General features: G+C 43.5%; 2 protein-coding genes and 2 long non-coding RNA genes across 6 annotated transcripts; 2 read left to right on the forward strand and 2 right to left on the reverse strand.

The window, feature by feature from the left end:
- The first annotated feature begins 42,053 nt into the window (after positions 1-42,053).
- LOC138423116 (uncharacterized) lies at positions 42,054-44,884 on the forward strand. The gene is made up of 2 exons (XR_011250136.1): positions 42,054-43,546; positions 44,386-44,884. It is a non-coding gene; the product is annotated as an uncharacterized lncRNA (long non-coding RNA).
- Positions 44,885-59,789: 14,905 nt separating this feature from the next.
- MTHFS (methenyltetrahydrofolate synthetase) lies at positions 59,790-91,900 on the reverse strand. The gene is made up of 3 exons (XM_069558978.1): positions 91,446-91,900; positions 75,569-75,830; positions 59,790-67,455 (listed from the first exon to the last, which is right to left on the reverse strand). The coding sequence occupies exons 1-3, from the start codon at positions 91,563-91,565 to the stop codon at positions 67,232-67,234; spliced, it is 606 nt and encodes a 201-aa protein (XP_069415079.1). The 5' UTR covers positions 91,566-91,900; the 3' UTR covers positions 59,790-67,231.
- Positions 91,901-98,443: 6,543 nt separating this feature from the next.
- LOC138423268 (uncharacterized) lies at positions 98,444-121,453 on the forward strand. Of its 3 annotated transcripts, XR_011250204.1 has the most exons (5): positions 98,448-98,534; positions 117,398-118,068; positions 118,201-118,793; positions 119,599-119,857; positions 121,098-121,453. It is a non-coding gene; the product is annotated as an uncharacterized lncRNA (long non-coding RNA). The 3 variants fall into 3 exon arrangements; XR_011250203.1 differs by lacking the exon at positions 119,599-119,857; XR_011250205.1 differs by lacking the exons at positions 118,201-118,793; positions 119,599-119,857 and having other exon boundaries at positions 98,444-98,534; positions 117,398-118,163.
- Positions 103,647-111,668, reverse strand: BCL2A1 (BCL2 related protein A1). Its single transcript, XM_069558979.1, has 2 exons — positions 109,268-111,668; positions 103,647-103,929 (listed from the first exon to the last, which is right to left on the reverse strand). Exons 1-2 carry the CDS (start codon positions 109,778-109,780, stop codon positions 103,822-103,824), a joined length of 621 nt encoding a protein of 206 aa, XP_069415080.1. The 5' UTR covers positions 109,781-111,668; the 3' UTR covers positions 103,647-103,821.
- Positions 121,454-121,896: the final 443 nt, after the last annotated feature.

The raw sequence follows: 121,896 nt of genomic DNA on the forward strand, positions 1-121,896 counted from the left end.
AGTGAAGAGGAACTCAAAAGCCTCTTGATGAAAGTGAAAGAGGAGAGCGAAAAAGTTGGCCTAAAGCTCAACATTCAGAAAACGAAGATCATGGCATCTGGTCCCATCACTCCATGGGAAATAGATGGAGAAACAGTGTCAGACTTTATTTTTTTAAAATTACTGCAGATGGTGACTGCAGCCATGAAATTAAAAGACGCTTACTCCTTGGAAGAAAAGTTATGACCAACCTAGATAATATATTCAAAAGCAGAGACATTACTTTGCCGACTAAGGTCCGTCTAGTCAAGGCTATGGTTTTTCCTGTGGTCATGTATGGATGTGAGAGTTGGACTGTGAAGAAGGCTGAGCGCCAAAGAATTGATGCTTTTGAACTGTGGTGTTGGAGAAGACTCTTGAAAGTCCCTTGGACTGCAGGGAGATCCAACTAATCCATTCTGAAGGAGATCAACCCTGGGATTTCTTTGGAAGGAATGATGCTGAAGCTGAAACTCCAGTACTTTGGCCACCTCATGCGAAGAGTTGACTCATTGGAAAAGACTCTGATGCTGGGAGGGATTGGGGGCAGGAGGAGAAGGGGACGACAGAGAATGAGATGGCTGGATGGCATCACCAATTCGATGGACGCGAGTCTGAGTGAACTCCAGGAGTTGGTGAGGGACAGGGAGGCCTGGCGTGCTGCGATTCATGGGGTCGCAGAGTCGGACACGACTGAGTGGCTGAAGTGAACTGAGGGCTTCCCAGGTGGCGCTAGTGGTAAAGAACTGCCTGCCAGTGCAGGAGACATAAAGATACTGGTTTGACCCCTGGGTCAGGAAGATCCAGTGGAGGAGGGTATGGCACCCCACTCTGGTATTCTTGCCTAGATAATCCCATGGACAGAGGAGTCTGGTGGACTGTGGTCCACAGGGTCACAAATAGTGGGACCCGACTGAAGCGACTTAGCACACAGACACGCTCACCCTCAGGAAAGGTCCTGCAGTGAATACTGCAGAAATAAATTGCAACCACAGCCGACTTTCAAGAAGCCAATGGCACAAGGTCAGTTTTCCTCACACCTGTAAGGAAAAAAGTCCCAAACTGTCACAGGGTAATATTCTCATTGTACCTAATTATTACAGGAGAAATGCTAATCAAAATGACAACAAGAAATCAAATCCAACCCACCAGAACGGCCATCCTCACAAGTCTGCAACAATACACGTGTGGGAGAGCTGGGTAGTGATGGAACCTACTTGACACAGTCAGTGGGAACGGAGATTGCCAACAGCCCTAGAAAGTACAGCCACCACATGCTAGAAAAAGATCTTCAGAAAACTAAGCCTAGAATCCAACATACCTCTATATGGGCTTATATCCGAAAAACCACCGTTCAAAAAGACACATGCACCTCAACATTCACTGCAGCCCTACTTACAACAGCAAAACACAGACCCAGAAAATGTCCACTGATAGATTAAAGCTTAAAGAGGCAGTGCATGGATAAAATGGACCATGAAGAACACCACTGAAATTATGAAACTATGCCCGTGGTCACCACAGGGATGGACCTTGAAGAATCTTAACACTAACCACGTCAACCAGTCAAGGAAAGACAATAGTACACTATCTCCCTTCTATGCAAAATGAAAAAAGAGATGCAATGGAACTAATTTACAACATAAAAAGAGACTGAGAATTCAAACACAAAGTGTCCCCCCTCCCAAAAAAAAGTGAAGGGCTGAGGATGAATTAGAAAATCTGGACTAACATATAAATAGGAACATGAATCTGTAATAGATAATCCACAAGGAATATCTCCTACCTACCTTCCTTCATTCCTTCCACATACACAAAGAATCTGTATCTCTAACATATACACAGAAATCTGTAATAGAAAATCCACAAGGATTACCTCCTTCCTTCCTCATATACACATAAATCAGTATCTTCAGTAGATAATCCACAAGGAATATCTCCTTCCTTGCTCCTCCCACCCACATAAACACAAAATCTGCATCTCTAACATAAACAGAGAAATCTGTATCTGTAATAGACAATTTGCAAGGATTATCTCCTTCCTTCAATCCATCCACATTTGCACAGAAATTTGTATATCTAACAGATACTCAAAAAACACCTAATGTTCAGCACAGGGAACTTTGCTGGAAATTCTACAATAACCTCTAGGGCAAAACAATCCAAAAAAGAACAGATATGCTGTACATAAACATAAGTCATAACAGAATCAGGCGATTGTATACTGATGACAAGCAAAAAATGGCAAATCAACTATATTCCCTTATAGCATTAGCATTAAAGAAAAGGAAAGAAGATCAGTGTCTAGTTAATTTCCTCCCACCTTCCTGACTTGGGCTGCTATCCCATCCCTGGATTCTGAGCAGCCTTGGAACCCACGACTGCCCTGTAGTAGGGCCAAACAACTGGGCAGAGTGTCCTTAATTGAGTATTGTCTGGTTTGCTCTGGCTGGGACCAGAGTCCCTAGTTAAACCAAAGGATGGTCACCTGACCATCTGGCCTCAAACTCTGGAAAAGTAACCTAGACCAAGTCTAATTTGTGCTGGGGACCCCAATTCAAGCCTCCTTCTTGAGAGCACAGCCTCCTAGGCACCTCACCAGGTGCCCTGGCCCAGGTATGGATGGGTCTGGAGGGGAGGTGTGGAGCTTTAGGGGGAAGAAGTAGTGAGACACCAGCCGTTGGGTGTTGGCTCAGACACTGCTGCTGCTGCTGCTGTTGCTGCTAAGTCGCTTCAGTCGTGTCCGACTCTGTGTGACCCCATAGACAGCAGCCCACCAAGGCTCTGCAAGAATACTGGAGTAGGCCGCCATTTCCTTCTCCAATGCATGAAAGTGAAAAGTGAAAGTGAAGTCACTCAGTCATACCCGACTCTTAGAGACCCCATGGACTGCAGCCTACCAGGCTCCTCCATCCATGGGACTCTCCAGGCGAGAGTACTGGAGTGGGTTGCCATTGCGTTCTCCATTCCATTGTAATTCACACACATGATCTGATCCCTAAGGATCAGACTGCCCAAGGAAGCAGAATTGGGCATGAAAAGTGCTGCCGCCTTGTGGACATTTCCTATAACTACAACTTGAGCTCTGGTGCTTATGAGCACCTCCAGTTCACAAGGCCTGTGGGGCTGTTAATGACAGCCACCGTCTAGAAAGGTCCTGGGGCAGGTATTGCAGAAATAAATTCCAAACACAACTGACTTTCAAGAAGCCAACTGTAACAGGTAAATTTTCCTCACACCCTTTAATGAAAAGAAAAAAAAAAAAAAAATGGCCACAGGACAAGATGCTCTACATCCCTAAATAAGATGTCAGTCAAAACGACAAGAAATCGCATCCCACCTGCCAGAATGGGCACTCTCACACGATTACAAATATTACACGCAGGAGAGAGATGGGAGAAGAGGAACTCCCTTACATGGTCAGCCACTAGAACAGCCTCTGTAGGCCTGAAAATAAAATTCCAAGAGAGTTCAGCCCATGATCAGACATACCCATACCTGGGCCTGTATCCGAGAAAACTATCATTCAAAGTGTCACATGCACCCCCAGCGTTCACTACTGCACTAGTTACAACAGCCAAGACAGAACCAGCAAGATGTCTTTTGACAGATTGAAGGCTAAAGATGTGGTGTGTATATACAAGGGACTATTATCAGCCATGAAAAATGGCCACTGGAATTATTCAATTATGCAACCAACTGTCACAGGAATGGGCCCTGGAGGATTGTAGACTAAGTGAGGTCAGCCAGACAGAGAATAAAAAATAGCATATGATGTCCCTTGTAGGCGAAATTTTAAAAGAGATACAAAGGAACAAATTTACAACACAGTAAGTGACTCAGAATTCAAACACAATTCGAAGTCTCCAAGAAAAAGTGAAAGAGCAAGTAGGAATTAGAAGGTCAGGGCTAACATATACACAGAAATCTGTATCTGTAATAGCTAATCCAGAAGGATTATCTCTTTCCTTCTTTCCAAATGTACACAGAAACTTCTATTTCTAACATATACAGAGAATCTGTAATAGATAATCCAAAATCATTATCTCCTTCCTTTGACATATGCACAGTAATCTTTATCTCTAACATACCCACAGAAATCAGTATCTATATTAGGTAATCCACAAAAATTATCTCCTGCCTTCCTTCCTTCCATCCTTCCTTCCATGCACATAAACACAGAAATACTTATCTCTAACATATACATAGAAATCTACAGCTGTAATAGATAATCCACAAGTAGAATCACAAGGATAATCTCCTTCCTTCATTCCTTGCACATGAACAGAAAAAGGTTTAATAAATGTTCCGCAGGCACCTGGTGTTCAACACAGAGAAACTTACTCAACTTGTTCAATAATCCTTATGGCAAAAGAATTTTTTTTAAGTACAAATATGCTGTGTGTGTGTGTATATATATATATAATGGAATCAGTCCATTGCACGTTTAGGACAAGCACAACACTGCAAATCGAGTGTACTTCAGCATAGCATCATCTCATAGTATGAGATTAAAGGAAAGAACAGTGATGCCTAGTTTATTCCCTCTGACCACCATGACTTGGGCTGCTGTCCTATCACCGGAAGCTGAGTAGACCAGAGTCCTAGGGCCAGACTGGGGTGGGATCAAGACAACCCTCCAAGGTGCTCTTCATGGAGACTCCTCTTAAGCCTCTATTGTCTGCTTTACTCTAGCTGGGACAAGAATCCCTAGTGCACCCCAACGATGGTGGCCTGACCCTCTGGTCTTGAGGACCAGGGTAACCTCACCGGGTACCAGGTCTCCTGGTGCTGGGGTCCCCAGCTGAAGCTTCCTTCCTGAGAGGGCAGCCTCCTAGGCACCTCAGCAGGGAGCCATTCCCCAAGTACTGATGAGTCTGGAGGGGAGGGGTGAAGCTTTAGGGGCAAGAAGTAGTGAGACTCAGGCCCTTGGGTGTTTGCTCAGGCACATTCCACTCCAATTCACCATCCAGGAAGCCTACTTTCCCTAAGAATCTGGTTGCAGATGGAACCAGAGTTGGCGTGAAGAAGTACTGCCGCCTTGTGGACATTTCCTATGATTACAACTTGACCACAGGTGCTTACTGGCATCTCCAATTCACAAGTCCCGTGGGGAAAATCCCCTGGAAGGCATGGAAACACACTCCAGTATTCCTGTCTGGAGAATCCCATGGTCAGAGGAGCCTCACAGGCTACAGCCCACGGGCTTGCACAAAGTAGGACACGACTACAGCGAGTTAGCCTGCACACACACGTGTGGGGCTAGAATGGCAACTGCCTTCAGCAAAGGTCCTACAGTGGGTATTGCAGACATGAATTCCAAACACAACCAACCTTCAAGAAGCCAGTTGTAACAGGTAAATTTTCCTCACATCCTTTAAGGAAAAAAAAGAAAAAAACCAAACAGTCACAGGACAAGATGCGCAGCATCCCTATTTATTACAGAAAGAATACCAATCAAGATGACAAGTAATCAAATTCCACCCGAGAGAATGGTTATCCTGACTGCAAGCAAACAGGAAATGGAGAGAACTAGGAAATGATGGAATCCCCCTGTACATGTTCCATGGGAATGGACATTGGCAACAGCCCCTAGAAAGGACAGCCTCCACAGGCAACAATGAAAATTTCAAGACAGCTAAGCCTAGGATCTTAATACCCACACCTGAGCCTATAATACAAAAAAGCATCATTCAAATGGCACACGCACCCCAGCGTTCACTGCAGGGCTACTCCCAGCAGTGAAAAGAAACAGACCAAAGAAACACTCCATTGAAAGATTAAAACTGAAAGAAATGTGGTACATATACCTTAGGCTTTTGCTCAGACATGAAAAAGCACCATGAAATTATGCCATTAGTCCAGATAAAGATGGATGTTAATTAAAGGATCATATATTGAGTGTAGACAGCAACATAGAAAAAATATAGCTGATGATGTCCCTTCTTCACAAAAAAAAAAAAAAAAAAAAAGATATACAGGGGAAGAATTTACCACACAACAAGAGACACTAAGTTTAAAACACAAAGCTTTCCAAAAAAGGAAAAGACCAGGTATGAATTAGGAGGTCAGTACTAACATATACACAGAAATCAGTATTTATAATACATAATCCACAAGAATTATCTCCTTCCTTCCTTCCACATATGCACTGAAATCTCTAACATACCCACAGAAATCTTTACTAGGTAATTCACAGGGATTATCTCCTACCTTCCTCCTTTTCTTTCGTCTTTCCTTCCATGTACAAAGAAAGGTTTATCTCTAACATACACATAGAAATCTGTAGCTGTAATAGATAATCCAAAAGGACTATCTCCTTCATATCTTGCACATCTGTATCTCTAACAGATACTCCACAAGGATCTGATGTTTAGCACTGAGAAATTTACTCCACCTTGTTCAATAACCTCTATGGCAAAAAAAATTTTTTTAAGTGCAAATATGCTGTAAGTATATGTCATAACTGAATCAGTGCCTTTTACACTGAGGATGAGCACAAAACTGCAAATCAACTATACTTCAACATACCATTGGCTTGAGATTAAAGGAAAGAAAAGTTATGCCTAGTTTAGTCCCTCCAGCCTCCCTGACTTGGGATGCTATCTGATCCCTGGAATCTGAGTAGGCTTGAGTCCCAGAGCTGGACTTGGGTGGGGCCGATACAGCCTGGCAGGGTGCGCTGCATTGAGACTCCTCTTAAACCTGTACTGTCTGGTTTTCTCTGGGTGGGACCAGAATCCCTAGTGCACCCCAATGATGGTGGTCTGACCCTCTGGCCTTGAGGACCAGGATAAAGTCGCCAAGTATCCAGGGCCCTGGCACTGGGACCCCAGCTGAGGGCTCCTTCCTGAGGGTGCAGCCTCCTAGGCACCTCGGCAGGGAGCAGTGCCCCAGGTAGTCATGAGTCTGGAAAGGAGGGGTAAAGCTTTAGGGGGAAGAAGTAGTGATATTTAAACCCCTGGGTGTTTGCTCAGCCACATCCCTCTCTAATGCACAGCCCAGGAAGCCAACTATTCCTAAAACTCTGGTTGTTTCAGAGTTGGTATGAAGAAGTGCTGCCGCCTTGTGGTCATTTCCTGTAACTGCAACTTGCCAGTAACCGGTACTTCTTGGCATCTCCACTCCTGTTCACAAGGCCTAGGGCTCTGTGACTGACAACTGTCCTCAGAAAAGGTCCTGTTACTGGTATTGCATAAATAAATTCCAAACACAACCAACTTTCAAGCAGCCAACTGCAACAGGTAGATTTTCCTCACACAACAAGGGAAAACACACACACACACACGGCAATATGCTCAGCATTCCTAATTATTACAGGAGAAATGCCAACCAAAATGACGACAGGAAATCAAATCCCACCTGACAGAATGTCCATCCTGTCTGCAAACAGTAAATGGGGAAGAGAGCCAGGAGATCATGGAACGCTCCCTACACGCTCCACGGGAATGGACATTAGCAACAGCCACTAGAAAGGGCAGCCCCATCAGCCAAACAGAAAATTTCGAGAGAGCTAAGCCTAAGATTTTAATCCCTACACCTGGGCATATACTACGGAAAAAACGTCATTCAAAATGACACGTGTACTCCAACCTTCACTGCAGTGGTACCTCCCGTACTCAAGACACAGACCCAAGGAGAAGTCCATCAACAGGCTAAATCGTACAGAAATGCAGTGCACAGTGTACAGCAGGCCACTACTCAGACATGGACCCACCACTGCAATTATTCCAATGTTTCCCGCAAGGATGGGCTTTTGAGGCTCATACTCTAAATAAAGTCAGCAACAGTGAAGAAAAGACCAGATGATGTTCCTTCTAGGCGAAATGAAAGAGATACAGGCAAAGTAATTTACTACACAAAAGGGATTATGAGATACAAACGCAAATATATACATGATTTAGGTGACCCACAAGGATGACCTCCTGCCTTCCTTTCTTGCATGCTTTATACACAGAAATACTTTTCTCCAATACGCACAGAAACCTGTAACTGTAGTAGATATTCCACGACAATAGGGCCCAGCAGTCCCATGCCAGGGCAGGCTTCTGGAGCAATTCCAAAATTTGAAAGACACTGGTACCCTTGCAATCCTGGCCCCACAAGGTACAATAGCCAAGTCCGGGAAGCAAGCTAATGGTAGAAAATACAGATGAATGGATACAGATGATGGACACCATGCAGTATTTCTCAACCATAAAGAAGTAGGAAATAATGCCAAATTCAGCCATAGAAAAGAAAGTAGAGATGATCATTCCGAGTGAAGTAGAGGAGTCAGGGAGAGGCAAATATATGATATCACTTCCAGGTGTAATTTAAAGACGGATTCAAATGAACTTCTTTCCCAAAGAGACACAACCTCTCAGACTTTGGAAAGAAACTTCTAGTAACCAAGGAAGAATGATGTGGGTCAGGGAGAAATGAGTTGTTTCAGACCAACATGCACACTACTATCTAGAAAATAAGTCACCACGACCCACTGTGTAACACAAGGAAACTTACACAACTCTCTGTAATGACCTCTATGGAAAAATAACCCCCAAAACCCATAGATACATCTATGTAGAAGCGAATCAATTTGCATTAGACTGAAAACGAGGGAAAAAAAAAACCACAAGAATGTAATTCACCAATATACCTCAATTCAAATAATAGAATAAAAACATTTTTTAAATGCTGCCTCTACTCCCCTCAGGCCATAGTGCCATGAGCTGGTGTCACATTCCCGGAGCCTGTTGCTTGGACTACCTATGCTGGAGTGTCCGGGGACTGGAGTGGGCAGCAGGCAGAGTGCCTCTTGCCCCTGCAGAGACCCCGACCTCCAGATACAGTCCGGGTAAATTAAGAGTTTGGAATTGACATATATATGTTGATATCTATCAAACAGATGATCCATCAGTTCAGTTCAGGCGCTCAGTCATGTCCAACTCTTTGCGACCCCATGAATCACAGCACGCCAGGCCTCCCTGTCCATCACCAACTCCCGGAGTTCACTCAGACTCACATCCATCGAGTCAGTGATGCCATCCAGCGATCTCATCCTTGGTCGTCCCCTTCTCCTCCTGCCCACAATCCCTCCCAGCATCAGAGTCTTTTCCAATGAGTCAACTCTTCACATGAGGTGGCCAAAGTACTGGAGTTTCAGCTTTAGCATCATTCCTTCCAAAGAAATCCCAGGGTTGATCTCCTTCAGAATGGACTGGTTGGATCTCCTTGCAGTCCAAGGGACTCTCAAGAGTCTTCTCCAACACCACAGTTCAAAACCATCAATTCTTCGGCGCTCAGCCTTCTTCACAGTCCAACTCTCACATCCATACATGACCACAGGAAAAACCATAGCCTTGACTAGACTGACCTTAGTCGGCAAAGTAATGTCTCTGCTTTTGAATATATTATCTAGGTTGGTCATGACTTTTCTTCCAAGGAGTAAGCGTCTTTTAATTTCATGGCTGCAGTCACCATCTGCAGTGATTTTGGAGGCCAAAAAAATAAAGTCTGACACTGTTTCCACTGTTTCCCCATCTATTTCCCAGGAAGTGACAGGAGTGGATGCCATGATCTTCGTTTTCTGAATGTTGAGCTTTAAGCCAAGTTTTTCACTCTCCTCTTTCACTTTCATCAAGAGGCTTTTTAGCTCCTCTTCACTTTCTGCCATAAGGGTGGTGTCATCTGCATATCTGAGGTTATTGATATTTCTCCCGGCAATCTTATCATGAAAAAAGCAAGAGAGTTCCAGAAAAACATCTATTTCTGCTTTATTGACTATGCCAAAACCTTTGACTGTGTGGATCACAATAAACTGTGGAAAATTCTGAAAGAGATGGGAATACCAGACCACCTGACCTGCCTCTTGAGAAATCTGTATGCAGGTCAGGAAGCAACAGTTAGAACTAGACATGGAACAACAGACTGGTTCCAAATAGGAAAACGAGTACATCAAGGCTGTATATTGTCACCCTGCTTATTTAACTTCTATGCAGAGTACATCATGAGAAACACTGGGCTGGAAGAAGCACAAGCTGGAATCAAGATTGCCGGGAGAAATATCAATAACCTCAGATATGCAGATGACACCACCCTTATGGCAGAAAGTGAAGAGGAGCTAAAAAGCCTCTTGATGAAAGTGAAAGAGCATAGCGAAAAAGTTGGCTTAAAGCTCAACATTCAGAAAACGAAGATCATGGCATCCGGTCCCATCACTTCATGGGAAATAGATGGGGAAACAGTCGAAACAGTGTCAGACTTTATTTTTTTGGCATCCAAAATCACTGCAGATGGTGACTGCAGCCATGAAATTAAAAGACGCTTACTCCTTGGAAGAAAAGTTATGACCAACCTAGATAATATATTCAAAAGCAGAGACATTACTTTGCCAACTAAGGTCAGTCTAGTCAAGGCTATGGTTTTTCCTGTGGTCATGTATGGATGTGAGAGTTGGACTGTGAAGAAGGCTGAGCGCTGAAAAATTGATGGTTTTGAACTGTGGTGTTAGAGAAGACTCTTGAGAGTCCCTTGGACTGCAAGGAGATCCAACCAGTCCATTCTGAAGGAGATCAACCCTGGGATTTCTTTGGAAGGAATGATGCTAAAGCTGAAACTCCAGTACTTTGGCCACCTCATGCGAAGAGTTGACTCACTGGAAAAGACTCTGATGCTGGGAGGGATTGTGGGCAGGAGGAGAAGGGGATGACAGAGGATGAGATGGCTGGATGGCATCACGGACTCAATGGATGTGAGTCTGAGTGAACTCTGGGAGATGGTGATGGACAGGGAGGCCTGGTGTGCTGCGATTCATGTGGTCGCAGAAAGTCGGACACGACTGAGCGACTTAACTGAACTGAACTGAATCTTGATTCCAGCTTGTGTTTCTTCCAGTCCAGCATTTTTCATGATGTACTCTGAAGTTAAATAAGCAGGATGACAATATACAGCCTTGATGTACTCCTTTCCCTATTTGGAACCAATCTGTTGTTCCATGTTCGGTTCTAACTGTTGCTTCCTGACCTGCATACAGATTTCTCAAGAGGCAGGTCAGGTGGTCTGGTATTCCCATCTCTTTCAGAATTTTCCACAATTTATTGTGATCCACACAGTCAAAGGCTTTGGCATAGTCTATAAAGCAGAAATAGATGTTTTTCTGGAACTCTCTTGCTTTTTCCATGATCCAGCAGATGTTGGCAATTTGATCTCTGGTTCCTCTGCCTTTTCTAAAACCAGCTTGAACATCACGGAGTTCACAGTTCACGTATTGCTGAAGCCTGGCTTGGAAAAGTTTGAGCATTACTTCTCTAGCATGTGAGATGAGTGCAATTGTGCAGTAGTTTGAGCATTCTTTTGCATTGCCTTTCTTTGGAATTGGATCCACAGTAAATACTAAAAAACAGAGGGAAGTTTACTGAATACACTGCAATCACCTATACGAGAAAAAGAACCAGAAAGAGAACAGATACATGGCTATGCATAACTGAATCAAGATCCTGTACACCTGAAACAAACGCAGTATCAGATATAAAATCTATTCCAAAGGAAAATAACGAGAAGATTATAGGAAAAAACTGAAATGGTGTGAGCATGAAGAAGTGCTGTCGCCTTGTGGCCATTTTCTGTAACAACACCATGAAGAATTGTGCTGCTGGATATTTAATATTCACAAGGATCCAGGGGCTGGAAGCAAAAAAACATATGCCCTCAAGGAATGTCCTAGGAATTGTCATCAAAAAAGAATTTAAAACAAGGCAGGCATTCAAGTGCCCAACTTCAAGTGGTGGCTTAACTCACACCAGTTTTTAAAAAATTTAACATGAAAAGATGTCAGCATTGTTTAACATTCAGTTCAGTCGCTCAGTCGTGTCTGACTCTTCGTGACCCCATGAACCACACCAGGCCTCCCTGTCCATCACCAACTCCTGGAATTTACACAAACTCATGTGCATCGAGTCGGTGATGCCATCCAGCCATCTCATCCTCTGTTGTCCCCTTCTCCTCCTGCCCCCAATCCCTCCCAGCATCAGGGTCTTTTCCAGTGAGTCAACTCTTCACATGAGGTGCCCAAAATACTGGAGCTTCAGCTTTAGCATCATTCCTTCCAAAGAACACCCAGGGCTGATCTCCTTTAGAATGGACTGGTTGGATCTCCCTGCGGTCCAAGGGACTCTCAAGAGTCTTCTCCAACACCACAGTTCAAAAGCATCAATTCTTCAGTGCTCAGCTTTCTTCAGAGTCCAACTCTCACATCCATACATGACCACAGGAAAAACCATAGCCTTGACTAGATGGACCTTTGTTAGCAAAGTAATGTCTCTGCTTTTCAATATGCTATCTAGGTTGCTCATAACTTTCCTTCCAAGGAGTAAGCGTCTTTTAATTTCATGGCTGCAGTCACCATCTGTCGTGATTTTGGATGCCAAAAAAATAAAGTCTGACACTGTTTCTACTGTTTCCCCATCTATTCCCCATGAAGTGATGGGACCAGATGCCATGATCTTCGTTTTCTGAATGTTGAGCTTTAAGCCAACTTTTTCACTCTCCTTTTTCACTTTCATCAAGAGCCTTTTTAGCTCCTCTTCACTTTCTGCCATAAGGGTGGTGTCATCTGCATATCTGAGGTTATTGGTATTTCTCCCGGCACTCTGATTCCAGCTTGTGCTTCTTCCAGCCCAGCGTTTCTCATGATGTACTCTGCATAGAAGTTAAATAAGCAGGGTGACAATATACAGCCTTGACGCACTCCGATGGTCAGCATCAGAAAATCAATACCAATAAATGCTGGAGAGGATATGAAGGAAAAAGAACCCTCCTCCTTGTTGGTGGGAATGAAAGTCAGTTAATCCACATAGGAGAACAGGACAAAGGTTCATTAAAAACTAAACAGAGAAGTACCATAGGACCAGCAATCCCATTCCTGGGCATAGATTCAGAGAAAACCATTGAGAGACAGGTGCACGAAATGTTCAAGGAAGCACTATGTACAACAGCCAAGACATGGACGCAACCTAAGTGGATAAGGACAGATGAATGGGTAAACAAGATGGGGTACCCGCATGCAGAGCATTATTACTCAGCCATAAAGGGGTGACATCATGCCATGTCCAGCAATAAGGAAGTGGAGACGATCATACTAAGTGACGGGAGACAAAGAAAGACAAGTATCATGTGATATCACTTAGTGCTGAATTATAACGATGGATACAAATGAACTTCTTTACCCAAACAGAAACCCTCACAACATGCAGAGCACCTTATAGTTACCAAAAGGGAAATGTGATGGGCATCGAGAAATGAGCAGGTGGAGACGAACATACACACACTACTCTTTACCAAAAAATCAGTGAGGGCCTCTACTCAACACTGCATAATAAACTATACGGGAAGAGAACCCAAAAAGGATATGTACACATCTATGCATAAGTGAATCATGTTTCTGTCCACCAAAAAACAAACAGACCCTACAACACTGTAAGTCACCAACACCAATATAAAATACAAATTATAAAGAGAATTCTGACTCTATTCCCCTCAGGCCCTGGTGGCCTGCGCTGCTGTCACATCCCTGAAGCCTGGGCAGGCTGGCTTCCCAAGGATGGACTGTCACGGGGCTGACAGAACCGGGGAGGATGTGCCAGCCAATGAGCCCTGCCCCGTGGACCTGGTGAGCCTGCTCCCCTCCACATGGTCCCACAACCTCCAGTTCCAGGAGGGCCCTCCTGCAGGGAAACTACTCCTACTGCACCCAAAGGACGTGGAGCCTCTGGGCTGAAGAGCTTTGAAAAGCCCCGTGGGTCCATGTCTCCCGGTGATTGGGTTCCCACCTCCAGCCTCCTTCCTTTGGGTCGTCCCACCTATGGATGAAAGCACCCTCCCCAGACTGGTGTTGCAGGAACTGGGATGTGTCCAGGGTACGGGGTAGGGGAGGAAGAAGAATGGGACACAAGCCTTGGGTGTTTCTTCTGGCACTTTCCACTCTAACAGACCGTCTAGGGAACAGGACTTTCCCCAAGGCTCTGGTTCCCCCAGTGACCAGAGTTGGGCATAAAGACATGCTGCCGCCTTGTGGCCATTTCCCATAACAACAACTTTGAAACCTTTGCTCATGGGCACTTAATACTCAAAATGTCTGGGGGAAATGAAAGTGAAGTCGCTCAGTCTTGTCCGATTCTTTGCAACCCCATAGACTGTAGCCTACCAGACTCCTCCATCCATGGGATTTTCCAGGCAAGAATACTGAAGTGGGTCTCCATTTCCTTCTCCAGGAGATCTTCCTGACCCAGGGGTTGAACCCTGGTCTCCTGCATTGTAGGCGGACGCTTTACAGTCTGAGCCACCTGACTGTAAGTAAAAAGCACCATCCTCAGGAAATGTCCTAAATGAGGTCGTCAGAAAAATATTCAGAATGGGTCAGGCATTCAAGAAGCCAATTTGAATAAGTAAGTTTAACTCACAGTGTTTTAAATGCATGAAAAGATGTCAACATTGCTAAGTATGAGAGAAATGCAAATAAAAACTTCAGTGAGGTATCACCTCACACAGGTAAGGATGGCCTTAGGCAGAAACTCTGCAAACAATAAATGCTGGAGAGGGTGTCCAGCCAAGGGAACCCTCCTACAGATTCTGGGAATGGAAACTGCAAGCAGCCACCAAGAAGGACACCAGGCAGCTTCCTTAGCATGAGAATGAGAGTGAAATTAGACCATTCCCTAACACCATACACAAAAGTAAACTGCAGATAGGTTAAAGGGCTAAATAAAAGGACAGATACTATGAAACTCTTAAGGAAAAAAGCAAAAAAAAACACACTTTGACATAAAATGCAGCAAATTCTTTTTTGATCCACGTTTTAGAATCAGGACAAATAAAACAAAAATAAACAAATGGGATACAATACATGTTTTTAAAAAGCATTTGCACAGCAAATAACACCATCAGTGGAAGAAAGAGACAACCCTCCGAATGGAAAAAATTCTTACAAACTAAGATACCCACAGGGAATTTATCTCCAACACGTACAAACAACTCGATGATGCAATAACAAACAATCCAATAAAAACATCAGCCAAAGATTAAAATTCACATTTCTCCAAAGAAGGCAGAGAGATGGCCGTAAAATACAAGAAAGGATACTCAGCCTCACTAGTTCTTAGAGAAAAGCAAATCAATTGTCCAGTGAGATATCACGTCACATCAACCAGAATGACCATCTCAAAAATCTACAATAAAATCCGTAGAAAGTGTGGAGAGAAGAAAACACTGCCACTGTGGGTGGGAATGTAAATGGGCACGTCCACTAGGGAGAATATTATGGAGGTTCTTTAAAAAACTCCATAGAAGCACCAAGTGACCCAGCAATCCTATACCTAAACGTAGATCTGCAAAAAAACACAAAACTTTTAAAAGATAACTGCTGCCCAACAATCATGGCAGCACTAGGCACATTAACCAAGCCAGGGAAGCAACTTAAGTGCAGAAGGGCAGATGAGTGGACACAGAAGATGAGGTACCCATGCACAGTGCAATGTTACTCTGAATTAGCAAGGATGGAAAATGCCATTTCCAGTTACAGGGAAGAAGCTCGAGACGATCATACTAAGTGCGACAGAAAGACAGTTATCATAGGACGTCATTTCTGGTGATATCAAAAATGGATACAAATGAATTTCATTACAAAAGAGAAATATCCTCACAGACTTGGAAAAGAATCTCATGGTTACCGAAAAAAGTTGACAGGGAGCGGGGAGCAATTGGCTGGTTCAGATTAACAGACACACTGTGAAACAGGTGGTGGAGGTCTCTTAATAGTCCAAAGTCCAACAGGGCTTTAAAGGACATCAGACACAAGAAATGTCCTGTGGTAAATCATTGGAGAATTCCAAACAGGGCTAACTTTCAAAAAGCCAGTTTCAAGAGGTAAGCCGTACTCACAAAGCATAAAACAATACAAGCATATGGAAAGATACATCAAAAGTTATCAAATCATTGCCAATCGAAACTACAATGAGGTATCACCACACACCGGTCACAACAGGCATCACTGAAAAGATACAAAAAATAAATACTGCAGAGGATGTACAGAAAAGGGAATTCTCCTACAGTCTCGGTGGGAATGTAAATAGTGAAGCCACGATGGAAAACAACATGGAGGTTCCCGGAAACACTAAACAGATGTATCATATGGTCCTGCAATCCCACTCCCAGGCTTAGATCTGGAGAAATTCATCATTCAAAATGACATGTGCTCTTTACTTTCAGGGTAGCACTATTTGCAATAACCAAGACATAGAATCCACCAATATGTCCACTGAAGAAAAATGAAGACTACGTGATACAGCTATGCAGTTGACTACTACTCAGCCATGAAACAGAAAAAGTGACATTTGCAGCAACATGGATGGCCTGAGAAACTTTCATACAAAGTGAGGTAAGTCAGAGACAAAAAGACAAGTGTCGTAAGGTATCATCTACAAGTGGGATCTATAAATTCATACCCATGAACTAATGTCCAAAACAGAAACAGACTCACAGACTGAGAAAACCAAGTTACGATCATCAAAAGAAAGTTTAAAGGGAGGGATAAATTAATTTGGGTTAATATATACACATTGCTGCTGCTGAGTCGCTTCAGTCGTGTCTGACTCTGTGCGACCCCATAGACGGCAGCCCATCAGGCTCCCCCGTCACTGGGATTCTCCAAGCAAGAACACTGGAGTGGGTTGCCATTTCCTTCTCCAATGCATGAAAGTGAAAAGTGAAAGTGAAGTCACTCAGTTGTGTCCAATTCTTAGTGACCCCATGGACTGCAGGCTACCAGGCTCCTTGGCCCATGGGACTTTCCAGGCAAGAGTACTGGAGTGTGTTGCCACACTAATATCTATCAAATTGATAGTCAAATAGGACCTACTCAATAGAATCAGGAACTCTACTGAAAAACCTGTAACAGCCTATATGAGGAAAAAATGGAGAATGAATCGACACACCGGTGTTGTCCTGCTGATCCTGCTCACCGTGCCAACTGCATCGCTGCATCTCACTGTGCACGCTATTCATTGAACTCATGACAGGCACGGAGCGAGCAGGGAAGCTGGAAGAAAACGCAAGGAGCTGTAGGAACTGCAGACACAGTTATCCTCTCCTGGCTGACGCAGCAGCCATAGCAGCAGTCATAACATAACCTAATATAACCTCAAGGGCTTTCCAGGTGGAGCTTATATGTACTTACTATACAAAAGTAGCCCATGGCCAAGCGAGTACCTTGCTATGCACATGCACAGTGCTATTAATTTACCTCAGCTGTTACACAATCATTATTTACAAAACACGTGGCAAAAGCAAGATGCCATGGGGCAAGAGAACCTGAGATCACCATCTTGGCTAATTTGTTCTTTCCCTACATCTGTGTAAAATCAAATTAAGTTCCTGCACATCTGAAACCAACAAGACAACTCTACTCCAATATAAAATAAAAATTAAATTACAAAACAAATTACCTGAGCTTGGTGTAGGGGGAACCAAACAGTGGTGACCCCTATGAATTAGATATGGGATATGCTATGATATTAATATGACACCTCCAAAGTTTACATTCAGCAGAGAGCAACAGCCCACTCAAAGGTACCTGACGTCATATGAATGTGACAAGATGAAGAGAAGAAAAAGGCCATGGGTTAATCAGGCAACACCCTCAGTTCAGACACTGGGAATCTCCAAGGGAACAAGACACCCTGCAGGTAAAGAGCAAATATGTGGTCTCCAGGAACAGGATCCTGACCCACGTGGATGGGGTGAGACCCACACAATCCCCAGACTCTGCACCTGGGGACACACTTCCACAGTCTCCAAGGTGACACCACCTCCCCAGACCCTTGGTTAGGACACCAGGTCTCTGCTGCTTGGGCCCCTAAGGTAGGAACAAGTGGGTTCCTATAATCTCCTGGGATGGTGGGAACAAGTGTAGGGTCGGTCTCCTGCCCCCACGCTGTCCCATAGAAGTCCTCGTCTTTTCCCTTTGGTTCTGTGTGATAGTAACTTTTCACAGCTGTCGTGACAATGCTGAACGCATTACCTTGTTTCTGGCAGGCTTGGTCCTTTCTTGTTTCACTGAGGTGTTGAGAAAACAAACACGAGGTGCAGGGCTACAAGACGAGGGGCAGGTCTGGTCTCTGCTGAGTAGGGATGGTCGACTGGAAGGAGGTCTCAGCCGCAACCTCACCTGCTGCCCATTGGCCTTTCGTCTGATCCATGTGCCCTGCATCAGTTCACCAGGTGAACCTGCCTCCCTTCCCGCAATGCTTGTGCTGGTGAATTGGAATAATTACCAGGTAGCCACCTGAGGAGTCTCCAGGAGCCCCAGGGAGGGTGAACCTCGCAGGGGTGAACAAGCAAACAGGCACAGGCCTATATAAAGTGAACACCGTAAAGCACTAATTCCTAAACTCAAGTGAAGCTCTCATGTATTCCTCACTTTCTCTTAGATTTGAGTCTGTGGTCTCTCTGTACACATGCAGACGGGGTGAGTCTCACACAGTGCCCAGGCCCCCAAACTGGGGTCACACATCCCCTCAGTCAGGACACCATGGCTGTGGTTGGCGGGCCCCCAGTGTGAACAAGCCAGGACCCTGGGGCCTCCTGGGACCCTAGAAAGAAGTGTAGGGACCATCTCCTCTCCCTTCAGTTGTCCCTGAGAAGTCAGGCCCTCCTGTTTCACCTTGGTACCATATGATTTTCCCCTTGTTTGAAAGCTCGTGCTAGAGGTGAACCCTCTACCTCGGTTCTGGCAGGCTCTTTCTCGTCCCACTGAGGTGCTGAGAAAACACAGGAGAGCTGGGCTGAGAGACGAGGGGCAGCTCTGTTCTCCTTGGAGGAGAGTCGACGGGAAGGAGAGCACACCCGCAACCTCACCTGCTGCCCATTGACTTTATGCCTGATCCCTGTGCCCTGGAACCAACTCACCAGGTGAACCTGCCTCCCTACTCAACCTGAATGTGCTGGAACATTGGAATGATTACCAGGTGGCCCACCTGAGGGGTCTCCAGGAGCCCCAGGAAGGTGAACCCGGCAGGGGAGAGACTAGGAGCCCGACCGCAGCACTGACCCCTGGGAGGGCCAGGGAAGCCCACTCAGAGGAGAGCACGGTCACCCAGAGAAGCCTACCCAGCCCCAGAGCCCAGACATCTGAGCACTGACCCTCAGACGCAGGCACGGAGTTTCCCAGACAGAGGCCAGGCCAGGCCTGCACCCGGGTCTCCATGTCCCAGTGCAGAGAGTACAAGGTCAGGCCTAAATTTCCTCACTGCAGAAAGCACATGGTCTCATTAAATATCATCAGTTCATAAAAAAATAAATAAAAAATAAAATAAAATTTAAAAAAAAATAAATATCATCAGTTCAGACAGCACTTGGAGAGATCTAAACCTACCATGTAGACAGAACTTGGTCAGGTTCAGATGAGTTTAGGGCTGGTCTCCCAGGAGGCACAGGTCACACACATGCAGGGTCTCTCATCGTTGGACGGGGGGCTCACCCTCGTGTGGGAACTAGGATGTACATTTCTTGAAGAAGAAATCATCACTGGGCTCCACACTTCACCCACACCAGGAAACTAAAAGGATCTGCCTCATTAAACATTTCCACAGGCAAAACAACAATGTTATCAATTTCTCTGGCCACATGATCATCAGGACCTAGGGGAGACCCAAGAATTTCTTAGAGTACAGCCCAGTGTCCTTTAAAGACAGACAGGAAGTGGCCAAATTCCAGCATCCCAGGTTTCCAGCAGAAGGTGGCCACACTGGAAGCCTTCTGGAAAAGTATATTCTTGGTCAGAATAAAAATATATTGTTGAAATTGCAAGCATATTAGTTATTATTTGCAAATCTAAAATATTCTTAAAAGCTTGGCACCCTGATATTTGCAGCTCCCATTGTTTCCTTTGGTTCAGATTTTCTAGGTAGAAGCAAGCCATCATTTCAAACTACTTTCTTCTAATTCTGTTATTTGTTATGATATGAATAAAAGTCACACTTGAAAAGAAAGAAAAGAAAATTCCTGCAAACAATTAGTGACTCAGAGCATGTGAGCTGCAGGTGGTTTTTCTAACAGTTTCATTTCTCTCCATGAAAAAAACAGAGAGAGGTGGGAGGGGGGTTCAGGATTGGGAATTCATGTACACCCGTGGCGGATTCATGTCAATGTATGGCAAAACCAATACAGTATTGTAAAGTAAAATAAAAAATAAAAAAAATAAAGGAAAAAAAAAGAAAACAGAAAACATAGGCCCCTGACTTTTTGCTTCTCTGTTGAAACTGAGCTAGAATGCAATTGATACTCATATGAACAAGTAACAGTTTTTGAGGTTTGAAATGTCATACCAGGGAAACAGGACCTGGAGAAAAGGGAGGGCTCCTATGCTGCTGGAGGGGAATCACATCCTAAAACTAAGGCTAAACACATTGGATTTAACTATGATACGATGGGGTTACATGGAGTATGAACCAAGAGTCTATAGCACACAATATATGAAAACAAATCTGGTGTCTCAGACGTGAGAGTAGAGGTTACTTGTCAGATCTGCAACTGATACTCATGCACAGATTCTTTTAGAATACTGCACATATCTTTTTGAATTATAGCTTTGTCTGGATGTTTGGCTACAAGTGGCATTGCTGGATCATATGGTAACTCTAGTTTTAGTTTTTTTGAGGAATTGCCATACTTTTCTCTACAGTGACTGCACCAATTTACATTCCCACCAACAGTGTTAGAGGGTTTCCTTCTCTCCACACCCTCTGCAACACTCATTATTTGCAGACTTTTTAATGATGGCCCTTCTGACCAGTTTGAATCAGTACCTCAGTGTAGATTTGATTTGCATTTCTCAAATAATAAACAAGAGGAGCATTATAGGATGATTCTTTACTTTTCAGACATGTAAAATAAAGTTTAACATGTCAACTTGACAATTTTTTCACAGATAGGAACTTTTTACGTTTTTAGCATTTCCTTTCTTCTTAGTCTAACTATAAGAATATGCATTTTCATGTTACTCAAGGTAATGAGTTTGGTTACACATCTTTAAGCAGTTTTATTTATTTTTATTTATTTATTTTTTTAACTTTATTTTACAATACTGTATTGGTTTTGCCATACATTGACATGAATCCACCACGGGTGTATATGCGTTCCCAAACATGAACCCCCTCCCACCTCCCTCCCCATAACATCTCTCTGGGTCATCACCGTGCACCAGCCCCAAGCATGCTGTATCCTGCGTCGGACATAGACTGGCGATTTGATTCTTACATGATAGTATACATGTTACAATGCCATTCTCCCAAATCATCCCACCCTCTCCCTCTCCCTCTGAGTCCAAAAGTCCATTATACACATCTGTGTCTTTTTTCCTGTCTTGCATACAGGGTCGTCATTGCCATCTTTCTAAATTCCATATATATGTGTTAGTATACTGTATTGGTGTTTTTCTTTCTGGCTTACTTCACTCTGTATAATCGGCTCCAGTTTCATCCATCTCATCAGAACTGATTCAAATGTATTCTTTTTAACGGCTGAGTAATACTCCATTGTGTATATGTACCACAGCTTTCTTATCCATTCATCTGCTGATGGACATCTAGGTTGTTTCCATGTCCTGGCTATTATAAACAGTGCTGCGATGAACATTGGGGTACATGTGTCTCTTTCAATTCTGGTTTCCTTGGTGTGTATGCCCAGCAGTGGGATTGTTGGGTCATAAGGTAGTTCTATTTGCAATTTTCTAAGGAATCTCCACACTGTTCTCCAAAGTGGCGGTACTAGTTTGCATTCCCACCAACAGTGTAGGAGGGTTCCCTCTTCTCCACACCCTCTCCAGCATTTATTGCTTGCAGATTTTTGGATCGCAGACATTCTGACTGGTGTGAAGTGGTACCTCATTGTGGTTTTGATTTGCATTTCTCTAATAATGAGTGATGTTGAGCATCTTTTCATGTGTTTGTTAGCCATCCGTATGTCTTCTTTGGAGAAATGTCTGTTTAGTTCTTTGGCCCATTTTTTGATTGGGTCGTTTATTTTTCTGGAATTGAGCTGCATAAGTTGCTTGTATATTTTTGAGATTAGTTGTTTGTCAGTTGTTTCATTTGCTATTATTTTCTCCCATTCTGAAGGCTGTCTTTTCACCTTGCTTATATTTTCCTTTGTTGTGCAGAAGCTTTTAATTTTAATTAGATCCCATTTGTTTAGTTTTGCTTTTATTTCCAGAATTCTGGGAGGTGGATCATAGAGGATCCTGCTGTGATTTATGTCGGAGAGTGTTTTGCCTATGTTCTCCTCTAGGAGTTTTATAGTTTCTGGTCTTACATTTAGATCTTTAATCCATTTTGAGTTTATTTTTGTGTGTGGTGTTAGAAAGTGATCTAGTTTCATTCTTTTGCAGGTGGTTGACCAGTTTTCCCAGCACCACTTGTTATAAGCAGTTTTAAAGACATGCATTTTGTGTGATGGTATTTTAAATTGATTTAAACTTCAAATATTTGTATCAATGATAAGTGGACTCTTTTTTTATATTGAAAACAGGTATGTTTTCAATTGAAGAATAGTTGTTTCATGTTTCTGTGCTAGTTACAGGAGTATGCCAAATGGATTCAGTTTGATATATTACATATATATAGTATATAATATACTTTATGTTTATTATATATAAACATATAATACATAATATATAAAAACACACCTGCATACATACTTTCAGGTTATTAGGTGATTTCAAATATTGAATATAGTTCCCTGTACTATATAGGAAGGCCTTGTTTATCTATTTATATATAGCACTGTATATTGGTTAATACCAACTTCCTAATTAATCCCTCATCCCTTTCCCCTTTGAAAACCCTAAAAGTTTGTTTTCTCTGTCTGAGACTGTTTGTGAAGAAACTCATGTGCATCATAGTTCAGAGTCTACTCATAAGTGACATATAATATTTGTCTTTCTCTGTCTTCTCTTAATGTGCTAATCTCTACCCATGTTGCTGAAATGGCACTATTTCATTTTTATGACTGAGTAATATTCCATTATATATTCTATGATAGGTGGACTCTTGATTCAGGCCCTACAGATGTTTCACACAGACCTGTTAGCATGAACATCCTCTCATGGTGAGGGCTAAACCACGATTCCCCAGAAGAAGCTGACCTGTGGTCTGGGCCTCCTGGAAGAAATCGTCTGGCATGGAGCCCTCCTTGATCACCTTAACAGAACATCACACTGCCCCTCCCACCTGCCCAGACGGACTGCTCCAAACGGGCCACTTCCTAGCTCCATCAACACAGTAGTCTCTTCACTTTGCAGTTCCCAAATTCCTAATAATGCAAGACAGGAGCACTTTAGGTTGAGAATAGAAGACTTTGGAGCTAAAAGCCTCACAGGTGACTTCCTCTCCAATGAGAATTTAACACTGACAAGATGAAGTACAGCACAGCTTTTTTTAATTGCTCAGTCAAAACCCTTGGTGATGTGGTCTTCAGACCTGTTAGACCACATGAGGTTGCCACCAGAACAATATTGTTCCTGGCATAGCTACAGTTAGTGACAAGAAGGGATAAAGTTAAAAAAAAAAAAACTTTGCCAACCAGAGGCATCTTGGAAAAACTTGGTGACAAAATGGGCTTAGTGTCCTTAGCTTGATAAGGTTTCGTGTTAGATAGATTGATTGGCTTGACTGGACTAAGAAGTTCTTGAAAAGCAAAAATTACAAGAAGGCAATGGCACCCCATTCCAGTACTCTTGCCTGGAAAATCCCATGGACAGAGTAGCCTGAAAGGCTGCAGTCCATGGGGTCGCTGAGGGTCGGACACGACTGAGCGACTTCACTCTCACTTTTCACTTTCCTGCATTGGAGAAGGAAATGGCAACCCACTCCAGTGTTCTTGCCTGGAGAATCCCAGGGACGGGGGAGCCTGGTGGGCTGCCGTCTATGGGGTCGCGCAGAGTCGGACACGACTGAAGCGACTTAGCAGCAGCAGTAAAGCTACTTTACATGACTTTTTAAATTCTCATCAGAATTAGTCTCTTGATGGAATCTTCTCTTTTTAAAGTTTCCCCATTTTTATTTTGCTTATTTTTTCTTTTTGATTACTTTATTGTTTTTATAGATAGTCACAACAATTTTTTAAGTTGAAGTGCAGTTTATTTACAATACTATATAAGTTTGGGGTATACAACATTCACTATATACTATATGAATTTAGGGCATACAACATTCAGTATATTTATGGATTATACTCCATTGAAAGGCATTACAAATAAAGACTATATTTCCTTGTGCTGTATAATATATCCTTATAGCTTACTGATTTTATACATACTAGTTTCTATCTCCTAATCCCCTACACCTATCTTGCCCCTCCCGCCGCCCTATCCCCACTGGTAACCACTAGTTCTCCGTATCTTTGAGCCTGTTTCATAGATAAGGTCATTGGTGTCATACTTTAGATTTCACATGTAAGTGATATTATACGGTATTTCTCTTTGTCTTTCTGACTTACATCACTTATTATGAAATCTTTGGGATTATACTGCCAAAAATGCCATTATTTTAATCTTTTTTATAGCTGAGTAGTATTCAATATATTCAAATATGAAACCTAGGTATATGTTTCATATATGAATATATACATATGCATTTGCAGATAAATATATATATATATTTTTTCCTTTGCTACTGTTCTTTAACCAAAAGAATGAAAGTTTTACTATAACTTATAATGATACTAATTCCTACAACTTGGACTTGGTAAAATGTGCGTTTTGCCAGCACTTCCAGGGCATTAGTCCTCAAACTTCAGTTTGTGCCAGATTTACCTGGACAGCTTATTAACTAAAATTGTCAGACAGCAACTCCAGAGCTTCTGATTTAATAGGTTTTTAAATACCAGTCCATTGACCATAATGAAAATCACTGTGCCTTTTGAGTAAAGTTTTAGAGACTTAAGATAACACTTCTAAATCAAGTACATTGTCTTACGTCTTAATACATACAAAGGTCTTCATTTGAAACTAGAAGATTGCTAAATGACTTCAATTTATAGGACATTGTGAACTGAAATTAATATGTAAGCATCAAAAATAATGAAAATAAAATGTTTTGTCAGAGAAATATTGACAGAAGCAACTTAAGTTTAAAAAAAAAAAATTTATCCTGTAGTTAGATTAATTGGCTGACTTGACTGAAAAGTTGTTTGTAAAGCAAAAATTCCTGGAGGATGGCATGGCACTCCAGTATTGTTGCCTGGAGAATCCCATGGACAGAGGAGCCCAGCAGACTACAGTCCATGGGGTCACAGAGTCAAACAGAACTGAAGTGACTGAGCACACACAAAGAAAAAGAGGAGTAAAACTATTTCATGTGATTTTTAAAAACCTCATCAAAACCTGTTTCTTGATGACATCATCTATTTTCAAATTTTTCCTGTTTTTATTCTGCTATTTTTCTGAGTAGTATTCCATATGCATTTCATGTATGAAAATAGAGTTATATATTTCATATATGGCAATATAGGTATGTATGTCTTATGTGAAAATATTTGTATACATCTCTTATATGACAATATAGGTACATACCTCATACATAAAAAGAGGTATATAAGTCATATATAAAACATACGATATATATTTTTATATCATAAAATTTTAAACTTTCAAAGAATTGAATCCTTTGCTTGTGTGGATCACAACAAACTGTGGAGAATTCTTAAAGAGACTGGAATACCAAATCACCCAACCTGCTTCTTGAGAAACCTGTTTGCAGGTCAAGAAGCAACAGCTGGAACCAGACATGGAACAATGGACTGGTTCAAAATTAGGAAAGCATACATCAAGGCTTTATATGGCCACCTTGCTTATTTAACTTCTATGCAGAGTACATCAAGCGAAATGACACGCTGCATAAAGCACAAGCTGGAATCGAGACTGTCGGGAGACATAGTAACAATGTCAGATATGCAGATGATACCAGCAGCAAGTGAAGAGGAACTAAAGAACCTCTTGATGAAGGTGAGAAAGGAGAGTGAAAAAACTGGAATAAAACTCAATATTCAAAAACCTAAGATCATGGCATCTATTCCAAACTCTTTATGGTAAGTTGATAGGGAAGAAGTGGAAACAGTGGCAGACTTTATTTTCTTGGGCTCCAAAACACTGTGGATGATGACTGCATCCATGACTTGAAACACCTTATTCAGAAAACCAGAAGATGAACCACAGACTGGAAGAAACTATTTCCAACACACATATCAGAGAAAGGATCCATACTCTAATTATACCAAACAGCTCCTTAAAATTTGGTAAAGACTGAAAAACACACCTGGACAAAGAATATAAAGAGATATGTACATAGATATTTATATCAATATACAGAGAACTCTTTATATCTCTCTGAAATGATCTCTGTTCGTCTCCAAGGCAAACCATTCAATATCACAGTTATCCAAGTCTATGCCCCAACCAGTAACGCTGAAGAAACTGAAGTTGAACGGTTTTATGAAGACCTACAAGACCTTTTAGAACTAACACCCAAAAAAGATGTCCTTTTCATTATAGGGGACTGGAATGCAAAAGTAGGAAGTCAAGAAATACCTGGAGTAACAGGCAAATTTGGCCTTGGAATGTGGAATGAAGCAGGGCAAAGACTAATAGAGTTTCGCCAAGAAAATGCACTGGTCATAGCAAACACCCTCTTCCAACAACACAAGAGAAGACTCTACACATGGACATCACCAGATGGTCAACACCGAAATCAGATTGAGTATATTCTTTGCAGCCAAAGATGGAGAAGCTCTATATAGTCAACAAAAACCAGACCAGGAGCTGACTGTGGCTCAGATCATGAACTCCTTATTACCAAATTCAGACTTAAATTGAAGAAAGTAGGGAAAACTGCTAGACCATTCAGGTATGACCTAAATCAAATCCCTTATGATTATACAGTGGAAGAGAGAAATAGATTTAAGGGCCTAGATCTGATAGACAGAGTGCCTGATGAACTATGGAATGAAGTTCCTGACATTGTGCAGGAGACAGGGATCAAGACCATCCCCATGGAAAAGAAATGCAAAAAAGCAAAATGGCTGTCTGGGGAGGCCTTACAAATAGCTGTGAAGAGAAGTGAGGTGAAAAGCAAAGGAGAAAAGGAAAGATATAAGCATCTAAATGCAGAGTTCCAAAGAATAGCAAGAAGAGATAAGAAAGCCTTCTTCAGTGATCAATGCAAAGAAATAGAGGAAAACAACAGATTGGGAAAGACTAGAGATCTCTTCAAGAAAATTAGAGATACCAAGGGAACATTTCATGCAAAGATGGGCTCGATAAAGGACAGAAATGGTATGGACCTAACAGAAGCAGAAGATATTAAGAAGAGGTGGCAAGAATACACGGAAGAACTGTACAAAAAAGATCTTCACAACTCAGATAGTCATGATGATGTGATCTCTAATCTAGAATCATACATCTTGGAATGTGAAGTCAAGTGGGCCTTAGAAAGCATCACTACGAACAAAGCTAGTGGAGGTGATGGAATTCCAATTGAGCTGTTTCAAAACCTGAACGACGATGCTGTGGAAGTGCTGCACTCAATATGCCAGCAAATTTGGAAAACTCAGCAGTGGCCACAGGACTGGAAAAGGTCAGTTTTCATTCCAATTCCAAAGAAAGGCAATGCCAAAGAATGCTCAAACTACCACACAATTGCACTCATCTCACATGCTACTAAAGTAATGCTCAAAATTCTCCAAGCCAGGCTTCAGCAATACGTGAACTGTGAACTCCCTGACGTTCAAGCTGGTGTTAGAAAAGGCAGAGGAACCAGAGATCAAATTGCCAACATCCGCTGGATCATGGAAAAAGCAAGAGAGTTCCAGAAAAACATCTATTTCTGCTTTCTTGACTATGCCAAAGCCTTTGACTGTGTGGATCACAATAAACTGTGGAAAATTCTGAAAGAGATGGGCATACCAGACCACCTGAACTGCCTCTTGAGAAATCTGTATGTAGGTCAGGAAGCAACAGTTAGAACTAGACATGGAACAACAGACTGGTTCCAAATAGGAAAAGGAGTACATCAAGGCTGTATATTGTCACCCTGCTTATTTAACTTATATGCAGAGTACATCATGAGAAACGCTGGACTGGAAGAAACACAAGCTGGAATCAAGATTGCCAGGAGAAATATCAATAACCTCAGATATGCAGATAACATCACCCTTATGGCAGAAAGTGAAGAGGAGCTAAAAAGCTTCTTGATGAAAGTGAAAGAGGAGAGCGAAAAAGTTGGCCTTCATAGGAAATAGATGGGGAAACAGTGGAAATAGTGTCAGACTTTATTTTTTTGGCCTCCAAAATTACTGCAGATGGTGACTGCAGCCATGAAATTAAAAGACGCTTAACTCCTTGGAAGGAAAGTTACGACCAACCTAGATAGCATATTCAAAAGCAGAGACATTACTTTGCTGACTAAGGTCCGTCTAGTCAAGGCTGTGGTTTTTCCAGTGGTCATGTATGGATGTGAGAGTTGGACTGTGAAGAAAGCTGAGCGCTGAAGAATTGATGCTTTTAAACTGTGGTGTTGGAGAAGACTCTTGAGAGTCCCTTGGACTGCAAGGAGATTCAACCAGTCCATTCTGAAGGAGATCAACCCTGGGATTTCTTTGGAAGGAATGATGCTAAGGCTGAAACTCCAGTACTTTGGCCACCTCATGCGAAGAGTTGACTCATTGGAAAAGACTCTGATGCTGGGAGGGATTGGGGGCAGGAGGAGAAGGGGACGACAGAGGATGAGATGGCTGGATGGCATCACTAACTAGATGGACATGAGTCTGAGTGAACTCCGGGAGATGGTGATGGACAGGGAGGCCTGGCGTGCTGCGATTCATGGGGTCGCAGAGTCGGACACGACTGAGAGACTGAAATGAATTGAACTGAACTGAACTGTAGATAGATGTTTACATGTCTAGGTAGATAGCTATTTATATCTCTCAGTAGATAAATATTTATATCACTACACAGATATTCCATATGTTAATAACTTCCATAAAATTGAAAATGTCCATACAATTAATAATTTTCATAAATTGAATAACACATAAAATTATTTACTTTCCTAAAGTAAATAACTTTCATACATTAATAATATTCATAGAATTACTCACTTTAATACAATTTAAAACTTCTTCAGGAAATTAAAACCTTCCCCCCAAAATTAAAAAGTTCCTCAGAAAATTAAAAACTTCCTCAGAAAAATAAAAATTATAAAATTATTTATAAAGCTTCTACTCTATGAAACACCTTATTCAGAAAAATCCAAAAATGAACCACAAACTGGAAAAGACTATTTTCAAATCACATATCAGATAAGAGTCGGACAGGACTAAGTGAATTTCACTTTCATTTTCTCTGGATATAGGCCCACATGTGGGAACATCAGATCCTAGGCTTAGCTCTCTAGGAAAAACAATTTTTTTTTCTGGCAGGGGAGGCTGTCCTTTCTAGTGTCTATTTTTAATGTCCATTCCCGCGTACTGTGTAGCTGGGTTCTCTTTCCTCAAATTATACCAAACAACCCAACTAAAATTTGGTAAGGATTGAAGCACACACCTGGCCAAAAAAGAAAAAGAGAGAGTCACTAGGAAGGGAGGAAGAACTGGGTGGGGTAGAGGCAGCCCCTTGAGGCAGTTAATCCTATGATCTGACCTTCCCACACCTGGGTCAATGTCCTGAGAAAACCAACATTCCAAAAGGCGTGTGCACCCCAACCTTCACTGCAGCACTCCTTACCAGAGAACCAGCAGGAAGTCCAGCAACAGGCTAAAACTTAAAAAACACGTGGTACATGTAGATAATGAACTGCCACTCACCCAAGAAAAACTGCCACTGAAATTGCAATTACGCCACTGCTAGGCACAGGGATGACCCTTGGAAGATCATACACTAAGTGAAGTCAGCCAGACAGAAAGACAATAGCATATGAGTCCATTTGAGGCAAAATAAAAAAGCAGATACAGGGAACTAATTTACAAGACAAAAAGAGACTTTGAGACTTCAAACCCAAACAAAGAGAGCCAAAAAAAAAGAGACTATATCTCCTTCCTTCCTTCCACATGTGCAGAAAATCTGTATCCCTAACAGATACTCCACAAGAACTTGATGATCATCACCCCAAACTTTACTTGAGGTTTGTGCAAGTTCCTCTATGGAAAAAGAATTGAAAAAAAACAAAAGGTATGCTGTCTGTATACGTCACAACTGACTCAGGTGGCTGCACACTGCCAACAAGCACAAAACTGAAAATCAAAATGACAGTGACAAATCAAATCCCACGACTCAGAATGGCCATTCTCACCTGTCACAGCAATAATGCAGCAGCAAGCCAGGAGGGCAGAGAGCCCACCTACACAGCACATGGGAATGGACATTAGCAATAGCCACTGGAAAGGACAGCCAGAAAAAAATTTTTCTTCTAGAGAGCTAAGCCTAGGATCTGACATTCCCACACGTGGGCCTACATCTAGAGAAAATGAATGTGAAAGTCACTTAGTCGTGTCCGACTCTTTGAGACCCCATGGACTATACAGTCCGTGGAATTCTCCAGGCCAGAATACTAGAGCGGGCAGCTGTTCCATTCTCCAGGGGATCTTCCCAATGCAGGAATGATGTTCCCACATGTAGGCCTATATCCCAAGAAAACCATCATTCAAAAACCCACATGCACCCCAGTGTTCACTGCAGCACTACTTACAGTAGCCAAAACACAGATCCTGGAGAATGTCTACATTTAAATAATAGACACACTAAAGCTTAAAAATGTGGTACATATATGCAATCGACCATTTCTCAACCATGAAAAACCACTACTGAAATTAAGAAATTATTCCACTGGTCACTACAAGGAGGGACCTTGGAAAATCATACACTAAATTAAGTCAGGCAGACAGAGGGAGAAAACAGCATATGATGTGAATACTAGGCAAAATTTGAAAAGAAATAGACAAATTAATTTACAACACATAAAGAGACTCTGAGAATTCAAACACAGAGGGTTCAAAAGAAACTGAAAGAGCAAGGATGAGCTAGAATGTAGTGGCTAACATACACACAGAAATCCGCATCTGAAATAGATAATCCAGACGGACTCCCTCCTTTCTCCTTTCCTTGTCCCTCCCCCACAAATGGGTTCCCTGGTGACTCAGACAGTAAAGAATCCGCCTGCAATGCAGGGGACCTGGGTTTGATCCCTGGGTCAGGACGATCCCATGGAGAAGGAAATGGCTACTCACTCCAGTGCTCTCGCCTGGAAAATTCCATGGACAGAGGAACCTGGTAGGCTACAGACCATGGTGTGGCAAAAAGTCAGACATGACAGAGTGACTGACACTTTCACTTTTTTTTTTTTAACTTTCCTTCCACAAATACAGGAATCTCAGAATCTCTGAGAATACACAGAAATCTGTATCACTAACACATACACAGAAATCCATATCTGTAATAGATAATCACCTTCCTTGCTTTCTTCCTCCAGATATAAACAAAAATCTGTATGTCTAACATATATACCAAAATTTGTATCTTTAACATATACACAGAAATCTGCATCTCTAATAGACACTCCACGAAGACCTGATGCTCAGCACAGGGAAATTTGCAAGATCTTCGGCAATTCCTCTATGGTAAAAGAATCCAAACTAAGAAATACGCTGTATGTGTAGGTCATAACCAAACCAGGCAGCAGTATAACGATGACAATATAATAATTTCACGGGTTCCAAAATCACTGCGGATGGTGGCTGCAGCCATGGAATTAAGACTTTTGCTCCTTGGAAGAAAAGCTATGACAAACCTAGACAGTGTATTAAAAAGCAGAGACATCACTTTGCCGACAAAGGTTTATCTAGTCAAAACTATGCTTTTTCCAGTAGTCATGTATAGATGTGAAAGTTGGATCATAAAGAAGGCTGAGCACCAAAGAATGGATGCTTACCAATTGTGATACAGGAAAAAACTCTTGAGAGTCACTTGGACTGCAAGGAGATCAAACCAGTAAATCCTAAAGGAAATCAATCCTGAATATTCATTGGAAAGACTGATGCTGACACTGAAGCTGAAGCTCCAAGACTTTGGCAACCTGATGCGAAGAGCTGACTCACTGGAAAAGACCCTGATGATGGGAAAGACTGAAGGCAGGAGAGGGGGATGACAGACGATGAGATGGTTGACGGCATCACTGACTCAATGGACATGAGTTTGAGCAAGCTCTGGGAGATGGTAAAGGACAAGGAACCTGGTGTGCTGCAGTCCACAGGGCTGAAAAGAGTTGGACACGACTGAGTGATTGAAAACAACAAAATCAAAACTACCATGAAAAATCACCTCACACAGGTCAGAATGGCCATCTAAAACATCTACAGAGAACCCATGCTACGGAGGATGGAGGCCAAAGGGAATCCTCCTACAGTCTTAGTGTGGATGTAACTGGGTGCAGGAACCATAAAAGCCAGCAACGAGGTTCCTTATAAACTAAACACGCAGAAACCACATGGTCCCACCATCCCACGTCTGGGCTTAGACCCAGAGAAAATCAGAATTCACAATAATCTATGAACCCTTGTTTTTTAGGGCAGTGCAGTTGACAATGGCCAAGAACTAGAACTGCTGCAGGACAAAATATTGGCTTTCTCTGCCCGGTGAAGCCAAATAAAAAATACGGAGACAGGGGTTGGAGGAAATAGAAAGTGGCTTTAATTCTCAGTTGGCAAAGAGGGGAACACATCAGGTTCGAGCCTCAAGAATTGTGCCCCCCTCCATGAGGAGTTTGGGGGCTCATGTAAGATGAGGGCTCACAGTCAGGAGTCGGTAATGAGGAACAAAGGTGATAGGATTTTGATTTCTTCCTCTTGCATAGTTTCAAGGACAGTCATAAACTGGTGTCAGTATCCAGTAATTGAGTCTGGCCGTTCGGTGGTTCTGCAGCCTTCTTTCTGACGTGCAACTACAAGGGGGAGGGTGTTGTAAAAGTAGACACCAGACAGGAGATGTATTTAGCCTAGAGTCAAAGGAAAATAGGTCCAAAGCATAGCTCCTGCAGAGTTAGGGGGCAGAAAATCACACTTAGTTACAGACATGCAGAGTTAGGAGCAAAGTTTAAAAAACTAGGAACTTTCAGCACTGCTCACTGTTCTCTTCATCGTCTTTGTTCTCAGGAAAGCGAAAGAAAAAACTGATTCCTCTTTTTTTTCCTTTTCACTGCAAAAAATTCAACCAAGAAATCCACTGACAGAAAAATGAGGACCGAGCGGTGCACCTCTGCACTGGAACACTACTCAGCCATGAATCAGAACAGAATAACACCATTGACAGCAGCGTGGATGGACAGAGTGATTACCTTACTCAGCAAAGTAAGTCAGAGAGACAAACATCACAGGGTATCACTGAAAGGTATATTCTTGAAACGAATGCAAATTTCAGATATTACACAATAGAAACAGACACAAACTTGGAAAAAATCTTATTATTATGAAAAAAAACCTTAGGATTGAGGGATAAATTAAGACTTTGCTAATAACGTATGCTCATATATTTATCAGATAGTTGATCAAAATAAATCCATTGAATAGTATAGGGTAGCCTACGGAACACATTTTAATTATCTATATGGAGAAGAGAACCCCCAAAAGAACTGATAAATGTAATATCAGAAATCAAGTCTACTCCAAAATAAAATAACAATGGAGGTCCGGAAAAAGGAAAAAAGTAGGACATGAAGAAATGCTTCTTCCTTGCAGGCGTTTTTTGTAACAGCAACTATAAAAGCGGCACTGATGGGCACTTTATATTCCCAAGGTCCGTGGGGCTGGAAGTAAACAACTGCCCTCCAGAAGTCCCCCAGGCTTCTGGTCACCAAAAAAGAATTCAAAACTGGGCAGACGTTCAGGGAGCCGATTTCAGCAGGTGCCTTTAACTCACATCCTTTAAGAAAAAAGTCACACAATGTCAACATCGCTGAGTATTAGGGAAGTCCAGGCAACCCTGCAATGAGGTATCACTCACTCCGGTCAGAGCGACCATTGTTAAACACTCCACAAACGTTAAATGCTGCAGACGCTGTGGAAGAATGGGAACCCTTCTCCTCTGCTGCTTGAAACACAAATTGCTGACAGCCACTCTGGAGGACAGTGTGCTGGTCATTTCCAACTCATGCAGTGGTAAGTGGCAGCGAGCAATAGCTGGAAGCACGGTCTTAGTTTCCCAGACCAAGTCCTAACCACTGGTACACAGAGCCAGCAGTCAGGGCTAAGGTCCCTAGTCTTTGCCTGCCTTGTCAAGAATGAATTCAGGAGAGGAGGCAGAAGGTGAAGAGTAAAGTAAAAAGTTTATTTAAAAGAAAAGTACATGGGGGAAAGTGCACGGGGGAGCTCAGAGACAGAGTCATGCCTTTGAAAGTATATATCCTATGTCCTTTATATCCTATATCCTTATATCCTTTATAAGGGGCAGTTTTCCAGGTATTTGTCTTCCCTCAGGCCAATCATCTTTGTCTCCCACATCTCAGTAATTTGCTTCAGGACCCATAAGGTATGCACACACACCTTAGCCAAGATGGATCTCGAAGTGAAGGCTTCTGGGAGGAGCAAGGCTCTTTATGGCCTGGAATTATCCTCTGACTTTTGACCCAAAGAGCCTTTCTGTGCCTGTGTAGTGTTCTCCCTAATCCTTCACTCAGACAGGGTTTTGCCTCTCCTTGTCCTTGCCAAGATTATTCCCTGGAGGTGTTTACAAGAGACAAAGACTGGCTACTTACTCTGTTTCTGTTGTTACTTCAATTTCTGAGAGCAAACAGGGGGCTGGTTATAAGTTCCTCAACTGGAACCCACCTATCTGTTGCCCCAGGAAATGCAGAATAGAGGCTGGCTGTGAGTTTCGGACCTGGAGCCCATCTGTCTCCTATCCCACTGTTTCCTTGAACAGTGACTTCCCTGATGGCTCAGATGGTAAAGAGATTAAGAGATACAAACCACTATGTATAAAATAAATAAGCTACAAGGATGTAGTAAACAGCAGAGGGTATATATAGCCATTATTTTGTAATACCACTTGTCATTGTTCAGTTGCTCAGTCGTGTCCAGCTCTTTGTGACCCCATGGACTGCAGCATGCCAGGCTTCCCTGTTCTTCACTATCTCCCAGAGTTGGCTTAAGCTCATGTCCACTGAGCCGATGATGCCATCCCACCATCTCATTCTCTGTCACCCTCTTCTCCTCCTACCGTCAATCTTTCCTAGCATCAGGGTCTTTTCCAATGAGTGAGCTCTTTGCATCAGGTGGCCAAAGTATTGGAGGTTCAGCTTCAGCTGAACCAGTGAGTATTAAGGGTTGATTTCCTGAATCAAAGGAAATTGAAATTAAAAAAAAAAAAAAAAAAGGAACTAAGTAAGTTACAACAGAAAAAGAGAATCGGAGAATACAAACACAAAGGGCTCCCCTGACCCCTCCCCGCCTGGCGAAAAAAGAAAGTGAAGAGCTGGGGATGAATTAGGAGGTCAAGACTAACATATTCACAGAAATCTGTGTCACCAGCATAACCACAGAAATCTGTATCTCCCACAGAAACTCCAAAAGGACCTGATGTTTAGTACAAGGAAGTTGGCTCAACCTCTATAATAACCTCTATGGCAGAAGAATCCAAAAAAGCATAGATATGCTTTACATACATGTTATAAATGAATAAGCCGTCTATGCACTGACAATAAGAAAAACCCTGCACATCGATTATACTCCAATACATCACAGGCATGAAATTAAAGAAATGGAAAAAAAAGCCACGGCTTGTTTTTTCCCTCCGATCTCCCAGACATTGGCTGCGTTTGATCCTTGGAGCTTGAGCAGGCTTGGGTCAGATGGCTGGACTGCGTGGGATTGAGAGAGCCTGGCAGGGTGCCCTTCACTGAGCCCTTTTTAAACCTCTACTGTCTGTTGTCCTCCACCTAGGACCAGAGTCCCAAGGGGGAACAAGGCCCCAAGGACCTTGAGGCCAACAGTCACCAGAAACACACACCCCAAGAAACACTGCAGCACTAATTCCAATAGCCAGGGCAGATGACAAGCAAAATCTAAACTGAGAGGTTGAAAGCTTGAAAAGACATGTGGTGGGTATGTATGATGGACTATGACCCAGCCATAAAAAACCGTCATTGAAATTAGGAAGTTATGACACTGGTCTAGCCACAGAGATGGACCTTGAAGAATCATAAACTAAGGGAGGTCAGTAAGGCCAAGGAAGACAATAGTAAATGATGCGAGACCCTGAGTACTGAAAGGGTTCAAAGAGAAAAGAAATGAAAGGTCGGGAATGAATTAGGAGGTCCGGACTAACATAGATACAGAAATCTGTACCTGTACTCGATAATGCACACGGATTATCCTCTTCCTTTCTTCTGTCCTTACACACGTACACAGAAATCCGTTATCTCTAACCTATACAACAGAAATGTGTCTCTAGGAGATAATCCAAAAATTATATCCTTCCTTCCTTCGTTGTATACACAAAACACTGTACTGAGATACATTATCCACAAGGACCTGATGCTTAACAATTGGCTTGACTTTTATGGCAAAATGTCCAAGAAAGAATCCAGATACTCCATAGATATGTCATGCCTGAAATCAAGCGGCTGTACACTGGCAACAATCACAACATTGCAAATTGACTATGATGCAACATAGCAAGGGCACGATGTTAGACAGAAGGAAAGAAAGGCAGTGCCTTCTTTATTCCCCCCAACCTCCCTGACTTGGTCTGGTGTCCCATCCCTGGACCCTGAGTGGGCTTGGGTCCCACAGCTGGACTGGGATGGAGTCGAGACAGTCTGGCATGGTGCCCTTCACTGAACTCTTTTAAGATCTACTGTCTGCTATGTTCTGGCTTGCATCAGAGTCCCAACGGGGATCAATGTCTTGAGGAACTTGAGGGCGATAATTACCAAGCCTCCTAATCTCCTGGTGCTGGGGATTCCAGCTCAAGCCTCCTTCTTTCAGTGCAACCTGATTAGGGTGCTGAGGACCCCGGAGGAATTAGTCTAGTGGGTATGTGTGTGTGATGCTTTAAAACAGGAAAGTCCTAAGAAACAAGCTCTTGGATGTTTGCTCAGGCATTCCCCTCTAAATTGACAGCCCAGGAAGCCAAATTTCCCTAAGGCTCTGGTTGTCCTGATAGCCAGAGGTGGGCATGGGAAAGTGCTGCCACCTTGCGGATATTTACTATAACTACAATTTGATCACAGGTGCCAACTGGCACCTCTAATTCACAAGGCCTGGGGTTCTGTGACTGACACCTGGCCTCGTGAAATGTCATGGGGTGGTTATTGCAGAAATAAATTCCAAACACAACTAACTATCAGGAAGGCAACTTCCACCGGGAAATTTTCCTCACACCATCCACTGATAAAGAACCCAAACCTTCACCACAGGACTAGATGCTCAGCATCCCTAATTGCTGGAGGAACGCCATTAGAACAACAATCGGAAACCAAATCTCATCAGTGACAATGGTCATCCTCATATGTCTACAAACAATAAATGGAAGAGAGAACCTGGAGGAAGAAGAAGACCCCTGTGCAGTTGGTGGGAAGAAAATTGGCAACAGCTCTCAAAGGAGTGGAAGAGCCAAATAGATTCAAGTGATTAGATCTGATAGAGTGTCTGAAACACTGTGGACAGAGGTTCATAACATGGTATAGGATGCACTGATCAAAACCGTCCCCAAGAAAAAGAAATGCAAAAAGGCAAAACGGTTGTCTGAGGAGACCTTGCAAGTAGCCAAGAAGAGAAGTGAAAGACAAAGGAGAAAAGGAAATGTATACCCATCTGAATGCAGAGCTCCAAAGAATAGCCAGGAGAGGTAAGAAAGCCTCCTTAAGTGAACAAGGCAAAGAAGTAGAGAAAAACAATACAACGAGAAAGACTTGGGATTTCTTAAAAATTAGAAATACCAAGGGAACACGTCATGCAAAGATGGGCACAATAAAGGACGGAAACAGTATGGACCTAAGAGAAGCAGAAGGTACTAAGAAGCGGTGGCAGGAATACACAGAAGAACTGCACCAAAAAAAAAGTATTTTCCATGACATGCCCCCAATGCATGCTCCATAAGACACAAACTGCTAGACACGAGAACACTTGCAGAGCCAAGTGAATCATCCCAATTTGCAAGAGTTCTCCTTTGCTAATGGGAAAACTGCAACAACCCATTTCAGGCAGAACTGTTAATGATGTAGGCAGTGATCAGCAAAATGTAGCCCAAAGGCCAAATCTGTCTCTCCACGTATTTTTGTAAATAAAGTTTTACTGTAACACAGCCACACCCATTTGTTTATATGTTGTCTGTAACTGTTTTGCAATGACATATTTTATTTTCTTGGGCTCCAAAAACATTGAAAATGGTGACTGCAGCCATGAAAGTAAGACACTTGCTCCTTGGAAGAAAAGCTGTGACAAATCTAGACAGTGTATTAAAAATCAGAGACATCACTTTGCCAACAAAGGTCCATCTAGTCAGAGCTATGGCTTTTCCAGTAGTCATGTACAAACATGTGAATCGGACCATAAAGAAGGCTGAGCACCAAAGAATGGATACTTTCGAATTGTGGCGCTGGAGAAGATTCTTGAGAGTCCCTCAGACAGCAAGAGCAAACGAGTTACTAAAGGAAATCACCCTGAATATTCACTGGATGGATTGTTACTAAAGCTGAAGCTCCAATACTTTGACAACCTGATGCAAAGAGCCAACTCATTGGAAAAGACCCTGATGCTGGGAATGATTGAGGGCAGGAGGAGAAGAGGGTGACAGAGGATGAGATGGTTGGATGGCATCACCAACTCAATGGACATGATTTTAAGCAAACTCTGAGAGGTAGCAAAGGACAGGGAAGCCTGGTGTGCTGCAGTCCATGGGATGGCAGAGTCGGATACTACTTAGCAACTGAACAAGGACAAAAGCCTGTTTTCCATTGTAACCACAAAGTTGAGCAGTGGAGACAGAGACTCTATGACCCTCAGAGCCCAAATGTTTACTATCTGACCCTTCACCAAAAAAGCTTGCAAATTCCTAGCCTAAACCCACCACCCAGGTACCTACTGTAGGCAAAGGAAGTACTGAATGAGCAAGGAAATACAGTGCTTATAAATGCCAGCTATGACAGGTAACCAGCTGTAGAAAAGGAGACTGTCATGCTCATGACTATTTCTCATTTTGATATAAATACTGGTACAAGTAAACCAAGTACTGTTCTATCACCCCCTCAGTATCTGCATAAGGTGCATTAGCAACATTTAGCTTTATCGGTCAGTACTTAATATCTCAAAGGGAGAGTGGTAAGAGAAGAGGGAACAGTACTGCAAGACACACAAAAAAACAGGACTCTGTATCCTCTTCTGAGAAAACGGTGAGTACCTCTGACTGAATGTAGGTTCGTTGTAGCATCTTACACACAAGCATGACATTGTCATTGTTTTCATTTGGAGACAGTATAGATTAAAGTGATACATGTGGGGGCCATCTGACAGAAGCTTGGGCCATAGGTTTCCTAGAAAAAGATGTGTTGTTTCAACCAGACCTTGCAGGAGAGCGGTTTGCCTTTTTTTTCCTTGTGTGTAGAATGAGTTAATGCATTTCAGTGGGATCGAGTGGGAAAAGGTCATTCTGCAAATATTCAAAAGCAATTTCATGAAACACTGGGTTCTCATCCATCTGCTGTAGCAAACTGGCTGAGCCCTGTGCAGCTTTAAGCACTGAACATTCCGTGAAATTATGACTCCCGCCGGGGGTAGATCATATTTTTTTTTCAAGACTGAAATGAAAAATCTACAGTACACTGGACACACAGAACTGTGGTTAGACGGGGGGAAGTCTTAGAGTCATTTTGCTGTTCGTGGAAGATGGGTGATAAATCACCCTGTGTAATCTGCAACCGACTGTTTCATTTGTTCTTTAATGTTCCTCAGATCTTTTGGAAATAAAGGAATTTCACATAAAACGAGTAACTTGATGAACTTTAACCTTCCTCATAATTGGATAATAAAATTGGGTTCGTGCAGTAATTTAAAAGATTGTAATGGGAGAGTTAATCTGCAGTTTCATGCTGAGCCTTTTCCATAAACTGAGGAGTTCAGTTCAGTTGTTGTCAGAGGAAATGTACTTAAAAGATAAGATAAACCATGTCAGTGATGGCCAACATTACCACCGCAGGCGCCTAGAGATCAGGGGCATCAGTTTTAAAGGTTAGGCTTTGACTTGTTAGAGAGCAGGAAATGAACTGCTCGATTCTCACTTAGGTGAGTTCACTTGTCCAGATTATCTGCAGATCAGTTCATCTACTACCCATGCCCCACTGCTGCTGGTTTTGCATAAATGCAGACTTGCGACTTACACACAGGTCGGCCTGTGTCAAAGTGATGCCTGCAGGCTCGCTCCCAGACTCAGAAGTCTTCAGCCTCTCCTCTGCCCAGCTGGATCCTCCTGGTCTGGCTCCTGCTCTTTTTGGGGGGTGCCTTCAAGTGCTGTATCTGGCCACCAGGACCCTGTGTTGGGCCTCCAGTGAGACCATCCCTGCTAGGTCAGCCCCTGCTCCTCTCTCCCTCACCACTTTCTGGTTTTTCCAACATTTCTCTTTGGCCTTCTCCAGTCCTGGCTGTGGCTTGCTACCAATCTCTCCATCCTCAACTAGTAACTGACCACAGACCCAGCAGTGCAGACCAGTCTCCCCCCAGGTCCTGCCCAGCCTCTACTCGGCTACCACACCACGCCACTCTGTGCTGTGCTTAGTCACTCATTCGTGTCCGACTCTTCGCCAACCCAATGGACTGTAGCCCCCAGGCTCCTCTGTCCAGGGGGATTCTCCAGGCAAGAATACTGGAGTGGGTTACCATACCCTCTTCCAGGGGATCTCCCCAACCCAGGAATTGAACCCAGGTCTCCCACATTGCAGGTGGATTCTTAACCGTCCCTCCCTGGTCAGGGAACTAGATTCCATATGCCACAGCTGAGAGTTCTGGTGCTGCAACTAAAACCCGGCACAGCCAAATAAATTTAAAACCACAAACAAAAAAAGGCCTGTAGTCAGGAAAGTCCCAAACATATATGGATGCTATTACAGGGAGCAAAAACCACTTCTATGTTACAGATGAGGAAACAGCCCCTCAAAGAGCCAAGGTGACCTGCTAGTAATAAACCCCTTTATGCTTTTGCATCGCTGTGGACGTCTTATTCTCTCGTCAGGCTCTCTTAGAGCAAAGGAGGCAAATTCACACCTAGAATGGAAGCCACTCTTCCCACACAATAGTGATAAGTATTCCTACTTTATTCCTGTCTTTTTGAATAACTCATGTCTCTGTGATTTTTGTGTATCATAAAACAAAGTGATATAGCCATATTAACATTTTAGTATCTGTTTATAAAATGCAATTGTTGTGATATATTGCTTTGTAAGCTGTTTTTCTTCTCAAAGCTTAAAACTTGGACATTTCTCTTCTTTAAACCTTCATCAGCAATATTTTTAATGGCTCTGCAGTGTATCATTGGTATAATAATGCCAGTCCCCTGTCGTTATGTGGCTGTATTTCACCAGATAACACCAATTATCACTATGAAAACAGCCCCATGCCGAACATCCCTGTATATAACTCTGGGCAAATAGCTTACGTTATTTCACTAGGATGATGGTGTTGCTGTTCAATTGCTAAGTCATATCTGACTCTTTGCAAAATTCCTGCTGTTAGAACCAAACTGAAGCCAGGACAGGCTCTAAGGGGCAGGCTAAGCCTGAGGAAAGCTGAGGCTCTGGGAACTCCCGCAGGCAGTGTAGCTAGACCAATCAAAAAAATCCCTGTAGCCCCCCCGCCCGCGCCAGACCCGAGCCAATCCAGATAGGGATGCGAGGTTTAAAAGTCCTGCGCGCGTACGGTTTAACCAATCAGCTATGCTGTTACAGAAATAAAGAACCGTCTGTATAAAAGTATATGTGATTCAGAACTTGGGGCCCTTGTCGAATTCCAAGGATGAGACCTGGGCCCTGACTCGATCTAGTAATAAACCCCTTTATGCTTTTGCATTGCTGTGGACGTCTTATTCTCTCAGTTTTGGGGACTCGGACTCTGGGCATAATATTTGGGGGCTCGTCCGGGATCCCTTTAACTGGAAAGAATAACACTCTCCCGGTAGAAGGGGTTTCCTCACTTGGAAGAAAGCTATCTGAACACCGGTGTTAAGTTTGGTTAGCCAGTGTAAGACCGAGGCCCAGCTAACACGCTGGAAGGCAGCTGGCTCTGGTGAGAAGAGAGCTCTTGCCAGGCTTAATCAGGGGCGAATTAGTCGTCTTAGCCGGTGTAAGGCCGAGGCCCGGCAACGTCCTGGGAAGGCGGCTGGCTCTGTGAACGCCTTGTTGGTAAGATAACCTAGGGGGATAGAAGGGTTCAGGGGGCCCAGGAAGACCTAGTACTGTGTTCTCGGCCGAGGTTTGTCTCTTCTGTTCGCATCTTTGTGTGTGCCGGCATTGTCACTGCTCTCTGTGTGTTCGTCTTGTCTCCTGTGTTCTATCCTGTAATCATGGGGCAAGAGACTTCCACTCCGTTGTCCCTTAGGACTGACCATTTTTCTGATTTTAAGTCTAGAGCACAGAATCTATCGGTGCTGGTGAAGAAGAACAAATTAATAACTTTTTGCAGCGCAGGATGGCCGACCTTCCATGTAGGCTGGCCCTCAGAAGGCACCTTTGACTTGGGACCTGTACACCAAGTCCGAGATATCATCTTCCGACTGCGGATCGGACACCCTGACTGAGCCCCGACCCCCCTCCTTGGGTAAAACCTTTTTTTTTGCCTCAACAGGGATTTTCTACCCCTCAGGTGTTGGCAACACATGTAAGAAAGAACCCAAAGAATCTCAAGGAGCCTGAACCAACGGCGCCGCTATATACCCCATCTTGCGGGGGGAATTGTTAGGGGAAGCACACTGATTGAAACCGCCCCACCCTGGCCAGGTACCATAGTAACCATTTGCATGAGTTGTTTTATCACAGGAGATCCTGATAAAGAATATGGAACTAATAAGCCTCCGCCAACTGGAAGAGTTCGGGAAAGGTTTAAAGGAGACACCGCATGTACATTGTGAGCCACGCGGCAGAGCAGTTCTCCTGGGTTTCCTTACCCTGCTGCTCTCCACCCGGGTGCCCTTTCCCAATAAAATCTCTTGCTTTGTCAGCACATATGTCTCCTCAGACAATTCATTTCTGAGTGTTAGGCAAGAGCCCAGTTTCGGGCCCTGGAAGGGGTCCCTCCTCCTGCAACAAATGATGACTCTGGTGGGATTCTTCTTCGCCGAGACTGACATCCTGACCACTTGGGGTACTCAGGGGCCAGCTTGCCTGCCAATGGACCAGACCCAGCGGCCGCAACTGGGACCCTTTTGTCCCTGGTCTCCTCCTGACACGGACAACTGGCCAGAGTGCCCCGACCAGTAAGAAACTAAAAACTTCATTGATCTCTCTCCCCTTCCCTCTCTGTCTCCTCTCCTTAACCTTTCCTATCCTTCCCTGTTTTTCTAGTCCCCTGGTCCTAGATGCAGAAATCTGGTCGAAGGGCCCTCAGCCTGAGCTAAGGATTGGAGACTGATCACCTCCTCTTGGCAGAAAACTCAAATTCTGGTTCTGATTTCTGGTCGGGCCAAGTTCCAGTCCTCCCTTCTCTGGAAGCCCAGGGAAAAGTCCCGTAAGGCCTGGGTATCTATAGGTGGCAGGAGACGTCTGTAAGGCCACCCCTTTTGCCCCCTCTCCCGCCTCCTCCCCCTTCTTATTTCAACCTGGCTTCCTTTCCTCCCTTAAAATCTTTGATGTTACGGAAAGGCTTGGTGGGCTACAGTCCACAGGTCGCAAACAGTCTGATACGACTGAGCGACTTCACCTTCACTCTGATGAGGACTGCCGGGTTTATATGTGTGTGTTTTAACTCTGTGATCTGTGTAGTGATTTTTGATGGCCATTTTGCTTTGTCTGGCCACCATGTGGTTTAGACCTGCCGCCATTTGTCAGAATTTGATTTTCTTTCCCTGTGCCTTGAGACCAGGGCTGTTAAGAACACTTATCTAGACTATCTCTAACTCCTGACACTGAGAAGGAAAAAAAAAAAAAAAAGACTTGAAGCTAGATCTCGCACTGTGTCTGTCTAAATATGTCTTGGTATGTCTCTGTCTCTGGGTAATATTTTTGAAGTTAATTTATATATGAGATCTATTTATTTGGCTTAAAAAAGATAAGCGCTTACAAATCAAGTAATTCTAAATTAAACAATAAATTCCAGGTTTATGTGAACTGGGAAATATTCAGTGTTAAATACCTGATATTACAGTTCTGATGAGATGGATGAAACTGGAGCCGATTATACAGAGTGAAGTAAGCCAGAAAGAAAAACACCAATACAGTATACTAACACATATATATGGAATTTAGAAAGATAGCAATGACGACCCTGTATGCAAGACAGCAAAAAAGACACAGATGTGTATAACGGACTTTTGGACTCAGAGGGAGAGGGTGGGATGATTTGGGAGAATGTCATTGTAACATGTATACTATCATGTAAGAATCGAATCGCCAGTCTATGTCCGATGCAGGATACAGCATGCTTGGGGCTGGTGCATGGTGATGACCCAGAGAGATGTTATGGGGAGGGAGGTGGGAGGGGGGTTCATGTTTGGGAACGCATGTACACCCGTGGTGGATTCATGTCAATGTATGACAAAACCAATACAGTAATGTAAAGTAAAATAAAGTAAAAATTAAAATTAAAAAAAAAACCTGATATTAATGTTTGTTTGTTGACCTATTTAATATAGACATGTCTTAGAGTACTTAATGTTAAAAAAATATTTTCATTGTACTTAGGTTTAATATGTTAAATATTATATCTGTTACAAGTTTGTCAACAAAAAAATTACCTCAACTAAAAAACTTCAAAGAAAAATGTAAATGAGATATGAGCTTTTAGATAGACTTTATTAAGAATAATTATGCTTTAGGAATGTCTGTCTGAAATTGTCTAAATTGGGGTAACTTGAATTGGGATTGTGCTAAACTAAGTGATGGAAGTTAACTGACTAGCTAGCTCATTTCCAAATAGAGTAAAATTTTAAAACATTTATTACTGAACATTAGTTTCCTCTTACAAAAATGCTAAAGAAATTTGGGACTGTTAACAACTAAAAATAAGCTGGCGCAAAAACTTGAATTTGGCTTTTCTCTCTGTTAAAAAGACACACTTTCTTCAGATGTTGAACTGCATTTGACAATAGATTTAAGTTCATTTGCTTCTTAAATGGTCTGTTCTGTATTTGCCTCTGAAATCCCATATTGTTACTTTGGCTGAGTGAATAGCTATTGTTTCACAGTGACCTATAGTCCCATCTGACTGAGTGCTCAAAACCTTTCTGATATTTGTTGACAAAACTTCCTAAATTATTCTATGAAGCACTTTTGGCTTCTAGCTAACTTTGGGGTGCTTTGGAGGGCCCCTGAAGCATCCCAAAGAGAGATATTAAACTGTGTTTATTTGGTTGGTTAAATTACATAAAAAAAGATTATCAAATGAGTAATACATCTGCTCATATTATAATGTAGGGTAAAATTACTAATACAGATATCCTAAAAATTATATGGAGTTTTAAACATTCTGATATGTCCTGGTATTTTAATGAAAAACCTGATGACTTCACAAAAGTCAGCAAAAGGACTGAATAAACCAGTGAATGTGCTTATAACTTTTATGGTTTCTATCTAAAAAAATTATGAGGTTAAACCTTATGTTTTCAGGGAGTAGGGAAAATCTTCCTCTCAAACTAATTATGACAATACTTTGGTAAAATTAAACGTTATAAACAAAACAATTATATTTTCTATCTGACTTCTCCAAAAATTGGAAGTTCTTAGGTTTCCAGTAAGTCTATCAAATGAGTTAGGAAGGTTATCTCACGAATACAAAAATCTCAAGAAATTTTTAAAACCTTAAAAAGGGAAAAATTCACCTAGATATGTTAGGCAAAATCTGTGATAAGCCTTTTGTGTGAGATTCCCAGCCCTGTTTTATTTTAAAAGTTCAGTCTGAGACTCTATAAATGTTTCAGCAAAATAAAAAAAGCCTATAATCAATTATGGTTATAAAAATCATTAGACCAAAATCAGTAAAAACAGACCTATTTTGCAAACAAACTAGCCTTAATTTGGTTATATTTAATAAAAATAAGGGTAACTTTAAAGAAAAAAAAAGATATTTCGAAATGTTAAATACCAGTTTTTTAATGGAGGTCTGCATCTAGTAAGACTCATCTCTTGGATAGTTCTTTGCTGTTATGTAATGTTAATGTAAAATTTAATTAAATTCTTGAACACCCTAAGTTTGTTTCTGAAGCTTATCTCAGTAATTATCTTTGGATGAAGATCAGATGCCTCATGACCTACAACCACGACTGAAAAAAGACATAATTTAAGGGACTGTCTCCAACATGAATGGAAGGACTTTTTTATCAGGAGAAACTACACTACACCAGGATGAGAAGACGATGACATTAGAGGTAACAGCCTCCCCGAGATGCTGGACCTGATTCGTATGATCATTTATGTTTTCTTGACTTCTTAGACTTTTGCATATAAGTCAGATGCTTTTCTATCATAGGCCTGATCCTATGCTAGTTTTAAAAATCAATCCAATTGTTGGGTTTGTGGCCAATAACCTGTGTCTAGTTCTGGGTCACCTTGGTAAATTTCTCTATTACCAGACTCTAACTGGTTGGCCCTGAGAAAATTTACTTAAAAAATTAAATCATACTAAAGATAATCAGTCTAGTGACACTAAAAAAAACTGGGCTATGTTCCTTATAGATGGTGCCAATATATAATTTCCCTGGAAGATAAAGATTCTACAGGCAGACTAAGTCAGATAACCTGAAGATATACTGGGCTACATCTAATGGAAGTTCTTAACATAAGTCTTACTTGTGACTTTACTAATACTGCTGGCTATGTTATTTGTATTTCACCTGTTTTACAAAATTGCTGTTTCTTACACTGAGGCCTCTAATACAATAATATATAGTCCCATATGAGATCGATGATGGTAACAGTGTAACTCTAGATATGGCAAAAAGCAACAAGAGGGAATATTTTCCTGGACCAAAAAACTAGTAAGACAGGTGGTCCAGAGAATTTTAGATACTGTTTCATGGCCTAGTCCAGTAACAGCACATTGAGTGGCCTGTTTACCTGAAAATGGACACTCTCAGCACCCTGGGATAAAATGGTCATGATGTGCCCGCCTCATAATCATGGTCAAGTTTATGAGCAAAAAGGGGCTCTGCCAACTGAAGACTGACACTCGCCATCTGCATCTACAAGGATTAAATCATGGCCGCTGCAACTGCTGACTTTAAACGCCCCTGAAAGGAGTTCAGGGTAAAAATCAGAAATGAGGCACTCTGTGCTCTGGGAAAAACTAGCAAAACAGGCCATCAGATAGATCTTTTCAGGAAAAGATTTTATGAGTCCCAATTCTTGCATCTTCTCATATCTAGAAAAACACTGTCATTAACGGTAAAATCTGCTTTGGCTATTAAAAAATAGTTTACAATTAAAAGTCAAAATAGAGTAGCTATGGTTCAGATATCCTGGGAAATAACTAGGTGATGCTATGGGTGTACTTTCTGATTAGACCTTGTATTGCTAAACACTTGAGTTTTCTGAGTCGTGTCAGGCTTGGATGCTGCCATTTTCAAAACAATGTCTGCTGGAAGCTACTAACCTTACTTTTTATAAAACTAGGCAACTGGCTACATGGCTACAAGTCTCCCTGAAGTGCCAGGTCCAGACTGGGTTTCAGACCTATTCTTCTAAAAAGAAATGAGATTAGGATTTTAATCATACAAGACTCAGATCTAAAACCTGAAACTCAGAAATACTTCCGATTCAGTGTCTATACTCCAAGCTGGGGCAGTCCTATGCCCCATTTTGACAGAAAGTTATCATAGTCATTTTTGCCTAGTTCCCTAAAATTAAAACTGAGCAGGACTCTGGGGCTCTGGAGTACAGATCTGCTCTGTGTTCTCCATTTCTTATCTGTAAGATACAGACTTTGTTCAGCCTCCTTGGCCTTCCCTGAATTCCGAAGCATGGCTTCAAACAATTGCTACTCAGGGAAGGGAGGGGATACAAAACCAGAAACTATCACAGGTTGGTGCAGCCTCCAGACAGAGTCCTGGTTCCTACTCAAATATGCATAACAATGTCTTTGAGCCCCCACCCAGCTAAAAGACTTCAGACTGAACGCAAGATTCTTGGAGCACTGCTCTGTTGCCTCACCACCAACCAATCAGAAGCGGTCACAAACCCTGTAACCCTCACCCCAAATGTTGCCTTCTGTTTCCAGGGACCAGAGATGACCATCCTGTTAGGTCTCTTGTTTGGCCCTTGTCTATTTCATCTCTGAGAGAGACCAACTAAATTGCTGCCACTACAAGGGTAAAAGCTGGTTTCAGATGTGAAAAACCCCAACTTAGATCAGGTAGAGAGACTTCTGCTCTGCTAGGCAGGCCTACGCCCATGCACAGCAGAAAGAAATTACAAAAGAAAGAGACCTCCGCCCCAATTCCCAAAAAGTATCTTGAGTATGAAGTCTCTCAGGGGGCCTATGTGCTGTGTTAAAGAAAAAACATTGTTTTTATGTAAATCACTCAGGGGTAATCAGGGAGTCCCTGGCCAAGATAAAAAAAGGGCTAAAAAAAAAAAAAAAGTCTCAAAATTAATTTGAGTCCTGGTTCCAACAGTCCCTGTGGTTAACAATGCTAATTTCTACCCTGGTGGGCCCTCTAATAGTGCTACTATTAATACTTACTTTTGGTCCATGCATAATAACTAAGCTCGTTGCCTTTGTAAAAGACCGCGTCAATACTGTCCAACTGATGGTACTGAGGCAACAGTATCAGGCCCTGCCCCAAAATAAAGAGAAAGATTCCTCTATGTAGCTAAAGACAGGGGGGAATGTTAGAACCAAACTGAAGCCAGGACAGGCTCTAAGGGGCAGGCTAGGCCTGAGAAAAGCTGAGGCTCTGGAAACTCTCGCAGGCAGTGTAGCTAGACCAATCAAAAAAATCCCCGTAGCCCCCTGCCCACGCCAGACCCGAGCCAATCCAGATAGGGATGCGAGGTTTAAAAGTCCCGCGCGCGCAAACGGTTTAACCAATCGGCTATGCTGTTACAGAAACAAAGAACCGTCTGTATAAAAGTATATGTGGTTCAAAACTCGGGGCCCTTGTCGGATTACACTGTGCTGGATGAAACCCGGGCCCTGGCTCGAGCTAGTAATAAACACCTTTATGCTTTTGCATTGCTGTGAACGTCCTATTCTCTCAGTTTTGGGGACTCGAACTCTGGACATAACACCTGCAAGTAAAAACACAGGGTTGGGACATCCCTGGGGTCCAGCGGTAAAGAAACCACCTTCCAATGCAGGGGACTCAGGTTCAATCCCTGGTCAGGGAACTAAGATCCTATATGCGGTGGAGCAACTAAGTCTGCACACTCTGGAGTCCACACACAGTAACTGAGCCCACATAGCCGAATTTAAAGAAACAAAAAAATCCAACCAAAAACAACAACAAAATGCACAGCGTCAAAAGTCATATAAAATTACAAGATTTCTGTTATATTTTGCCAAAGTGCTTTCCAGAAAGACTGAAAATTTTATAACCTCACAGCAGTATATGCATATGTGCATGCTCAGTTGCTCAGTCATGTCCGACTCTGCGACCCTGTGGACTGTAGTCTGCCAAGTTTCTCTGTCCATGGAATTCCCCAGGCAAGAAAACTGGGGTGGGTTGCCAAACTCAGAGCCCAACTCACTATGATTATTCTAAGTTTTTTTATCACTCCCATGGTTGGACTTGCAGCTCTGTGATGATACATGAAGCTAACTTTTTCTCGTACGTTTATGGCTATTTGTGCCTTTTCCTTTATGAATTACCTATTCACATCCTTTTTTCCTTTTCCTTGGGCATATGTCATCGCTTTCTTATTGGTTGTTGTTCAGTCACTAAGTCGTCTCCAACTCTTTACGACCCCATGGGCTGCAGACTGCTAGACTCCTCTGTCCATGGGGTTTTCCAGGCAAGAATACTGGAGTGGGTTGCCATTTCCTTCTCCAGGGCATCTTCCTGACCCAGGGATCAAGCCCGAGTCTCCTGCACTGGCAGGCGCATTCTTTACCACTAAGCCACCAAGCTGGCAAAGGGAACTTGCACTAACAGAGGGAGGAACAGAGGTGATGAGGGACTCCTAGGCCACCCAGGTACTCTGGGCTCATCACCCCGACCCCAGATTTTAGGTCCCTTTCTACAGCACCACTCTGTCTTCTGCGCTAAAGCCACTGCAGATTAATGGACCTTTAAGAGGAAAATAACTTCCTTTTAGACTGAAAGCCTGGCTGAAGACCGATCATTTTTCATCTCTGATTAAAATGTCTGAAGAGGAAATTGGAAATAATTCAGCAAAAGGAAGCTCCCACTCTTGAAGCTGTGAATGCAAAGGAAATTTCGAGGAGGTAGTGAAAAAGCAGCTCTCTGCCCTGCCTGTGTCTCAGAGCAACCAGGCTCTTTCTCATCCATATACATATAGGGCTTGCTGGTAGGTAGAGAGGGGTCACTAGGGTAACTGGAATAGCTTGGACAAGCAGAACACAAGTGGAATGTGCTTTGGACTCTTAGTCAGGGCTTCCCTGATGGCTCAAGAAGTAAAGAATCTGCCTGCCAATGTGGGAGACACAGGAGGCATGAATTCAAACCCTGGGTGGGGAAGATCCCCTGGAGGAGGAAACAGCAATCCACTCCAGTATTCTTGCCTGGGAAATCCCATAGACAGAGGAGCCTGCTGGGCTACAGTCCATGGGGTCACAAAGAGTTGGACACGACTAAACACACATGCACACACGCACTTGGACCCTAGTCACGCTCAGTGTTTCCCTATCGTGCCTGTGTTACACGTACTTGTTGGAACTACAAATCACCAGTCTTTTTCCCTGGAGCCTGTGATTCAGTATGCCTAAGGTAGGACCAGAAATAAGATGTTTAAACAAGGGCCTCAGGTGCTTCTTATGATCTGTCAAGGAGTTGGTTCTGTCCAGCACTTCTCACACTAAAATCCTCAGAGAAGATCTGACCAAGGAGCTCCATTTCTGTGGCAGACTAATGTATACAGTCAGTCCTGAATATTAATTGGAAGGACTGATGTTGAAGCTGAAACTCCAATACTTTGGCCACCTGATGCGAAGAACTTACTTATTTGAAAAGATCCTGATGCTGGAAAAGATGGAAGGCAGGAGGAGAAGGGGACGACAGAGGATGAGATGGTTGGATGGCATTACTGACTCAGTGGATGTGAGTTTGAGTAAACTCTGGGAGTTGGTGATGAAACAGGGAGGCCTGGCATGCTGCAGTCCATGGGGTTTCAAAGAGTCGGACATGACTGAGCAACTGAACTGAACTGAACTGAATGTACACAGATCAACATTTTTACCACAAACAAATAAAAACTATGAACAAAACTACATTTTAAAAAAATTCTGTTTATAAACAACAGGTTCCGTGGTTATAATTCCATGCTCCCAATGCAGAAGGCACAGGTTCCATCCCTGAGCAGGGAAGATTCTTGCCACATGTCGTGGCCAAAAAATAAAACAAAACAGAGTCATCAAAGGTGGTAAGATCTTAAGGCACTCAGATCTCACAGAAGGAAATCACAAGAGGTGAACCTGATACTTGGCACAGCTTTTTGCCTTGAGGCATTTGCTGATTCTTAAGCAAAACCTAAAAGCAGAGAGTGCTTTGTTGAAACTGATCACTGAGAAAGCCAAGAGAAGGAGAAACAAAGTAGAAACCAGCAGCCAAGCAGATTGAAGCTAAGCAGGGTTTTTGTCATCTCAGCAAACTGGAGGAGCAAAGATGGGGGTTCAGGGCAAGAAGTGGAATCCTGGTGTGCACCCCAAGATTTCAGATGGGATCTGAAGCCTAGGAATGTGGACTAACCAGAAAGAGTCATTTCCGTTTTCACGAAGACTAAAGTTCGGTTCAGTCGCTCAGTCGTGTCCGACTCTGGGACCCCACGGACTGCAGCACTTCAGGATTCCCTGTCCAATACCAACTCCTGGAGTTTACCCAAACTCATGCCATAGACTAAAGCCTAATTTCAAATCTGCTCAATCCTAGACTGGATCACAATGATCCGCCCCTCCTTTGACTTCCAAGAACAAGAGTAAATCCTCTCAGAGTCTCAGGTTATCTTGCAATTCTTCATAAACAATATCTGACACTTCATAAGCAAATTATAAACCAACCGGGGTGTGTGTGTGTTGCTTGGTCAGTCATATCCAACTCTGCAACTCCATGGTCAGTAGCCTGCCAGGCTCCTCTGTCTACGGGATTCTCCAGGCAGGAATACTGGAGTGGGTAGCCATTCCACTCCCGGAGGGATATTCTCGACCCAGGGATCAAACCCAGGTCCCTCGCAGTGTGGGAAAATACTTTCACCATCTGAGCCACCAGAAAAGCCCACAAAGCGTCCTAGGAGATGTGAAAGGCCAAAGACCAAGAGAAAGAAGAGACACAAAAACAGATCCAGGGAGATGTAATAGTGGAATTATCAGATAAGCTTTCAAGATAACTGCGAGCAATATGCCCAAGAAAATGAAGGACAAGATGGAGAATATTACTACTAATGAAAGATGAAAATGTGTTTTTAAAAATTCTAGAACTGAAAATATAATAACAAGAATTCCATCAGTTCAGTTCAGTTCAGTCGCTCAGTCATATCTGACTCTTTGTGATCCCATGAATCACAGCACGCCAGGCCTCCCTGTCCATCACCAACTACTGGACGGAGTTCACTCAAACTCAGGTCCATCGAGTCAGTGATGCCATCCAACCATCTCATCCTCTGTCGTCCCCTTCTCCTCCTGCCCCCAATCCCTCCCAGCATCAGAGTCTTTTCCAATGAGCCAACTCTTCACATGAGGTGGCCTAAGTACTGGAGTTTCAGCTTTAGCATCATTCCTTCCAAAGAAATCCCAGGGCTGATCTCCTTCAGAATGGACTGGTTGGATCTCCTTGCAGTCCAAGGGACTCTCAAGAGTCTTTTCTAACACCACAGTTCAAAAGCATCAATTCTTCAGCGCTCAGCTTTCTTCACAGTTCAACTCTCACATCCATACATGACCACAGGAAAAACCATAGCCTTGACTAGTCGGACCTTTGTTGGCAAAGTAATGTCTCTGCTTTTGAATATGCTATCTAGGTTGGTCATAACTTTCCTTCCAAGGAGTAAGTGTCTTTTAATTTCATGGCTGCAGTCACCATCTGCAGTGATTTTTGGAGCCCCCCCAAAATGAAGTCTGTCACTGTTTCCACTGTTTCCCCATCTATTTCCCATGAAATGATAGGACCAGATGCCATGATCATCGTTTTCTGAATGTTGAACTTTAAGCCAACTTTTTCGCTCTCCTTTTTCACTTTCATCAGGAGGGTTTTTAGTTCCTCTTCACTTTCTGCCATAAGGGTAGTGTCATCTGCATATCTGAGGTTATTGATATTTCTCCTGGCAATCTTGATTCCAGCTTGTGCTTCTTCCAGCCCAGCGTTTCTCATGATGTACTCTGCATAGAAGTTAAATAAGCAGGGTGACAATATACAGCCTTGACGTACTCCTTTTCCTATTTGGAACCAGTCTGTTGTTCCATGTCCAGTTCTAACTGTTGCTTCCTGACCTGCATATAGGTTTCTCAAGAGGCAGGTCAGGTGCTCTGGTATTCCCATCTCTTTCAGAATTTTCCACAGTTTCTTGTGATCCACACAGTCAAAGGCTTGATTTAATAGCAAATAAGGCCATGCTGCACGTAGGATCTAGTTTCCTGACCCGGAATCGAGGACCTCCTTTGCACTGGGAGTGCAAAGTCTTAGCCACTGAACCACCAGCGAAGTTCCCCCTTATTTTTTTTAACCTTTACCACAAACCTACAAGGTAGATATTATTATCATTTCCCATTTTTACAAAGAGACACAGAGACGTTAAGTACCTTATACAAGGTCACACAGTTTCCAAGTGGGGAAACCAGGAATTGAACTCCCAGAGCTTGATTTTAGAATCTATGCTTGTAACCTCTAAGTTCCACAGCCTCTACCTAACTCCCATGCCCCTTTCATCTATCAATTCTTGCACATTTAACCCTGAGGCCAAAAGATGGCTCCCCTAACATCTCCCTCTAGAGTGCTTTTGGTGGTAAGGTAGCCTCATAGAGCAAAGGGCGCACGTGACTAGGACTTGGAAAATCTGGGCTACTGCCCTAGCTCTGCCGCTCCATTCCGTGATTCTGTATTTATTTTCAATTAATTAATTAAAGTTTAAAAATTATTTATTTGTTTGTTTTTGGCTGCACTGGATCTTCACTGCCGAGCAAGTTTGTCTTTAGTTGCAGTGAGCAGGGTCTCTCTAGCTGCGGCGCGTGAGCTTCTCACCACGGTGGCTTCTCTAGCGGTGGCGCACAGGCTCTACGGCGCATGCGCCTCAGTGCTTGCAGCGCCCGGGCTCTAGATAAGAGCACAGGCTCGGTAGTTGTAGTGCAGGAGCTTCGTTGCTCCTCAGCACATGGGACCTGCCCGAATCAGGGATCGAACCTGTGTCCCCAGTACTAGCAGGCTGATTCTTAACCACTGGCCCTCCAGTGAAGCCCTGTGGTCCCTCCCTCCTGTGCTCATCAATTTTCTTCACCTAGCAAACAGGGGTAATGATACCTATCTCAGGATTCTGATGGAGATTAAATGCCTCTAAAGACCTATCACTACTCAAAAAGGGAGCTCCGGGGTGAGGCAAATCTGAACATCTCATTCTCTGAAATCTCCCTTCTGGTGCCAGATGTTGAGGGGATTTTTTTAAAACTTTATCTAAATTTTAATAATAATTTTTTTAAAAAAGGATGGATTTGACAGTAGAAATAAATCACATTTACAGGCAAAAATAACACTGGCAGGACTAGTTCTGGGCAAAACCATCAAGAGGATAAAATGAGGTGGGGGAACCCCTCCTCTCTCCTTCTGTCATGTTCTTGCTCACTCAGGGGTGGGAGGGGCAGATAACCACCTTCATTCCCACAGCAGCTGCCCCAAGCCCACCCAGCACCTTCCAGAGAGTTTCCATCATATTCAGGACTCCTTCATGAACCCTCAGCCCCCAGCAGAACATTCCCAGGCTACTGCTTTCTATTAGATAAAGGGAGAAGGGGTCTCGAACTGACTTTTGGACACAGAGGGAGAAGGGGAGGGACAAATTGAGAGAGCAGCATTGACATATATACACTCTCTGTGTGTGGTGTGTGTGTGTGTGTGTGTGTGTGTGTGTGTGTGTGTGTATGGGCTCAGTCATGCCCAACTCGTTGTGACCCCATGGACTGTAGCCTGCCAGGCTCCTCTGTCCATGAGATTCTCCAAGCAAGAATACTGGAGCAGGTTGCCATTTCCTTCTCTAGGGATCTTCCCAACCCAGAGATTGAACCCGAGTCTCTGGCATCTCGTGCACTGGCAGGCAGGTTCTTTACCAGTAGCAGCACCTAGAAAGCCCCGCACCACCATGTGTGAAATAGACGGCTAGCAGGAAGCTGCTGGATAGCACAGGGAGCTCCGCTTGGTGCTCTGTGATGACCTAGAAGGGGGTGGGAGGGAGGCTCCAGAAGGAGGGAATATATGTATACATATAGTTGATTCATGTTGCTGTACAGCAGAAATTAACACAGCAGTGTAAAGCAATGACACTCTGTTTAAAATTTTTTTAATTAAAAAAAAAACATAGGGAGGTGCTTCATACTCATGTGACTGAGACCCCTCCTTTGCAAATAGCCCTGACCCTGTAGGATTCAAAGTGAGCTGCTTGGGGATGAAGAGAGAGGAAGAGAGAAACAGAGATGGGAGACAGATTCGGAGGGAGACAAAGGAAGAAGGAGAGAAAGAATGAAAGAGAGGGGGCAAAGAGGTGCAGGAGTCGGGGGAAGAAGAAATAAGGAAAAGAAAGAGAAGGGGAAGGGATGCAGATGTGTAATGGTTGGACCATATGTGGAAATTGAAAAGCAAAAAACATCATCACTCGGTGGTGACAGAAAGGCTGATAAGGAAATCAAGAGAAAACCCAGATTTGAGGAAAGTAGCCTGTGGAAGGGGCTTCCGTGGTGGCGCTAGTGGTAAAGAATCTGCCTGTCAATGCCCGAGACACACGTTTGATCCCTGATCTGGGAAGATCCCACATGCTGCAGAGCAACTAAGCCCTGGGAGCTGCAACTACTGAGCCACGTGTCACAACTACTGGAGCCCATGAATCCTAGATCCTGTGCCCTGCAACAAGAGAAGCCACCACAATGAGAAGCCGGCACACTGCAACTGGAGTAGCCCCCGCTGTCTGCAACTAGAGAAAGCCAGAGCGCAGAATCTCTAGAACAGCCAAAAAAAAAAAAAGTTAATATAATTTTAAAAAAGGACCGGGTAAGGGGAGAAGTAGAACTGCAGTGCAGGCATGCACGGGCACACGGCCTCAGGCAGGCCCATGGCAGCTGCCCTGGGATGGTCCCTCACTAGTGGCCTGCCCTGAAGCAAACGGGCCAGACTTTCCCACCTCTTCAGTGACCAGATGCTAGTGTGGGCTGTCACCAAGAAGGGGCTCTAACCTTGGGAGAGATGCCTTTGTTTTTTGTTGTTGTTCAGTCACTAAGTCGTGCCTGACTCTTTGCGACCCCATGGACTGCAGCACACCAGGTTTCCCTGTCCTTCACCATCCCCCGAAGTTTGCTCAAACTCATGTCCATTGAGTCAGTGATGCCATTCAACCATCTCATCCTCTGTTGCCCCGTTCTCCTTCTGCCCTCAGTCTTTCCCAGCATCAGGCTCTTTGCATCAGGTGGCCAAAGTACTGGAGCTGCAGCATCAGGAGCAATTGTTTAACCAGGAGCAATTCCAGGGGAGGGGCTCAGCTCTGGGCCACCAGCACCTGGAGGAAAGCATAGCTGAGACCTCAAGGAGGGGTCGGGCAGCTCGTCACAGCAGCCGCTGCTCCTTCCATCATCTTCTCAGACTTAAGTTCAGTCTCTGCTTGAAGTAAAGGATCACAGCTGATTTATTCAGACACAGAGATCTCTCGGACAGTAGACTTAAATTTACCTCCTGCCTTTGGAGAGCTCTCTTCAACAACTAACTCCAGCTTTGTCTGTCCACTGTGCATGGCCCCAGTTAAAAATGAGCACAAGAACGTGAACTTCTATCAGCAGGAAAACTCTGCAGACTGCTAACCATCGTAGAGTTTTGCCTTGGCATAAGTCCCTGCCTGTCAACCCTCCAGGTCCAATTACCCTGTGAAAAGGGTTGTTACACGGGGTTTTTCCTTCTGTGTGGAATTTCTGGAATCTCCAAGGCGGGGACAATGGGAGACAGGTATCTACATTTTGTTATTGTTGTTCTTGCTGCACTGGGTCTTGTGTGTGTGTCTGACTCTCTGTGACCCCCACCCTGGGCTGTAGCCCTCCAGGCTCCTCTGCCATGGGGTGTCCCAGGCAAGAATACTGGAGTGGGATGCCATGTCCTTCTCCAAGGGATCTTCCTGACCCAGGGATCGAACCTGGGTCTCCTGCATTGCAGGCAGTCTCCCTACCGTCTGAGCCACCAGGGAAGTCCATATGCCGGGTATTAGTTGCCACATATGGGTTCTAGTTTCCTGACCAGGAATCGAACCCAGAACCCCTGCTTTGCAAGTGCAGATTGCACATGGGACCACAAAACACAACTGGGATTGGCTACACACCTGCAGAACACTGCTGCCTTGAGGGGCTCACACCTCTTCCACCCTACACGACTTTGGTGTCAGAGGTGAGCCCCACCAGGTGAAACCTACTATATCTATAGACAACTGCATATACTATTCATGGCTGGCAAAAAGGGCATTCCAGTTTAAGCTGAGCTGCTCCATTACCTATCCCCGCATTTGGAGAAGGAAATGGCATGGGATTTCTTGCCTGGGAAATGCCATGAGCAGAGGAGCCTGGTGGGCTACAATCCATGGGATTGAAAATGAGCCAGACACGACTGAGCAAGCAAACATTACATTTATCTCTAAACATCAGACTCTAGTTCTCCACAAAAGCTTTCCCATGGCTTTCCCATGGCTTGAACATGCATAAGAACCCATAGGGGTGCTTGCTTACGATGCACATTTCTAGGCCGCTACCCCTAGAGATTCTGATTCAGTAGATGGCCTGTAGAAAACCATTGAAAAACAGCGCTCTAGGAAACAGTTCTGTCTAAGAGAACTTTCTGCAGTGATGGCCATGTTTTCTCTCAACACTATTCAGTATAGTAGGCACCTAATAGGTGGCTAGTGTGATCAAGGGAGTGAATTTTAAGTTTTATTCAGTTCTGAAAAGTGAAAGTGTAATCTCTCAGTCGTGTTTGACTCTTCCCAACCCCATGGACACGAAGGAGCCCAGCAGGCTCCTCTGTCCATGAAATTCTCCAGGCAAGAACACTGGAGTGGGTAGCCATTCAGTTTTAATCTATTTCAATTTAAATAGCTACATGTGACAAGGGTCACCGTCTTGAACAGCACAGCTTAGGACCTTGATGCCCAGAGTGCCCAGCAAACCAATAGCAGCTCCTGGGGGTTTGTTAGAAATGCAGAATTTCAGGTCCCACTCTAGACCTACTGAATCAGGATCTGCAGTCTAACAAGATGCCCAGGCAGGAGCTCCCTGGAGATTCAGTGGCTAAGACTCCAAGCTTCCACTGCAGCAAGGAGTGGGTTTGATCCCTAGTCAGAGAACTATGATCTCACATGCCAAAAAATAATAATAATAAATAAAAAATTTAAAACGAACAAGATCCCCAGGCAAACCATAAGTCAACGGAGGTTGACACTCACTTTCAAGAACATTTTGGTGCCTGACTGAGATGCCCCATTTCTGAGCCACTTACCATCCGTTAACACCACTTTCTTGTTACAGACAAATTCTAATATCCAACTGTATTAACAGTCTAACCCAATCTTTACCCAGAATGCTGGATTCTGATGTAACCAGCATTATTGGTTTAGAAGAAATAAGAGGATGTGTGTGCGTGTTAATATAAAGAGGGAAAGAGAAAGATGAAGTGATGGTGTAGTCAAGTTAGAATGGGTCCTATATGCTAGCCAAGGGTTTCAGCAATAGAGAACCATCAAAGATGTTAAGCAGGCAGATAAAATAAGTAGGGTTGATTTCTGACAATAAGGCTCCTAACTGTGGAGGATGGGGTAGAGGAGATGGCTGGTCACACAGGAATCTCCATTGTCTTATATGAAGTATAAGGGTCTTATATGAAGTATACAGGGAGAAGCATTTGCTATCTAATCTTATTGCTAGATTTGAGGAACAGCAAATATTTAGGACTTACAAAACCTATCTATCCTCCAGCATCCATGTCCACAAGTATCTCAACCCAGGTCTTCAGAATAATGTAGTACTCTCTTTTCTTGAGAGAAAATAACAGACGATTTTTGTATTTTTATCCCTAAGAGATAATTTCTCAGCAATAAACCAGACGTCCACCATTTCTAGTAGTGAACTATTTGGGATCTGATTCACCCCTGCAACAACTGTTTGCTTCAAAAGTATACTTTTTTAAAATTTTATTTATTTTGAATTGAAGGATAATTGCTATACAATATTGGTTTCACTTCTGGCATACATCAACGTGAATTAGCCATAGGTATAAAGTACACTTTTTTACACTCCGTTGTACAGCAGAAACTAACACAACATTACAAACCAATTATACTCAAGCAAAAATAATGTAAATACACATTTAAAAATAAAGTGTACTTTCTACACATTTTAAGGCTAAAATACAAGGAGGATATTCACGGAACACACATACTCAAAACAACGGACTTTCCTTTAGGTATCTTTCCCATTAGTATTCATGTAGTCTGTTGTCACAAACATGAAAATGAAAAATAGCTGCAGCTGGGGGTGGACTGAGGGCTGACATGCAAGGAAGTGAAGGACTCAACAAGTGTTCCTCATCTTTTATCTGGGCTCAGAAGTCCTTTGATGCACCCAAAGGGTGGAGATTGGTCAGCCAGGGTCTCTGAGAGGGAAAGAACCAAGAGATAGGACTCTGCTGATTTCTAGGCAATAGGGTTCTTTAGGCCATGCTGTTTTTCAAAGAATAACTTGGAGAAATGATTTCTCCCAGTACTCGAACACGATGGGCAAGAGAATAGCCCAGCAGAGCACTCAGAAGACATGTATTGACCCGATACATGTGGTCAATAAGAGGCAAGGAGAGGGACTTTCCTGTTAGTCCAGTGGTTAAGAATCCACCTGCTGTGGAAGGGGACACAGGTTCAATGCCTGGACTGGGAAGATCCTACGTGCTGTAGAGCAACTAAGCCCGTTCACCACAACTACTGAGCCTGTGCTCCAGAGCCCGTGCTCCACAAGAGAAGCCACTGCAATGAGAAGCCTGTGCACTGCAACTCGAGAGCAGCCCCCACTCACTGCAACGAGAGAAAGCCTGCAAGCAGCAATGAAGACCCAGCACAGCCAAAAATAATAAATCAATAAAAAAATTTTTTTTAAAGAGGCAAGGAGAGAAGAGGTGGATGAAGTCAGTGCCCCAAAGCTCAGGCAAGTCTGTTAGTGGAAGGACCAGTGAACTGAAACTTCTATCAACCCCACTAGGAGGACAAGTCCTTGGAGCAGTGGTCTCCAAACAAGGTGACACGTCCCAGGGAGTGGGCAAGGTGAACCACTGGGGCTTCAGAAGAAGAAATTAGAATCTCTATTTGTAGTTAAACTTTTTAACTTCAAAAGACAATGAATTAAGTTTTGCTAAAACAAACCACAGATTGGCATCTGCCCTGAACTCCACTGGCACATCAGAGGGCCTCATGTCCAGTTAGGACGCAAGCCAGAAAATAGTTGTTGGAAGTGTGAACAGAGGTGTTAGGTTCCTTTCAGCATACTGTGATGTATTGTGTTTTTTCAATATTCCCATACATGTGGATTTATGTGTTATATTATGTAGTTTTTACTAAATCCATCCTCTTAAAATGGGTCTGTTTGTGTGCTCACTCAGTCATGTCGAACTCTTTGCGACCCCATGAACTGTATCTCACCAGAGCCCTCTACCCATGGGATTTTCCCAGGAAGAATACTGGAGTGGGCAGCCATTCCTCTCTCCAAGGGATCTTGACACTACAGTCATCGAAATAATACCACTTTCTGAACAAACTTATGGTTGCTGGGGGCACGGGATAGCTAGGTAGTTTGGGATGGACATGTCAGTTGAGTCACTCTGTCGTATCCGACTCTTTGTGACCCTATGGACTGCAGCAAGCCAGGCCTCCCTATCCATCACCAGCTCCTGGAGCTTACTCAAACTAATGTCCATTGAGATGGTGATGCCATCCAACCATCTCATCCTCTGTCGTCCTCTTCTCCTCCTACCTTCAATCTTCCCCAGCATCAGGGTCTTTTCAAATGAGTCAGTTCTTCACATCAGGTGGCCAAAGTATTGGAGTTTCAGCTTCAGCATCAGTCCTTACAATGAATATTCAGGGTTGATTTCCTTTAGAATTGACTGGTTTGACCTCTTTGCAGTCCAAGGGACTTCAAGAGTCTTCAACATTGATGTTGGAGCTGATGTTCAAAAGCATCAATTCATCAGCGCTCAGCTTTCTTTGTAGTCCAACTCTCACATCCATACATGACCACAGGAAAAACCATAGCCTTGACTAGATGGACCTTCTTGACAAAGCAATGTCGCTGTCTAGGTTGGTAATAACTTTTCTTCCAAGGAGCAAGCATCTTTTAATTTCATGGCTGCAATCACCATCTGCAGTGATTTTGGAGCCCCCCAAAATGAAGTCCGTCACTGTCTCCATTGTTTCCCCATCTATTTGCAATGAAGTGAATGGGACCGGATGCCATGATCTTAAGTTCTCTGAATGTTGAGTCTTAAGCCAACTTTTTCACTCTACGTATAAGTTAAATAAGCAGGGTGACAATATACAGCCTTAATGTTAACTCTTTTCCTGATTTGGAACCAGTCTGATTTTCTATGTCCGGTTCTAATTGTTGCTTCTTGACCAGCATACAAGTTTCCCAGGAGGCAGGTCAGGCCATCTGGTATTCCCAACTCTTTAAGAATTTTCCACAGTTGGTTGTGATCCACACAGTCAACGGCTTTGGCGTAGTCAATAAAGCAGAAATAGATGTTTTTCTGGAACTCTCTTGCTTTTTCTATGATCCAACGGATGTTGGCAATTTGATCTCTGGTTCCTCTGCCTTTTCTAAATCCAGCTTGAACATCAGGAAGTTCACGGCTCATGTACTGTTGAAGCCTGGCGTGGAGAATTTTGAGCATTACTTTGATAGCCTGTGAGATGAGTGCAATCGTGTGGTAGTTTGAACATTCTTTGGCATTGCTTTTCTTTGGGATTGGAATGAAAACTGACCTTTTCCAGTCCTGTGGCCACTGCTGAGTTTTCCAAATTTGCTGGCATATTGAGTGCAGCACTTTCACAGCATCGTCTTTCAGGATTTGAAATAGCTCAACTGGAATTCCATCACCTCCACTAGCTTTGTTCATAGTGATGCTTCCTAAGGCCCACTTCACTTCACATTCCAGGATGTCTGGCTCTAGATGAGTGATCACATCGTCATGATTATCTGGGTCATGAAGATCTTTTTCGTATGGTTCTTCTGTGTATTCTTGGCACCTCTTCTTAATATCTTCTGCTTTTTTTAGGTCCATACCACTTCTGTCCTTTATTGAGCCCATCTTTACATGAAATTTTCCCTTTGTTTCTCTAATTTTCTTGAAGAGGTCTCTAGTCTTTTCCATTCTATTGTTTTCCTCTATTTCTTTGCATTGATCACTGAGGAAGGCTTTCTTATCTCTCCTTGCTATTTTTTTGGAACTCTGCATTCAAATGGGTATATCTTTCCTTTTCTCCTTTGCCTTTAGCTTCTCTTCTTTTCTCAGCTATTTGTAAGGCCTCCCCAGACAGCCATTTTGCCTTTTTGCATTTCTTTTCCTTGGGTATGGTCTTGATCCCTGTCTCCTATACAATGTCATGAACCTCTATCCATACTTCTTCAGGCACTCTGTCTATCAGATCTAATCCCTTGAATGTATTTGTAGCTTCCACTGTATAATCATAAGGGATTTGATTTAGGTCATACCTCAATGGTCTAGTGGTCTTCCCTACTTTCTTCAATTTAAGTCTGAATTTGGTAATAAGGAGTTCATGATCTGAGCCACAGTCAGCTCCTGATCTTATTTTTGCTGACTGTATAGAGCTTCTCCATCTTTGGCTGCAAAGAATATAAGCAATCTGATTTCAGTATTGACCACCTGGTGATGTCCATGTGTAGAGTCTTCTCTTGTGTTGTTGGAAGAGAATGTTTGTTATGACCAGTGCATTCTCTTGGCAAAACTTTGTTAGCCTTTGCCCTGCTTCATTCTGTACTCCAAGGCCAAATTTGTCTGTTACTCCAGGTATCTCTTGACTTCCTACTTTTGCATTCCAGTCCCCTATAATGAAAAGGACATCTTTTTTGGGTGTTAGTTCTAGGAGGTCTTGTAGGTCTTCATAGAACCATTCAACTTCAGCTTCTTCAGCATTACTGGTCGGGGCATAGTTTTGGATTACTGTGATATTGAATGGTTTGCTTGGAAATGAACAGAGATCATTCTGTCATTTTTTGAGTTTGCACCCAAGTACTGCATTTCAGACTCTTTTGTTAACTACAAGGGCTACTCCATTTCTTCTAAGGGATTCCTGCCCGCAGTAGTAGATTTAATGGTCATCTGAGTTAAATTCACCCATTCCAGTCCATTTTAGTTTGCTGATTCCTAAAATGTTGATGTTCACACTTGCCATCTCCTGTTTGACCACTTCCAATTTACCTTGATTCATGGACCTAACATTCCAGGTTCCTATGCAATGTTGTTCTTTACCGCATCAGACTTTACTTCTATCACCAGTCACATCCACAACTGGGTGTTTTTGCTTGGGCTGTGTGTCTTCACTCTTTCTGGAGTTATTTCTCCACTGTTCTCCAGTAGCATATTGGGCACCTATCAACCTGAGAAGTTCATCTTTCAGTGTCCTGTCTTTCTGCCTGTTCATACTGTTCATGGGGTTCTCAGGGCAAGAATACTGAAGTGGTTTGCCATTCCCTTCTCCAGTGGACCGCATTTTGTCAGAACTCTCCACTATGACCCACCTGTCTTGGGTGGCCCTACACGGCACGGCTCATGGTTTCATTGAATTAGACAAGGCTGTGTGTGGTCCATGTGATCAGTCTGATTAGTTTTCTGTGATTGTGGTTTTCATTCTGTCCAACCCTTTGATGGATAAGGATAAGAGGCAAATGGAAGTTTCCTGATGGGAGAGACTGACTGAGGGGGAAACTGGGTCTTTTTCTGATGGGCGGGGCCATGCTCAGTAAACTTTAATCCAATTTTCTATTGATGGGTGGGGCTGTGTTTCCTATTGTTTGACCTGAGGCCAAACTATGGTGGAGGTAATGAAGATAATGGCAACTTCCTTCAAAAGGTCCCATGCAGACACTGCCACACTCAGTGCCCCCGACCCTGCACCAGTCCACGGCCGACCATGCCTCTGCCAGGCTCCTGGTCACTCACAGATAAGTCTTGGTCAGTCTCTTGTGGGGTCACTGCTCCTTTCTCCTGGGTCCTGGTGCACACAAGGTTTTGTTTGTGCCCTCCAGGAGTCTGTTTCCCCCCATCCTGTGTAAGTTCTGGCAGCTCTATGGTGGGGTTAATGGCAATGTACTGTGATATGAGAAGAACAATGCTGAGGGCCACTTATGCAAGTGAAGGGACAGGGGAAGACTTTACAGAAGAGCAGGCAATGGAGCTAAGTCTTGAAGGATAAACAGGAGTCTCCCAGATGAACAAAAAAGGAAGAAGCACTGCAGCCAGAGAAAAAGCAGCCCAAGAGGCAGGAAGGGTGGAAGAAACTGGTGGTGTTTGAGGAGCTGTGTGGTTGTCCACACAACTGGGACAGGGAAGAGTGCAGGGAGAGCTGAGCCTGGAAGGAGACGAGTAGGGGTACTTCATGGTCAGGTTCATGTCTGATAAGATCACCTTGACTGTGATCTGAGAAATAAAGCGAAAAGAAGTAGACTGACGGCAGGAGCCAAGGATGGGGCTCTTGCTCAGTTTAGCTTAGACACTCAGAGTCTGGACAAAAGGGACAATAGGATGAGGAGAGGAAGGAACAGGTTAAGAGAGACTTCCCAGGTAGCTCAGTGGTTAAGGAATCTGCCTGCAATCCAGGAGACACAGGAGACATGGGTTTGATCCTGAGTTAGGAAGATCGCCTGGAGAAAGGCATGGCAACCTACTCTAGTATTCTTGCCTGGAGAATCCCATAAACAGAGGAGCCTGGTGGGCTACAGTCCATAGTGTCTCAAAGAGATTGAAGAGACTGAGCTCGTATGCATGCTCAGAGGCAGAATCAATGGGACCTGGGGACAGGTACAGTGTGGGATGTGAGTGAAAGAACAGCACCCTGGAAGCCTCCTGGGTCTCTGGCTATAACCAGACTTCCCCCATGAGACTCCTGTTCCCTGGCTGTGATGCCATCTACCAACCATCAGCTCAAATCTCATCTCCTGAGCAGACACTACCAATCAACAGAAATAATGTCTAGCTTGCAGGACACCAGATCTTTTTTTTTAATCTACTTATTTAATTGGAGGCTAATTACTTTATAATATTGTGGTGGTTTCTGCCATACATTGACATGAATCACCCATGGGTGTACATATGTCCCCCATCCTGAATCCCCCTCCCACCTCCCTCCCATCCTATCCCTCAGTGCTGTCCCAGTGCACCGACTTCAAGTGCCCTGTTTCATGCATCGAACTTGGACTGGTCGTCTGTTTCACAGATTGTGATATACATGTTTCAATGCTATTCTCTCAAATCATTCCACCTCACCTTCTCTCAGAGTCCAGAAGTCTGTTCTTTATATCTGTGTCTGTTTTGCGGTCTCGCATATAGCGTCATCGTTACTATCTTTCTAAATTCCATCTATATGCGTTAATATACTCTATTGGTGTTTTTCTTTCTGACTTACTTCACTCTGTATAATAGGCTCTAGTTTCATCCATCTCATTAGAACTGATTCAAATGCATCCTTTTAAGACACCAGATCTTAAATTCATCAGTGACTGACACCCGGAACAGCAGAGATGGGAACACATTAGCCAGATTTAAATATTTAAATCATAAAAGGTTTTAGTCTGTTGTCCATCAAATGTTAGAAAGCATCAGACATAATTTCCAGTTGAGTAAGTGAAGCCATGATAAAAGTGGAGAATATTCTTGGGGAACTTTGAATGCAAAGCAAACTCCAAATCATTTAGTAATTGCTGGGTCTCTGTGTGCCTGCCAGACTGACTCAGACCCCTGACAGGACTTCATGACAGTGTCCATTCCCCATAAGTTTCCTTTCCCCTCACACTCTGAGTTAGAGCACAGCGCCTCATGAATGTTCAACTTACACTTCAAAGCAGAACCAGGGATTCCCTAATGGCTCAAATGGTAAAAAAAAAAATCTGCCTGCAACGTGAGAGACCTGGGTTCAATCCCTGGGTCGAGAGGAGGTAATGGCAATCCACCCCAGTATTCTTGCCTGGAGAATCCCATAGACAGGGGAGCCTGGCAGGCTATAGTCCATGGGGTCACCAAGAGTCAGGCTCGACTGAGCAACTAAACCACCACCACCACAAAGCAGAGAGACCAACCTGGGACATTAAGGCCAGAAAGTTAAATTTAAAATCACATGGTGGTAGTCTCCATTTTAATCAATGTCCTATTACACACACGGCTATTGATTTTAAAAACTGGTTTCATGTTAGGTGTATCTTACATTGAAAACAATACAGCCCATATTCACATTAGTGTGCAATTTCCACTAATTTCTGACAGAGAGAAAATACACATATTCGACTTTTTTCTGGCACAAAACCTTGATCATTCAGCTGCGGTCATCAGAGCCAAAGGTGCTCAGGAGTCTTCGTAAAGCACTTCGTCTACCCTCACATCGTTCTCATCCACCGGGACCTGGAGGCAGATCTGCTCTTTGAAAGCCAAGGCCAGGGTGTAGGGTTTCACGTCCTGGGACTGCAGACAGCGCTTCAGGTAGGTGTCATAGTAGCCCTTGCCCCGTCCCAAACGGTTGCTCTGTTTGTCGAACCCGAGACCTGGCACGAAGATGAGGTCAAGTCCCCCTGTGGAAAAGAGGAGCAAATTTATAAGGAAGGTTAATATGGACAGGGACTAGGGCCACACCAGGCCCACTGACTGGAGAGGGGGCAGCTACTGTATTTGTGATTGATGAGGCCACAGGCAATGTCCATGTCACCAAGAGCCTGGGCCAGGAGAGGGAGGCACAGTATGTGCTACTGGCCCAAGCCCTGGATCAGACCGCCAACTGACCCCTGAAGCCCCCATCAGAGTTCATTATCGAGATGCAAGACGTCAGTGACAACCCATCCACCTTTCTCCTTGGGCCCTACCATGGCACAATGTCCAATGTGGGCAAGAAAAAAACCGATCACTTCCCGATCTGGTTTTTGTTTTGCAACGACGCCCTTTTTTTTTTTTTTTTGGAGCACAGTTGCTTTGCAATGTTGTGTTAGTTTCTGCTGTAAGCAAAGTAACATATGTCTGCTCCCACGTGGATCTGCCGCCCTCAGCCGTCTAGGTCATCAGAGAGCACCGAGCTGAGCTCGCTGTGCTATGCAGCAGCTTCCCACCAGCCCTCTATTTTACACATGGTGGTGTATATGATGATTGATAAATGATGTCTATTTTTCCTATGATTTTTAATGAAATACACGATCCCTGTAGAAAATCTGAAAAAACTAAAAAGACAAAGAAAGAAATAAAAATTACTCAGCAACTAGTAAGCCCATCATCCATCCTCTGGCAGTTCTTTCAAGTATGCATGCTAAGTTGCTTCAGTCGTGTCTGACTCTACGACCTCACGGACTGTAGCCTGCCAGGCTCCTCTGTCCATGGGATTCTCCAGGCAAGAATACTGGCGTGGGTTGCCATGCCCTTCTCCATTTTTCATGTACACATGTACAAAAATGCCAGATTCCCAGGCCCTATCCACACCTAGTTAAAGAGAATCTCAAGACTTCCCTGGTGATCCAGTGGCTGAGAGGCTGCTAGCCCTATACAGGTGCCCTGGATTCTATCTCTGGTCAGGGAACTAGATCCTATGAACCACAATTGAGAGTTCACATGGCTCAACTAAAGATCCCACATGCCACAACTAAGACCTGGTACAGCCAAATAAATAAAATAAAAATAAATGTTAAAGAAGATAAACAGAATCTCCAGGGATAGGGCCTAAGTCCTTTTTCTCTTAGTTTTTTTTCTCTAAGCATACAGATGACCCTACACACACTCCTGCCAAGTTTGGGAGTCAGTGTCCCAGGGCGCTGACAACTGGCAGAGTTGGAGAGGGTCAGAGGGAAGTCAGGAAGGACAGAGGTCTTGTCAAAGTCGATTAGCAGCAGTAGGGTGAGCTGTTAGGAGGGCTAAGCTGACCCTTTTCATCTCCCCTCTTACAGAAGTGGGGAGGCCAAACTGTCCTCCTTTCCTGGATTCACATGAGTGCGACCTTTGACCTATTCAGGAACATTCCGAAGGTACCAGATGGGGTCCCAAAGTTGGTCCTCTGGCTGGAACTCTCCCAGGGACACAAGGACCAGAACTGGCCACGGCCTTGTCAGCACAGGGCTCAGAGAGGAAGGCAGGGTCTTCAAAGTTACGAAAAGCTGCCCACAGTTAGAGGTGTGCAGAAGGCCACAAAGGTCGTGAGGAGCTCCATGGACTCTGTGAGATTCAGGGAGTGACCCTCCAGCCCCTGGCAGGGAGCTGGACACACCAGCACTGCTCGCAAGCAGCAGCACACACCCAACCCAATCATCTACCAGGTGGCCATCCTGTAGTGAGCCTCAGCCTTCTGAGGGCTGTCCTGGGGGGGTCCAAGTGACCTCCAGCTTAGCAAGGACTGACCACACATGCAGTGTTGCTGGCAAAGATGTACCAGCAAGGGCTGGGAGCCATGAATTCTTTGGAATGGGCTGTTCAGGGTAGAGGTGTTCAGACTGCCAGCCAGGCTGGGCCCCCACTATCAGCAGCTGTTTTGACTTCCTGCAGAACTGCGAGATGAACTCAGCTTTTCCTGGGCGCCCAGCACACCTGTCAACCCCTGCCTGCAAAACCTGGCTGAGCACACCTCCAATGACAGGCATGACCTTCTTGGGGAAGGTCATCTGGAAGGTCACCTTCTTGATGACCTGCTCATCAACACCTGCTCATCTACTCTAATCCCAACTTGCTATAGGGCTCTGGCCACTGATCGTCACCTTCCCTCCCTGTCCCTGCTCTGCTCATCTCTCTCTCGGGAATCACAGTGACTTCTGGCTCAGACTCTGCCCCTTCCAAGTCTTCCTCCTGAGCTTAAAGTTCAGCTCTGTCATCACATCCAGAACATACCTGCATACATCTTTTCCTCCGTTCCTTTGCGGACCCACATCACAGAACATAAGGAAAGAGTTTCCCATAGAAGGAAGTGGAAACAATGTCAGTAGCTGGCAAAAAGGACAGTAACGTGCAGACAGGACAGTATCGTCAGAGTCAGCAACAAGGGAATTGGCAGGGTAAGGTTAACTTTGGGAAATGGGGCAGACGCTGAGCTGTAGAATTCATCGACACCCCCTGCCCCCTGGCAAAAAAATAAAAGCCCAGGAACTAGGCCCTGAAAGAAAATGAGGAAAGAGGATTCTCTAAAGACCTTGATTTATTCTTGAGACTGAAAGTACACACTAGGCACTGAGGATTCAGTTAACCTTCACAAAACATCCTTTTTACCTCTGGCCAAGGAGGCGGCAGTTGGGCCACAGACACCTCTTAGGATGCTCTGAATTCAGACTGCCCATCCTGGGTTTTGCAGGACAATATAATCAGCTTGGCCAGAGGACTCCCTTTAATACTAAAGAGAAAGCTGAAAACAGTAAGTGTGAGAGTCCGGCAGTTAAATGGAGCTTTCTAACACTCCTTTCAACATATCCTATGCATAACCTTCTCTCTCTTTCTCCTTGCTCTTCTTGCTAAGTTCAGTGTCCTGGCCACATCTCCCACAAAGTCCTCTGCAGGAACATGATAAACTTCTCCATGCCAGCTCTGCATACTGCCAGAAACCTCAGCTCAGCTTTTTGAAGATGGCATTTCTCCTGGAATTCCAACTGTCATCCCACCTCCAGGCCCTGCTGGTCCCAATCCATCCTTCACCATGACTCCCCATGCCCCAAAACTCTCCGTCAGTAACAATCTCCTAAAGGTAACATCCACATCCTTAACTGGGTGCACAGCCACGACACTCTCACCCCAATCACCTCACCCATAGCATCGCCCATTACACTTGGGCGATCCTAGATAAATGGATAGATTCCTTGTCCAACACACCTGCCCCACGATTTCCTGCTTTTGCTCTTGGGATGCTATTTTCCATGTCTGTAAATAATCTTTTTTTTTTTAACTTTTTATTTTGTTTTGGGGTATAGTCAATTAACAATGTTGTGATAGTTTCAGGTGAACAGAGAAGGACTCAGCCATACATATACATGTATCCATTCTCCCCCAAACTCCCATCCCATCCAGGCTGCCACATAACATTCAGCAGAGTTCCCTGTGCTGTACAGTAGATCCTTGTTGGTTATCCATTTTAAATATAGCAGGGTGCATATGTCTAATCTTTTCATCAATTTGTCTAATTATAACAGTCCTCACGGACCTCAGTGAAATGTCCATCCATCCATCCCTGCCCACGCAGTCTGGTGTGACCAGCTCGTATCCTACACTGTGAGGTGCCAGTGGTCCACTAAGCAGGTGGAATCCTTTCCCCTACCTCTGGGAACAGTTTTTGTGGTTCCCTGGAAAGACGCTGATCTCCGTTCTATTTACTATGAAGGGAAGAATGAGAGTGAAAGATAAAATAAGACATCCCTTGATCATATTTATCTAAGTTTCCTGACTATACTCAAGTAGCTACCTGTTCAGATCATCCTATGCAACATCTGACTCTTATCCAAAGTCCAGCTTCTAGAAGACGAAAAGAAGCACAGAAGCTAACATTTGTGAAGTGTCTACAATGTGGCAGGCACCAATCTATACCCCAGGGACAGAAGGATGAATCACATAAGCTGATCAGTTCATCTACCTGGTGACCAGGCAGGAGGGCAAGTATTACTACCATCCCCTGAAGAAAGAAACATACACAGTGCTCAGAGAGGTCTAACTGCTCCTTCAAGGCATTCAGCTCACAAGAAATGAAGCTGAGGGCTTGCAGTCCAGGTGGATTCCACAGCATACACTGCTCCTGCTGCTGAAAGGCACAGGTGACCTCAGTCTAATGGACAGAGGACAAGAGCAAGCACCTAAGAGGGGGGTGCAGGGTGCAAGATATGCTATTGTTGTTGTCTGGTCGCTCAGTCGCTCATGTTCAACTCTTTTGTGGCTCCATGGACGGTAGCCTGCCAGGCTCCTCTGTCCATGGGATTCTCCAGGCAAGAATACTGCAGTGGGTTGTCATTTCCTCCTCCAAAGGATATTCTTGACCAACCCAGGGATCCAATCCATGTCTCCTGTGGCTCCTGCATTGCAAGCAGATTCTTTACTGAGCCACCAGCGAAGCCCATCATGGATGGATATAATATCAAATATTATACTACGAACAAAGCTAGAGGAGGTGATGGAATTCCAGTGGAGCTATTTTAAATCCTGAAAGATGACGCTGTGAAAGTGCTGCACTCAATATGCCAGCAAATTTGGAAAACTCAGCAGCGGCCACAGGACTGGAAAAGGTCAGTTTTCATTCCAGTCCAAAAGAAAGGCAATGCCAAAGAATGTTCAAACTACCGCACAATTGCACTCATCTCGCACGCTAGTAAAGTAATGCTCAAAATTCTCCAAGGAATTTGAACCGTGAACTTCCTGATGTTCAGGAATACATGAACCGTGAACTTCCTGATGTTCAGGAATACATGAACCGTGAAACTGCTGATGTTCAAGCTGGCTTTAGAAAAGGCAGAGGAACCAGAGATCAAATTGCCAACATCCACTGGATCATGGAAAAAGCAAGAGAGTTCCAGAAAAACATCTATTTCTGCTTTCTTGACTATGCCAAAGCCTTTGACTGTGTGGATCACAATAAACTGTGGAAAATTCTGAAAGAGATGGGCATACCAGACCACCTGATCTGCCTCTTGAGAAATCTGTATGTAGGTCAGGAAGCAACAGTTAGAACTGGACATGGAACAACAGACTGGTTCCAAATAGGAAAAGGAGTACGTCAAGGCTGTATATTGTCACCCTGCTTATTTAACGTATACGCAGAGTACATCATGAGAAATGCTGGACTGGAAGAAACACAAGCTGGAATCAAGATTGCTGGGAGAAATATCAGTAACCTCAGATATGCAGATGACATCACCCTTATGGCAGAAAGTGAAGAGGAACTAAAGAGCCTCCTGATGAAAGTGAAAGAGAGTGAAAAAGTTGGCTTAAAGCTCAACATTCAGAAAACTAAAATCATGGCATCCGGTCCCATCACTTCATGGGAAATAGATGGGGAAACAGTGTCAGACTTTATTTTGGGGGGGCTCCAAAAATCACTGCAGATGGTGACTGCAGCCATAAAATTAAAAGATGCTTACTCCTTGGAAGAAAAGTTATGATCAACCTAGATAGCATATTCAAAAGCAGAGACATTACTTTGCCAACTAGTCTAGTCAAGACTATGGTTTTTCCAGTAGTCATGTATGGATGTGAGAATTGGACTGTGAAGAAGGCTGAACGCTGAAGAATTGATGCTTTTGAACTGTGGTGTTGGAGAAGACTCTTGAGAGTCCCTTGGACTGCAAGGAGATCCAACCAGTCCATTCTGAAGGAGATCAGCCCTGGGATTTCTTTGGAAGGAATGATGCTAAAGCTGAAACTCCAGTACCCTGGCCACCTCATGCAAAGAGTTGACTCATTGGAAAAGACTTTGACGTTAGGAGTGATTGGGGGCAGGAGGAGAAGGGGACGACAGAGGATGAGATGGCTGGATGGCATCACTGACTCGATGAACGGGAGTCTGAATGAACTCCAGGAGTTGGTGATGGACAGGGAGGCTTGGTGTGCTGCGATTCATGGGGTCGCAAAGAGTCGGATATGACTGAGCGACTAAACTGAACTGAATTGAACTGAACTGAACTGAACATATGTATGACTGAATCACTTTGCTACACACCTAAAACTAACACAATACTGTAAATTAACTATATTTCAAATTTTTTAAAAATAGGGTTGGGAAACTGAAAGAGATTTAGAGTGGCTGGAATTCAGATGATAAAGTAAGGGAGTAGAAAGATGTACAAAAGGAAAGAATAGCAAGGCTCAATCAGGAAGAGTCTTGGATTTTTTGTTTCATTTTTAATTTTTTGGTCACACCTTGCAGCATGTGGGACCTTAGTTCCCTCACCAGGGATCTAACCTGCACCCCTTACACTGGAAGGTGGCCTCTAAACCACTGGACCTTCAGGGAAGTCCAGGAAGAACCTTGTTAAGGAATGTTTACTTCAAAGTAAGGGCAGCAGAAAGTCACTGAAAGACTTTAAACTGGGGAGAGAAGAAGTTAACTTTGCATTTCAGAAATCTTGTTGCAATGACTATATAAATAATATGACTGAGAGGGAGGACAGAATACAAGGCGTGGAGAGGAAGAAGAGTTGGGAGGCTATTATAATACCCCAGACAAGGGGGTATGGTGGCTTGGACTGCAGTGGGATAAGACAGAAGTGGACAGATTGAATAAGTATTAATCCTCAGGGGTTTCCCTGGTGGCACAGTAGTAAAGAACCTATCTGCCAATGCAGGAGACCTGGGTTCAATCTCTGGATCAGGAAGATCCCCAGGAAAAGGAAATGGGAACCCACTCCAGTATTCTTGCCTGGGAAATCTCATGAACAGAGAAGAATGTCGGGCTGCAGTCCATGGGGTCACAAAGAGTTAGAGACAACTTAGTGACTGAACAACAAGAAAAATCACCAGGAGTTGGCAATGGGCCACACATGGAACATGCGAGAAAGAGAAGAGTCAAGGGTGATCTTGAGAATTCTGACACGGTCAAGTGGGTGCGTGATGGTACTAAACACTAAGAGAAACACAAGACAGGAGGCATGAGGGAGCACGATTCACTTTGGAACATGTTGTATGTGATATGACCCTGGGACGTCCTAGTAGCTGACAAGTCTGTGCTGGAGACACAAATGCTTATTGCATTAATCGTAATGTACTCATTACCAGACTTCCCTGGTGGCTCAGATGGTAAAACATCTGCCTACAATGTGGGAGACCTGGGTTCAATCCCTGGGTTGGGAAGATCTTCTGAAGAAGGAAATGGCAACACACTCTAGTATTCTTGCCTGGAAAATCCCATGGACGGAGGAGCCTGCAGTCCATGGGGTCTCAAAGAGTCAGACACAACTGAGCGACTTCACTCACTCACTCATTACCAGACAGACTGCAACTGAAACCACGGAAAATGCAGGTGTTTGGTTTTTTTTTAATTTGGCTGCGCTGGGTCTTTGCTGCAGCACGAGGGTTTTTCCTACAACCGGAGGGTTTAGTTGCCCTAAGCCATGTGGGATCTGTTTCCCAACCAGTGATTGAACCCGCATCCCCTGTATTGGAAGGCGGGTTCTTAAACACTGGACCTCCAGGAAGTCCTGGGAAACAGAGTATTATTTAGGAAAGATGTATTATCCAACCCAGAAGTTCAGGGCAAGAGTCTGTGGAAAGGAACAATACCCTCGTCCTGCTTAGTCACTCAGTCGTGTCTGACTCTTTGTGACCCCATGGACTGCAGTCCGCCAGGCTCCTCTGTCTATGGGACTCTCCAGGCAAGAAAGGTGGAGTAGGTTGCCATTTCTTTTCCCAGGGGATCTTCCTGACCCAGGGAGCGAACCCAGGTCTCCTTGCACTGTAGATGGATTCTTTGCCAACTGAGCTACCAGGGAAGCCCCGAACAATACCTTGATACTTTACTATTACAGTTGACATGTCACAGCTTACAGAGGGCATCTCACCATAAGTCAGGTTAGGTGGGTGACTTGGAACTTAAGTGAAATACATCCCTGTAGAATACTTGGAACTTAAGTGAAATTCATCCCTGTAGAAAAAGTGACCCTCCCGACTCAACCTCGACAAGCGGATCAGAGGTCTAACAAGCCTATGCAGCAGGACAGCATCCTAACATGGCAGTTCTAATACTGTAATGCTCACCTGTTGACAAGGCCTCCTCCAGAACCTCATCCTCACCGGGCTGCTGAATGTTCCAGGAAGTTCTGGGCAGTGAAGCTATTTCCTCTGGCGATTCTAACTTCACCATATCCATGTGACTGCTCTGCAGCTGGTACCGTGGGATAAAGCAGGTTTTGCCTTGTCGGAAAATGTCCTTGATGATCTCTTCTGTCTCAATTTCATCTGGCATGCTCAGAAAGATGGACACTCTTTTGGACTTTTGATATTCACTATGGGTAAACACCTAAGCGAGAAATGATACTTTTTAAAACAAGTGGCTCCCCTTAACAGTTTTAACACTTCCTCCCTTTTCTCTCAGCCTTCTCCAGACTTTTTAACCAAAAACAAACACACAAACAGTGGGGTGATACAATATGGCAAATAACATTGCATCCCGAAGCCTGACTTTTACTTCTGGACCCAACGCTTACTTCTCTGATCCCATAACACCTCTCTGGCACATCTACTCTTTGTTGTTGTTGTTGTTCAGTCTCTAAGTCGTGTCTGACTCTTTGGGACCCCATGGACTGCTGCACGCCAGACTCCCCTGCCCTCCACTATCTCCCAGAGTTTGCTCAGATTCATGTCAGCTGAGTCGGTGATGCTATATGACCATCTCATTCTCTGCTGGTCCATTCTCCTTTTGCCTTCAATCTTCCCAGATCTTTTCCTACTCTAGCAGATGCAAAATTTCATTAAAAGGTCACGGTGGGACCCTGCTGTCTAAAAATATGGAAAATTCCAAACTTGACCCCCACCACTGGGAGGGAGGTGGGTAGTGCCAATGGGTAGAATGGGTAGTGCCCATTCTAGCAGACTTGTGTGTCTTTCCCGAGAGTCTCTGCTTTAACTCTGAACCTTGGCTCTCACAAGCTTGTTTTCTTTTCCTCTGTGGCTGTTGTTGTCATTGTTTTAATATTTATTTATTTGACTGTACCAGACCTTAGTTGCAACATGTGGGATATTTAGTTGTAGCATGTGGGATCTATTTCCCTGACCAGGGATGGAACCCAGCCCCCTGCATTGGAAGCACATAGTCTTAGGCAATGGACCACCAGGGAAGCCACCCTCAAACTCCCAACCAGCACAAGTTTCTTTACTCCCTAGACTGTCAGGCTTCTCTCCTCTCAAATTCCACCATTTAAGCCCAATTCAAGTCCTAACTTTTCCTGACTTCTGCAGAACCCTTACTATGTGAGTCACTATACAACCTAACAGCTATGTGCTATCATAAGTCAATTATTCATTGTTTTCTGTGTCCTAAACATAGCATCCTAGCCAGCCTATAAACTCCCCGGGGTAGATGACATACCATATAATTCTGTTGGCACTACCCACCCCCTTCCCAATTGCTAGAGCTCTTCTATTCAAATGAATGTTAAAATGTTAACAAAGACAAGGACTTCTATGATGGTCCAGTGGTTAAGACTTCCACCACAGGGGCAAGGGTTGATCCCTGGTCAGGCAACTAAGATCCCACATGCCACAGTTGTTGCTGTTCAGTCGCTCAGTCGTATCCAACTCTTTGCAACCCCATGGACTGCAGCGCACGAGGCTTCCCTGTCCTTCATCATCTCCCAGAGTTTGATCAAACTTAGGTCCATTGAGTTAGTGATGCCATCCAACCATCTCATCCTCTGCTGTCCCCCTTCTCCTCCTGTCCTCAATATTTCCCAGCATCAGGGTCTTTTCCAGTGGGTCGGCTCTTCACATCAGGTGGCCAAAGTATTGGAGCATCAGCTTGGGCATTATTCCTTCCAATGAATATTTAGAGTTAGTAGGTGCACCAAAAATAATTTTTTTAAATAATATAAAAAATAAAAGTGTTCACAAAAATGGAAGGTGGGGGATCCTGGAGAAGCAAAGGCCCTCTAAAATGAGTGCCATGTTGTATTAATAAGAAGGAGGACCTGGGTGAAAGCATTCTTTTATACTCAGTTTAACAAGAAGCAGAAGCAATGGGCTGAGCTTTGCTCACTATAGAAATGTTAATAATCCCAGAACATCCCTAGTCTCTGAAGTTAGCCCTCAGCTTCCTTTTTCTTCCTTTTCTGTTCTTCCCTGTTCTCTGAGCTAAGAAGGAAAAGTGACTGCAAAGGTGGCTTATAAATATGAGTGCCAGAAAAACACAGGCACAGAATATCCAGTTATTCCTAATAAAAAGGGACACAGAGTTAAGTAGACAAAAGCACACCAACCCAGTGCCAAGGAAGGAAGCTAACTCCATCTTTCTGAGCAGTTACAAAGCTGTTATCAGGCCCGAAGTGGGCAAAGCAAGTGGAACTGTAAGACCTGGACACTGGGCAGACCTGAGGCTTTTGGCACCCAAGTACTTTCTGGGAAAGTTAAGCGTCTATCTTGGGCTCTTTAAAGCAGAACATAGAAAATCAAAACCTGAACAAGCAGTAACAAACATCAGTTAAAATTCACTGTGAGACTGTTTGGGGAAGCACACTGATTGAAACCGCCCACCCTGGCCAGGCACCATAGTAACCATTTGCATGAGTTGTTTTATGACAGGAGATCCTGATATGGAATATGGAACTAATAAGCCACCACCAACCGGAAGAGTTCGGGAAAGGTCTAAAGGAGACACAGCTTATCTGTCCAATTCCCAGAATCCCTCTCGCTAGCATCCATCTTGGCTGAGAGACGCGTGCGCCACCAGGAAAGACTCTGAATTAGAATGATTGGTCAAAGACCACCCAGAAACTAATCCCATCACCGTAAAACCCAAGACTGTGAGCCACATGGCAGAGCTGTTCTCCTGGGTTCCCTTACCCTCTGCTCTCCACCTGGGTGCCCTTTCCCAATAAAACATCTTGCTTTGTCAGCACATGTGTCTCCTCGGACAGTTCATTTCCGAGTGTTAGACAAGAGCCCGGTTTGGGGCCCTGGTAGGGGTCCCCTTCGGAGGAGGCAATGGCACCCCACTCCAGTACTCTAGCTGGGAAAATCCCATGGATGGAGGAGCCTGGTGGGCTGCAGTCCATGGGGTCGCTAAGAGTTGGACACGACTAAGCGACTTCCCTTTCACTTTTCACTTTCATGCATTGCAGAAGGAAATGGCAACCCACTCCAGGGTTCTTGCCTGGAGAATCCCAGGGATGGGGGAGCCTGGTGGGCTGCCGTCTATGGGGTCGCACAGAGTCGGACACGACTGAAGCGACTTAGCAGCAGCAGCAGTAGGGGTCCCCTTTGCTGCAACAAACGGCGACTCTGGTGGGGATTCTTCTTCACTGAGACTGACATCCTGACCACTCGGGGTACTCAGGGGCCAGCTTGCCTGCCCATGGACCAGACCCAGCGGCCACAACTGGGACCCTTTTGTCCCTGGTCTCTTCCTGACGTGGACAACTGGCCAGGGTGCCCCGACCGTTAAGGAACAAGAGACTTTATTGACCTCTCTCCCCTTCCTTCTCTCTTTCCTCTCCTTAACCCTTCCTATCCTTCCCTGTTTTTCTAGTCCCCCGGTCCTGGATGCAGGAATCTGGTCGAAGGGCCTCAGCTTGAACTGAGGATTGGAGACTGATCACCTCCTCTTGGCAGAGAACTAGAATTCTGGTTCTGGTCTGGTCTGATTTCTGGTAGGGCCGAGTTCCCATCCTCCCTTCTCTGGAGGCCCAGGGTAAAGTCCCATAATGCCTGGGTATCTGCAGGTGGCAGGAGACGTCTGTAAGGCCACCCCTTTTGCCTCCCCCCTCCCGCCTCCTCCCCCTTCTTTCAACCTGGCTTCCTTTCCTCCCTTTGAAATCTCTGAAGACCCGAGATATTTTCTTTACTCTGTTAGTACTTGGATCTGAAGTTCTGTGTCTCTATAGGAGGTTTTCTGAGAGACTGTATTCTTGTATTTAAGGGAATGTCTGATGAGGACTGCCAGGTTTATATGTGTGTGTTTTAACTCTGTGTTCTGTGTTGTGATTTTTGATGGCCATTTTGCTTTGTCTGGCCACCATTTGGTTTAGACCTGCTGCCATTTTGTTAGAACTTGATTTTCTTTCCCTGTGCCTTGAGACCAGGGCTCTCAGGAACACTTATCTAGACCATCTCTAACTCCTGAGACTGAGGGGAAAAGGGGAAAAAAGACTTTACAATTTTTATTTATTTCAACTGTTTTTTTAATAAACTAGTAAATTTTATATTGTAATATCTAATTCATGACTAAACTAAGAAAATGAAGCTAGATCTTGTGTTGTGTCTGTCTAAATATGTCTTGGTATGTCTTTGTCTCTGGATAATATTTTTGAGGTTAATTTGTAAATGAGCTCTATTTAATTGGCTTAAAGAAAAGTAAGTGCTTACAAATCAAATAATTCTAAATTAAACAATAAATTCCAGGTTCATGTGAACTGGGAAATATTCAGTATTAAATACCTGATATTAATGTTTGTTTGTTGACCTATCTAATATAAACATGTCTTAGAGTAATTAACATTAAGTAGAATATTTTCATTGTACCTGGGTTTAATATAAATTAATATTATCATATCTGTTACAAGTTTATCAACAAGGAAATTACCTCAAGTGAAGAAACTTCTAAAAAAATGTCAATGAGATATGAGCTTTTATATAAACTCTATTAAGAATAATTATTCTTTAGAAATATCTGTCTAAAATAGTCTCTCCAGATTGGCGTAACTTAAATTTCTAAGGGTTGTGCCAAGTGTGCTAAGTGGTGGAAGTCTATTGAATAGTTAGGTCATGTCCAAATAAAATAAGGTTTTGAAACATTTACTACTAAACACTAATTTCCTTTAAAGAAAACTAAAGAGATTTGGCACTATAAATGAATAATGTTTGTTGCCATCCTAAAATGTTCTAAGAAAGCAAGGGTTTTAGAAATTATCACTGGTATTTATGCTCACCAATCTATAAAATGCTAATATAAAAATTAGTTCTTGTTTGCTAAAGGGAAGTAGGAAATATGTTTTAAGTAAAAAAAAAAAAAAAGGTATAAAAAAATACTAAAGAGTTATGCATGATCAGGATTTTCTAAAACTGGATTACAATTAGTTAGATAAATGGATTTTGTTAGAAATGACACAGCCATCAAAAAACTGGTTACAGTCAACTAGGTCCAAGATGGAGGAGCTGACTTTCACTAGACCTTGAGCCTTGGTATTTACCCCTATTTTGACATATCAACAAGCTAAATGATACACCCACCAACATTGACTAAATCTGACCAAATGTTCTAAACCCTTTTAATTGATCTTTTTGATAAAACTTTCTAAATCGAATTCTTTTGAAGTTCTTTTGACCTCTAGCTAACTTTGGGGTGCTTCAGAGGGCCCCTGAAATATCCCAAGGAGAGATATTAAACTGTATTTATTTGGTTGGTTAAATTACATGGAAAAGATTATCAAATGAGTAATAAATCCACTCATGTTATAATGTATGGTAAAATTACTAATACAGATATCCTAGAAATTATATGGAGTTCTTAACATTCTGATATATCCTGGTATTCTAATGGAAAACCTGGTAACTACACAAAAGTTAGCAGAAGGTCTGAATGAACCAGCAAATATGCTTATAACTTTTATGGTCTCTATCTAAAAAATTACGGGTTTGAATCTTCTTATGTTTTCTGGGAATAGGGAAAACCTTTCGCTCAAACTAATTATGACAATACTTTGGTAAAATTATATGTTATAAACAAAACAATTATATTTTCTCTCTATCTGACTCCTCCAGAAATTGGAAACTCTTAGGTTTCCAGTAAGTTTATCAAATGAGTTAGGAAGGTTATCTCACTAACAGGTACAAAAATCTCAAGGAATTTTTGAGACCTTAAAAAGGGAAAAATTCACCTAGATTTGTTAGGCAAAATCTGTGATAAGCCTTTGGTGTAAGTTTCCCAGCCCTGTTTTATTTTAAAAATTCAGTCTTAGACTCTATAAATGTTTCAGCAAAATAAAAAGTCTATGATCAATTATGGTTATATAAATCATCAGACTAAAATTAGAAGGTCTGTAAGAACAGACCTATTTTGCAAACAAACTAGCCTTAATTTGGTTATATTTTACAAAAAATGAGGGTAATTTTAGGGGAAAAAAAAAGGACTTTTCAATAAATGTTAAATCCCAGTTTGTTAATGGAGGTCTGCATCTACTAAGACTCATTTCTTGGATAGTTTTTTGCTGTTATATTAATGTAAAATTTAATTGAATTCTTAAAGGACACCCTAAGTTTGTTTCTGAAGCTTATCTCAGTAATCTATCTTTGGATGAAGATCAGATGCCTCATGACCTACAACCAGTACTGGAAAAAGACATAATTTTAGGGCCTATCTCCAACCTGGATGGAAGGACTTTTTTTATCAGGTACTCTTAACTAGCTCATGCATGAAACTGAAGAGAAATTAACTTTTAGATTAATTCCCACTTCCAAAGGCCACTACACTGGATTGGTCTATAGAGAAGGCAGCTGACCTGATCTCTCCTTAAAATGATGCTCAAACAGAGGAGAAACTACACTACACCAGGATGAGAAGATGACGACATCAGAGGTAGATAGCTTGTCCAAGATGCTGGACCTGATTTGTATGATCATTTATAATGTTTTCTTGACTTCTTAGACATTTGCATACAAATCAAATGCTTTTCTATCATAGACCTGATCCGATGCTAGTTTTAGAAATCAATCCAATTGTTGGGTTTGTGGCCAATTATCTGTGTCTAGTTCTGGGTTACCTTGTTAAATTTCTCTACTATAAGACTCTAACTGGTTGGCCCTGAGAAAATTTACTTTAAAAAAAAAATATATATATATAGTCATATTCAGATCACTGTGATATTACTAGATGGGATCCCCTCACCAGGCCAATTAATAATGCCTGCTCTGACTCTGGCCATAAATTTGAGCTTTCTTCTATTATTCAAGCTCAAACAGATCAACAAGCAAAGTTTCAGCAAAGGAGGAAAAAACATCTCCCACAATTATAGGATGGATTTATATAGATAACACCAGGCTATGGTAATTTAGGTTTAAAGGCTCCTCTATGTTGGAAACAATTAAATCATACTAAAGATGATCAGTCTAGTAACACCAGAAAACTGGGCTATGTGCCTTATAGACAGTGCCAATATATAATTTCCCTGGAAGATGAAGATTCGTACAGAGTAAGCTAAGTACAATGACCTGTGATATACTGAGCTACATCTAATGGAAGCTCTTAAGTCTTACTTGTGACTTTACTAATACTGCTGGCTATGTTATTTGTATTTCACCTGTTTTACAAAATTGCTGTTTCTTACACTGCCAAATGCATGACTGAGGCCTGTGATACAATAATATATAGTTCCATATGAGATTGATGATGGTACCAGTGTAACTCTAGATATGGGAAGAAGCAACAAGAGGGAATGTTTTCCTGGACCAAGAGGCTAGTAAGACAGGTGGTCCAGAGAATTCTGGATACTATTCTATGGCCTAGTCCAGTAACAGCACATTGAGTGGCCTGTCAACAAAATCTTTGCCAAACCTGAAAATGGACATTCTCAGCACCATGGGATAAAATAGTCATGAAATGCCTCCCTCAAAATCATGGTCAAGTTTATAACCAAAAAGGGGCTCTGCCAACTGAAAACTGGTACTTGCCATCCACATCTACAAAGATTAAATCATGGCCACTGCAACTGCTGACTTTCAACTCCCCTGAAAGGAGTTCAGGGTGAAAATCAAGAATGAGGCACTCCGTGCTCTGGGAAAAACTGGCAAAACAGGCCATCAGGTAGTTAGATCTTTTCCAGAAAAGATTTTACGAGTTCCAATTCTTGCATCTTCTCATACGTAGAAAAACACTGACGTCATTAACGGTGAAATCTGCCTTGGCTATTAAGAAAAAGTTTACAATTAAAAGTCAAAATAGAGTAGCTATGGTTCAAACATTCTGGGAAATAACTAGGTGATGCTATGGGTGTACTTTCAGATTAGACCTTGTATTGCTAAACACGAGTTTTTTGAGTCACGTCAGGCTTGGATGTCACCATTCTCAAAACAATGTCTGCTGGAGGCTAGTAACTTCTACCTCGCTGCTGCTGCTGCTGCTTCTAAGTCGCGTCAGTTGTGTCTGACTCTGTGCGACCCCGTCCCTGGGATTCTCCAGGCAAGAACATTGGAGTGGGTTGCCATTTCCTTTTCCATTGCATGAAAGTGAAAAGTGAAAGGGAAGTCGCTCAGTCATGTCTGACTCAGCGACCCCATGGACTGCAGCCTACCAGGCTCCTCCGTCCATGGGATTTTCCAGGCAAGAGTAGTGGAGTAGGGTGCCATTGCCTTCTCTGAACTTCTACCTTACTTTTTATTTTTTATTTTTTTCTACCTTACTTTTTATAAAACTGGGCAACTGGCTACCTGGCTACAAGTCTCTCTGAAGTGCCAGGTCCAGACTGGGTTTCAGGCCTATTCTTCTAAAAAGAAGTGACATTTATTTTGTCTATTAAAATTCCAGTTATCCCTCCTACAGCTGCTTCTAATTGGGTCTGTTACAACAAAATGGCAGACCAAGAGTCAGTTCTGGGACTGGGAACTCAGGAATACTTCCAATTCAGTGTCTATTCTCCAAGCTGGGGCAGTCCTATGCCCCATTTTGACAGGAAGTTATCACAGTCATAGTTGCCCAGTTCCCTAAATACAAACTGAGCAGGACTCTGTGGGGCTCTGGAGTACAGATCTGTTGTGTGTTCTCCGTTTCTTATCTGTAAGATATAGGCTTCATTCAGCCTCCTTGACTTTCCCTGAGTTCCAAAGGGTGGATTCAAACAATTGCTAATCAGGGAGGGGAGGGGTTACAGAAACAGGAAAAACAATCAAATGGTGATACAGCCTTGAGATAGGGTCCTGGTTCCTACTCAAAGAAATATGCATAACAATGTCTTTGAGTTCTACAGAACTGTAACCCGTGTGTGCGTGTGTGTGCGCACACGCGCGCACATAAGTGCTCGGTCCTGCCTGATTCTTTCACAACCCCATAGACTGTAACCCAGCAGGCTCCTCTGTTCATGGGATTTCCCAGGTAAGAATACTGGAGTGGGTTGCCATTTCCTTCTCCAGGGGATCTTTCTGACCCAAGGATAGAACCTGCATCTTCTGCATTGTCAGGTGGGTTTACCACTGAGCCACCAGAAAAGCCCTGGATAGGACAATATTTACAGATAAGAGCAACAAATTACAACACTGGGAGAACAAGGATGTAGGTCAGACAAGAGTCCGTTCTTACCACAGAATTCCAAAGCGGCTACTAAAAGCAAAGGAAATCCCCACTTTAGTGATCACACCTTCATTCATAAATATGTACAGACAATAAAGGTTCATCAAACATTTTAGAAAGCCAAACACTAATTAGAAGGATTTTTTAAAAGGGGAGGTGAGGAGAGTGATCCAGCAGGAAACAGATAATTGTAATTCAGAGAACATGGATTTTTAAAAAAAAATTCTAATTAGTCTTCTCAGACAAGTTCAAGAAGATAGATGCATCTATAGGGCAAAAAAAAGCTGCTTTGGAAAGAAAGCAGATAATTTCTTTTTAATACTTGGAAATTAAAATTAAGATTACCGAAATTAAAACAATTCAGAAGTGGGACTTCCATGCTGGTCCAGTGGCTAAGACTCTGTGTTCCCAATGTCCTGGGTTCCATCCCTGGTCAGGGAACTAGATCCCACCTGCTGTAACTAAGCCCCTCCTGTGTGCTTAGTCACTCACTTGTGTCTGACTCTTTGCGACCCCATGGATTGTAGCCTACCAGGCTCCTCTGTCCATGGGGATTCTCCAGTCAAGAATACTGGAAGTGGGAGAGGGGTTCAGGATGGGGAACATGTACACCCGTGGCGGATTCATGTTGATGTATGGCAAAACCAATACAATATTGTTAAGCAATTAGCCTCCAATTAAAATGAATAAATTTATATTAAAACAAACAGACAAACAAAAAAGAATATTGCAGTGAGTTGCCATGCCCTCCTCCAGGGGATCTTCCCAACCCAGGGATCCAACCCAGGTCTCCCGCATTGCAGGCAGATTCTTTACCATCTGAGCCACCAGGGAAGCAGTCCCAGCACAGTTAAGTAAATAAATACTTTTTAAAAAAGAAAGAAATTGGCACATAGGATATAAGACAAAATAAGTACTGGGCACTAATTTCCTCATCTTATTTGCTGAGGAGTCAAATTACAGCACAAAGTTTGATTTCTTTACTATATGTCATTTTCTGGTAAAATCCTAAATTATTTTTTTTTAATTTCTCTGTCAACAAGAATATACCTACTTTAAAATTACTGGAGAAAGACATCACTTATTACTTTTATTGTATTGTACACACATTATGGCAAATCACTGTTCTAGTCCAAGTACGTTGATATTTTGGGCCTTGATCCATGGTTGGTCATGAAACAACAGTGAGTTACAATCAGCAAATGAAACAGAAAATATTAGAGTTCATCATATACAGTAAGAGTTATGAAATCTTTGGTTATGAGACAGATGTCTTACATGAGTACATCTGGGTATATGTGCTCAAGTATATTTATTACTGAGAGCTGTGGGTCTCTCCTCAGATGCCAGTGCTCAGCTGTCCAGTGTATTGTCTCTATATCTATACATATATACCAGTGGTCCTGTCTCTATATGGCTCCTATTCCCACCTGGAGTGTTTTGTTTCTAATGTACCATAAGACAAAGAAACCAAATTGAACTCATCTTTATTTTCCCCATGCCCCTCCAAAATCTACTCCAACACCTACATTCCTTGCACCTAGTAATGTTAAAAATCCTTTATCAGGACTTCCCTGGTGGTCCAGTATTTAAAAATCCACCTTGCAATCCAGGGAAAGCAGGTTCAATCCCTGGTTTGGGAGCTAAGATCCCACATGCTGGGGAGCAACTAAGCCCATGTACCTCAACTAAGACCCAACACAGCCAAATAAGTAAGTATTTAAAAATAAATAAACAAACATTTACCTCCAGCTCTAAATTCTGAAATCATAAGTGACTCCTCTTTCCCAGTACTTTCTAATGTCATCCAATTAACTGCCCAATCCTGGTGGGTCTCACTGCATAGTCTCCCATTCACCTGCCTTTTTCCCCTCAGCTTCACCATCCACACCCTTGTTTATAGCTATTATTATCTCTCATCCAAACTATCACAACAGCCCCCTACTGCCCTCTATATATTTTTTCTTCATTCTTCCATCCCTAACCTATTTTTCAAAAGTGCTGCCAATATTCTCTTCCTATAGAATTTATCAATACATCCCTTAGCCACTTCTTTAATCCTCACCATAGGTCTTGCAAGGATGGCACTATCCCTCTTACAGATAAGGAACCAGAGGCTCAGAATGATTAAGGGATTTGTTCAAGGCCCTAGGCAGCTGAAATGCAGTGTAGCCAGATTAAATCCAGATCTGCAGAGCTCCAAAATCCATGTTCAATTGTGCCTTTCCTTCTCTTGCCAAAATATTCCTGTACATGTTCACCCATCCCACGTTCCCTTCACCTGACAAAATTCATCTTGTACTACAAAAAACATCTCAAACATCTCCCTATAGAAGGAAAGCCTTCTGAGTCCCCCTCCCCTAAGTTATATTTCTACAATTGATGTTTACCAGATTATCTGAAAGCACTGGAATTCTTTATTCACATGTCTGTTTCTTCTTCCAGACTCTGCTCCTTTAGAGCAACAATCCTATCTTTTTCATCCTATAACTAAGTACATGGCAAAGTATGGGCCACAGTAGGGTTCAATATGGGCTTCCCTGGTGGCTCAGAGGTAAACCTGATGGCTCCTTCCATGCAGGAGACATGGGTTCAGTCCTTGGTCCAGGGAGATCCCTGGGAGAAGGAAACAGCAACCCACACCAGTATTCTTGCTGTAAAAATTCCATGGACAGAGGAGCCTGGCGTGCTACAGTCCATGGGGTCACGAGTCAGACATGCCTTAGCAACTAAACAACAACAAAGGGTTCTGCTGGAGCGTGAGGAGTCCCGCCCGTGGCAAAGGTCATGAGGTTAAGGGGCCCGACAGGCAAAGGCGAGTCAGGCCTTAAGGGAGCCTCGCTGGATCTGCTCGTGCATCTGTCTTTAGAAAAATGCTATGCTAACTAAGACTTTCAAAATACTCCAAACTCTCTGTGCTGTTTATGGCTGAGAGGTTGTAAACAATCATGTAGGTAGTAGCAAGAGTGTGGATAAGCCTGTCACACAAGCTAGCCTGCCAGCAGAGAGGTTTTTGGACTGAAACACCCTTGTCACACCCAGGAGATTTAATAACTGGAGTCCTAAGTTAACTCTTTTGGTGAAGGGTTTCATTGCTGAGTTAATGATTGCTGCCAAGCCTCCATATCCTTAGGCACCTGGGAGTATGTTAATCGATATAATTGGAATGTAGAAAAAGAAATATAGTAGTTTTGATGTTAGCAATACTAGACTTTTGAGTTAATGAATTTTCTCTTTTGTTATAGATCACTGTACTCCTCTTTGTTATAAATCATTGTGTCCTTGCTATGTAAAAATGTAACTTTATCACTATCTTAAGACTAAACAGATCTTAAGGGGAAACAAGTTTACTGATCGATTAACCTTTATAGAAAGAAAGGTGGGGCCATAAAATGTTAATCGGTCTCCAGACCAGAAGATTTTGTAAAACAAATGTTAAGACCCTTGTAAGAACAAAGATATGCTGAGAACACATTTATCTCTATGTATAACTAAAAGTATAAAAGTGGACCTGGAAAATAAAGAAACGGATCGGTTCTTGGAAAGACTGGTTCCCCCCGTGTGGTCTTTTCTCATTCTCTTCTTTTTTGGCTGAATTCCGATCTGGAGCATGGAGGCTCGCCATGTCTACTTACTTGCCCTGGTTTCTAAGACCCACGCGAGAGGGAGCCCAAGGCGGGGCATCCTCCGCTATTCAAGCGGGAGCCAGTGGCCTACATAGGTGGTGCAAACTCCTTGTCTTGGAGTTTTATTGGTTTTCTGCATAAACCAAGTTATTCAGCCTCTTTTCTCCACTTATTTCCCTACTACACTATTTCTTTCTAATCTCCCTCCATATCTTTAATTAAGCAGTTAATTCCTCAGATGCCGACGCCGTCCCCGCTTTGAATTCCCTGGATCCACCTGGGCTGGACCCCGACAGGGTTCAGTATATGTGAATTAATTAGCTAAATTTTAAGCACCTAGAGTAAGGATAAGATGATATGCGTCTCCACACTCACTAAAGCAACCAATGCCTTCCTCATAATCGCTAAAAATACTGAGTTTGAATAAACCAACATCTGCATAGACATCATCTGCATAGACCCCCCCACCTCATGCACACCTATATACACAAAGAGTGGAATGAAATGCTTGTATTTGCTTTACTGTTTTAACCCACAGGAATTTTGAGAAACTAATGGATGGTATATTAGTGAAGGGTAATTAAGAAATTCTTATGGCACATCTAATTTCAAGGCACATCAAGGAAAAGAAGTTAATTCCAAATATAACATTGGTATATAACATCCTGATAACATCCAAATATAACATCCAGATGTTGAGGAAGATGGATCACTAGTTTGACACAGAATCACTAATATTTAGTTATTCATAGGACACTCATTTTTCCCCTCTCTGGTGTCCAACAAAAACCAGTCTCACAGACACCTTTGGCACATGCCTCTGGGACAGGATCTATCGACTGTTTTACTGATAAGAGAAACTGGTATCATCACATGAACAAAGTATTATACACAGCAAGTTAATCTGTGAAAGTAACAAACTGGAGGCATCATAACCAAGAGACAGGAAACCAGACTCAGTTCTCTCATCTCTCCTGCGTCCTATCTTCTTGAGCAGGCTGAGTATGAGAATCAGTTCTTTCTGTCATTAATTCAAAAATGTACTTAACGTTCACCTACTGCGTGACATAAGGATAGGCCCGAGGCCACAGAGACAGGGCCCAGCCCTCCACAGGTTCCGAAGGGCTTCCATCCTTGACCATCTCTGCACCCTATTTTGCAGGTGCTCCTCTGAAGTAATCGTATCTTTCTCTGGTCATTTTACTGCTATGGACTCTTTTTCATAACTTTTTTTTTCCAGCCACATCACGAAGCATGAGGGATCTTAGTTCTCCAAGACCAGAGATCAAACCCATGGCCTGCTTTGGGAGGCCACAGTCCGAACTATCTGAAGTCCCTGTAATTCTTTAAGAGTGCATAAGCTGGAATCAAGATTGCTGGGAGAAATATCAATAATCTCAGATATGCAGATGACACCACCCTTATGGCAGAAAGTGAAGAAATAAAAAGCCTCTTGATGAAAGTGAAAGAGAAGAGTGAAAAAGTTGGCTTATAGCTTAACATTCAGAAAACTAAGATCATGGCATCTGGTCCCATCACTTCATGGCAAATAGATGGGGAAACAGAGGAAATAGTGTCAGACTTATTTTGGGGGGCTCCAAAATCACTGCAGATGGTGGAATCAGCCATGAATTTAAAAGATGATTACTCCTTGGAAGGAAAGTTATGACCAACCTAAATAGCAAATTCAAAAGCAGAGACATTACCAACAAAGGTCTGTCTAGTCAAGGCCATGGTTTTCCAGTGGTCATGGATGGATGTGAAAGTTGGACTGTGAAGAAAGCTGAGCGCTGAAGAATTGATGCTTTTGAACTGTGGTGTTAGAGAAGACTCTTGAGAGTCCCTTGGACTGCAAGGAGATCCAATCAGTCCATTCTAAAGGAGATCAGTCCTGGGTGTTCTTTGGAAGTGTCACGTGAGTGTATGTGCCTCGATTCTTTGTCTCGTCACAACAAAGATTTGGAGTGACGGACATTAAAGCCCCCTCAGCATGTCACAGCTCTCAGGTCTTGGATAGACCGTGTTATACCTCTCAGGTCTCAAATGGACCGTTATAGCTCTTAGAAAAATCAGTGTTACAGCTCAATGTTACAGCTCTATTTTATTCAGAAGCTAGCAGGAAAATCCATCTTTGAGGTGTGAGGGCATGTCGATCTAAAGACACGAGGAGAAGAGCGCCCTAGCCTGCGGGAGAGAGAGGGAGAAAGCTAGCTTTGGCTCCTCTATTTATATGTTTATCTCTCCCTGGGCCAGTCCTATGTAAATTGGGCCAGCCTGGAGTGTTGTCTTACCTGAGGTCCTCACTCTGGTCCTGGGACCATCTTTTGTTTCATTTTCACGGGCTCTTCCCTTCCTTATCTTGTAGCCACCGCCATTTTGGACTCCTTTTCCCTGTTCTACCTACCTATCAGAAGGACTGATGCTAAAGCTGAAACTCCAATACTCTGGCCACCTCATGCGAACATTTGACTCAATGGAAAAGACTCTGATGCTGGGAGGGATTGGGGGCAGGAGGAGAAGGGGATGACAGAGGATGAGATGGCTAGATGGCATCACCAACTCGATGGACAGGAGTTTGAGTGAACTCCGGGAGTTGGTGATGGATGGGGAGGCCTGGCATGCTGCAATTCATGGGGTCGCAAAGAGTCGGACACGACTGAGCGACTGAACTGAATTGAACTGAAGGTACCTTGGACCCAAGTGGTCCCGCCCTCCAGATCTTTCTGTTCTCACGCTGCTCTTGCCTCAGCACCCTGTCACCCACCTCCATCGTCTCCCTCACAAGACCCTTAACACTCCACGTTGAGCTGATTCCCTCCACACTGTGCCCAACAATACCCCACAACCATCGTGGGACTTGCGCGCGCTCACGGGGACCAGGCAGGAGCGCGCTCAGCGGACGTGCGCGCGGCGGGCGGACGTGCGCGCGCCCAGAGGGCCGCGCCTGCGCAGATCCGCAGGTCTGGCGTGGCTTGGCTGCAGCTCCGGCGCTGCGATGGCTGTCGTCGCGGTCTCTCACCTTCTGGGCCAAGAGGTGGGACTGGCGCAGCCGCTCCTCCGCGCTCAGCGCCCTCAGGCGCTGCTTCAGCTCGGCCCGCAGGCTCCGCTTGGCGCCGCTCACGGCCACCGCTGCCGCCATCTCCTGGTGCGGTCCGGCCCCTGTCCGCACTCCGCGAGGTCCGCCGGCCCAAGGGAGGGTCCTGGCGCGCCCCCACCCCCTCCGCTTCCGGCCCCAGGCGCGCCACGCCTCCCGCCCTTGCGACCTGGCATCTTGCAGCCTTCGCGGTCGATGCGCGCCCCACCCCCAGCAGATGAAAGGCAAGGGCTTCCCTGCTGCTCACTGGCTCTGCACCGGTGACAGGTCTACACGCCTGACCTCTCGGCCTGGGGTACTGCTGAAAGGAGCACTGTAGGGCCCCCCTGTACACACACAGACACACACACACACTCTCTCTCTCTCTCTCTCTCTCTCTCTCTCTCTGTCTCTCTCTCTCTCTCTCTCTCTCTCTCTCTCTCTCTCTCTCTCTCTCTCTCTCTCTCTCTCTCTCTCTCTCTCTCGATTCCCTGGGTGCCATGGCCCCTGCAAGTACTGGGGCCTGAAAAAGCAGAGGCAGGTAGAGTTGAGAAAGTCACATGACATGGCACTCCTACTAGCTAAAGGAAAAATGACCATTTTTGTTTGTAATAACTCTGAAACTGTGTAACTTAGATCAGGACCGGAAACCATGATCTGTTAACTGAGATCTTAAACCTAGCCTCTGGTCTTAAAGAAGTTCAGGTTCTTGATGTCTCATTGTGGAAAGAATTAAGAGAGAGATGAAGTGAAAGGTAAGAAGTGGATTTATTTGAAGACAGTCCACAGAGTGTGAGCCCGCTCAGAAAGCAAGAGCAGCCTCAGGGTTCAGGGGTTACCAGGTTGTCACTTTTTATAGGGGTGGGAAAGACTAATGAGTAGGAGGCCTATTCCAGCTATTGTGGGAAAGGGGTGGGGATTTCCAGAAAGTGGGCTGCTGCCCACTTTTTGACCTTTGTGGTCAGCCTTGGAACTGTCTTGATGTTGGTGGGTGTGTTATCTACTTTCTGATGTGTTGTAATGAGCCTATACTGAGGCTCAAGATCTCTTGAGATACGCCATCTTGAATCTATTTGGTTCTAATCTAATCAGTTTATGTTTTGTCCTTGAGCTGTGTCATTCTGTTCAAGGTTATGCCCTGCTTCCTTTCCCTACTGTTTCAGTGCCTTCCTCTTTTTCTTTTCCAGAAGCTGGAAGGATGAGGTAGTTGGATGGCATCATTGACTCAACAGATTCTGTTGAGTGTGCTCAGTGGCTAAGTCGTATCCGATTTTGCGACGCCATGGATTGCAGCACATCAGGCTTCCCTGTCCTTCATTTTTTCTCAGACTTTGCTCAAACTCATGTCCGTTGAGTCAGAGATGCTCCTAACTGTCTCATCTTCTGCCTCCCCCTTGTCCTTTTGTCTTCAGTCTTTCCCAACATCAGGGTTTTTTCCAGTGAGTCAGCTCTTTGCATCAAGTGGTCAAAGTTTTGGAGCTTTAGTTTCAGCATCAGTCCTTCCAATGAATATTCAGTATTGATTTCTTCTATGATTGACTGGTTTGATCTTGCTGTCCAAGAGACTCTGAAGATTCTTCTCCAGCACCACAATTCAAAAGCATCAGTTCTTTGGTGCTCTGCCTTCCTTATGGTCAAACTCTCACATCTGTGACTACTGAAAAAACCATAGTGTATATATTTATTTATATATATACACACATATCAAAAGATAATAGATACATTATTAAGTATATATAATAAAATATAAGGCCTGGCATTGCAAAGAGTCGGACACGACTGAGCAACTGAACTGAACTGAACTGAAAGCATATGTGTTTATATTCTATAGGATCAGCTTCTCTGAAGAAAGCTGATTAATATAGATTTCTATATGCTAGCAATGAGCAATCTGACATTTAAAAAACAATTTCATTTACTATAGCATCAAAAGGGGTTTCCATCGTAGCTCAGTTGGTAAAGAATCTGCCTGCAATGCAGGAGACTTATGTTTGATTCCTGGGTTGGGAAGATCCCCTGGAGAAGGAAATGGCAACCCACTCCAGTATTCTTGCCTGGAGAATCCCAGGGATAAAAGAGCCTGGCAGGCTACAGTCCATGGGGTCACAATAGTTGGACACGACTTAGCAACTAAACCACCACCACTACAACATTAAAAAAACAAGATACTTAGTAATAAATTTAACAAAGTGTTAAACTTCTGAAAGCCAAATGCATTGTTGAAAGACCTGTATAAGCAAAAGGACAGCCCATGTTTGTAGATTGGAAGACTTAGTATTTTTAAAATAGTAATACTCCACAAATTATAGAATTGATGCAATACCTATCAAACTTGGCCTTTTTGCAGAAACCAATAAGCCAGTCCTAAAATTCATATGTAAATGCAGGGAACCCAGAATAACCAAAGCAATCTTGAAGAACAAAGTTGAAAAACTCACTCTTTCCAACTTTAAAAGTTATTTCAAGGCTGCAATGATCAAGACACTACAGTGTTTGACTAAAGGGAGATAGGAAAATGTCACAGAATTGAGAATCCAGAAATAAGCCTTTACATTTATAGTCAATTTTTAACAAGAGTACCAAGATAATTCTTTAGGGAAAGTATAGTCTTTTCTAACAAATGATACTGGGACAACTGAATGTCTACATACAAAAGTAAATTCAAAATATATTTTAAAAAGCCTAAATGTAAGAGCTCAAATAAAAGTCTTAGAAGAAAACATAGGCACAAGTTTTCATCACCTTGGATTAGGCAATGGTTTCTTAGTTATAACACCAAAACCACAAGCAAGAAAAGTACATTGGACTTCATCAAAATTTAAAACATTTGTGCATCAAAGGACACCATCAATAAAATGAAAAAACAGCCTTCAGAATGGGAGAGACTATTCACAAGTCATATATCTAAAAGGGACCTGTGTCTAAAATATACAAAAACTCATAAAACTCAGCAATTTAAGAAAAAAAGATAATCCTATTTAAAAATGAGTAAAGGACTTGAATAGACATTTCTCCACATCAAATATCCAAATGACCAATAAGCACTTAAAAAGATCATAATTAGTCATTAGAGAAATTCAAATCAAAACCACAGAGAAATACCACTTCTCACTAGAGTGTCGACAGTCAAAAAAACAGGAGACAAATTTTGACAAGAGTTCGGAGAAATTGAAACTATTATAATGTTCTACATATATATACATGCAAGCCAAGTGTGGAGAGATGTCAAAATATTAGAATACACGCAGGGACAAACAAACTGAATTATAATGTAAATGATTAACATAACCACAATGAAGTGGGTAGAGAAGAAAAGAACTAAGTTAAGTAACTTTGGAAAAGAGTATTTTGACTGTATACCATAAGGCCAAAGACAAAAAATAACTATAAAAATATTGCACTCTAGTTTGTACATTTGTTTTTCACAGGGGTATTAACAGTTGTGAAATGACTTTATTCTAGAATTGAACAATAATGAAAGATATTCTGGATAATGAGAGCCAGGTTTCTTCCTGTTGGAAAAACAAGTCACAAATAGAGAATTGGGGAATGAACCCTCTAGTGCTGGGTTGTAATTGTTGTTGCTGTTGTTCAGTCACTCAGTCATGTTCGACTCTTTGTGACCTCATGGACTGCAGTATGCCAGGCTTCCCTGTCCTTTACCATCTCCAAGAGCTTGCTCAAATTCATGTCCATTGAGTTGGTGATGCCATCCAACCACCTCGTCCTCTATCATCCCCTTCTCCTCCTGCCTTCAATCTTTCCCAGCATCAGGGTCTTTTCTAATGAGTCAGCTCTTCGCATCAGGTGGACAAAGTATTGGAACTTCAGTATCATTCCTTCCAATTAATATTCAGGATTGATTTCCTTTAGGATTGACTGGTTTGATCTCCTTGCTGTCCGAGGGACTCTCAAGAGTCTTCTCCAATACCCCAATTCAAAAGCATCCATTCTTCGGTGCTCAGCCTTCTTTATGGTCCAACTCTCATATCCATATGTGACTACTGGAAAAACCATAGCTTTGACTATACGGACCTTTGTCAGCAAAGTGATGTCTGCTTTTTAATACACTGTCTAGGTTTGTCATAGCTTTTCTTCCAAGAAGCAAGAGTCTTTTAATTTCATGGCTTCAGTCACCCATCTGCAGAGATTTTGGAGCCCCAGAAAATAAAGGGTTGTAATTAGAAGTCTCAGTACCAGGACTTCCCTGGCAGTCTAGTGGTTAAGGCTCTGCGCTTCCACTGCAGGGAGCACAGGTTCAATACCTGGTGGGGGTATTAAGAGCCCACATGCTGGGTGATATGGCCAAAAGAAAAAGAAGTGTCAGTATTTAACACACAAAAATAGAAGTGTCAGTATGAACCCATGGTTTTAAATATAGTGGGAGCGGATGGTTATTTGGCTGCATCGTCACACAGGCTCATTGATCTTTGTTGAGACATGCAGGACCTTTAGTTGTGGCATTCAGGATCTAGTTCCCCAACCAGGGATCTAACCCAGGCCCCCTGCACTGGGAACTCGGAGTCTTATCCCTGGACCACCAGGGAAATCCCAATTTACAATAAAAGTTTGAGAAATAAACTAGTGAAAGCATGGAATGGGAAAGCTCCTACTGTGAAATTTTAGTTGACCAAGGTGTAAATCAACAAGTATTCACTAACCATCCATTCCAGCAGGCTCCTCACACATCTCCCAGCCAGTAAGCTCTCCTGCAGTCAGGGCACACCACCACCACCAAACCCAGCTTCCTTACAAAGAAAACATTCTGTCCGTATCACTGTCTCTTTCAAAAATTACTTTCAAAACCAGCCTCACATCATGGGACATAAGGCTCCTCTCAGCCTGGACCCAGGTGAACTGAACAGCTCCATAACTCGCCACTTGGCCCACAGCGTGCAGTGCTCCTATAGACCTCTGGGCGTGGCTGATGTCACGGCTGTCACAATGTGCTGATATAGAGAAAGCTTCATTCACTTGGGTTAGAGGGTGAAAACCAGAGTACTGAAAAGATGGTCCCTAAACTGCTGTGCATAAGATGACTTTATATTGCTCCACAAAGGAAGAGAAGGAGGGTGGTGACTCAAATTGGAAAAAAAAAAGAAGAAGAAGAAGAAGGGGAGAGATTGTGGAGCTCATGAAGCTAGTTTCCACTGTGTTTGAGGGAAGAGAAGCGTGGAGTCCTGCCCCAAGGCCACAGATGGGAGGCCTTGCGCCAAGGCCACAGACGGGGAGCCCAGAACCAAGGTCACCTCTACAACTGATGGAGCCCCTTTGTAACCATTGCCAAAAGCCTCCCAATCATCACCAACAGGCTTCCTGGCCCCAGATTAAGCAAAAACGCCCACCTCATAGCACCCTAACAAATCACCTAACACCAACATTCCAGCAGAAATTTTCTTTGACTTGAGGCTGTAAGAATTGGCTACTCGTTAAAAAAGAATGAAATGATGCGATTTGCAGCAACATGAATGGACCTAGAGAGTGTCATACTGAGTGAAGTAAGTCAGAGGAGAAATATTGTGTCACATCCCTTATATATGGAATCTAAAAATAAATGATACAAATGGAGTTATTTACAAAACAGAAAGATTCTCCCCGACTTAGAGAATGGACTTTTGGTTGCCGGGGGTGAGGGAAGGATGGGGGAAAGGATAGTTTGGAAGTTTGGAATGGACATGTCCACACTGCTATATTTAAAATGGATAACTAACAAGGTCCTACTGTATATAGCACATGGAACTCTGCTTAGTGTTATGTGGCAGCCTGGATGGGAGGGGAATTTGGAGGAGAATGGATGCATGTATATGTATGGATGAGTCCCTTCGCTATTCACCTGAAACTATCACGACATTGTTAATCAGCTATATGCCAATACAAAAGAAAAATTTTTTAAAAAACTTGGATATTAACCCATACTGAGTTAACTAGATATGGGGGGGGGGGGGGAAGAATTGTGGAAATTCTCAGTGAAGTAAAAAGCTGAGTCAACAGGAATCAAATTGTGTCAAAATAATCATGTTGCAAGTGTTTCTAAAAAATGCTCTCGTATAGATGTCCTCATGTCACAATCATCAACCTTTAATATGAACGTAGTTTCAGAGAATGTTGGTAATGGGTTTGACTCTCATGTGAATTGGTTGCATTTATGCTGTTCAGGCAATAAATCGTAGCCGTAGGTTCCTTAAGCTGTCTTAAAGTCCCACCTTTGGTCATCAGGCAGATGAATCGGAAAAACCCGCCAGCACTGTGGGGAAATGATTTAACCCCAATGCCCAATCCCTAACTGCATCTTCCAGCAGAAATGGCCGAACAGAGCAACGATTATAAGGAAACAATCTGTTTTATCTTTATGTTCTGTGAAATTATATTAATACAAAGCAACATTTCCCTGTCAGCAGTTTTGCAGCCTCTGAAAACAGTTTCAAGATGTAGGACTTTCCTGGAGACTCAGTGGTAAAGAATTGGCCTGCCAGTGCAGGAGACACAGGTTCCAGCCCTGGCCTAGGAAGATCTCACATGTGGGGGAACAACCAAGCCCACGCACCACAACTACTGAAGCCCTCTCTCCTGGAACGTATGCTCTGCAACAAGAGAAACCAGCGAGATGAGAAGCCTAAGCACCCCAACAGCAAGGAGCTCCAGCTCACCACAACTAGAGAAAGCACACACAACAATAAAGACCCAGTGCAGCCATTAATTAATTAATTTTTTTTTTTAAGTTTCCAGATCCAGAATCATAATGGCCAACTTGAATTGGGCTGATGCTCCAAGGAGGACCTGCATAGTGGAGTGAAGATGATGAGGGGAGAGGCCAAGGACACCCACGGGGTTGCTAAAGACGTGCAGTCAGCTGGGAGCCAGCTGGCCTTCACACACAACTCCAGCTTGTGGAAGGGCTAGAGAAGGAAGTGGAGGGTCTGGGCGGCACCAGGAGATGAGGAGGAAGTGCAGCAGAGAGAGGAAGCCCAGGGCAGTGAGCCCCAGTCTGGGGCACAGGGGCCGGTGTGACACACCCATGCAACTCCAGGACCTGGGGTGAGTTTCTCACTGCCTTTATGCCTGTTTCTCCAGTTAGTAAAATGGGAGTAGGCTGCTCTGGTGGCTCAGGTGGTAAAGAATCTGCCTTCAATGCAGGAGATCCCAGTTTGATCCTTGGGTTGGGAAGATCCCCCATAGAAGGAAATGGCTCACCATTCCAGTATTCTTGCCTGGAAAATTCCATGGACAAAGGAGTCTGGCAGGCTACAGTCCATGGGATCACAAAGAGTCGGACATGACTGAGTGACCAACACACACGCATACAAAATGGAGGGAATACCTTGTTCTCGGTATTGTTGTTGAGTCTCTGGTCCTGTCTGACTCTTTGCAATCCCATGGACTGCAGCATTCCAGGCTTCCCCTGTCCTTCACCATCTCCTGGAGTTTGTTCAAACTCAGGTCCATTGAATCAATGATGCCATCCACCAATCATCTCTTTCTCTTTCATCCCTTTCTCCTCCTGCCCTTCAATCTTTCCCAACATCAGGGTCTTTTCCAATGAGTTGGGTCTTTGCATCACGTGGCCAAAGTATTGGAGCTTCAGCTTGAGCATCTGTCCTGCCAATGAATATTCAGGATTGATTTCTTTTAGGATTGACTTGTTTGAGCTACTTCAGGGAACTGCCATGAAAATAGAAAGAGATTGAATTCTGAAGCTCCTGGCACTTGGAAGACAACCAATAAACAGCCATCACTCCCTTCCACGCACAACACTCAGCCCCACCGCAGCCTCGTGTGTGACCCATCCCCAAACCAGTTGACGTCCATTCATTTTTTTTTTAAGATTTTTTTAAAATGTAGGCCATTTTAAAAGTCTTTATTGAGCTTGTTACAATATTGCTTCTGTTTTACTTTTTTTTTCCTTTTGGCCTCAGGACATGTAGGATCTTAACTTCCTGACCAGGGATGAGACTTGTACCCCTTGCATTGGAAGGCAGAGTCTTAACCACTGGACTGCCAGGGAAGTCCTCATTCATTTATTTTTTAAATACATGTTTATTGAATTTTCATTTGGCTCTGAACAGGACTCTGTAAGAGAATGGTGAGTACAGAGAGCCATGGATCCTGCCCTCCTGTTGAGGAAAGAGGCCTATAGATTCCAAACTCACACAAATATGAAACTGTAATTGAGATTGTGGTGTTTCCAGAGACTATAATAGGAGAGTCTAACCTAGTCAGGGGAGGCATCCCTAAGCAAATGACCCTTAAACTGAAATCCAAAGGGCAAGTAAACATGACCAGGTGCAGGGGGCAAAGATGTGTCCTGAGCAGAGGGAATAACAGATGAAAAGACCGTGGTCTCAGGGTTATGAAAACAGACCAGCGAAGCTGCAGAAAAGACAAGCCACTGGGAGGAAGCACTGGAAACAAGAGGGATGAATGAAGGGAGGGCCAGACACACACAATGCCTAGTAGGGCATCAGCAAGTCTTTAATATCTGGCCAAGTCCTTTTGCATGACTAGGAGGTGAAAATCAAGTGCTACAGGATTTTATCTGAGTGTGAATAGCATTTCACTTCAAATTAGCATTGAGAGTGGTATTTATTTCTCTCCTTGTGTATTTTTCCTTACTGTTTACATCATTTGTAATGAGTGTTTATCATTTTTTCCCTCACACAAGAACTTTTTTCCTAAGTCAACTTCATTGAGATATTATTTATCTACAATAAAAGGCACCTATTTTTAAGTGTGAACCTCTCTGAATTTTGGCAAATTTCTACCAGCTCAAGCAAGACATAGAATGTTTTTCTCACTCCTTTCACCCACACACCAGTCCCAGGCCACTACTCAGCTGCTCTCTGTCACTATGTATTAGATTGTCTTTTCTAGAATGTCACTTAGATGATATAGTATGACATATACTGCTTTTGTGACCAGCTGCTTCTGCTCAACATGCTTTTGACGTTTATCCGTTCCATTGTGTGTGTCAGTTCTTCATTCCTGTGTAATATTCCATGATGTGGATATGCTACAATTTGCTGAACCACTCACCTGTCAAATAAACATTTGGGTTGTTTCCAGGCTTTTGGGTTTTTTTTTTTTCTTTTGGCCATTGTGAATAGAATTGTGATGAATAGTACAGACATATATTTCTATTTCTTTTGAGTAAATACCTAGGAGTAGAAAGTCTGGGTCTTACAGTAAGTAAACTTTTACTTTATGAGAAATTGCCAAGCTGTTTTCCAAAGCAATTGTGGTTTTCCATTACCACCAGAAGTGGACAAGACTTCCAGTTATTCCATATCTTCCCCAAGGATGGTATTATCAATCTTCTTCATTTTAGCCATCCTTGAGGGTGTGCAATGGTCTCATTGTGGGTTTTTATTTTTGTTTTGAGATTTTTTATACTTTGGCTGCACTGGGGCTTAGTTGCAGCATGTGGACTTCTGATTGCAGTGCATGGGCTCCTGTTGGTTGTGTCACACAGGCTTAGTTGCCCCACAGCACTTGGAATCTTCCCAGACCAGGGATCGAACCCATGTCTCCTGCATTGGCAGGCAGATTCTTAACCACGGGACCTTCAAGGAAGTCCTCTCATTGTGGTTTTAATTTGCATTTCCCTCATGATAAATGGTGTCCAGAATCTTTTTCATGTCTGTTGCCCATCTACATTTGCAAAGTGTGTGGTCAAATTTTTTCCAATTTTTAAATTAGGTCAGTGGTCATGTTTTCATCAAATTGTTAGAGTATTATATTTATTCTGGATACAAGTCCTTTGTCAGGTAGTTATGTGACATATATTATCTCCCATTCTGTGACTTGCTTTGAGTTATTTTTTAAACAGGTTTATTGAGATATAATTCAATATATATCTCTCTGACTGCTCAACTGTGTCTTTTAAAAATAATTTTTAAAAGTTTGGTGATTTCTAAATTACCAATCTTTTCTTTTTTCAGTTCAGGTTTTTTGTGTTGTCACTAGGAAATCTACCAGTTCCAAGTTTGTGAAGGTTTTTTCCTGTGTGTTCCTCCAGAAGCTTTATAGTTTCAACTTAAGATATATGTTTGTGATCTGTTTCACTTTCATTTTTGTTTATGGCATCAGTTAGAAGTTGAGGTTCCTCAAAGCTTTTTCCTTTTAAGTAAGGTGCTAAACAAAGCACGTAGCAAGCTGTAGTTTGAAAGACCAGGTCACCAGCCAAGCCAGAAACGGTCAGTGATATCTCACCGTCACTTTGTTAAATAGATTATCGCAGAATATAAAAGCCAGGGTTTGTGGTTTCCTGTGCAAACCTATTCCAGGTAGCACTGCTCTGACACACATTTCCTGTTGACATCCATTCATGACTATTCATTCCCACCATTAGTGCTGATTAATCCAAAAAGTGATTAATACTGAACACAGTTTGGTAGGGGGAGGGGAGGTGAAGGAGGAAAAGGAAAATGCTCTTCACCTGCTGCAGACACTGCCCAGGTGACCTAGGATTTGTTCAGTAGCCAGAGCTACTTTCATCAGAAATATTTCCCTGCTAACTCACCCCAGTGTCCTAATCCCCACTGTTAAGAATCACCTGTGGTCCAGTGCTTAAGACTCCAAGTTTCCAATGCAGTTTTTGCTATTAAGTCGCTAAATTGTATCCAACTCTTCTTCAGGGGGCACAGATTGGACCCCTGGTCAGAGAGCTAGAAAGTGAAGGACAGGGAAGCCTGGCATGCTTCAGTCCATGGGATTGCAAAGAGACAGACTCTACAGCAACTGAACAACAACAGGGAGCTAGGATCCCACATGCTGCGTGGCACAACCAAAAAAAAAGAAAAAGAATCACCATGAGAGGTAAAACATTTAACTGAAATCCCCTGTGAACATGCCCATAGCCTGAAGGGCAATGGGGAAAGGAGGCTCTGGTTTCTTTACTGGATCCATCAACAACTTCAGAGGAAGGGTGAAACAGCCCCAGGGTGAGTAGAGATTGTGTTGTGGGAGGAGAGGAAGAAGGAGAAAGTCTAGAACAAGGTACAGTGCTCCCATATTGTAATCAGATGCGCTGACGTAAAAATCAGAACACAGGGGCTATTAAGTGACATCATTTTCCACTTTGTGAAAATGTTTTTGTATTTGTTTTTGGCTCCATCCGATCTTAGGGTTAGGTTGTAGCGGCACACAGGCTCAGTAGCTGTAGATCACGGGCTTAGTTGCCCTGTGGCATGTGGGATCTTAGTTCACCAACCAAAGATTGAACCCATGTCCCCCGTATTGGAAGGCAGACCTTCCAATGGACCTTCCACTGGACCACAAGGGAGTCCCTACTTTGTGAAATTTCTTAAATGGAGAGTTTAACAGTGGCTCAACGTTGAGTCATTTACCTGACTATCCTCGTTCAGATTCTCCCAAAGTATCCTCCATATCTCGCTGCCATATTCATAAACTTTAAAGGACACCTCTGAAGTGAGCTGAGAGGGCATCAGGGGAAAACCACGCATAACCATTCAGGGGCCCTGGGGTCTTCAGAAAACTTGGATCCCAGAGGCATGTGGGCAGCAGACCTCACCCACTACCAGTCTAGACTGGTGTAGTGGTTTAGTCGGTAAGTTGTGTCTCACTCTTTGCGACCCCAAGGACTATAGCCTGCCAGGTTCCTTGGCACATGGAATTTTCCAGGCAAGAATACTGGAGTGGGTTGCCATTTCCTCCTCCAGGGGATCTCCCTGACCCAGGGGTCGAACCCAGGTTTCCTGCATCTCCTTCTTGGCAGTGAATTCTTTACCAACTGAGCCGCCTGGGAAGGGGCTTCCCTGCTGGCTCAGACAGTAAAGAATCTAGTTGTAATTCAACCCCTGGGTCAGGAAGATCCCCTGGAGGAAGGCATGGCAACCCACTCCAGGATTTTTGCCTGGAGAATTCCCATGGAAAGAGGAGTCTGGCGGGCTACAATCCATGGTGTTGCAAAGAATCGGGACACAACTGAGTGACTGAGCACAGCACCTGGGAAGCCCATCAATCTAGACTACTGACACTGGAAATGATTTGGGGGTAGTGGACATACCCTTAAGAAAATCTGCCAAAGATGTCACCTTCTGGGTCATCCTTCTCTTAGTTCAGCCCCTGTTCCCTTTATTGAGCTTTATCATTTTGTTGCTAGACTCCCAGACAGTACACATCACATATAGCTGCAAGTAATATATAAAATTTATTCACTAAAACAGGGACAAAATTCCCATAACTCCAGAATGTCAAGTTACATCATCAAAGTTCTCTGTTTAGAAGTAGAAGTAAGTATTGACAGTACTTCTTGTATGAGTTTAAAAAATTAGACAGATTTCACAATGTGGAGTGTCCTTTTCAGTCAATAGTATTGCTTCAGACGACATAATGTTTCACAGATCTTTCCTGTAACTTCCAGAAAAGTCAGCCAGCCAGATTTGGTTTCAAACTTCTTTACAAACCCATTTTCCTATAAGAGAACAAAGTTAACATTTTAAAAATCAGTGGAGACTAAATTTGTTGGAATGAAAAGCAAATAAACTTTCATTTAATTAATATAGGTAGTCGTCTCTATATTTTCACTGGTTTCATTCTTTTCAGCCTCATTACCATTCTCTGTCTTCAATTCCAGACCACCCTAGAGCAGTGCTGTCCAACAGAAATATAGTGCAAGCTACATATGTAATCTTTTTGGCCACAGGTTTTTTTTTTTTTTTTTGCTGGATCTTTCTTATATCCTCAAGCAGGGATTGAATCTTCTCCTTTGGCATTGAAACCATGGAGTCCTAACAACTGGACTGCCAGGGAATTCCCAGTAGCCACATATTTAAAAGTAAAAAGAGGCAAAATTAACTTTTAAAATATAATAAATTTTTCTAAAAATATTATGATTTTGGGAATTCCCTGGTGGTTCAGTGGTTAAGACTTTGTGCTTCCAATGTGGGGGGCATGGGTTTGATGGCTGGTGGAAAACTAGGATCCCACATGCCTTGCTGCGCATGGCCAAAAATAAATAAATAGATAGGTAAGCAAACAAATAAATTATGATTTCAATATGTAAGCACGATGGAAATAAGATATTTTCTTTATTGGTACCATATCTTTACAATCCAATGTGTGTTTGAACTTACAGCATATCTCGATTCAGACCAGCCACATTGAAACTGTTCAACAGCCACTGGTGACAAGTGGCTACTGTATTGGATGGCATAGTGCTAGAGGGTAGAGAGTCTATCTTTTCCCCCCTGACCCCCACCCCTCTTTTTCTTCTGAATGTTTGGGACTAAAAATGCATTTATTAAATAATCTTATTTATTGATTTGCTTTTGGCTGTGCTGTGTCTTTGTTGCTGCATGTGGGCTCTCTCTAGTTGTGGCAAATGAGGGGTAACTCTCTAGTTTCAGTGCTCAGGCTTCTCATTGCAGTGGCTTCTCTTGCTGCAGAGCAAGAGCTGTAGGTGCTTAGGCTTCATAGCTGTAATATGTGGGCTCAGTAGTCGTGGCTCTCCGGCTCTAGAGCACAGGCTCAATAGTTGTGGCACGTGGGCTTAGTTGCTCCAAGGCATGTGGGATCTTCATGGATAAGGACCCATGTCTCCTGCATTGGCAGGCGGATTCCTTACCATTAAGCCACTAAGGAAACCCCTGAAATAAGCCTTTATTTGTAAACTCCTTTGTGCTGAGAGTCATGAGGATGCAACAATAAAGCCAGATTACATTCATTCCTTTTTTAATCAGGCTTTTTTTTTTTAAGAAGCATATAAACTGAACCCCCTGGAGTAGGAAATGGCAACCCAATCTGGTATTCTTGCCCAGAAAATTCCATGAACAGAGAAGCCTGGCAGGCTATAGTCCATGGGGTTGCAAAGAGCTGGACACAACTGAGCAACTGAGAATGCATGTACACATAAACTGGACACTGTATTTAATCAACTTTTGATATATTATTATAGAGCACCCTCACTGAAAAGCACCTCTGAGCTTATCCAGCCTATTGTCCTCTCTTATTTTGACTAATGAGGAAACGGAGATCCAGAAAAAAATGTTATGTAAGTAAGGTTACCTGATTTCTTAGTACCTGGACCTGTACTGAAATGCAAGCACTGCTCTTTTTAATCCATAAATTTTCAAACCACTCCCAAGAAGATTAGAAAATTGTTTAAAAAAATTTGTTTTAGATGTTCACCTAGTAAAGTTCCATTTCTGGGGTTACAAACGTCTTCAAGTAGTTCGAAGTTCACAGTCTAGTGTGACTAACACAAAAGTGTAAACCAAACATATTTCTTTGACTGAGAACTCTGTAATGTTGTGGAACTGTCTTTTGGAGCATCACCGGCAGTGAAGACTAACACCATTCAGAGGAATTTTCCATTGAAAAGATTGCATAAGAAAGCCAACTGCAGCCTCTGTGTGAAGTGTGGTGTCATGCCTGGAGACGCTTGCTGTCACACGCTCACAGAGGGGACAGGCTGCTCCTGCTTTTCTTCCTCTTTCTCCCGCCTTTACACACTCAGGCATTTCCCACCCGTTCCAGGTGTGGGATCCACTTCAGTGCTCCTCTTCCTAGAATTTCTATAAACCCTGTACTGTGGGGGCAACTCTACAATGATTTTTATTATTATCACAATGATCACCATTATTATCAGGCAGTTAATGGGTTAATATGTCACCCTCATATTTATTAAAGTTCTAAAGCAAGAACAAAGGAAGAAAACTGACAATTCAGCTATATGAAGAGTCATTTTTTTTTAAGCTATAAGAAACTAAAATAAGAACAACAGACCAGGGTACTATTTATTACACATTTGCCATCAAAGAGTTCATTCCAACATAAGAGAAAATCATCAAGCCCTCAATAATTTAAAAGGCAAAGGCTATTGAGAAGATAAATATCAATCATGAGCAAGTACATGGGAAAAAAACTCCACATTACCAGCTGTTAAATTCACATTTTAATGGAATCTTACTGTTTTTTAGACTTATTAACTTGACCTTATTAATAGAAGTCTATTAAACCCTCAAGATTATGTTTAATGGTTCCACCTAATGCTGATCAAGTTGTGAGCTTGTCCCATTGGTAGCAAAACTTTTGAAGGCAATGTGTATTCCAAAATGTATGAGTAGTATGATTATAGATGAACCAATCATTCTATTATAGATGAACCAATCATTCTATTGTGAGAAGGTGATCATGAGGCCGCCTTCTTTTTTTTTTTTTTTTTTGAGGCAAGGAATAAGACTTTATTTGGAAATCCAGCTGACTAAGAAGATGGCAGACTTTAGTCTCAAAGTAACCATCCGTGGGGCCCTGGATACCAAGTTCTTTTCTAGTGTCAGAGAGAGAAGCAGTGAGGACCTAAAGTCAAAAGGCAGAATGGAGAGGGAGGGGCAGTGAAAGGCAGTCTTATTTTATGGACAGTGGGGGCTGTTGGAAAACCATCTCCATGTTTAGTATTGAAGCGTTAACTCTAAGGAAAAAACAGAAAACAATCCAAATGTCTAGCTGTTGGAAACTGCTTAAGTAAATTATGATGCATAAAAATGATAGGATAGTCTATAAACATTGGAAGTGTTAACATGGAATATGTAAGATGAGTTATTTTAAAAATTCCTCTGATGGCTCTGATCACTCTGCTATGTGGGGAACAGAGCATCGCAGGGCAAACTTGGAAGCAGAGAAGCTGGGAGGAGCCTATTGACACAGTTAAGTGAGAGAAGACAGTTGCTCCAATGTGCTGGGTGTGCAGAATCAGAATTTGCTGATGCGTCAAATGCAGGGTATGCACAGAGGAGTCACAGAGGACTCCCAAGGGGAGAGAGCTGAGCTGGTCAAGTGGAAAGGATACTCCAACAGATACTCCCTGAAGGAGCTCTCAGGGAGACCTGAACCACATCTAACCTTATTCTTCATTAAATGATTTTTAAATCTCAAGTTAAAATTCAAAAAGATATATAAGAAGAATCTGGCCCCCAAATCTATTTTATATATCAAAGGATATATAAAAAATTTTGAGCTTGTATTACATCATTTTGGAAATGCCTTTGCCAGGCTGAACACTTGGTTAATCCTCTACACGCCTGTGTAGGTCCTTTGATTTGCCCTCAAATTCACCAGACCATTATTGAGAGCAAGATGATCATAACAAAATAGAACCTACTTTGCATAACACTTATGACTCAGACTTCAACATGCTGGTTACATGGAAAGCACCAGTTCTGATTGTACATTCCTATTTTCAAAAGGGGCTTTCTTTTGGTATTAGAGTAGTTTTAAGAAATTGCATATTTAAACTTTTTGGAATTTCCCATGTAACCTTCACAGTTGTATTGTATCTGACAGTTTACTCTTACAGAAAGGTTCTTACACTCTTACAGAAAAGTTCTTTCAGAATAAGTACCAAGAACTATTTACACAAACAATTTCTGAAAGGCTACCCATTCCGGTATTTTGGCCTGGAGAATTCCATGGACTGTATAGTTGACGGGGTCACAAAGAGTTGGACACAACTGAGCAACTTTCACTTCAAATATTAGTATTAGTATTGTTAAATATTATTTAACAACTTATACTTTTTTTTACAAAGAAGTGCTATGTATATTTTCTATGGATATATCCAACAAGCATTTTTTTAATTAACAGGGATGCTTTGCATGTAAAATAACTGATAACAGTGGACAGCTTTGAGAAGAGGGGAGGCCGGGGATTGTGGGTTGAAGAGGGGATCTATGGGAAATCAGTGCTGTAAGAAAAGTGAGCATTAAGTTTATTGGAATATCAAGAAAAGTATGTACATTCTGCTGGGACAGGCCCCTTATCAATGAGTTGTGTGGGGTTTCCCTGGTGGCTCAGACAGTAAAGAATCTGCTTGCAATGCAAGACACCCGGGTTCGATCCCTGGGTCAGGAAGAGCCCCCTGGAGGAGAGCATGGTAACCTATTCCGGTATTCTTGCCTGGAGAATCCCATGGACAGGGGAGCCTGGCAAGCTATAGTCCATGGGGCTGCAAAGAATCAGACGCGACTAAGCATGCTACAATTTGAGTTGTAATCTAGGACCCCTGCATGGTCTCAGTTTTTGCGGCATTGATAATAAAGTGAATTTTTATTTGGAAAATCTTGAATAGATTCTAGCTGGTGATATAGTACATCATTTTTTTTTTAATCGCCAAGCTTTACTGGCCAGAATTTGGTATAGTAGAAAACTGGGTGGGGCAGGGAGAGGGGGCAGGAAGCAACAAACTCACAAAAATTTACACCTGTCTTTTGCAACAGAATAAATACCTCAATATATCAGATTTTAATACCAACTCATTCTGTGCTAATTCTGCATTGTCATGAGAACCCTGGCAAGAGCTCAGTCCTGTGGACTAGACTCTGAAGAAGCATTAGGGAGGCGCTCTATTAATCCCCCAAACTCACTTCTCCAATTTACACTGTAGGAATAAAAACTGAAACCTCAAGTGTTTCCCAGCTGTAAAGTTTTAAGATTCACTGGAAATCAGCTGGAAATGTCTTTTTTTTTATTATTTTAATTTATTTGGCCGTGCTGGGTCTTAGTTGCACCATGCGGGATCTAGTTCCCTGACCAGGGATTCAAATCCAGGCCCACTGAGTTAGAAGAGCAGAGTGTTAGCCACTAGACAACCAGGGAAATTCCCCTTTAAAATTTATTTTAAAAATTTAAAACAAACTACTCAAAGAAAATATAATCCTTTAGGTAGATTTCTTTTTTAAATTAGCAAAGAAACTTGTTATTTCAATTTCTATTTTAAAGTAAAGAACAAAGAAGAATACTTCCATCACACATACCCAGCCTCCGTTTTGCCTTATCCACTCTCCTGTGTTTTTGGTGATGAACTCCGCCACGAAATAAGAAATGTCCTTGCACATGTCCATGTCTGAGGCAATACGCTTGCTCAGAAGTTTCTTGGTAAGAATACCTTCAAAGGCGAATATGGTTACAATCCTGCCCCAGTTAACAATGCCATCTTCAAATTCCTTTTCCATCACTTGGTTGAATATTGTTCTGGCAGTGTCTACAGACACCACATCAAACTTATCCAAGCACTGCTTCAGAGTCCTTTCCACTTCGTCCTGGACAGAGGAAGCCACGTCTTGTAACACCCTGGATGTTTTGCTTGGCTTGGATCCAGGTTGCTGTATCTGCAACACGTATTTCAGATAGTCCTCAGCCAGCTTGTGAACGTAGTCAAACTCAGTGTCAGTCATCTTCTCCTTGCTGGGGAGCAGCGTCTTGAGCCTGCTCACCTGCAAGCAACCAAGACAGTCTGAAGCACAAGCTTGTGGAGCCTGGCGAAACATGACACATGATAGTATCTGGAGGCCGGTGGAATTTCTGTTTGCATCATCTAAAGCTACCCTTCCTCCTGGCCGCTTTCAGGCGTGGGCTGCATGTGAAAGAGAAAGTATAAGATGTCAAAGAGGAAAATGTCTCTAAGGCAGGCCACTTCCTCATCCTGTAAGTGATTAATGTAGTTTTTGAAGCCTTAAATTCAAGGAAGTGGAGGAATCAGAACTCCTGCATTGTTGGTAGGATTGTAAAACAGTTTTCACGAACTTTTACCGTGAAAAGTTTGGCAGTTCCTCAAAAACTTAAATATAGAGACTTTCCTGGGGGCCAGTGTTTAATTTCCACTTCCAACGCAGGGGGCGCAGGTTTTATCCCTGGTGAAGGAACTAAGATTCTACATGCCGAGTAGTGTGACCAAAAACAAATTTTTAAAAAGTTAAATATAAAACTTCCATATGACCCAGCAATTCCAGTTATAAGTATATGCCCAAAAGAAATGAAAATAGGGACTCACCCAACTCCTGACACATGAATGTTCACAGCAACATCACTTACAATAGCCAAAAGGTGGAGACAAACCAAATGTTCATCCACAGACAAAGGGATAAATGAACTGTTGAACGTTCTTAAGCCACAGAAAGAAATGAAGTGCCCATACACTTTACAACATGGACAAACCTCAAAAACAGGGCACCCAATGGTAGAAGCCAAATGTAAGAGCTCTCCTACTGTATGATCCCATTATGTGAAATAGCCAGAATAAGTAAATCCACAGAGACAGAAAGCAAATTGATGATTGCTGGGGGCTGAGGGGAGAAGGGAGTAACTGCTGAGTAGGTACAGGTTTCTATCTTGTGATGAAAATGGTTTGGAACTACATCAAGGTGGTGGCTGGCTGTGAAACACTGAGAAGATGCTAAACGTCACTAAATTGTACACTTTAAAATGGGTCATGTGGGGACTTCTCTGGTGGTCCAGTGGGTAAGACTCCGAGCTCCCAATGCAGGGGGCCCAGGTTCGATCCCTGGTTAGGGAACTAGATCTCACATGCCACAGTGAAGATCCTGCATGCCACAACTAAAACCCAGCACGGTGAAATAAATAAATTAAATATAAAAAATAAAGGGAATAAAATAAGATGGATCATTTTTACATTATGTGAATTTAACCTCCAAAAGAAAAAAAGTTCAATATAGCCCAGTGGCTAAGCTGAATTAATGAAAATTTGGAATACAGATTAGCAAACAGCCAGAAAACAGGGCCTCTCAAGCACCATTGAGGCAACACGGCGCTTGACACTTTGGTGCTCAGATAGGATGACATGGGAGGGAAGAAAAACGTATCTGCTTCGTTCCTCACATCCCATTTACCCTAGAACTCTGTTTTTTTTTTTTAGGCAAATATCTGTTGCATAACTACCAGATGAACACAAATTTTTTAAAAGTACAATCAAGAATGAAAAATATGTTACCCAAGAGCATTAAGCAACGGGTTAGGTGTTAAACACATACAAATCTAAAGACTGCAAAACGAGATATTTCCAGACAAAACTAAAGGGGTTTGGGACTTCCCTGGTGGTCCAGTAGCTAAGACTCTGGGCTCCCAATGTAGGGGGCCTGGGTTGATGCCTCAGTGGGTAAGGAGTCCACCTGCCAGTGCAGGGGCACAGGAGATGTGGGTTCGACCCCTGGGTTGGGAAGATGCCCTGGAGAAGGGAATGGCTACTCACTCCAGTATTCTTGCCTGGAAAATGCCATGAACAGAGGAGCCTGGTGGACTACAGTCCATGGGGTCGCAAAGAGTCAGACACAGCTGAGCGACAGAGCACACACACAGGGAACTAGATCCCACATGCCCCAACTAAGACCCAGCACAATGAAATAAACAAATAATTAAAAAAAAAAAAAGACAAAATCCTGCTATAAGCCAACACCTCTATTTCCTCTTATTTAAGTCAACCAAATTGTCCAACGTGAGGATAGAATTTAGGGGCCAGAAGGAACACTAAACCTGGAGTCAGAGGACCCAAGCCTCATTCCCACCCAAATCTCTGTTCCCTTACTCAGTATGTGCCCAGGGTTTGTAAAATGCAGCCATACACAATGAACTCCCAGGGGTGAGGTATGCAACTGATGACCCGTGTAGCACCTGTGACCAAAGCTGGCACAATGTGGGGCCTTCATCAGCCCTAATTCTCCATCAATCTTTTACAGACTAATGAGAAATTCAGCTTCCCAATAAGGACATAGCCTCCTAAACGCTTAGGTTCAAATGAATTGCAAACCTGTCATTCATTTAGCTTTGGCACCAGTTCTGGGAAGCAGTTGGTGGAAATGGTGAAAGTGTTGGCTAAGAAGAGCCCTGGGGAACAGAGCATGTGGCAATGAAGGCAGTCAGGGCACCATATCCCCGTCTGCTGGCCGCATCTTTCTGTCGGCCGAGGAGCCAGGGTTGCTACTAGGCAGGAGTAGAGAGTGGGAGAAAGAATAAACAGTGCAGGGTCCCTTGAGAGACGGGATTCACTAGTTTTGTTGTTGTTGTTGTTCTATCCACATATGGAGTAACATTAATTCTTCGCGTCCGTGTCTCTGAAGAGTGGCAAACAGGAAAAAAAAAAAAAAATCCCACGTACCTTGTATTTCTGAATTATCTCCAAAGGGTTAAGGAGGACAGGAGAGCTGCTGCTTAGTGTGCTGGCTGAGAGAGACTTGTGGTGGCCGTGAAAATGCACCCCTGGGACTTCCTTGGTGGTCCAGTGGTTTTAAGGCTCAGCCTCCCAATGCAGAGGGTGCAGGTCAGATCCCTGGTCAGGGAACTAAGACCCTATATGCCACAGGGTGTGGCCAAAAGTTTTTAAATGAATTAATTAATTACTTAAATTAAAAAATAAAAAGAAGAAAGAAAACAACAATGCACTGTGAACCTCGTGCCATGGTGGCATAATTGGTGTAACTGACCAAGGGCCCCACAGCTGGGCCCTTAATCTATCGCCCCCATGACTTGGCACGGAGGTTGTGCTGCCTGCAGGCTGTCCCTGTCAATGACTGGTCAAGGCAGGAGTAGGAAGAGCCATCCCTGTAGGTCAGCCTCCTTTGAAAGGTGGCTCGACGACTCCTTATCAGCTTTGTGAAGAATGGCTGAGACTTTGCTCCAACTGAGACTGTTCCTCCTGGGTCCTCCTTCCTCCTGGTTCTTCTTCAGCCAGGCCGGCCCACACTGTGGTCTGATAGCTCCCTCCCCGTTCTCCCTCACAGGCATTACCCCCACTAAATCTCTGACACATCTAATCCTCTCTGGGCATTTTCCGCCTAGAGTTATAGAACAAAGGAGCGCACAGACCTGTGGGATTTCCCCTGGGGAGGTTCCTCCTCCCCTCCTCCCACCACCCAGGACAATGCCTTTTGGCCCACAGGAGCAGGAAGCCAAGTACAGCCAGCTTTTTCTCCTCAAATCATCCTCAAGCACCAAAAGAATCATGGCAATGATGGGAAAATTTATTATATCCTGCCAACCCCCACCCCGGCCCAATTACATTCCCGTGGTGATAAGCATTTCTGGAAAAATGGTATGAGCAGGTGGTTTAGGAGTTATTGTACAGGGGACTTCCTTGGTGGTCCACTGGTTAAGATTTTGCCTTTCAATGCAGGGAGTGCAGGTTTGAACCCTGGTCTGGGAGTTAAGATTCCACAAGCCTCTGGGCCAAAAAACCAAGAGATAAAAGAGAAGCGGTGTTATAACAAATTCAATGAAGACTTTAAAAAAAAAGTCTGACTTTAGAGAGTTGCAATCAGTCTCCTAAGGTCAGGGTCTACCTTTTCCCCCCTCTCTTGCCAGTGTTCAAGCCTGGACCTAGGGAAGCCAGGGACAGATCTCTGTTGAATAAACAAAACATGACCAGTGTCACACCTGGAGCCAACTACATTTAGGGCTCTGGGTTCCTTATCTAGAACTGAAAAGAAGTTGTTGTAAAAAGTCTTAAATATTGTAGTCTGCTTTAGTTTATTTTGCAGCATTTCCAAATAATCACTTTTCCAGGATAGGTGGAGGAAAGACAAAGTCTTTTCCAGAAAGAATTATTTGTATATAAAGTATGAAAAGACTGGAATGGGATGTGTAGGCTTAAGAAACAATCACCTAAAAGTTGAGTTGTTTTGTTCAGTGGGAATTTTCAGGACTTCAGGCTAGGAAGTAGCATCTTAAGTAACCCTGAGAGAACTGCTCCAAGGAGGTGAGGTGGGAGCCAGTTTATAGACGTTTTGCAACATAGGGAAGGTCAAAATGTTGTTGTTTGTTAAAGGAAAACCAGACATCTGAAGATAGTGCTTTTCTTTGTATAGGAAGATGCAAGAGTCTGGGCTCACTGAAATCATTCCTTTGATGTGCATCCCAGGTATCTGGGACCCATGTCCTGTGTTCTCTCATCCTGAGTTTCCTCAGGGCTTACCGTAGGGCATGGCTGCTAGATAGCAGGTGTTCTTTCCTTCTTAAGCTCCTTCAGGCTCCCTGACTCTGGAAGGTGGCACCTGCTCATGACTGTGAAATTCTTACTTACTGATAGGGCAGGAAACGTTCCATTTCTCAGGTGTGTTGGGAGGGAGGGCCATGTGGGACAGAGACAAGTAGCTGATCATGAAGCAGGTATAGAGACAGAAGAACGTATCCTTTGTTAATGCCGCTGTGACCTGGCTTTGCATTCACCAGGCTCCAGGGCTTCCCTGGCAGCCCAGACAGTAAAGTGTCTGCCTGCAGTGTTGGATCCCTGGGTCGGGAAGATCCCCTGGAGAAGGGAATGGCAACCACACCAGTATTCTTACCTGGAAAATCCCATGCACAGAGGAGCCTGGTGGGCTACAGTCCATGAGGTCACAAAGAGTCAGACATGACTGAGCAACTAAACACACACACACACACACACACACACACACACACGCATGGACTACACCTTCATGTCTATATGTGGTGTTTATGTAAATTGCCACATCTGTACATATATGTTATCTATTGCTTTCTAACTGCTTCCTCACAAAGGAGTTCTCCAAAGTCAGTGGCTTCAAACACTAATCACGCATTTTGCTCATGAAATGAACCTTGGGCAGGGCTCAGATGGGTGACTGGTCTCTCCTCCATGGTGTCTGGGGTTTAGCTGGAGTGTTTCAGATAGTGGCAGCTGGAACAGCTGGGGTTGGCTGGGCGTCTCTCTTCACGTAGTCACAGAATTTTTCCGTGTGGTCTGTCCAGCGTGGCAATCTCAGATTGGTCATACTTCTCATGTGGTGGCTAAAGGTGCCAAGAGCAAGCATGCCAGTGACCAATATAGGAGTTGAATAGCTTTTTATAATCCAGGTTAGAATTCACGGAGTATTAGAACTTCTCTGGTGGTCCAGTGGTTAAGAATCCTTGCTTCCACTGCAGGAGACACAGGTTCAAATCCCTGGTCTGGTCATAAAACTAAGATCCTACATGCTGTACGGCCAAAAAAAAAAAAAAAAGAACTCACACAGTATCATTTTTATACTAACCTAGTTGTACAAGTTATTACATGACTGCTCAAATTCAAGGAAAGGAAACATAGATATTTTTATTGATAAGAAGAGTGTCAAGAATTGGTAGCCACGTTTTAAAACTGCCACAGCATGCAACTCACATGCAAGGTCACTTATAGGCACAATCATGTACAATTTAACCAGTGTCACTCTCCTACACTGATGCTGGGAAAGATTGAAGGCAGGAGGAGAAGGGGTCAACAGAGGACAAGACGGTTGGATAGCATCACCGATTCAATGTAGATGAATTTGAGCAAGCTCCAGGAGATGGTGAAGGACAGGGAAGCCTGGTGTGCTGCAGTCCATGGGGTCCCAAAGAGTCGGACATGACTTAGTGACTGAACAACAACAATACCCTCCTGCCATCCTTTGGACTTGGAAAGCAGGGAGGCAGTTCAAATCTTTGAGTGATCCAGGAGGTCCTTCAAAGCCACCTTGCTCACCTCTATAACCATCAAGTTACTAGAGGTCTGAGAATCCTCTGAAGCAGATTCTCTGAAGACAGAGGTATTCTAAGTGGCCTGAAGCACGACTGCCTGAAGATTTCATTTCATCTCCCTCCTGACCTCGGAGATCTTATTAGGTCACGAGCCCACCTCCTGCTATGGCAACGACTGACAGAGGTGGAGTTTTGATGGGGAATCTGAGGGGAGAACCCCGAAGCCACCCTGGCTGACAAGTGGCCAGAGGAACCAAAACTCCGGGACGAGGGGCCCGTGTGTGGGACTTCAGGGAGGGGCTGCTGAGGTCAAGCTCTCTTTTCTCCAAATGCAGACATTGGGAGGAAACTTGCTGCGCTTTCGGCTGCTTCAGAGGAGGTGGCCCTGGGAAACTCCCAGCCTAGCTCACTCTTCAGGTCCTCTGAGCTTATCATGACAACTTCCTTTTTCCACGCCTCTGACCAGGGCCAAGAGAGAACAATGGTCTTCAGTGGGAATGCTGTCATAACACAAAAGGGAGGGAGGAATAGAAGTCACCTGGGTGCCCCCCATCCCGGCATCATCTCCCTGGGTCTGGTGGGGCCAAGCCTTGATCATCAGAAAGCACAATGGAAGATTGTCCACGCTGTGTCAGAAAAAATGAGTTGCTCAGTAGGGCAGGGCTCCTGGAGGAAGCTTGGTTCCTATCCAGGAGATCAATATCCAGGAAATCCTATGAGCAAAATAAGCAGGTGGGGACTTCCCCCAGTTCCCCTGTCGAATTTGGAGACAAGGCTGAAAGTGGGCCCTGAAGAGAACAACCAGTTATGAACCAAGGAAGCTGAGAAACAGAGAGGGAAGACGGCAGGTGTCATAAATGCAGCTTGTGGGGGTGGATTTTTGACTAACATTGTAGAGGCTACAAAGGAGATGGAGGTGAAAAGGGGAGAGGGGAAAGCCAAGGAGAGGTTAATTTTTTTTTCTTGGTCTGGTTTTTGGCTATGCTCACACTGAATATTCATTGGAAGGACTGATGCTGAAGCTGAAGCCCCTATACTTTGGCCACCTGATGCAGAGTCGACTCATTGAAAAAAGACCCTGATGCTGGGTAAGATTGAGGGTGAGAGAAGGGAACGACAGAGGATGAGATGGTTGGATGGCATCACCGGCTCAATGGAGGTGAGTTTGAGCAAACTCTGGGAGATAGTTGAAGGAAAGGGGAGCTTGGTGTGCTGCATTCCATGGGGTCACAAAGAATTGGACAGGACTTAGCAACTGAACAACAACCAGGGATCAAACAGTTCACGTCTCCTGTGCAGTGAATGCGCAGAATCTTAACTACTGGACCACCAGGAAAGTCCCAGCAGAGGTTAAAATTGTAGATGGTCGCACATAAGGTAGAATGTCTGAGTGCAACGTGTCCTGATGTGTTGATTTGTGATACATCCCGTTTGCACACCTGTGTGGACAGACCCATTTTTTCCCTTTACCCTCTCTGAATCTCACTGGAACACCCATTGCTCATTCTGCTCCCCAAACGAAGGGCTTCGTGTTGACTGTGAAGAGGAGCCCAAAGCCTGGAAGGGTCTTGGTGCTCTGATTCGACCTCCTCTCACCGCAATTCTGCCCCCTAACCTGACTCTGTGATGTGTTCTCTTGTCTCTAGGAACTTGTTCTTCCAGCTATCTCCAATGGCAGTGGCTTTTCTCTTTCATGCACGTGTCTTCAAACCTCCTCCATCTTCCACGTCCAGTGAAAATAAGCCTTTCCCACTCACCTGAGCCGGGAGAAATCTCGGCATGTGTTCCCATGAGACCCTGTGCCCGTGCAATCTCCTGGTACATCTTATACTGAAGCCGTGGTGCTGTCTCGTGCCCTTGGCTGGTGGCTCCCCAAGGAAGAGAGCTGTCTATTTATCTTTGACATGCAAGACACACATCGACTGGATTCTACTATCATCATTGCCAGTAACACCGAATATTCGACCAATTGCCCGCTTCACAATCAGACTGATCCTGGGGCTGAAGCTTTGTTACTATGTCTGTGAAGTTTTACTTGGCAAACCGAAAGTAAAATTATCTTTTCTTTCCTCAAATGTTACCTTGGGAGAAGTACAAGAGAAAAGCCTATTTGAATAAGACCTTCAAGTGATCTAGGCAGAAGGACTTGGATTTTCTTTTTTTTAGAAAAATCAGTTGATCAGTTGTGCCAACTCTGCAACAACACGGATTCTAGCCCACCAGGCTCCTCTGTCCATGGAATTCTCCAGGCAAGATTACTGGAATGATTGCCATTCCCTTCTTCAGGGGATCTTCCTGATCCAGAGATCGAACCCAGGTCTGCTGCATGGCAGGCAGAATCTTTACCGTCTGAGCCATGAGGGGCTGAAGCTATATTACTATGTCTGTGAAGTTTTACTTGGCAAAGCAAAAGTAAAATTATCTTTTCTTTCCCCAAATGTCATTTCAGGGGAAGTACAAGACAGAAGCCTATTTGAATAGGACCTTCAAGTGATCTCGGTAGAGGGCCTCGGACTTTCCACTCCCTAAATGGAATGGCCATAAGACACAAAGCAAATGCAGGAAATGTGCTTGGTGAGAGCAAGTGAAACTGGGCCCCTTAAGGGCAAGTTTCTGTTGGAAAGGCCAGAACTCAGATTTCCCCAAAGAGCGAAGCGCAGACAGCCCACAGCCACTCACTAGGTTTATTGCTCAACAAATTTTACAAAGCGCCCACCAAGCACAGGCCCTGCCCTGGAGCTGGGGATGGGTATGCAAGGAGTTTGTTTCATTAACACAGGTGTAAGGGGATTTCACATAAAACCACTGGAAAATTCAAATGCAGAATAAGTGCTTTGAGACTCTGAGATGTGAAAGTTCAGCCTGAAGGAGAAAGTAAGCACTTCCCAGAGAAGACTGGGATGTGGCCATACTTCCTGCTTTGGGAAGGAAGTTGGTAAAAGTGAATGAAGTCCATGTGCAGAAAGGAGGGGGGCTGCCAGATGGTGAGAGGGTCCCCGTGGCCTTCCAACCCTTTGTTCCAGTTGTTCCATCCCTGTTCAGGTATCTGAGACATCTCAGGGTGCTTCCTCTAAATTCTTTTTTTGTTTTAATATTATTGGCTGCTCTGGGTCTTTGTTGCTACATGCAGGCTTTCTCTAGTAGCAGCAAGAGGGGGCTACTCTCTAGTTGGGTGGGGTATGTGGGCTTCTCAATGCGGTGGCTTCTCTTGTTGTGGAGCACGGACTATAGAACATGCAGGCTTTAGTGGCTGAGGTACGTGGGCTCAGTAGTTGTAGCTCACAGGCTTAGCCCCAAGGCATGTGGGATGTTCCTGGACCAGGGATTAACCTGGTGTCCCCTGTGTTGCAAGGTGGATTCTTAACCATTGGACCATGAGGGAAGCCCAATAAATTCTTCTTCTTGTCAAAGTTAGAGTTGTTTCATGGAAGGGCTTCAGACAAATGTATTTCCCCAACACAGTGCCAGCAGAAGAGTAGGCTTTGTCTCTGTTAAGAACATTCCTGAAAAAATGGTCCAGATTAAAGTGTCCTAAGAAACACAGTTCATCATCGAGGGAGATGAACAGTGGCTGCCATGAGCTGGATGCATTGTGAGTGTCAGGTCCGGTGCTTCTCCCTTTCCAGTGTGGAACGGTGGTCTCATGACCTCCATTGTTGTTATTATTATTATTTTTTTGGTTGCATCGGGTCTTGATTGCTACGTGCGGGATCTTCTATCCTTATTGCAGCGGCATACGGTCAGCCTTGAGTTGTGGCATGCGGGATCTGGATTGCCCTAACCAGGGACGGAACCCAGGCCCCCTGCATTGGGAGCACAGGGTCTTAGCCTCTCCCCTGCCTTTCAGGATACCTCCCAGTGGGCAGTGAGGGAGAAGACTTACTCCAGAAAAAGCCTGTGTTCCTTCATACCCAAAGGTTTCTGGGATGCTCTTTTGCTCCGCTGCACCAGGAAGCAGGAAGATGCTCTCTTGCTTGGGGGGGAACCCCCTGCACCCTGGCCTTAGTCAGAAGTCATTGTGGCATCAGCCATGAGCAGATCTCTCAAAGGAGAACAGATTCCCTCCCCCAACAAAGCCACTGACTCTGTGGGTTTTCTTCTTCAAGGTAAGGCTATAATTAGTCCTTGGAGGCCCAAGGCTCTTGGAGTTCAGAGAACAGGGACCCATTAGTAAAGCCCCACCCCCACCTTCTAGCAGAGACACAGCCCAGATGAGAGAATGGCCCTGGGGCCAGGAAAGATGTTCTCAGATCTGGGTGCTAGTCCTGGCTCTGCCACTCACTTAAACCCCCTTACCTTCCAGAAGCTTCTATGGCTTTTAGTGGACACAGGGGAGGAAGGGGTGGGCAGGATGAATTGGGAGATTAGCACTGACATATATACACACTGTGTGCTCAGTCGTGTCTGACTCTTTGTGACCCCGTGAACCCCTCTGTCCATGGGATTCTCTAGGCAAGAATACTGGAGTGGGCAGCCATTCCCTTCTGCAGGGGATCTTCTTGACTCAGGGATCAAACCCAAGTCTCCTGTGTCTCCTGCATTGGCAGGTGGATTCTTTACCACTAGCGCCACCTGGGAAGCGCCTAGAATGATTACACCTACCGTTATAGATGTGGGGATCAAACTCCATAACCAAATTCCATAACCAGCAGCTCCATGTCAGTGTGAGCTGCTTCTTTGTGCTCTAAGGACTCTGGGATTTGAGTGCCCCTAACATTTTCCCTCCTTCACAGTAGATTTTGCTGCAGGGGTCAGTGGCCTTTCATTGCCTGGAACCAGAAGAGTCCATGACACTGGGAGTGCCCAGGCCTGGTTTCTTGGCCCATGTTCCTTATTGGGCCTCAGTTTTTGCACCTGAAACCTAAGAAAGGCTTCCCTGGTGGCTCAGTGGTAAAGAACCACCTGCTAAGGCAGGAGACATGGATTCGATCCCTGGGTCAGGAAGATCCCCTGGAGAAGGAAATGGCAGCCAGTATTCTTGCCTGGAGAATCTCCATGGACAGAGGAGGCTGGTGGGCTATAGTCCATGTGGTCGCAAAGAACAGGACACAACTGAAAGACTAAACAACGACCTAAGAATGTTGGACCAGAACATTTTCAGATTTCCTTCTACCTCCACAAATTATTCAATCCTTATCTCAAATCCTTATAAGGCCTTATTAGCCTCCTAAAATAAGTCAAGTAGTGGCTACTCTAACAAAAAAGATGGCGGCAGGGAGAAGTCGGGAGAGGAATGAAACAAGCTAGGCAAAAGGCTGGAAATATGTGAAGCTGGTTGAGGAGCACTTGGGAGTTCTCTATTCTCTTTACCTTGTGTATGTTATTAATACCATTTTTCTATGCTAGGGTTTCTCATGTGGCTCAGTGGTGAAGCATTTGCCTACCAATGCAGGAGACATGGGTTCGATCCCTGATCCAGGAAGATCCCACATGCCTTGGAAGAACTAAACCCATGCACGACAAATATTGAGCCTGTCCTCCAGAGCCTGGGAGCCGAAACCGCTGAGCTCATGTGCTGCAACTACTGAAGCCTGTGCGCCTAGTGCCTGTGCACTGCAACAAGAGAAGTCACCAAGACAAGAAGCCTATGTATCATGGCCAGAGAGTGGCCCCTCTCACTCAAACTAGAGGAAGCTCGCATGCAGCAGTGAAGACCCAGCACAGAAATAAATACAAATTTTTAAAAATTCTATGCTGAAAAACGTTTTTTTGTCCCTTTTTTTTTTTAATGAAAGTTCCATTGAATATGAGTATCTCTATGATCTTTATTTTCTGGCACCCTCGAGAAGTAAGCATCCTAATAACAGGTACCTTCCAAAGGAAAGCCCCTCTCTTTGTCGCCCTTGGCATCCGCATCTCCATCCCTGGGACAGATAACTTCAGCTGCTATGCTGCTCCAGTGTTAGAAAAGCTTCGGGACTTTCCAGAATCTTCAATTCCCACTTCCCATTTCTCTAGAGATGAACTATCACGTTTCTAAAGAGAAAAGTCACAAGCAAGGGCAAACTCAAATCCAGGGTCAGCCAAGTTAGGGGCTTTAAGGAAGCCTCCCAGGGGAGCTGCTCACTGGCGAACTGGTTGCAGTTTAGGGTGACCTGCTCAGCTCTTCCCTCAGCCTGAGAGGACTTGAGGTCACTCCCCATTG

The sequence above is a fragment of the Ovis canadensis genome, chromosome 18 (assembly GCF_042477335.2).
Source record: "Ovis canadensis isolate MfBH-ARS-UI-01 breed Bighorn chromosome 18, ARS-UI_OviCan_v2, whole genome shotgun sequence".
In the NCBI taxonomy this organism is placed as follows: Eukaryota; Metazoa; Chordata; class Mammalia; order Artiodactyla; family Bovidae; genus Ovis; species Ovis canadensis.

Bases quoted from the DNA above. Each gene is read 5' to 3' on its own strand.
- MTHFS (XM_069558978.1), bottom strand. From the start codon at position 91,565: ATGGCGGCAGCGGTGGCCGTGAGCGGCGCCAAGCGGAGCCTGCGGGCC. The intron at 75,831-91,445 runs GTGAGAGACCGC...TTTCTCGCTTAG, and splicing joins CCCACCTCTTGGCCCAGAAG to GTGTTTACCCATAGTGAATA. The intron at 67,456-75,568 runs GTGAGCATTACA...TCTTTTCCACAG, and splicing joins GGAGGAGGCCTTGTCAACAG to GGGGACTTGACCTCATCTTC.
- BCL2A1 (XM_069558979.1), bottom strand. From the start codon at position 109,780: ATGTTTCGCCAGGCTCCACAAGCTTGTGCTTCAGACTGTCTTGGTTGC. The intron at 103,930-109,267 runs GTATGTGTGATG...GTTCTCTTATAG, and splicing joins TAAGGCAAAACGGAGGCTGG to GAAAATGGGTTTGTAAAGAA.